Source organism: Topomyia yanbarensis, chromosome 3 (assembly GCF_030247195.1).
Source record: "Topomyia yanbarensis strain Yona2022 chromosome 3, ASM3024719v1, whole genome shotgun sequence".
Taxonomy (NCBI): domain Eukaryota; kingdom Metazoa; phylum Arthropoda; class Insecta; order Diptera; family Culicidae; genus Topomyia; species Topomyia yanbarensis.
Genome location: NC_080672.1, coordinates 18,897,949 through 19,042,127, shown reverse-complemented (window position 1 = coordinate 19,042,127; position 144,179 = coordinate 18,897,949). Strand labels below are relative to the sequence as shown.

The following is a 144,179-nucleotide window of genomic DNA, read 5'->3' as shown; positions in this document are numbered from 1 at the left end:
TCTGAACATTTCATTCGAAGGTACCAAGTCTCTGCGATGAATATCTTCTCATTTATTTAAGTTTTTAATGTCGATGTAGGTGGTGCACCGGCAGTGTTGGAAAAAGTAATCAATTTCTTCACTTGAATTTTACCATAAGTTTTAAAATCGTTATAACTATTTTTTTGAAAACTCGTAGCTAGTTACGGTCTTCGACAAAGTTGTTAACCAAGGTTTGAACTATAGTTTTATAGCGATCTTTACTAACGTAAATGCAAAATAATTGATTTCCCCATATAAAATCCCATGCAAACTTTGAACGCAATGCGCAAACCCGCGAAGCAACCAATTGCTACCAAATTTTGCACAGGCATTTGGGACCACAAAAGGAACTCAAAAAGTGCTGTGCCCGCTAGTTTAAATCATTTTGAAGTTTTCCCATACAACCGCGAGCCGCTCTAATACATATTCTGTGGTTTTAAAAGACCTAGATCTAATAAATTGAGAACGTTGACCACTGTTGTCAATTCAAGAAAGAAGAATCTTGATTATTATTATATGTTTAGGGACGTTAATGTGATTATAACATTGCCACAAGACTAGAAGTTCATCATCGAGGAGATTTGAAACAAGGTGTTGCAACTCTCCAAGGTCGAGAAGTAAGGCTTAATCCACAATTTACAATTTAAACATCGCAAAGATAGAAAGAAAGTCATACAATTCATAAATGTTAACTATTAGACTGCATAATAGTGATATTTTCATGATCGAACATTACTTAATATCCAATTTATACCAATTTGAAGAATATAACGAAAGCTTACTTTTGCTCATTTTTTGTAGTGTGTTTAGCGTAAATACTCAACCATTCATTTAACGTAGTTGGCGTGTATTGGAGGGTTTGTGGGCCTGATAAAAATAAAACAACTGCATTGTTGTTTTTTCCCTAAAGGTATTGTTTCGCTAGTAATGGGCACTGTTTCAACTATCCTCTGTTTCAAATCTTCTCGGTTTCCCCTACGTATTTTGTTATACTGACGGTTCTTTGTTGGAGGGCCGAACCGGTGCTGGTGTCTATTGTCATGAAACCAATCTTATTCGCTTGGAAGGTACTGTACCGTATTCCAAGCAGAAATCTTTGCGATTCTGTGTGGCGTACAATCAGCACTTCAACAGGGAATTTGCGGTAAAAGAATCTATTTTTGGTCGAAGACCGCGAAACGATCTAACGCTTGTGTAAAAAGTTATTAAGCAGAAACCGATTGATATTTTGGCGATTGATAAAAAAAAAATCTATTTTCCTAGCATCACTGCTGCTGACGGTCGAATTATATACAAAAAATTTAACATTCTCTTATTGTGAACAAAAGAAGTTTCATTTTATTCCTAAAAACTATTGTGAAGTGACCAAATAACTCAGATCATTGATTTGGACGCAATAAGAGTATATCAAAGAACATTGCATATGATTCGAAGGCCAACAGCAGTGGTGCTGGAAAACATGAATATTTTACCAATCGTCAGACCATCAATCGGTTTCTACTTAATAACTTTTTCCACAAGCGTCAGATCGTTTCGCAGTTTTCGAGACATTTTTTCAGTGGTCAATTTCCTACTAAAACTATATAATAATTTATTTTTAGGGGGTAATAGAAGGTTCCTGGAGGAATTATTTTGTGAAAATCAATTTTTCCATGCGAATTCCCATGTAAAATTTAAACTATGGGCGCAAAAATATATTTTCACCGATCGAGCTAATAATTTGTACGATTGTTTTAGGACCAGAATTAAACCCAAAAAGTTGTGCGGAGCAGGTATCTAATTTTTGTCCCATACTAATGAAAATATGTATAGATAGCTGAAACTGAAGGATATACTATTGTTCCTAGTCCAGTGTGGTAAAGAGCTATAGTTTTCGGTGTATTTGAATGACAATATCTCTTCGGAGGTGTTGTCGTTCTGTTATCTCAATATCTCTCGGGGGTGTTGAAATATCCACTCACTGCTTAAATAAAAATTCTAAATTCCTCCGGGGTTGGAAGTTTAATTCCTACTATTGTAGCACCTGCAGATTGTTCAGCATTCCTCCGGAGCTGCAGTATGCTCTGTTATAATTGTTCTGTGTCCTTATTTTTTCTTACCTCTAATCTTACCACTTCCCCAATCCTTCCCATCAGGAAATGATGAAAAAACGACTCTTGGCAAGACAAAAATCTCCGATCAACATGGGGAATGTGCCATTTGAGCCACGCTACTGATTCCTGATTAGCGCGAAGAAAAGGATTCTCAACACGCAGCAGCAAGGTACATCCAAAAGACCCTGCTGTCCGCAGTAACTTTGTGTAGATGTCCGCAACAACCCAGGGTGATTCCGAAAGCGTCCGTGATACGAAGAAGGTTCAGAACCGCTGTTCTAAGATATATAAATTCGTTGCACCATATCCCAACGATTTCCACCTCGAAACTAACACGACTGCCACGTTCTCTATCAGCTACCATATATGTACTTTGTCTTGTCAGAGTCCAGTTCTTTCAGTTTCCCTTTTAACATGGCAACAATCCCGATCAGAACAAGATTGTAACATAAATGAATTTTTGTAACAATTGCCCTGGAGCTTTTTGTTTGATATGCAATTTAAAGCAATCATCACTAACTCTGCAATCCGTACTACAAAATCATTGGAAAATTTTGTAATTTCTTCGTAATATTGAATATCATTGTTAGAAACGTCAATATTAAAAAGAATTCTTGAAATACACAGAATTCTTGAAATATTGTATTTCAGGAGAATAAGCTTCAAAATTTTCTTAATGCTAAGGCGGTTTTACGCTCCTATGCCCAGTTATTCCGTTCCCTGTCTGCTTACGGTCAAAGATCGTCGCTGTTGTGCTATTTTATGACAAGCGCCATTTTGCACATTTTGAGAAAAACGATTTTTAAAGTTTGAGATTGAATATCTTGGAACTTAAAAAAGGTAGAAAGAATTCAGAGAAGACAATTGATGCTTATATCTATTCTGTATTAATCTCTCAAATATTATGAAAATTGGTTGACTATATTGCGAGTTTTTACTAAAATTGTAAACAAAAGTCGCACTCACACGTGTCATAGGTGTATATGGATGGCAAAATTTGTATGGCGTGTCATAGTCGTGCATGGAAAATTTTGCATAGAAAAAAATCATCAATTTTTAAGTTTTATTCATATCTTTGGCTTCGTTTGCTCTATAAACAGTCGGTTAGATGCATTTTGAAGGAAATGAGTCAGGGAATCTAGAAAAAATAGTTATTTTTGGTTGCAGTGTTGCCAAATATGCTATATTTCCAGTTGAAAACTTAAACTGCATTTTACTCACAATTCGTGTATTTTTCTTTCCAAAATGAATAAGCCATTGTGTTCCTCAGATATTTTTACACATAAAAACATCTTATACATCAATATAACTTGAGCCAATACCCAGGCACAGTCATTTGAAGCAAAATATTAAAAATTTCTCTGCACGTTTCTCGCTATATATCAGTAACCAAGCAGCATGTCAAAATTCTGAAAACGCCACTTTGTAGAGATTTTTTAGACAAGTAATGTGGCATATCTAACTCAGTATACCCCAAAATGGCGTTTGTCATAAGATAGCACAACAGCGACGAGATACCATCGGAGTTGGCAGCCCGATTTTCACTAATGCTGTATTTGCCTGATTCTGAAGCTGAGTCAGGTTCCAACCCTAGCTACTGTTAGACTTTTTGACAGCAGGTAGGATTAGAAAACGAATGCAAGCGATGAAACAATATATTGTAAAACTCAAGATTACTATTCATTATTTCGATTATTTCGTAAATTTAAATAACATGCAATGGTGGTTAATTAAAGTATTTTTGTTGGATCAGGAAAATTTCGAAAACGTCAATACTCAATATACTGTCAAAAAATCCCATATAATCTTCAAACATGTTGATCCAGTAACTACAGTGTCGGACAAAAGAATAAAACCACCCAATAATAAATGTCCAGTTGGACATTTTATAGTATTAAATGCAATATTTTGAGCTCGTTCTATGCAAATATATATTTTTCACCATGTTTGCACTCAAAATCATCTATTGGAAAAGCGCTTTCATAAATTTCTGCTAATTTTGATCAGTTAGCAAAGTTACGCTAAAAAATGATCGCACAACTATGATGGCGCTTTGTTAACCGTTATTGACAATTTTGTACAAGTTGCTTCACTTTTACCGAGCGCCGGTCAGAATTTTACTGTAGTACGGTATGTTTTATTCTATCTGATCTTTTGTAAGATGATTTGTTAAGTTCTCGTATCAACACAACAGCAATAGTTAGAACTCACAGTTATATATTAAAACAATTCGGCTTTGTTATATTAATTCAAACATATTGTATTTTCGAGCATATTTGCAAAAGCATACAAGGAAAATTGCGCCAAACAGGTTTTTACTACAGACACTTTATACACAGACTAGGTAAGTGTCAAAAATTGCAAATAAACGGTAACGGACTGTCAAAAAGTGCAGCCAAAAGGGCATGAGGGTTTTGTGAGGGGAAGTACAAGAGGAAGCCCATACAAAGCTTATGGGAGCTTCCGTGATGCCAGTTTACATTCATGGTTGCTAGTTTTACTGTTTTTCTCTCCGCAAGTCTGTTATATTAAGTGCCTGTAGTTTTTACCAGTGTTATAATTTAACGAATTATCCTCACCACAAAGAACACTTTTGGTTTACAATTTTGACACAGTCGATCGAAAAATGTAATAATTAATAGTGAGGTATTTCATAATTTACCCTGATCGAGGTAATTATTTAATCACACAACCTTCATGACCGAAACCTAATACAACAACGAATCAACCCACACATAAAAATTGAAAGTAACGGACAAACACGAAACGCCCTAACAAAATACCGAGAAACACATTCGTTCTGGTAGATTAAAAAATAAACACAAAAAACCTTCTTTGTTCTCTTCCTCCGACACCTAGATCTATTCGAGCTCACACATTTTTATCGACGTCCAGCCGATCCACAGGATCTATCAGCAGTCCAACACGTTGTGTTCACCTTACCGTAACCCATCGTCCCTGGAATCACAAGCCCCCCGCGAAGCTAGGCCCACGAACGTACCTAAGTGTAAATCATGCCTCAGTCCCTGGCGTGGTCATCGGACCACGGCCACGACCCGATTGGAGACGATCCTTTGCCACCACCTTTGTGTGGTACAGTGTGCAGCCCGTCGCGTCAGGATTCGACCTAGAACCCACATCAGGAGAAAAGAGTAAATAAATAAACATAATAATAGATATTGAACCATATTTGCACAGCACGATAACAAAAGGTTTTTACTATTTATTTGTACCTCGAAGCTCCGAGCCCGCACCGCACGTTGGGAGGTGATGGCTCTGGATGCCTGAGGTCCCAAGCTGAGTGTGTGACTACGCAGGAGATTTTCGAGAAAGGTGAGCTGAGAGGTGATAGATGTCTGCAGAAACAGAGGAATTTATCGTCTTGTTAAATTTTCTTTTCACTAATTTTCTACCTGTTTAACCGTGACGAGCCGATTTTTTTCTAATGTTTTGTTATTCTTTCCGTTTCTTTTTTACTGATAATTTAGGCTGGTGAGGAGGAAGGGACAGACAAGGTACAAAACAGGCAATAAAATTTTCTATGCAATCGAGAATTTAAACTGCCCTGATGAACACGTATTGAAGGGTGGTAGGAGGACGATGGAACTGAGACGAAGATCGGTTGGAAGTCCTATGGAATGTTATGATCCACATCCTGTACTTTTCAAAAACACTGCTTTTATTGACGCAATCACAGTGTAACTTGCCATATGCGTTGGTTGTTGTCTCTCCATATAGCTAGACAACCACTCCTCTCGAGAGGGAATCTCCATAGGGAATGTCCTGTAAGGAAAACTACATGTGAGCGTAATTTCGCTGTGACCAATAATATCTTCACCCCATGTAACCATTTGTGACCACAATCGTGTATGACTGGTAGCAAGATCGACATGGTTACTGTTCCTAAGCCCAGTCACCTGCAGTCTGTATGCGCATGATAGTGCTTCTTGTTTAAGGTGCATGTGTAATGGCTTGATATTTAGAAGGGCAGCAGCAGGAGTTGTGGTGACATTGATCTGATGTAAAGTCCAGTAATTAGTATTTGGCAATCATCAGAAAACCCGTAAGTTGGAAATCTAAGCTCATTAAGTTTCTTCAACAAGCCGTTGGCAACCAGGTTTCATAGCAAAGGACAGCCGCTTATACTCAATTTCCTTATCTCTGCCTGTCTCAGGGGCGAGCAAAGAAAATCGGTTACTAAGCATTGCGTTTATCCAATGCAGATACCCCATGACCACGCGGCTCTTCCAGAATAGGCTGAAAGGACCTATTGTCAAAATCATCTTCAATATCTAGGAATACACTCATGCTAGATTGCTTGAGTGAGAAGGTCATCTCATTGTTGTAAACAACATCGTGAAGCAGAGTGATCGTGGATTTCCCGTACTGATATACTAGTTTCATTTTGCAGAGAATATTCAACTAAACTAACGTTCCTGATACGATGACCGATTTTCCGTTTCAAAGTTGTTAGAAGAAACGAACTTAAGCTAATAGGCCATAAACTCTTGGCTTCTTCATAGCTTGATCACCTTCCTTCGGGAATAAATCTAACAGTTGAGTCAAAATTTCTCAAGCGGGTCATGCAGATTAGGTGGTATCGCAATTTCCATTGAAGATACATACATATATTTGGTAGTATTTGGCATTGCAAAACAAAATCCAGATGGGTTTTACGAAAAATTGTTTTACCATAATATTAACATTTGAAGTTTTTAGCACGTTTATTTAAAAAAAAAGTGCGGGTGACCTAATTGACCGATTTTAACGAGCTAGAGAAGAGAATATACCCAATGGGTCATTCGGAAATTTCCCAACAGCCGTCTAGTCAGCAAATTTAGATCTGATATTTCAGTGAAGTGATTTGTTTGATGATTTGTTGTGAAATATTTTCCGAGTCTCAGCTATGAAACGTCACTTTTACTGATATCTCACCTAAATAATTGGTAACTGCGATCTCAGCTGTTGAGATTTCGTATTTCCTATACGAGGCCAGTAATATCGCAACTGCACTTCGTGGATCGTTTTATCGTATCCCACGTGAAGCAAATTTTCGTGGGTACGTTGGATCAAATCTTGACGGAACTCGGGAGCTGGGACGAGTTTCCAACTAAACCACGAGTCGCACGGAACAGTGAAGTCTGCATAATCGTCAGGATTTTGGATAACTTTGGACTTCATGGAACAGTACCAGTCTGGGTGGACAAAGCTGAAACGGCTGCTACGGCCCGGGATAACGCATCTGAAACTACATTGTCCTTGCCTTTCCGGTGCTCAATAGACATGTCGTAGAGTTGTAATTACGTGAACTGGTTTTCCATTTAGTCTTCAGTTTCCATGTAATCGCTGAGGAATCAGTGACCAGTCGAAAATGAGAACCTTCCAAGTAACCTCGGAAGTGTTCAATCGCCATTATCACCGCCAGATCTTCCTTCTCAGCTGCATGATAGTTCCTTTGGGGAGTGGTTAGTTTGTGCGAAAAGTATGCAACTACTTTCTCACGCTCGGGATACTCCTGCACTAGAACAGCAGCAACTGCTACGTCACTAGCGTCTGTCTGAAGGATGAACTCTTTGGAGAAGTCTGGTGGGACTAAAACTGTTTGTGCGAAAAGTATGCAACTACTTTCTCACGCTCGGGATACTCCTGCACTAGAACAGCAGCAACTGCTACGTCACTAGCGTCTGTCTGAAGGATGAACTCTTTGGAGAAGTCTGGTGGGACTAAAACTGGAGGAGTGATTAGAAGTTCCTTAATTTTAAGGAACGTGAGTTCTGCCTATAACCTAGGCTCGTAAGCCAGGATAGGTCTAAATACCCCATCCCATCCCAGGAACCAAAGGAATAACATTAACCCTCTTAGCAAAGTCACTCCCAACGATTTATCAAACCCCCATCAAATTGAAACGGTTGTGTACGGTTGTCCACGTTTCTTCCTTATTCAAGGTTCAAAATAATCCGTTGATAAAATTATTCATTAAATGAATAATTTGATTGCCGTATAATTTTGAATCATCTTTATTTGGTACGCTGCACAGTTGGCCTGGCCGCTTTAATGCTTGTGTCATATTCAATATGTGCCACAAATATTAATAATGACAAGAAAAATTGTGGGCGAACGTCTGCAATTTTCCAGGATCCCTACATGCATTGGCTGTGTATGTGTAGACTAGACTAGACTAGACTAGACTAGACGCGAGTTCTGCCTCGGAGTTCCAAACTAAGCTCTTGGTTTTCGTAGTCGAGAATCGGTTGAATTATGTCAGGATTGACCTTGAATCCGTCCCGATTCAACAAATAACCAAGAAACTAAAAGCAACTGTATGTGATGCTCGAACGTTTCGCTTACTACGATGATATCATCTAGGTAGACGAAAACGTAAGATTCCCAGTTACCTTGTCCTAAAACCTGGTCCATAAGAGTAGCGGGGCTGTTGACGAGACCAAATGGTAGACGAGTAAATTGGAACATACCCCTGCCGGGAACACTGAAAGCGGTATATTTGCGACTATCCTGGGCCAGTTGGTACCTGGAGAAAGGCCTCCTTCAAGTCTATGGTAGACAGGTACTTCGCCTTAGGTAAGCCGCCTAATATTCGCCCAGGGTGGGGCAGAGGGTATGCATCCCGTACAGTACGCTCATTGGGAGGCCTAGCGTCTAGACAAAGGCGAATTGAGTCGTCTGGTTTCGTGACAGCCACAATATTAAGCGACAAATCTGAATCAGACTCCACGATAATTCCCATCGTCCGCCATCGGTCAACTTCTTCCCAGACCTTTGAGAGTTTCTTTGGGCTCATGTGATAAGGATATCGGCAAACGGGTGCCGCACCTTGGAATTCATCTTTGATGACAATCCTGTGCTCTGTGAATGAGGTTGGGCTTAGCCTTCCGGGCTCTACTGCCTGGAAATACTTCTTTACTTCTTCTACGCGCGCTAACTGTACCGAAGTGAGTATCGACTAACGCGGTACTTCATCTTCCTCATCGTCTTCTGATTCCTGACCTGAGTTCAACAGAGCACAGTTTTGTATCTCAGGAGAAATCCCAAAGGCGCGCCAAAAGTCCATACCTAAAATGGAGTTGACGATCAGATGCTCTACTACAAGAGTGCATAGGACTTTTGTCAAATTTTGAAAAGTATACGGGAGATACGCTTGTCCAATGATTGGTAAGGATTGACCATTTGCAAAACGTAGTTCGAATGGTCGTTCCAAACTTTTCAAGAGACTTTTCGGAAACTTTCGATATAGCTTTTTAGTCATAATCGTGGCGTTACTACCTCTGTCGAGCAGGGCTTTGAAGGATTTGCCGTACACTGCGACAATTTCAAACGGACGGTTATCGAACGGGTCGTCAAGGACGATGGATGATAATGAATTATCATAGTCGTGATCACGAGCCGGTCGAAAACTGTCGTAAATTTGTTGATGAATTATTAGTTGTTCTTTGGAGCGCTGCTTTACTGCCAACTGCGACTTCAGTTGGTTCTGATCCCGTTTTTAGGCAGTAAGGGCAACGAGAAACATCAAAACCTTTAAATCCGCACACTATGCAGAAGACCCGCCTTAGTTTCCAGCATTCCTCGGTTTCCGTGTCCTTTGTCTCCACAATTGTAGCAGACACCAAGCACGGGAGGGCGACGCTTTTCCACCAAATATTCTAGGCACATCATAGGTTTTTGCGGTGGTTTAATCGGTTTTTGATTGTTTCCCTCGAGATTCTTGCCGTCCTGATTCCCTTGCTGATTCTTTTTCTGGTTATATGCTTGAACCAAGAACTCCCGATTGGGCATTCTTGTTCCAAAACGTTTTGGATTTTGCGTTGCCGTTGTTCTGTCCACCTCCCTTTTGGTTTTGTTTATTCTGTTTTTGTTTGTTTTGTTGTGGAGTATCAGAATACGCAGCAACTTCCCGGGAAGAACCGAAAACTTTCTGATAAATCGGCGTCTTGGAGGCGTCGATCGATTTACCAAGACTCATCAATTCTGAAAGCGTGTTCACTGGCGGAAGAATTAGCATTTGTTTATAGTCGGCTTTCAGGTTCTGCTTGAGCACGTCTAGTTTTTCGCTCGGTGCCATTGGAACTGTCATAGCACGAAATATTTTCTCCATTTCCAGGAAATATTCCTGGAAAGATTTGTTACGCATCTGCCGGCGCTGGAGAGCCTTCATCTTGAGCGTAGCATCAAGCAGAGGATGTACAAAATTTACCTTGACTAGTGCCCGAAGTTCACTGACCGATTCACGAAGTGAGACAACTTCTTAAAACTGACGAAATTGTTGTCAGTGAAGCAATCCCGCCCATTAGCGTTTCAGTAGCTTTTGAAAAAGCATCAGACCCCTGAGACGCTAGGGCTCTATTATCGTCGGTTTGCTGTCGCAATTGTCGAATCTCGTCCCCTATCTCGCACAAGACACGCAACAGGTCGTCTCCTACGAGCTGTTTGGAAAAAGATCCTTCGTTATCGGAAGGATTGGATCCCTGTGGAATTGCAGGTACGTCTGTACTCAACAAATCTCCTAAAATTTCTCCATTCTCCCCTTGTTGGTTGTCAAGAGAAAGTGCTGCCTGTTCGTCACTGAACTGACTGGCACAAACTGCAAGGACTTCCTCCAACAACCCCGAAATTTCTTGGTTGACCTCCCCTCCCACATAATTTCGGATAACCTAGAGCCGAGACCCCAAATGAAGCAACCGTGTTCGGTAAATCTCCTTGTTTAGGCACCGGAGATTTTCCAGATCTCCTTTTCTTCCCCTACGTCACCGTGAAAAGCGCGGACACATTCCCTCCGAGTCGACCGCTCATGCGACAAAATTCCCCGAAGACGCCCCAGCCGCTGGACACCCGAAAAATCCGAATCAGGAGAGATAACAATGCTTCGAGATAGCAACTCAAAATCCAGCTCCTCGAAATGTAAATGATCGACTCGCATGAACACACACGCTTGGTTAAATTTCTCCAACGCCATAGTAACTCGCGCTATATTGGAAGAAATCACCAAGACACAAAGCATGTAAGTTAGGGCATTGCAAAAAAAAAATTCAATTCTCAAAGGCCCCCCCCCTCCCATATTGTGACAATTGTCAAAGTAAGCTCAGATGCCAAATTTCACATCATTTGGACAATTTTAGACCCCCGCCCACTTCGCTTGAAATTTTTGAAATTAATAATATGGGAAAATATGGAGGAAAAATATATTAAATGCTATAACTTTTGAAGTAGCAATCAGAAAATTACAATTTATACCTCTTTTTGAAGTAAGTAACCTTAGTATTTGAAAGAAGACATTCCTGTTTCTAGACAAATAGTGGAAAATGGGGTACTGGGTCATTTTAGCCTCACAATTCCCTATTTTTAATAATTTTTCTGCTCCGTGATGCAAATCATACATATTTTGGAGTTTTTCTAATGTGAAAAAATCTCAGAAATCGAACGGAACCTTTTTGACCTTTGTCCGAATACGGGAAGTTCGGGTTATAGGGCCTTTTGTCATTAATATTAAATTTTATCATTTTCTCGTGCATATATCTCTATTATTCTTCAATCAATTCTCATAAAATGTACCTCTGTTAAACGTGAAAAATCCTTAGGAACACAATAAAAATAGATTCGTTATCGGTAAAATTCAGAAACCTCAAATTATCTGATATATAGTTCCGATTTCACATTTTAATCATAAAATTGCACATATTAACTCCATTTAACAACAAAATTTTTATTAAATTTACTACTTTTAGTGTAAAATACGCTTCCGGATCGCATGAGAAAAGTTTCCATCCAGGAAAAATAGGGGAAGTTGAGGTATTAAGATATTTAACGAAAAAAATGTAATTTGTAGAGTTAATGTCCTAAAATTTGATGTTTCTGAATTTTACCGATAACGAATTCATTTTTGTTGTATTCATAAGAATTTTCCGCGTTCATCAAGCTACATTTAATGAAAATTGATTGAAGAATAATTGAGATATATGCACGAGAAAATTATAAAATTTAATATTAATGACAAAAGTTCCTATAATCCCAACTTCCCGTATTCGGACAAGGGTCAAAAACATCAATCCGTTCGATTTCTGAGATTTGTTCACATTAGAAAAACTCCAAAATACGTATGATTTGCATCACAAAGCAGAAAAAATATGAAAAATAAAGGATTTTGGGGCCAAAATGACCCAGTACCCCACTTTCGCCTATTTTTCTAGATAGGGGAATATCTCCCTTCAAAGACTTAGGTCATTTCCTTTAAAAAGAGGTATAAATTGTAATTTTCTGATAGCTACTTCAAAAATTATAGCATTTAGTATATTTTTCCTCTATATTTTCCCATAGTACCAATTTCAAAAATTTCAAGCGAAGTGGGCGGGGGTCTAAAATTGTCCAAATTATCTGAAATTTGGCATCTAAGCTTACTTTGACATTTGTCACAATATGGGAGGGGGGGGGGGGCCTTTGAGAATTCAAAAAAAAGTTTTTTTTGCAATGCCCTAATGTAAAGTACTGGTACGGTAAAATTTCAATTTTTCGCCCACTAACGATTCCCTTAAACTTTCAGGAAATCAAGCTGCTCCAAAAATGTCTCCAATCGGATTGAGAATTCAAGGCAATCGGCCACCGCAACCGAATAAATGACAACAACCTTCAAACTACTCGTCCGGCAACAACAACGCAATCCACAAATTTGGACAAAAAAGGAAAATGCAAAAAATCTAAAAATAATACCAAAAATGTAAATAAATAAATAATACGACCGCGGAACAATATTGCGGAAGAAACCTCACCACTGTTCTAAGGAAATCCTCGATTTAGTAGAAGCACCCCACACTCCGGAAGAAAAAAATTGTCCAAAATAGGAAAATGTAAGTAGCGGTTTGCCCACTACTCGGGTTCTTGTTTGCCCGGCGAACCCTTTTTTTCAGAGCGGCCTAGGTGCTTCTACAGAATTTCGGATTTTCGTTTCACAACAAAAAGTAAACAAACAAATAAAATTTAACTTTACCGTTTATTATCACCCACTCTTCTTCACTGCACACTAGAGATGGTCGGGTTTCATTTTCTTCGAACCCGAACTCGACCCGAGCCCGAGAGCTTGAAAATTGAAAAACCCGAACCCGACCCGAGCCCGAAATTGTAAAATTTGAAAAACCCGAACCCGACCCGAGCCCGAAAATTTTAAAATTTGAAAACCCGGACCCGACCCGTTCCCGAGAATGAAAATTTTATAAAACCCGAACCCGACCCGACCCGACCCCGAGAATTTTAAAATTTGAAAACCCAACCCGAACTCGAAAATTTAAAATTTGAGAAAAAATCTCGAAGATTTTTAACTTTAAGCACCCCAGCAGGACCCTATGAAGTAACACCATACGCGTTGAGTTATAATTGTCTATGGCAAAACGAATCACTGGCGAGTAGAATCCACATTTATATTTACTATTATTGAAGTTTGAATTTGTAATGTTCCGAGAAACTTATAAATCGTCGATATCTTAACCGGAAATTATGATAAATCGGCTGCTAACTCATGGGGAAAAACAGTGATAGTTTCAAACAACCTTGCCCGTCGTACTTAACCAAAATTTTCATTTTTTTTAACAACCATTCTTGCAAGGCTGTTTTATATAATTTATAACATGTGTTAAATTATGCTATGGCAATCCGTATTCGACAGTTTACATGACGTCACCCACGTTACTGGCACAAATCCCCGACTATGTACGGGGAACATGCCATTTAAGCCAATATATTCTGATTCTGATTCTACTGGTTGATACGGTCAAACATGTGTCGAGGGGTATCAAACAAGATACTCTGACGCATTCTTTATGTCACATTAGTGTTAGGACGATTTATGATGGGGTATCTAATATATTTTACGCTTCAGACTATACGGTAAGCGCATCAATAGAGATGCTTCGACATCTCCAATGGAGTTCAAGGAACGACTCCGAACTTCCGTCATTGGCTTCAACAGAGCACACAAGATTTTTGCGATCAATTCATTAAGATCGTGGAAATTTATGTACGGTGGAGACCCGGTTTTATCAGCACCAGATTTTATCAGCCCCCGATTTTATCAAATGCAAAAATAAAAATATGATTTTTTTTAAATTTTGTACTTTCAGACCCCCTTAAGGGGAACTTAAAGTAAATAATCAGAAAAGATTGCAAGGCTATATCTAAGGAACAAAGAAGAATATTTTAAGAGCTTCGGTTTATTAAAAAGACGGAAAATATATGTCCCGATTTTATCAGTGTCCTTGTTTTATCAGCTTAAAATTCGCCAAGGGGCTGATAAAAACGGGTCAGAAAGTGATTTGATTGAATCGGATATTTTTTCCAGGTTTTTTTACTGAAGGTTTTTTATCCGACTCTTACAAAGGAAGGTCCCAGTTCGATTTTTATGCTTGAAGTTTATATCCGGTTTTTATATTCTAATATATTTGAAACGGGTTTTTCGAAGCATGTTCTGTCCTTGGGACTTTTACTTTTGGTCGCTCATATGAGTGTCCTGAATAACGAAGCCTGGCGGAAGATTTTTTTAAATGAAATCCACTAGGTTTTCTGTTTAGGTCTGATAAAATATCTGCATTTAAAAAATAAATGACGATGCAATTTGAGCCGCTTTAATACCACCAAAGTACCACCAAATGTGTGAGTATGGGAATCGTCAAATCGTCCTCGGGCTGCAACGGCCTTTGTAATCAATGGTTGAAAATCATCACGTGGATCGCAACTATGCCAAGAATATACAAATCGTGGTGCATTGAAATTTAATTATCACTTTAATTAATGTTTCTGTTGATAATAATTTAATATGTAGCAAAAAGTACTACTAATCAGTACACTGGCGACACTTACTTTCCGATTTCTCGCGACTGTCAAAACGATCAAACAGGAGCGGATCAATAGATAGTTTTTTAATAGATATTGAGATAGATAATTAATAGTAGATTTCCACTCGGTTTGCTGTAGATACGATTAGCTATACGCTTTAGCCGAGTTTTACGCGTTTACTCCAACCGCGGCCTAAGTATCGGTATTGTCGAAAGTTGATCCAATATTTTCCGATAAATTCCTGTTGAGTTGATTTATTACTAATTGTCATGAAAAATAAATTGCAAAGAGATTTTAGATTTGACACACGTATTGTTGAATACTCTCTCAATAATGTATTTAGGTTTAAAAATAAAATTCAGGCAGTTTGCGAAGAAGAGAAGGAATTTTATACAATAATGAAAAATACAATATTTGGGCACCAGAAAATACAACGAATTCTAGCAATTGAAAGATGCTAACATTAAGTACGGTTATATGTGTCATCCATTCGAATCAAGAAGCATAATTGACTACTTGACTGGGTTTTGTGAACAGATGCAAACAGCGTCAACTAATGGTTGGTTTGTTTTGTTCAAAACCCGAACCGACCTGACCCCGATAATTTCTAATTTGAAAAACCCGAACCCGACCCGAGCCCGAAAGTTCAAAATTTCAAACACCCGGACCCGACCCGAACCCGAGAATTTCAACTTTGAAAACCCGGAACCCGACCCGAACCCGAGAAGTTTTAATTTATAGAACCCGAACCCGACCCGAAACCCGTCGGGTTCGGGTCGGGTCTGGGTTTCGGGTCCAAAAACCCGAACCCGACCATCTCTACTGCACACTACACTGAGTCGATCCCTTGTTGGTTACTGCTTACGGACAGGCGAGCGGGTTTCTCCGTACGGCCGGGACAACAACGGCCTGGTCGGTCTGTTGGCTGCTCCAGCAGCGGTCCTTGTCAATTAGCCAGGGAGGTGAGCAGGGCTCTTTTGTTGGAACCTCCCTAGCGACGGTGGTGAAGAATCACCGAAAAGAATCCCGGAAGACACCGCAGTGTTCTTCCCAGGGGGGGGGGGGAGAGGCGCTGTCCACCCTGCTTCGCCCTCCTTGGCTATTAGCTGGGAAGGAGAGCAAGGCTCGTTCGGCTTATCCTTCCCAGCGAGGGCGGATTGGTGCGTCTGGATCCTTTGCGGTTAGCCGGGGAAGCGAATACTCCTTGTTGATTAGCTTCCCCCGACGGCGAACCAGCACCAGAAACACTATGAGTACCCAAACCACGTGTAAAGATTAAGATATTATAGACAAAAAAAAAATTAAAAAAAAAGAAAGGGTCGTAATTTTCAGTCAAATCCCCGGGTGCCAAAACGAACCGGTGGTCTTCCATCATGGTTCCTGTCCTGCTATTTTGCCACTTGATCCGCTGCTTCAGTGCTGATTCTTCGAGCGATCCGTTTGCCACGCTGTTTGGTAAGGTATTGGAGGAGCCACTTGATCCGCTGCTTCGGTGCTGGTTCTCGAGCGTTTCTAAGCTATCCGTTCGCAACCGCCGTCCAGCAAGGAATTTTGGGAGTCACTGGATCCGATGCTTCGGTGCTGGTTCGTGAGTGCTTATAGGCGATCCGTTCGCCACGCAGTCCGGCAAGGGATTCGGGGAGCCACTGGATCCGCTGGTTCGTGAGTGATTCTAGGCGATCCGTTCGCCACGCCGTCCGGTAAGGGATTCGGGGAGCCACTTGACCCGCTGATTCGGTGCTGGTTCTCGAGCGTTTCTAAGCAATCAGTTCGCCACGCCGTCCGGTAGGGGATTTGGGGAGCCACTGGATCCGCTGCTGGTTCGTGAGTGCTTCTAGGCGATCCGTTCGCCACGCCGTCCGGTAGGGGATTCGGGGAGCCACTGCATCCGCTGCTTCGGTGCTGGTTCGTGAGTGCTTATAGGCGATCCGTTCGCCACGCCGTCCGGTAAGGGATTCGGGGAGCCACTTGACCCGCTGATTCGGTGCTGGTTCTCGAGCGTTTCTAAGCAATCAGTTCGCCACGCCGTCCGGTAGGGGATTTGGGGAGCCACTGGATCCGCTGCTGGTTCGTGAGTGCTTCTAGGCGATCCGTTCGCCACGCCGTCCGGTAAAAGAACGAGGGTTGATTGTCACAGCTTTGCTTTTTTATAGTTGCTTAGTGAAAATTATTAGAAGAAAATTATTATTGTTGCCACGCTAACCATGATGGAAGACCACCGGTTCGTTTTGGCACCCGGGGGTTTGACTGAAAATTACGACACCACGGGCCGGCACTTTCGACGGGAATCTATCCGTCACACACGCGCACTTCGCTCACAAGCTATTGTGGCGGTAAATTTTTCCGAAAATAATCGACATCTGTATTTAACCGTGGTTCGTCACTTTCTACCATATCACGATGGCCGCCTTTCGCACTCGACCAAAACAAATACCAACCGCCTCGCCGTATAGCTGTCATCGCCGATCCGTAGCATTATCAGCACATATTTTTCAGCAAAAAGTGAGCGGTGGCCTATCTAATCCCTATGCTACTTAATCACAAACAAAAAACAAAAATTATCTAACCTAGCTGCACAAACAAAACCGTTCACATACGCGAAAATGAACAAAATTTACAAGAAAAAGTGAACGGTACCGAACAGCGGTGAGCATAATTTTACATGTAAACAAATACACTCTACGTAGTGTATACCCAAAAAATGGTATATTTCCACCCAGTGCTCAATGGTTACCCTGAGGGGTTACAAAGTGCACTTATTTTTCAATATTTATAGTAATTGATTATTGCCAAAGATTCTATTTCTGGTGGCTGAAACCAATGTCGATAGTAAAATACGTAGATTTATTTACATTTACGTAGAAAGTTTACTGAACATTGTTCTGATTGTATGAAGCTTGGCAACATACATTGTTAAATTAAAAAAAATATCAGCTCTATTTATGTATGCGATAAACAAACGATTCAATTCTTCATTAAATTACCCAATTAGCATGACACTATGAAGCCAAGTAGAATACCTCCTAGAAAATGGATCCCGACACGCACTGAAACTCACTAATATCAGTTTTATTTAAATATTGATTCATTGTTAACATATAAATGATTCACCGGCTAAGCCCATGCATCGAGCAGTATCAAATAATCTTCAACTATGCTTGCACTTTCATTCAACAATAATTTTCCAAATAGAATCCTGTTTTGTTTGATATATCTCGCCAAATTCTATAGATACATGTCAGTATCCTTGAAAGGATCTTAACTAATGCAGCGACAAGAATTCGTTCAGCTAAAAATATTTTTGTACCCAAGTACAGTTATTTGCATAAGCACATGTATTAGGACATCCTCATCCCATAACAGATAATAGATATAAATTCTCCTGCACGTCCAAGTGCATTAGATCTATCTCTGTGCTCGACATCACTTCGGTTAGATTGCACGTGGAAGGTTGTACCTGATCCTCACGGTAGCGATCATTTGCCAATCGTTGTTTCAATTAACAGTGAATTAGGCCTTACGAATTCAATCAATTTCCCTTATGACTTGACACGAAATATTGATTGGAAAACATACGAAACATTAATTTCCACTTCTCTTGCTTCGACAGAAGAGCTACCCCCTACCGAAGAATATGAATTCCTAGCGGGTTTAATTATTGAAGCAGCAGAACAAGCCCAAACGAAATGCAATCCTGGAATGACAATAAATAGACGGCCCCCTAATCCTTGGTGGGACAAAGAGTGCTCTGATGCATATGAAGCTAAACAAGTTGCCTACAAAGAAATTATGAAACAGAAAGGGGGTATACGTGAGAACTTTGAAAATTATTTCATTTTGCAAAACAAATTTGACAGTCTCCGTCGTGCCAAAAAGTCTAGTTATTGGAGACGCTTCGTTGATGGCTTGTCAAGAGAAACATCAATGAGTACTCTTTGGAACACAGCCAGAAGAATGAGGAATCGTAACGTGACTAATGAAAGCGAAGATTTTTCGAATCGTTGGATATTTAATTTTGCCAAGAAAATTTGTCCAGATTCTGCTCCTGCGCAGAAAATCATTCGCGATGCTCCCACAAGTAACGATTTCGTAGATTCGCCTTTGACAATGATGGAATTTTCAATTGCACTCCTCTCATGCAACAATAATGCTCCGGGACTAGACAGAATTAAATTCAACTTGGTGAAGAATCTGCCTGACCTAGCAAAAAGACGCTTGTTGAATTTATTCAACAAGTTTCTTGAGCAGAATATTGTCCCGCGTGACTGGAGACAAGTGAGAGTTATCGCCATTCCAAAACCGGGAAAACCAGCCTCCGATCATAACTCGTATCGACCGATTGCAATGCTATCCTGCATCAGGAAATTGTTGGAAAAAATTATCCTACGACGTCTCGACAATTGGGTTGAGGCGAACGGCTTGCTCTCAGATACCCAGTTTGGTTTTCGGAGAAGAAAGGGAACGAATGATTGCCTGGCGCTACTTTCGTCAGAAATCCAACTCGCTTACGCAAAAAAAGAACAAATGGCGTCTGTGTTCTTAGACATAAAAGGAGCATTCGACTCAGTCTCCATTGATGTTCTCTCGGAGAAGCTACATCAATGTGGGCTTTCACCGATATTAAATAATTATCTATACAATTTATTGTCAGAAAAGCACATGCATTTTTCATATGGCGATTTGGCGACACTCAGAATAAGTTACATGGGCCTCCCACAAGGCTCTTGTCTAAGCCCCCTTCTCTATAATTTTTACGTGAATGACATTGATAATTGTATTGTCAGCCCATGCACTCTAAGACAACTTGCAGATGATGGGGTGGTTTCTGCCACAGGACCAAAAGCTATAAATTTACAACAACCATTGCAAGATAGCTTGGATAATTTATCAATTTGGGCTTTAAAACTGGGCATCGATTTCTCTACGGAGAAAACAGAGTTGGTCGTTTTCTCAAGGAAGCGTGATCCGGCTCAGCTTCAGCTCCAGTTGGTTGGTAGAACGATAGCCCAAGTCCTGACTTTTAAATACCTTGGAATTTGGTTCGATTCTAAAGGCACATGGGGAGGCCACATTAGATATCTAATAACGAAATGCCAACAAAGGATAAATTTTCTGCGAACAATAACTGGATCATGGTGGGGTTCTCATCCAAGTGACATGATAAGATTGTATCAAACAACAATACTTTCAGTAATGGAATATGGGTGCTTCTGTTTCCGTTCAGCTGCGAACACTCACATTATTAAACTGGAACGGATACAGTATCGTTGTTTACGAATTGCCTTAGGTTGCATGCAGTCGACACATACGATGAGTCTTGAAGTACTAGCGGGAGTTCTTCCTTTAAAAGACCGATTCTGGGATCTCTCCTCTCGTTTACTTATTCGATGTGAGGTTATGAACCCACTGGTAATTGAAAATTTTGAAAGACTTGTTGAGCTCCAACCCCAAACCAGATTCATGACAGTGTATTTCAATCACATGTCACAAGAAATAACGCCTGCTAGGTATGTTCCCACATACGTCAATATACTAGATACTCCTGAATCCACTTTATTCTTCGACACGTCCATGCAAGCAGAGATTCGTGGAATTCCGGATCATCTACGCTCGCGGGAGATCCCTAAAATATTCACAAGTAAATATCAACACATAGACTGCCTTAAAATGTTTTACACTGATGGGTCACGAATCAGTGAGGCCACTGGTTTCGGTATTTTCAACAATAATTTTTCAATTTCTCTCAAACTTGCAGAACCCGCCTCTGTTTATATAGCGGAACTAGCAGCAGTTCACTATAGTTTGCAAATAATTAATACTTTACCCCCGAACCATTACTTTGTCCTCACTGATATTTTTTTTTTTTTATTCAAATCGTTTATTTGATAAGGCACGTTGCGTTAGCTTAAAGGTGCCAATTTTGTTTTGTTTTACATTTTAAATTGCTTAAAACTAGGGGATTACATATTGATTTTTTAAAAATGAAACTAATGCGATTTTATAGCTATCTTATATATCTACACAAGGGGATAATATTGTTTTCGTAAGATTAGGGGGGTCATTTAGTTTTTGTGGCAATATGGTTTGACATTTTTATCAGTGAGATTATTGGAGCAAATAATGTATAATTAAGGGGGACAATTTTTTACGACTAACTTAAAACTAGGAATAACTAGAGGGCATGATTGAATTTTGTAAAGATTCGTAATTATAGTTATTTTTGTGGGTAGTAGAGTTGGGCAATTTCAATGAGATTATATAATATAATAGTTAAAACTAGAAGAGACAAGAAGAGCTAAATGCTTCGTGATGATATTGGGGGGGGGGGGGTAGGGGTGTTACTTCTGGGTATAAGAGTCAGGGGAGGGAGGGTAGACAAAGATGGCAGGGAGAGAAAATTATTTCAGTTTCAGGCATCGTGAGATCAACGGATGGATTACAAACTCGGGTGGCCTTCATCAGGGGAATCATGTACTGGGACGCCGGGTGGTCCTCCTCAAGATGGCAGGGGTTTTTCCAGACGATTTCGTAGTACGGCTCAGATGTGGATCGGCTACATTTCGAGTTAAGCGTGTTATGTTCGTGCCGTAGGTCCCGTGTTTGTTGGCTCATTCGATACAGATGGTTTGATACAGGTGGAAGAGCGTTCTGAGAATGATAAGGAGATAACAAGGGGCAGTTAGACTTGTATATTGATGGTTTTCACAAAGGTGTATATAAGGGACATATAGAGAACATCGCGGCTTGCCAGCACATCTCGAACCGGGACGTTGGTTGGTCTTCCTCGGGCCCGCAGGGTATCCATTAGCCAAGACCTAGCGGAACTGTACTCGGTGCACGCCCAGACAATGTGCTCGATGTCGTGATAGCCGTCGCCACAAGCGCAGATACCACTATCCACGAGCCCAATACGCCGGAGATGTGCATCCAGCGTGTAATGGTTTGCCATGAGTCGGGACATCACACGAATGAAGTCACGACCCACATCCATCCCCTTGAACCAAGGTTTCGTCGATACCTTAGGGATTATCGAATGTAGCCACCTTCCCAGCTCTCCACTGCTCCACGAAGTTTGCCAACTTTCGAGGGTTCTCTGATGAGTAATACTGAAAAATTCGCTGAAGCAAATTGGTCTTTCGTAAACGTCTCCTTCTAAGGCACCCACCTTAGCTAAGGAGTCTGCCTTCTCATTGCCCGGAATGGAGCAATGAGAAGGGACCCATACCAAGGTAATCTGGAAAGAGTTGTCAGATAAAGCACTCAGTAGCTCCCGTATTTTCCCCAAAAAATACGAGGAGTGCTTGCCTTGTTTCATCGAGCGAATAGCGTCAATGGAACTGAGGCTATCCGAAACGATGAAGTAATGGTCTGCGGGTAATGTTTCAATGACTCCAAGGGTATACTGAATGGCAGCTAGTTCTGCGGCGTAAACTGAAGCAGGGTCACTGAGTTTGTAGGAGGCGGTGAACTTTTGATTGAAAATACCGAAGCCAGTGGATCCTTCGAGGTTTGATCCGTCAGTATAGAACATCTTAGAACAGTCGACTTCTCGGAATTTATTATAAAAAATGTTTGGAACCACTTGTGGGCGTATGTGGTCCGGAATTCCACTAATCTCGTCTTTCATGGATGTGTCGAAGAAAACAGTAGATTCAGAAGTATTTATGAAATGCACACGGTTGGGATTGTAAGAAGAAGGGTTAATATTCTGCGCCATGTAGTCAAAGTACAGGGACATGAAACGGGTCTGAGAATTGAGCTCAACAAGCCTTTCGAAATTTTCAATCACGACCGGGTTCAAGATATCACATCGAATGAGCAATCGATATGAGAGTTCCCAAAATCGATTTTTCAACGGGAGAACGCCCGACAGCACTTCGAGACTCATCGTATGGGTCGACTGCATGCACCCTAAGGCGATACGCAAACAACGATACTGAATTCTTTCGAGTTTGATGAAATGTATGTTCGCGGCGGAGCGAAAGCAGAAGCATCCGTATTCCATTACCGACAGTATCGTTGTTTGATACAACCTAATTAGGTCTCCTGGGTGGGCACCCCACCATGTTCCGGTTATTGTACGAAGAAAGTTGATCCTTTGCTGGCATTTCTGTTTCAGATACCGAATATGGCATCCCCAAGTACCTTTCGAGTCGAACCAGACCCCTAGATATTTTACTGTGAAGACCTGAGCGATAGTTTGACCCATTAATAGAAGCTGTAGTTGTGCTGGTTCACGCTTCCTTGAAAATACAACTAGCTCAGTTTTCTCCGTGGAGAATTCGATACCCAGCTTAATAGCCCAAGCAGACAAATTGTCCAGGGTATTCTGTAATGGTCCTTGTAGATCGACAGCTTTGGGTCCCGTAACAGACACCACGCCATCGTCTGCAAGTTGCCTTAACGTGCAGGGATTGTCAAGACATTCATCAATGTCGTTGACATAGAAATTGTATAAAAGGGGGCTTAGACATGAGCCCTGGGGAAGGCCCATGTAGCTAAATCGTGATGTCGATAAGTCACCATGCGAAAAATGCATGTGCTTTTCCGACAACAAGTTTAGTAAAAAGTTGTTTAAAGTCGCTGAAAGACCATGCTGGTGCAGCTTCTCTGAAAGAATGTTGATCGAAACTGAATCAAAAGCCCCCTTAATATCTAGGAACACTGATGCCATCTGCTCTTTGCTAGCATAGGCCATTTGAATTTCAGTTGAGAGCAACGCAAGACAATCGTTCGTCCCTTTGCCTTTGCGAAAGCCAAATTGTGTATCTGACAGTAAGCCATTTGCTTCGACCCAATTGTCGAGGCGGGATAGGATCATTTTCTCGAACAACTTCCGGATACAGGATAGCATTGCGATCGGACGGTACGAATTGTGGTCGGAGGCTGGTTTTCCTGGTTTTTGGATGGCGATGACCTTCACTTGTCTCCAATCGAGTGGCACAATGTTAGCCTCGAGAAACTTATTAAATAAGTTCAACAAGCGTCTCTTGGCAGAGTCAGGCAGATTCTTCAACAAGTTGAATTTGATTCTGTCTGGCCCCGGAGCTTTATTGTTACACGACAAGAGAGCAAGTGAGAACTCCACCATCGAAAAAGGTGTTTCGTTCGCGCTATCGTGAGGAGACGCGGCGCGGTAAATCTTCTGTGCCGGGGCGGAATCCGGACAAACCTTCTTGGCGAAATTGAATATCCAACGGTTTGAATATTCCACGCTCTCATTAGTACTGTTTCGATTTCGCATACGTCGGGCTATTCCCCAAAGAGTGCTCATCGATGTTTCTCTCGTTAATCCGTCGACGAACCGGCGCCAATAACCGCGTTTTTTGGCTTTCATCAAACTCTTCATTCGCTTGTCTAACGTCGCGTACTGTCGAAAACTAGCGGGTAACCCGTCGTTCCGGAAGGTCTTAAACGCGGCGGCCTTCTCTGCGTACACGTCTGAGCACTCTTTATCCCACCAGGGATTGGGAGAACGTTTTTGTATGTTCGCGCCGGGTACTGGCTTAGTCTGAGCTTGATTCGCGCTGTCGAGAATCAAGCCAGCCAAAAAGCTGTACTCTTCCTCCGGAGGAAGTTCTTGGGTAGATTCGATGTTGTCGGATATCGCGGCAGCATAGCTCTTCCAATCGATATTTCGTGTGAGGTCATACGAAATATTGATTGATTTCAATGGCCTTGAACCGTTATTGATTGAGACTACAATCGGCAGATGGTCGCTGCCGTGGGGATCAGGAATTACCTTCCACGTGCAATTTAACCGCAGCGATGTTGAGCAAAGGGACAAGTCTAAGGCGCTCGGGCGCGCTGGAGGAGCAGGAATCCGTGTCATTTCACCCGTGTTTAAAATTGTCAAATTGAAGTTATCGCAAAGATCCTGAAGTAAGGAAGACCGGTTATCATCATAGAGGCAACCCCATGCTGTACCGTGAGAGTTAAAGTCTCCTAAAACTAGTCGCGGTGCTGGCAGAGATTCTAAGATGTCTTGTAGCCGTCGGTGCCCAACCGCGGTGTTGGGGGGAATATATATGGAAGCTATGCAAAGGCTTTTGCCTTTGGTTGTTACTTGACAAGCGACAACTTCAATACCTGTTATCGAGGGAAGGTTAATTCTGTAGAAGGAATAGCACTTTTTGATCCCCAAAAGCACTCCTCCATAGGGGGTGTCTCGATCCAGGCGAATAATATTAAAGTCGTGGAAGTTGAGATCTATGTCGGAAGTTAACCAAGTTTCACATAATGCAAATGCATCACAACTCAAATTATTTATTAAAATTTTGAAGGAATCGATTTTCGGGATGATACTTCTGCAATTCCACTGTAGAACAGTGATCAAATCCGTGACCTCGTTCGATGAGTTAGCCATCGAAGGATACAATCGCTGAGAGGAGGGGCCATTTAGCAGTCAACTGCTTCAAAAATGTTCTCACTGTAGGGAGAAAAGCTAACATAAGACTTTTAATAGGATCAGTAATATTGAAAGTTTTTATTATCCAGTCCACTATGTCCGAGAGTTTTATAATTCCAGTGCTGTGATTACTCTCGAACTGAAACAAAGGAACACTTGGGATTTTTGATGTTCCTGGAAGTGCTGGGAACTCCTTCTCTGAGCTTAATCCTCCGAGACCAGGAGCTAATTGCTTCGGTTTGGTTGCAACACTTCCAATAGATGTGACTTTCGGAGCCCCCTCAAGGGACACCTTCTGGCCTTTACAAGGAACTTTACGAGAGGAAGTGTTCCTCCTCTTCCTATAAATTCTAGGCACCCTAGTAGATGTTCCCTCTTGTGGGTTACCAGCCTCGCCCTCGTCAGGAGGCAAGTGAGTATAGATGTTTGCTGAGGATGGTGGCGTAGCATTCTTTAACATTTCTGCGAAAGAATGTTTGGATCGTCCCGCAAGGGAACGTTTCAGTTTATCCCCGCGTAGTTTGTACGCGGGACATGCCGAGATATCATGCAGACTCTCCGCACAGTAAGGACACTTTTCGGCTTGCTTACTGCACGAATCATCCAGATGATTCTCCCCGCATTTTCCACAGCGGGCCTTATTACTACAATGGGTGGCTGTGTGACCCAATTGTTTACACTTTGTGCAATTCATGACCCGCGGCACAAACAGACGCACAAGCAGACGAACCTTGTGCAAGAGGACGAAATTTGGCAAAGCGGTACCAGCGAAGGTCACCCGATAAGAGTTTGATTGGGGGTACGTTTTTGAACCATCCCCCGCAACTACTACTGAGTGCAAACGTTTGCACTCAAGTATTTTAACTGGCTGAAGTAAGCGGTCTCTGAATCGGCCAACCCCGTACTTCAGCAGATCCTCGCACGTCAAACTCTCATCGGTTACGACGCCTTCGGATTGTACTCTTACAGCCGGAATATACACGTTATAATCCCGCGTAAAGTGCTCACAGCAAGCAATATCGTTTGCCTGCTTTGAGTTGGCTAGCAACACCCTTATCTTGTCCGAGCGGACCTTTGAAATTTCGGTCACAGCCGAGAACCGTTCCGTCAGGTCTCTAGAAATCTGAAGAAGATTCAGTGATTTAGTCTTGGGCCGAAAGAAGACCACAAATGGACCAGTTGAGAGTTCTGGATAGCATTTGGGCCGGGGGGGAGCCTTAGAAGTTGAACCCGATTCAACTTCCATTTGACCATCCGGAGAGGGAACCATAGAAAACGTCAACGCACGGGGTCAGCGCCCGCGCAGACGGAAGAAAGCAATAAATGTGTTACAAAAGACAAAAACCACTTAGCTTTAAACTGGTGTCCAACGACGAACCGATCCAGCTTATACAGCTGGCTATTGTTTAATCCTCACACGCGAACAAAAGACTGAGGACCGAACCGAACTGGCAAAATAACCTTGAATGCGGATTAAAACTATTCTTTATCGCCTCACACAGCACTACGGACTAGAAAAAACAACCTCTGACTCGATGGAGAGCTCGAAAACGAATGTCCTCACTGATAGTCTCAGCACAATTGCAGCTCTACGCTCAAAGAGGATTGATAATCAAGATCCATTCTTTTTGGGGAAGATACGAGAATCTCTGAGTAACCTAACAAGAAAATGTTATAAATTTACCCTAGTGTGGCTCCCCGCCCATTGCTCTATTGCGGGAAATGAGAAAGCTGATAATTTAGCCAAGATTGGTGCACTAGATGGTGAAATATATGAAAGACCCATCGCTTACAATGAATTTTATAGCGCTTCTCGACAGAGGACACTTGCTAGTTGGCAAACATCTTGGGACAATGGAGATATGGGACGATGGCTACACTCAATTATCCCTAAAGTATCAACGAAGGCATGGTTCAAAGGATTGGATGTAAGTCGGGACTTCATCCGTGTGATGTCAAGGCTCATGTCCAATCATTATACTTTAGATGCGCATCTTCGTCGTATTGGGCTCGCTGAGGGTAATCATTGTGCTTGTGGAGAGGGTTACCATGACATTGAGCATGTTGTTTGGTCCTGCACTGAATATCGTGAAGCCAGATCACAATTAGTAGATTCTTTACAAGTCCGAGGAAGACCAATCCATGTTCCTGTTAGAGACATCCTGGCGTATCGCGATCCTCTATACATGGAACTTATCTATCATTTTCTAAAAACAGCGTCTGTCAAAATTTAATTAAATTCATCTCCTCATACTCTCATCCAAGGCTAATCATTCACCAATTAAAGTGTCCTAGAATATTCAGTTTTTAAATTTAGACAATAACAGAAAAGAAGTAAATAAATACAAAAAATACTAGATCATTATGAAATATAACAATGTAAGGAAAAAAGCAAACAATAAAGTGATTTCAGTGTTAGTTTTAGACAAATTACTAGTATAGTTAAAATTAGTCTTAAGGATTTTTGTAACGTGCTATGTAAAAAAAGAAACTGGCGTAAAAAGCTTTTGCAAATGCCGTGTCAAATAAACGTATGGAAAAAAAAATAGAGATAAATAATTAAAATATCTACTCAATCAAATAACTCCCTAAATAAAATAACTTAAACGACAAACGCAATATAAAATATAGTCTGAAAAAATTGATGAATTGATTGAAAGATTTCAAAACTTTCCCACTCCGCTCATAAATTTTGCCTAATTTATTTCCACAACCAGAACGCACAACGATCCGAACGGGGCAACGCATTCCCTCGAGCCTGTAAACATGTAGAAATAACGCACGTCCTGTTTCCTCCCTCGTTTGTTCAGCTCGAAACTCCCGAATCGGTGTCGATCCTTAGGAAAAATGACACCAGCTCATTCTCAGTTTGTTAACCGTAAAGAAAACATTGCCGAACAACAAGACCCAGTTTCGTATTTCTCCGCTGCCGAAAAGTAACCGAGACGAAACCCGAAAGGATCAAATATTCACCAACGTCGGAACGTAGCAGGTAGGTGGCTATCACACGATCGAGCTTTTCTTAACGATCACTTTGAACCTGCGGCGGCCGGCGAGAGCGAGCTTACGCAAGCGCCCTGGTCGGATGATGGAGGAATTTCGCAAAAAGCTCCGCTTTTGACGTTTCTCTCGGGTGGCGATAGAGCAAGTGCCGACCGGACCGGTGTACAAGTGTGCGAGAGAGGGTGGGCATTACGAGTCGGCACACCAGAGAGCGAGACGTCACTTGGCAGCGCTAGCACGGGCAGTCAGTCATAGTCAGAAGAAGCAAACAGTTCATAAGCACGGCCACGGATCGCGTCAGTATTGAATTTTCATTATTCAATTTATCTCTATTTATTGGTCCCGCCGCCCGTCAGTGTGTATTTCCGTGAGCTTAATTGGGAGCGATATACCGGATCCCGCAAGTGTGGTGTCGAACGGGAGCCTCAATTTTACCTAAAAAAACGAATCAATAGCGTACGGGATCTCGAATCGAATTGGGAAGTGCAAATTTGTTGAGCGCAAGAATTTATGAACTGTCAAACGGGAGTCGTCGCGAGTGACACAAAATACACAGAGCAGCGCAACAAGAGCAGTGAAGAGACAAAGAGAGAGAGTAAGTGAAATCAATCCCTTGCGGAGAGACAGAACGAGACGGACAAAAACATTCGTTTTATAGTGTCGCGAAAAAGTCGCGTTTTCCGATCGGCCGCCCAGTAGTCGTCGTCGCGCATAATCCGACGGGCAATTCGGATTGAATCTGATCAAAGAATCGATAACAAGTGGCCAAGAACAAACCAATCGCCGGGGTTAGCGGTGCAAAACTTGAAGGTGGGTTTGTTTTGAATGGTTTTAATTGTTTGTGATTAACGATGGTGGAAGGACCGAAGCTAATTAAAATGACGTCACACAGGCAACTAACTGGGTGGAGGGAACCGAACGCTAATTACGCAGCTTGCTTTAATCAATGCTCGTGTCCGTACGCTAAATTGTTTACTAATAGAATCGATTTTCTTCTGTCATGTTTTTATTTACAGAATTTCTCCGGATGGAAACCATCGAAGTAAATTCCAATCTAGAATTTTGACTTTTCACAGCGAAGAACAAGCAGTGGAAACAGGAGAAGAAGGCGAAGTAATTTCATTTTAACAAGATTCCTGTTTCTTCGCTCTTCGTTGGTTGTTTCGCCTCCGCTTTGCTGCTCCTATACACACTGCTATATTCTGGTTTCTTCGGTCACCTCGGCTGAGCCTTCGAACTGGCTGACGACGGCTCGGCAGTGCCAGTGTATTCGTGTAGTGGGCAACTTGGAAGCGAAACCAACACCAGCGGATGCACTCTCAATCGTTTTGTTCGTTTCTTCGCGAGCAAGTAACCAGCTTCCAAGAAGTTCAAGAACTTGAGAGCCACAGCCACAGTGAGTAGCAGCGGCTGAGGCGCAAACCAAAAAAAAAGCGAAAAACTGGCCCCAGACATTCGGTGTATGCAGAACCGCGCGTGCAATGAACGGATTTGCCTGATCGTGTTTGCAGTAGTGGCGAATTAAGTACTCGATGCCGGAATGTGCTGGAACAGGATCGTTCGGCCAGATATCAGCTTCAAACAACGGAAGAAAGCAAAGCTTGCCCAAATGAGTAGAAACAAGTGAGCAAAGTGAAAGCAAACCTACACATAATAGTGCAATGTGAATCCTAGTTCAAAATTGTTATCTCAGTTTATAGTTTTGGATATCTAAAGATAAAAATTGAAATAAATCAGTGCCTTCCGGATAAGTGTGTCGATTGGTGTGCAGGCAAATACAAGAAAGAAGACAAGTGCGTGATTGATGTGTCTGGAAAATGCCTCATAACAGTTCTACCGGCGATGAACTCGGCAGTACAGACGAGGTCAAAGTATTCAAGGATGAGGACCGGGAAGATGAGAAGCCGTCGGAAAATCTGCTGGAGGAGAAATCGAGTCTGATTGATTTGACTGAAAACGAGGAGAAAACAGTGAAAAATGGAACGAACCGACACGAGCAAAATCCGATGTACGGCAAGTTGCCACACGGGCATCCTGGTTTTAACATGGGCTATCTTGTTCCTCCCTATGCGTACCCTAATGGAACCGCCGGAGGACTACCTGTTTCGATGGCAAACAAGATGGGACTGCCGCCCTTTTTCTGCCACAACGGTGACCATTTATCCTCGCCTCCTCCTGCCCATTGTGGAATTCTTCCTTATCAGTTGGATCCAAAAACAATGGGACTTACGAGGCCTCCCCTGTACAGTTTTCCCACTAGCCAGTATCCATACCCGATATTGAGCCCTGACATGCCCCTGGTCGCATCGTCATGGCATACTCCTTCAATGTATGGTCCAGCAGCTGGGTTCCGCAATCCGTATCCGGCATCCCTACAAATCTATACCTCACTCCCGAGTGATTTCTATCGTTATTCCCCGGGACTCCTCCCATCGGTGCATACCCATCCTATGCTGAATCCTCACCACGCCATAATCACACCCGGACCGAAGCAGGACATTGCCAGCCAAGAAGCGTCCCGGTACAGTTCAGGCCGATCGTCAAATCCGCCTACGATCAAACAGGAAGGCGGAGATGATGTTCCTCTAAGCCGATTCTCGTCGAGTCACAATCGATCGTCCCACAATAGCCATCACAACCACTCGCATCACGAACAAAGCAATCACATCAGCAACAACAACAACAACAATAATAATAATAATCATCATCACAACAGTGGTAGCGGCCAGCATCGATCGCTTTCGGATAAAGAGCTAGCGGCCGAGAAGAAAAAGAATCATGTCAAGAAACCGTTGAACGCGTTTATGTTGTACATGAAGGAGATGCGCGCGAAAGTGGTAGCGGAATGTACACTCAAAGAGTCGGCCGCCATCAATCAGATACTGGGTCGGAAGTGGCACTCGCTCTCGCGGGAAGAGCAAAGTGTCTACTATGATAAGGCCCGCCAGGAACGGCAAATGCATATGGAACTGTACCCGGGCTGGACTGCGCGGGATAACTATGGATATGGGGCGAAGAAAAAGAAGAGGAAAAAGGACAGAAGTCCGGCCGATCCCGGTGGTAACAGTATGAAGAAGTGCCGAGCGAGGTACGGCCTAGATCAGCAGAATCAATGGTGTAAACCGTGCCGGCGTAAGAAGAAGTGCATTCGCTACAAGGAGATGACGGATAGCGAGGAAGGAAGAGATCAGGGATCGGATGATGCTATCGGAAGCTGCGGTAGTATGGATGACTCCAAGAGTCCAGAGGATGATCGTGAATCACTGAATCAGTCCATGTCGAGCCCTAGGAGTATGAGTGTACTGTCCAGTTTGCAGTCTCCTTCGACCAGCATAGCATCACCGTTGAACCTGCTGGCAAGTCCGGCAACACCAACCAACTACTACCACCATCACGATCATCTGGGTCTGGCATCAATGATTGCAGCCCAACAGCAACAGCAGCAGGCCCTCCAGAACAGTGACAAATTGAACAATATTAGCAGTGACAGCGGTCTCAGTTCCCAGCTGAACAACAGTTACAGCAACAATTTCAGTCCATACAGCAATCATCACACGATGCGGAACAATTCCAGCCAGAACCAGACGAGTAGTAGTAGTACCAGCAATAACCTCAGTTCAGGTATCCCTAGTCCAGCCGGGAATCTAAACGGTGGCAGCAACAGCAACAACAAGAATCATCACAGCAGCTCTGGCAGCAATAGTCTTCCACCACATCACCACCAGCCGCATCCACCGGCTACGGGACCACCACCGAACGGTAGCAACAACAGTGTCTCAGCATTGCAAATTCCCCCGCATCTTCAACAGCTCTCCCTGTCCGGTTCGTCACCACCCATCGGTAATAATGGGTTATCACTGCCACCAAACCACATCAAGGAAGAACCGGGCTGTTTTCGAAGCAGTCCTCCAAACTTCCTCTTCCATCATCACCAGGCAGCTGCGGCGGCCATGGCAGCGGCTGCAGCAGCCGCTCATATGCACAAGAACAACGGGGATCTCACCTCCACCGGAGATCTGTCCCGAAGTTCCAGCAGCACGACCAACAACGATAGTGGCCGCAGCACCGGTAGTAGTCAAGCCAACAGCACTAGTGATAGGTAGTCGAACGCCGATAAGTCCACGATGTCCTTGCGTCCGTGTTTAAGTGTACGTGTGTGTGTGCGTGTGTTCAACAAGCGATGATTACAATTCGCCCAGTAGGCGACGATCCCACGATTCAAAGGGTTTCAACGGATACAACGGAAGTGTCAAAGTCCTAACTGTGATCCAAGCTGCGTCGTCTGTGTGTGTGTAAGTACGTACGTGCACAGGGAGAATAACAGCGCGCCAACCCTACTTAATTGATCATTTTTGAGGCTAGTTTCGAAGCCCATTATTATCGCAGTCATTGTTTGCATTGAACCTGAAGCACAACCCGTTTAGCACGAACGAACGAATGAACGACGGCAGCCCGCAAAACCAGGTGATGAGCCGCTGGAAGAAAGAAGCAAAGCACGGGACGGGGGAAAAGAGAATGCTTAATTTGACACATTGTACCCCCGCCGGAACCCCTACCGTTGGATTCAGGACCCGCGACGAGGATTGTATTCCTGCAGGTCGTCATCGTCGTCGTAGTCGTCGTCATCGTCATCATCGCGCCCAAGTTCCGAGGCATTTACGAAGTTAATGGCATTCAAAATCGGAAAACACAGCATCACTTATTAATCGTTTGTCCGTTGTTTATGAGCATGTTGAGCGAGAGAGCGAACGAACGAGATGGTGTGCAGCAGGGAGCCAACGAGTGAACGCGAACGGGACGGCAGGGAACCGAAAGGTTTTTTTGTCTCCTCTTTAATGGTTAAGTTTCTGTTTTCTTTTTAAACATTCTTTTTATCTCCTTTCTCAAAAAAAAACGAAGAAATTAATGTGAGTGTGTGAAACGATCAATCTCCTTCTTGGAAAAGGCAAGCAATAAGCACAGGCAGAGAAAGAAGAAGCAAAGAAATGACCAGGAGAAGAATTGTTTGAAAACAAGTTTCTTTCGGAGCCAAGTGAGGGTGAAGAGGGAAACAAGAGCCGAGAAGCAAGAGAAAATCAATCAAGTGTGATACAAAAGCAATAATAATAACGAAGCGAAGGAAGAATAAGACGGGCAGATAAATTGAAAGAAGAGTTATGAAGTGAGTACACACTTTTCGAGCCTCGCCCGTCGTCATCGTCGTCGTAGGGAGATTCGTTTGGAGGCACAGATCTCCCCCCGCTTCGCAGTGTGGATAATTGAGCCTTCGCGACTCCATGCCGGGGTAGTTCTTGTGGGCACACAACGCACACGGTCCCATCCCTCCCCACCCACAGACCGACGTCTCAGGATGGCGGTGGTGTGTGGGTAAACGTGCGTGTGCAGATTGTGATTGTGTGTAGTGTGTTTTTTTTAATTGTTTCATGAGGTAAATTGCGCCGAGGTTCCAACCAAAAAAGGAGCCAGCAACCATACTGTGCGCGCGATCGATTTGTAGAAACGGAACCGTGAAACTCGACAAGGTGTATGTAGCAAAAAGGAGGGAGAGAGATAGGGAGTAAAAAACGTCCAATCTGCTTAAAAATTAAACGAGCCTTGTTAGAGAACCAGCAAGTGAACAAGCGAAACCAAATTCCTCTGTGAAGGATTTGTTTTTTGTTGTGTTAACCCGAGAAGAGCTTCGAATCCAACGGTTTAAGGATTCGTCGCGAAAAGGCGTTTCCGGCAGACCTCGCACGAACAGAGAATAAGAGTAAGTAATCTCGGGGCTGGTTTTGATTGACAGGTTGTATTAGATTGGCTGGCTAATTTTGGTGGATTAAAATTGTCGAGATAAGAAATAGACATCCAGGAATAAACGAAGGAATTATCAGTCAGATAAAATATTATCAGCCTAGTTGTGGACAGCAAAGTATTTTATAAATACAGCCGAATCATGGCTCAGCTCATATTTTACACCCGGACGGTAGATACTATTGGGTGGGACCTGGCGAACTGATTGGCAATTATGTTAATTGTGCTAACTGACCTTGAAGAGAATTTAACGTTTCAAAGCATGACGCAGCCTACTTTTTGAAATAGGAATCATTTGATTTTTCTTTTTATTGAACACGTACATGTTGACACTTACAAGACGATAAGACTTAAAGATATCTCTAAACTTAAAAATTTTTGATTACAAAATGTAGTAATCATAATGAAAATAATTTCAAATGATGTCAAACATCGTCAACACACTCAGTTTAACTCGGAAATTGCGCAGGTGTATAATCAGTAATCTTATGAACTGATATCTCGGCAAAGTGACCGTTGTTTTCGGCGATATATTCTCTGAGTCTCAACAAGCAAACGTCTCTTAGGCTGTTTTTGCATAAAGTGGAACTGAGTCAGATTCCTACCCCAACAGCTATCTAAATGTATAAGCGGTTTGGGTTAGAATCTGACTCAGTTTCGGGGTCTAACAAAAAACGGCTGTGATTGATGAATGTACGCTAGAAGGAATTCAAAATATGACGCCTACGCCTACTCAGTGATTTGGAATATATTGCCAACACAAAAGCATCTACAAAGCAATTTTGTTTGAATTTCAGATATCTTTAATATTAGTGTATGCCACCTATAATGTAGGTGTCGCACCACAATGATTTTTTCTTGTCACAACTGATTATCGAGAAATGTGCTAAGTGGAACAAATTTCAAGCAAATACCATAGCTGGGAGGGATATCGGAAATTGTGCAATCACAGAAACCGCTGAATATTGGTGATTTTTTTGTGCCCCTAATATCTTTACTTAAAAAAGAGTGGACAAAATCAACTAATAAATGTACAAGAGGTAGAAGAATTCTATCGAAGCAGAATTCCAAATTGCTAATTTAAAGTGTGTTACTATTTAAAAAACAATTTACTGTCTCATATGCATATGTTCTTATGAATACTTTGATAATCATTTTAGAATCCAAGGCTGCTCCGATTTTAAAATGCAATTAAACGAAACGTATTTAAATTCACAATTCTCCAGGTGGTTAACCAAGTGAATGTAGGAATGAGAAATGTCCCTACGATTTTTTTTTCAAAATTCATTGCCTCGAAAAATCGATTTTTTCATCCGATCCGATTCCGTTCACTGTTTGACCACTTCGCATTTATTGAATTCAAACAATCCTATCCGATGAAATCGTGTTGTATCGAATCGATCTTTTTCCATCGATAAATCGATTTATCTTTCATTCAATCTTTCCTGGTGATGTTTGCCAACATCGATTTTTTTTTTAAATATGAAAAAACGATATGACTGATTCAATTTATTTTACCCATCACCAGGGATGCCAACGGTACCGATAAACTACATTTTTTTCGATATATTTACATTTGCACAAGCCGTACAGCCCGCTACAGCGACGCATCACTACAGCTCTTGCCAGAACAGTAGTCAAACCGAGTACATTTTGCCGTACAGCAGTAGAATACAGTTTTGTTTTGCTGCTGTACTCCGACTGCTCGGTGAGAGTGTGGCGTAGTAAAGTTTGTTCTCTCGCTTTGTACATTTTTCTCTGCATAGTCAAAGGGAGAGTCCCGCACACGAAAGAGTTGATGCCGGCCGTGGCGTAAATGAGCCGCATTAATTGTAGTCATTTTTGAATAAAAATATCAAAAAGATTGAAAATATTAAAAAATGTAAAATAAGGAAAGCGAAGCTGTACCGCTCGCGTCTGGTGGCTGTACTGGGGACAGTAGTTTTCTGTCATGTTTACTGCTTTACACACAGGCAGCCGTACAGCGCTGGGCGTCCTGCACTAGCGAATGACAGCAGCATCGAGAGAGAAATGAGAATGTAGCCAGAAAAATTACAGCCGTGGAAAAGGTAGGCATTTTGCATCCTTGCCCATCACTACAGACACTATACACACGCAAACGAAAAACTACCTAAAATTGAGTTCATTTGACTCAATCTCGGGATATTGTGGAGCAAGGTAACATTATGTCAACCGTGTTGAAGGTAGTTTCCATTTAACCACGGCAAAAATAAATTGATAGGTTTTTTATACTCAACTTTAAGTTGAATTTACCTAATTTTGAGTATAACCCAAACAACTCAAAAGTACCTTCCTCCAAGGAAGACCTCGACTGAGTCGAATCTCCTGCTTTGTTTCTGACAACACTAATTAGCGCGAAAGCGACACACAACTCAAAAGTAGGTTAAAAGAACTTGTTCTGTAGATTGTTTTATATTTCCGTGCACAGACTAGCGATGTGTCAAAAATTGCAGACAAACGGACGTCAAAAAGTGCAGCCAAACGAGCATGATGGTTTTGAGAGGGGTAATGCAAGAGGAATCCCATGCAACCCAGTTAAACTTAGCCGGAAATGAACGGGAATTCTGGCTGGTTCCAGTTCGTATTCCGGCTCCAGTGACACAACCAATTCTAGTTAGAATCGGTTGTGTCACTGGAGCCGGAAAGCGAACTGGAACCAGCCAGAATTCCAGTTCATTTCCGGCTGAACTTTACTGAGAAAGCTTATGGGAGCTTCAGTGATGCTAGTTTACATTCATGGTTGCCAATTTTACTGTCTTTGTCTCCGCAAGTCTGTGTATAAAGTGTCTGTATCCATCACAAGAAAAACTCTAGTAAGAGAACTGCGGAGAGAAAAACAGCATTTTTGGCAACGTATGCCCCGGCATTGTATGGCAACACGTCCAATGTTATAAGGATAGGCAATGTTCGATTGGATTCGTTTTTTGACAGCTAAACGCGAATCCAATCGATCCAAAATGGAGTCTCCGCAGTTCTCTTTCTAGAGTTTTTCTATCCATCACTAGCGAAATGACAGCTGCGGCTCTGTGGGAACTTTTGCTTCCGTATTCTGGTGGGAAGCTTTTTGTAATCTGCCATCTATTTTCGAATGACCTAATGCTGTTTGAACTGAAAAGTTACAGTAAATCCTGTCCCAAAATGAGTCGGGATTCTGACTGGCTCTAGTCTAACTAGAATCGGTTGTATCGCTGGAACTAGGGATGTCCGATTATTCGATTAACAACTATGAGCACCAGAAAAAAAATAATTATTGTTTTTTTACTGAGATTCCCATAGAAAACTTGACAGTTGTGAAATTTCCCAGTAAACCGACGAAATCGGGTGCTATGGTGTCGATCGATTAATTCACCGACAATGTTGGGTTTCGTGGTGAGTATTTTTCGTCAGCATATTAATTTATTCTGAGTAGATGCAGTACCGGTTTTAAACTACCATCTAATCGACCGATTAATTGGTTGCTTAATCGACCGATTTTGCTAACGCGAACCGATTTAGTCGGTGGGAAAATTGGGAGAATTTTCATGAGATAATTTAATTTGACACAGCCCAATGAGTTAGCTCAACGGAGCCACGGATCTTTTACACATCTTTACAAAAAACGAATGTCAGTAGTTGTCCGTCCGATCTTGCAAACTTCAATCTTTATTTGTTTGAAAAATATTCCGCTGGGCATTCTTAGATCACAAGCAGAATATTCTTAAACTACTGGTTTCAGTTTTGGTTAAATCAGATTGATGTCAAACGTATAGATAAACTATGAGACACGTCGAAATATACTCGACCAACCAACCGCGAAGTGGAATGTTTATTGAAAAACCAAAATTGCTTTTCTGAAGCCACATTATTTTCAGTTTCATCATATCAGGAACGTGGCTTACGTTCAATATGTTAAGAATAACACTATTGTAAGCCCCGCAGTTTAAAAATAGAGATCAATCAATATTGATAGCTTCGTTTAAACACATCTTCGTGTTGAAATTGTAACCAATGCATAATTTTAACAGTTGCGTTTTATTGGCGTATTGTGTCTCGGCTTTCATAAATTATCATAGTGTTATCAGCCCTATAATAAGGCATGGTCAAACGAAAAAGACACATGAATTCTCTCTGCAAGCACTTCTGATTTTCTGTTAGTTCAGTCTGAAGTAAAACACATCAAACTAAGTGTATATTAGATATTTTTTTAGTTTTACAACTAAAGACTGTCCACGAAATTATTGCACTACGTAGAAACCGTGCCCAAAAATTAATTCGTTATCCGAATTGGGAAAAAGATTTAGTGTAATGTAATATTTAAAAACAGTTTTGGATGGTGGTCATCAACTTATACACACTAGTATCTGTACTTTCTCTCCCAGCAATCTTCTACATTCTAATCTTTCGATTTACTGAAGTTCCGGGCAGTATGGTATTTTGCAGTCTTTGGGTATAAAATTTATTTTGATGACTCTATACAATTCTAAAACTGATTTTACATAACGGCATGATCTCAAATTAAGCCAAAACACCAGAGAACGATAGTCTTGTCTAAAAGAGGTAGTCGATGTTTGTGAAGGCACTCTTTGTGGTAAGTTCCCTGTTCTGGTTCATAATCCCAGTTGTGACACAAAGCTGACCTCGTTTGCCACAACTGAAGATTGCTTGCCAGACCAAAAAAAATCCTGACCAATTTCGATTTGTTTGTTTGTATTTTGCAACGACAATTAATCTATTTCTGTCGGTAAACATCAGGTACGCTCGAAACTATGGCGTCCACTTCCCCGAGTAGTTTCTAAGTTTGCGATGGGATCATTTAGAATTCATGCGATGTGCGATCTGAAATTTTGTGGATATGTTACACGTTGAACTGTATTTCGACTAAATATAATCATTCTGCGTCGTTCTGAGAAAGACATGAGGTCGATAGCATTGAGAGTGGGAAACCAACAAAATCTGATGATAGTATAAACCAACAAAATTAAAAATATATTATTATAAATTGTCTCCGCATTTTGTTCGTAGTTAATGTATCAAAAAGTCTTATATTTCAGCGGTAGATTTTTAAACTAGAATTCTGTTCAACTATAGAGGCCAGGGGCGGATCCAGGGAAAGGGTCCTGGGAGTCCGGACCCGTTCCGATTTTTTTTAACTTGTTGAAAAATTTTAAAAAGGTTTCTAATTTAATTCGTTCTAAACGCAAATTCGTTCCAAATCAAATTCAACCACCAAAAATAATTTTATTTTAACGAGGTTATTACATATTACGTATTGTACAATTAATATTTCAAAATCAAAATTTCGGACCCCTTCCGATTTTTTTCCGGATCTGCCACTGATAGGGGCCCCTTTGTTCAATATTGCCCGGGGGTTCCGAGTGGTCTTAAGATGGCCCTGTCTCTGAGGATGGTTTTTCGTAATATGTCGTCTGATACCAGAGCTAACACGTATCAATTTGATTTTAAAATGCACAAAGAATAATCTTGTGCCGGTACCGCCATGTGTTTTTTGTATGATTTGCTCAGGAAATCGTGACGAAAACACTATTTGGAATAACTAGTAAGTATCCTCTGTAACGGATTCCACAACATGAAATTTTTTATAGCCGCATAGCAAGTACGCAATGCCAGATCGTGAAGCCATACCTCGATTTTCTCATTATCCGTATAAACAGGTATCTTGCTTTTTACGCTGTTACACCTGTTTTAGGTTGATATCTAAAATGTATTCTTTTGGCTGAGCCAATTTGATGAATGTTATTATTACTGTATGCCACACATGATTAAACTGGATAAAGGCAATTTCCGTAAACCTAAGCTCCACATGCATCCTTCATAAGTGTTTCACATTGCGAATAATCGGTCTTATACGCAAGATCGGAAATCAATAGCCACCGTATTTGACCTGAGCCCCATTTCATGCTTTTGTGAGCCACTCATCTCGATTGTTTAGCATGACGAGACCAAAAGGAACAGTTTCTTCTGTTCTTCAGACAATGCGCACAAGATTAAAATAAGTGCTTTTTGTTGATCGTTTCGTGCTGGCAAAAGCCGAAAGGTGGCCTAATATCGTCACTGTTGCTTTCAGAGGTTGTTTGGTGGTACTACGATATTTGAGTTTTACACGTGACCCATTCTATTCCTGGAATACTAACACAGTGGTTAGTTTGAGATAGTTTGAGAAATAAATGTCAAAGCTACAACAAATTACTATATGTCCTTTCCATTCAGAAACACTTCTAATGTGTTATAAATTTGCTTCATAATCTAACTTCAATTTGTTACATCGAAAACTTGTTTGTAGTTGGATATAATCTGTTACAAGAAATCCCTGGCTTATATACTAATCCTTCACCAAAATGGATTGTTTACTACAAAAATAAAATGAAAAACATTGATTTTTTTTGAATGCACTATCTGGGGCTACATGTTATTCTAAAATTTAAAATTATCGATGCCATATCTTTGAGTCACCCTTCGAACACTCTTTACTCTGTTATTAATACATGGATTTTCGTCTTTTTACCACCAAACAATTTGGAAACAACTGAAATTAAGTTTTGTTACTAAACTGGTTTTCTATTTCAATAGCGCACCATTGAAAAACACGTAAAAATGAATGGATCTCGGAAAACGTGAAAACTCTCATGCAGGAGTCAACATATTCCGGATAGAGCCGTCAATAAGGAGCACCAAACGTCTCAATAGAATACTGGAAGCTTATATATAAATTCCGCTTGTCCTTTTTGTACCATTCGTTGCTGGATTCTCGATCGAGCAGCGTGTTGACGATACAGCAGTGTCTGCATAAATCCGTAAACAAGTGAACCGTGTACAAATTTTTCGGAAGCATGTACAATAGACTGCCCAGAAAAATGATGAATTTTCGAAAACTCAATCGGCCCCCCTGAGTCGATTCCTAGTCCCACCAGGAGTGTCTGCTCCAAATTTGAGCCAAATCGAACAAGTCTAGCTACCGGACCAACGTGCTTGAAGTTTGTATGGGATTTTTCGACAATTTACATGGAGAAAACCCACTTGCTTACATTTTCGCCGCTAGGTTGCACTGTATACATCAGATTATCACCAAAAGTGAAACTTAATAAGATAATTTTATCATCTACAACTTTGTTGAAGACTGCAAAGCGATCCGACTCCAATAGGAAAAGTTATTAAATTTTTAACGCAGTGATGTCTGAGTCAGTTTTGCATGGGGCCTAGCAGTGCATGATAGTGTATCAGTACTCGATTCCCACGAACTATACAGTTTTGTGAAATAACCGTTAGGTTTAGCTCAATAGTATGTACTGTGCGCCGAATCTATCACCGAGAAGGCTACAAATATTTCCGAGCAAGTGAATAACGCAACCTACACCACAAACGGAACTCGGATCCGTAAGCGGTGTATACAAGAGATAAAGATACTCTCTTGATAGATAATGAAATCTATGCGAAAGCTGATCTAAATCAAATCTCGGGGCTCAAATTCTACATGAATGCTCAAGTTCAAGTTTGTGTTCGCAAATAAGCTAGCAAAAAATATGATTTGTCAAGGAATCTGTTCCTATAGCAAGAAAATCAGTTTTTGTAGCGGATTAAACTATACAGATTTCGTATACAGAAGGAAGTACAGAAGGAAGTGGTTAGCATTGACTTTTTAAGCCAAATCATAATCCATTGTCTTGGCGGTTCAAAGGGCAAGGCACTGGTTTCATAAACTACTCGTCATATATTCGAGTCCCCCTTAGGTAGTATTACTAATAATCAGAGCGATCATAATGCTAGCCCTGCAACTATCCTATACACTAAGAACAAGTTGCGGTTGTCTGTAGAAATAGAAGGTCAAGTTCGGCAGCAGCTTTGCTTTGCCGCACACCACCTTCAGGGCATCCTCAGACACTCAGCTTCTTAACGATGAGCAGAGATGTCGGTTGCTAAGCATTGCGTGTATCTAGTTCGTGATATATAAAGGTACTGCATAACCTCGTGCTGCTTCCAAAATGTATTCGAAAGACACGTTGTCAAAAGCACGTTTAATATCAAGAAAAACTTCTAAGCTTGATTGCATTTGCAAAAAGGGCTTTTCAATGTTGTAAATAACATTGTGTAACAGGGTGGTAGTAGACTTCCCTCGTTCCCCACTGTTGCCTTACATACAGTGGGTCCTCTTGCAAGCTAACATCCCGAATGTAGTGGTCGATTAAACGTTTCACTGATTCGAGAAGGGAGGAGTTCAGACTGTTCAGTCTAAAGCTCTTTGGCTCCTCATAAGCAACGAGGTCACTTTTGCGAATGAATTTTACTATATTTCCTGCCATGTTAATGGGATGTATCCTTGCAATAGGACTACTAGCAAGAACTTTTTTTTTGCAAAATATGATTGATATGTTCATATCTTCTTTGGAGTAAGAACTGGAATGGCTCCATTTTTTCCTGGAGACCTATACGGAGCAAAACTTTCAATCGCCCATTTGATCGATTCCGTTGCCACAATTCTACGAGCAAATACCCAAGAATCAGAACTACCTTAAAGGAATTCAGGGATAGTGGCTGGTGATGGCTCCGTACTGCCTGGAAAGTGTGTGTCAAAAAGACAGTTGATTACTACATCTCGTCAGGCGGGTATTCACCATTAGCAGTTCTAATCGAATGGGCACGAAAGTCCTTCGATTACGAAAGTAAATAATTTAGTCTACTAGCCTCGTTGAGACTTTTGCGCGAAGGCTATTGCAACCACTTCGCTAAGAGGATCGAAAAGCATTTCTGTAAATTTTTCGAAAAGCATTTGCGTCTGCGATTCCAGGCTCTTACACATCATTTTTTGAGTCTAACAAGTTCGGTATTCCACCAAAAGCCTCCTCTAGAAGAACGCATAACTCGAAGCGAACAATCCTCTTTGTACGCTGCTACTATGAGTGAGTTTATTTTATTCACGACCTCATCCAAGTCCCTTGAAGATTGAACCGTTGGAAAATACTCATGAAATCTAATCACCAAGCCCTCTACGTAGATGTCCTAGTTCGTAGATTTGGGATTACGATATGTGACGATGTACTTATGGTCACATAACGACAGGTAGAGCTCGTTGGGTACGATCCAGTTTGCCAACTCGTGCGTAATACCGTCAGAACAGAGAGTTACATGTAACACCTCTTCCCTGCCAGATTGTTTGAGTTGGTTGGTGATTTCCTACAATAAGTATATGTGGATTTTTACCACTAAAGTATTCCATCAATTCGGTGTCTCTCAAATTGAAATCCGAGCTGTCCCAAATTATGTGGCAGGTATTATGAGTGCCGATTATGAGTGGAAATCCATTTCGGCTACAGCATGATACAATCCTTTTCCTCGCCAGGAGCTGATGGTTCATTATGTGGCAAATATGTCCAACAATAGACGTATTTTTGGTTTGTGTTATCAGTAGTCATATTTTATGTGACAGCACAAATACTGCGAGTTGTGAGGTCGGATATAAGACATGTGCCAATAGCATATCCACCAGTATACATGCACGAGGCATTTCACGTAAATTTGTCATGCCATTTTTGTTGAAAGCTACGCAGATGGGTCCTCCGCACGGAGAAACACCTCAACTCGAGGACTACTGCTTTTAATCGCCGCTTGTGACATTGGAGCAGAAACCCAATGGAACAGTTCTTGGCTAAGAAATCTCAACCTACCCGATGCCTCACGATCTCTCGGGTGGTTAGCCCGGTGAAAGATAACGGACTGTTTCCAACCTCTTAGTGGACCACAGGTACATCTGTTGTTAGTCGCCTCTTACGAAATGGAAACAGAAACTCCGGGGGGTTGATTCCTTGCTGAAATACTTCGAGAGATTTCATCCAGAGCAAAACATGTGCAAATCGCCTGCTAAACCGAATATTGTTTCTGAAATTTTTTGCAATTAGACTACTGTCTGTGAGTGTCTGAGGTGAATCTATACATTTGTTTCATTCTCTTTGACTTTATATTCGAAATTTGTGAACAATTCATTGTTCAACCATCACGCTTGATCACGCCATGATATTCTGGTTATACTTCTAGTAAGAAACCATCACTACTGCGCCCTGGAACAGTTTAAAAGTAAGACATCAGCTACGAACCTCGTCAATAACTTCTAAGAGATCAATGACCCCAGTTATCTGATTTCCGTTTCAAACTAAGCTTTCGAAGTCCATCGTAGCCCGACGCCACAGATCTTTGCCATGATCAGCAACAAAACGCAATTCAACCGCTCCAACACCTAGAGGTGATAAAATGAGAAAAACATTTACCGGGCGCGATAAAAGTTACTAATTACCATTGTCGAAAACAAAAAACTGCGCGTGAATAAAGCAGTAATCAAGCGATGATTTATCTTCAAACTATGAATCCAAATTGGGGCAGATGATCGCTGGAGCTATTCAGATAACAATCGCCCAGGCACTTTGGAAGCCATAACTCATACCTCAAGCGAGGAATTTAAACCACGAACAATTCGACCCCCGAAAAAGTGGTTCGGAAAAGCTGAAAACCAACAACAGCAGTGTGCGGTGCTGCTCACGAGAGCGAGACAAAGATCCATTTCGGGCAGATCATGATTTATAGAGCGATCATGAATGCGGACCGAGGCTGTAAAACTGTTGATCCGACCAAACCCGGTGTGCGGCAGTCGGCCGGTAGATGCTATCTGGTATACCTACACACAATTGCCGGTATCACATCATCGGTACGTAAGAGGCATGTAGAACTTGACCTCACCAGTCATGAAGCCGTCTCTGGCTGAACAAGGTGAGAACGGAATTCTCGGAAAATAACACCGAAATCCCTTCTCGTGATACGAGGGCACATCACTGGCAAGACAAGTGTCCGATGCTGGCGAGGGCTTGGGATGTTTCAATGTGCGCTGCAGTAGAATGTTGTTGAAAATGTGGGGATGGAATAGGGTTGTTGGGGAGGGGGGAAATCGAGAATTGATGTGATTGAAATCAATGGGGAAATAAGTCTGCACACGGACTGGGAGCGGGAATCGATGGCCACGAAGAAAACGACAAACACTGGGAGCTGTCCGGGGGTTTCGAAGAAAACATGGGCGACTGCTGCGAGAACCGAGAACAAGACGAAGACCAGTTTGAAAATAATCGGAAATAATTGACATTTGTGTGGTGGCTTTTCGAGAGCATCCCAGTCAGTGGAAGGAGAGCCTTCGAAGCATGTTGTTAACTGACGGTGGGGGTTTGGTGGCTCTGGAAGCGCTACAAAAAAAGTACACAATGGGAAAGCGATAAATTTAAAGTCATGAACGAAGGGCGATCGAATCGCCACGCAGGGTAGCTCGACAATATTTGGACATTTTGTCAAGTGCCCCGTCTGGAAAGGCTGTTGTTTGGCATCAGCAGCATTTCAGATTTGGAGATTGTGACCTTTCTCGATTCTGCCTTGAATGAACGGACGATTTGTGTTCTTTCCGGATAGTTGCAATGTATTTACAACCAGCCTTCACGGTGGTTTGCAGGACCGTGTTTTTTTACGCTTCGTACAGAAAAGGACCAAACTAAGCCAGACGGTCGCCATTCGATCAATTAGCGAGGAAAGACGAACAACAACACACAGGGGAAAAAAAATAAATGTCGACTCGATGAGTCGAAATGTAATGGAGTTGAAAATAAATATTGCCTCAAGTAACCTCTTGAACCTTTTCCTTTCTCTAAAAGTTTAAACGAACGAGATCCCAATGCAGAACGGGACAGGGACAGGGAACGTGCAGGAAAGGAAAGACAGATTTAAGTGATTACCAAAACCAAAGATTTCTCCGTTATTTCGTTTTCTGCTACATTGCCTTTCGTCGTGGCTTCGTTCCCTTCTGGCTGGCTGGTTCGTTCGGTCCTTTTCCCGAGTTGCAACAATGCTGCACTGCAACGGGCACCATTAAGGATTTCGAAGAACTCGACAACGACGACGCGTATGGCTTCCCCCGGCTTCGGTGCCGACACATTGTTTCTGGTGCACCACGGTTAGGAAGCCGAAGCCCATTAGCATAGACGAAGCATATTTGAGGAGGTTGTTGCTGTTGTTGTCGTTGTTGTTGAGTTGTGGTACACTACAGAAGCGGGGGCTCGTGGCCTGGTGAACTGTTTTAATTATTGAAATCGATGAAATGACTAATAAGAGAGGATACATAGAAAAAAAATTGCTCAGCATTGTCCACGGTTAAAAACATTGATTAATGCGTAATATACTCAAAGCGATGAACTGAAAGACAGGATTGAATCTTTGGATCTTCGAATCTTTGAATCTTTGAATCTTTGAATCTTTGAATCTTTGAATCTTTGAATCTTTGAATCTTTGAATCTTTGAATCTTTGAATCTTTGAATCTTTGAATCTTTGAATCTTTGAATCTTTGAATCTTTGAATCTTTGAATCTTTGAATCTTTGAATCTTTGAATCTTTGAATTTTTGAATCTTTGAATCTTTGAATCTTTGAATCTTTGTATCTTTGAATCTTTGAATCTTTGAATCTTTGAATCTTTGAATCTTTGGATCTGTTCGAGCACGAATTTAACCGACTCGAGCACAGGTCTGAGTTATATCGCCGAATCATTTCGTCGAAGGACATTTCGCTGAACCTAATTTTAATTGATTACCAAAAGCGAATTCATTAGTTATAAATAAAAGGTTGATTTATTACTACAATTTCACCCACAAAAGTAATATGAGACAATAAAATAATGAATCCATACGCAAATTTGAAACAGTGAACAAGTTCTGGCACATACTAAAACTATACATCCTTAGCATCACAATTTCAAAGAACTACGCTAGGTGAAATTTGAGAAAATCGTATATCAAACGAACTTTGCAAATCGAAAAGACCCAAAAATAAGCAGCGATGTTAGCGATGCCATTCCACACTAATACAAATAGTTAATCGAATTCGTTAGTATAGAGATATTGTGGCCCAGCCAGCGGACGTATCGTATACCAAACAAAATATATGGTCATACCGAACAGTGTAGATTTAAAGGTAGGTTCTATCAGATTTGATAAAAAATACATTGCAGTTTAAGAATTATTTGTGGGATAATGAAAAAACGTAAGAACATTCAGTTTTGATTGTCAAATGTGTTTATTATTTCCGAATGCGTTAATAATTCTATCATCCCGAAATTCTAAATGGCGGCTCGCTTCAACCTCTGCACGCGAAACAACCTCTTCGAACTCCAAGTCGCCAGCCTCTTGTGGTGAACTGAAATAAGCGATGATTGGCATTTTTTAAAACTTCTAAGACTAATACCTAATTTGAAAAATTTTCGACAAAAAAAGAACTAAATTATAGAAACCTGCAATTTTTTTTTACTTTGATCTCGTTTAAAACTATACTTTTATATTTTTCAAGTTCATTTTACGTATAAGTATAAAAAGTATATCCTTTGAATTACATTTCGAAATAGTCAGATCGGATCAATAGATCAAGATCTGTGCTTGAAATTCGGATGAAACACATGGTTTCGAGAAAACACGCGCTTTACAGCTGTCATTTTGAATTTTGGCTTTAAGAAATAGCAACGTATTCCGAAATAATAAACACATGTGACAATTTAAATTGGATGTTCCTATGACAATTCATTATCTCACAAAAAATCTCAAACTTCGATGTATTTTTGACTAAAATTGAAAGAACCTTAAAGAGCACCTAATATTAAAAAAAAAAAAGAAATAGAATCGCTTTGAGGTAGATTCATGTAATAAAATAGTTTGATGGTTTCAATATCTTGTTATTTCATTATGCTATATTAATTCCTATAAGGGAAAATTGGATTAAACCACTTTGCGCGTTAAGGGCACAAAACCTAACTTGAATTAAGTTTTTTTTTGTTTCGAGTTCATCTCATCAGTAACTAGCACCATCTGGGTGTCTAGTTAGACGATGTATCTAAACTAGTACCCAAATTAGCACAGTTTGGAATTTTTTTTGAATCTAACTAGTGCTAATTTGGGTACTAGTTTAGATACATCGTCTAACTAGACACCCAGATAGTGCTAGTTACTGACGAGATGAAGTGTTATTCCGTACAATTCATTTTTGGAATATATGCAAGTTAAATTGTATTTGAGAGAGCATTGAAGTAATCCAGTAGTTACGCACTTGGGGTGGGTGGGTTTCGTTTTGAAGATCTTCCCAGTTGTTTGCGATCAAGAGCGTATGTTTCTCCTACATATTATATCAGCCAAGTCATCTCTGTGGGAGCTATTTGCTAAACGAGAGAAAAGGCTACAGAAATTGTATTGTCGAACTTGTAAAGCATCAACATTTTTATGATGAAAAGCACAGATACCCTTCTAGAAATCCGTCAGAATCATCTTTGGAACCAACTCGATCTGCTGCTGCTAGTTTCTCAAAAACGTTTTTGTAAAGTTCCTCCGACTAATTGGCCAATATCACGTTAACTGCTGGAATAGTATGTGTGTGTACTGGTGCAAAACTTGAATGAATTGAGAATAGTTGTCTCCAATTTCCGGGAACAGTATCTAATGTTGCATCTGCAATCCAGTATCCAGTGGCTTGACGTAATCTTTTGAGGTCTTCAGTTGATGCAATTAAATATGGCATGGCCTTCTTCGATGCTGACTTTCCTCTGAAAAATCGATCTCCGTCAACGATACGCTGATATTTTTCTGGATCTCGTAGCACAAGCTTGCTCAGGGCGTTTGATGAAATCTGCAGTTGCAGATAACCCAATGGCAGCAGTTCTAGCAATTCTCACTGGTGGGCAACTATTACCGAGCAGTTTTTCGTGGTATCAAGCTGCAGTTTCCACCATCTACAATGAGTAGATTCGCAGTGCACATCGAGCAGTTATCCACTATACTGATTGATCTTGGCAGGTAATACAGATACCAGCGCTACCAAAGATACATATCAGGAAGACAGTAATTTCCTTCACGCTCTTGTACGAAGGTAAGAGGTTAATGTAAAAGCAGACATGTGAGCGTACATCACTATGGAAGGTACCTACAAGAGGTATTGCTGTTATAGCCTCCAGCTGCTAGACAGAGTTGCCAGTCTTCTTAATACGTAGTCTTCGGTTAGGTGGAATTGCGCGCGAACTCGGTCATGGTCATGACACCTAGCAGTAGCTTGCGTCCTTCCGCCGACACTTCAGGTGATTCTTCTATGGGAAATGCCGAACATGACCAATATTCCGCCGATCTTGAAAATAGTCACGGTGTCCCTGTCCATTATAATGTACAGTTAAGCGTTTCGGTAGAACGCAATCCTCGGGAAACGTCGTCGGCAGCGTAATCTACTCCAGTTTTTTTTTTGTTTACAGTCTTTTCAAACTTGGGGCCATTCACCTTTTTGTCGAGATAGAGAAATCTCTTGAGAAAAATCTCCAACCATATGCGTGGGTTTGGGAATCAAAACCAGTTGAGCTGCGTACAAGGCTATCGATTTGCCAACTACACTATACCCGCCCCTTCTACTCCAGTTGGCGAGATCGTTTGATAACAGTATCTACGAGATCCGGTTTGCGACGAAAACCTTCCAACGAATCGAGTTTCCACGAAGTCATCGAAGAATCGTTGTGAAATATGTTCAGAAATGTACAGTCCCAAGAAGTTTCAGAGTTGCGTTCCAGATTCTTGTAAAGCTGGGTCGTCAAATGCATTCCAGTCTGGCGATTGTATTGCGAGTAGAGGCTTAGACTTAGATGCACAATATGCACATTCCGACGCATTGCAGAAATAGTGAAGTTTGAGGCTGACCGTGTCAAGCGTTGTTACTAATCGAGAAACTTCACTTAACAGGTGCGGCGTGCTATGGAAAAGTTTCAATTATTCTGGAGTTGCTAACGCCCTCTCGCAGGTTGATGGGATTGACGGTATTGTAAACATCATCAAGCCACAATATATTCAATAGAGTTATCTAAATATAAGGACCTTCGCTCTTTTTAGTTTTTATTTGCACCAAGTTCTACTACTAGAGGTTAATTAGTTCTCATGTTAATAATCCACCAAACATTATGACTACTGAGGATTTGATTTATATAAGAAGCCCGCTTCAAGATGTTGATTACAATACGCCTCGATAGTGGTGTGTCGAGGAGGCCGGGAGGGCTGATATGAGCCTTTTGTCTGTTCTATACCTTTCCTCTATTCACCAGCTCATAACCAACAATCAACCAGTAACAAATAGATAATTGAGAAAGGATGTGCTATGTGTGGTGATTGGCTATTCAAGTATTAGTAGTGTTTGAAGTACTAATGTATGTCTCATGTGATGATCATAACTTCAGCGGTATCTTGTACCTATCTAATCTATTACGTCTCTCATATATTGTCTTTTATTTCTTCTTTTCGAGTCCTATACTGCCGTTCTACACCCGCCTTCAGCTGGGTCAACAAAGATGGTGATAGTGAACGTCTTAACACTCACACATTCTCAAACGCGGTCTCAGCGGGAACCTACAAAAATGCCATCGTGCGCGCGATTACGAATCGGTCACGTCCGAAAGTCTATCCTTGATCCTAGAAGCCTAGGCCCATGCCTTCAGCTGGACCAATTAAGAAAATACGCCCCATACCTATTAGACAACACGTCTCATGGCGACATGACCGGGAACCCTATCGATATAAACGATCCCACTCTCTACCAGAATTCAAACCGCGCACTGAAAATTTAATATCAGACTCACGGTTCGCGCAACCATTCAAGAACACACGTTACAAAATCACGTCAGCGCACAAACGTTAGAGCCCCTCGCGATTTTCCAAGCAACCTACGAACTCGCAAACATGATTACACCCCGGTGATAAGGTGAAAATCTCAGCACTCATAAACCTACCAACACGATCTCAAGTGTCAACCTACAAACTCCCGCGCTCGCGCCATCATGAATCGGGATCGTCCGGAAGTATCTATCCTCGGTACAAACAATCTAGGTCCTTGTTAATTATTAAAAAAATAATAAAATTGAAAAATAACTACCATATCCACTAGACAAAACGTTCCATGGCGACATGACCGGAAACTCTAGTGATATGGGGTAACTCTCTCCCTGTCAGAATGTGATCCGTACACCGAAAACTAAAGATCAGAATGACGGTCCGCGAATATATGAATCGCCGCAGGGTTTCAAAATCGAATTTATACACGCGAAGTCACATACACGCGAGCACACGCGACAAACACGTCAACATACGAACGCTTAAGCCCTTCGCGATCATCTACGCACACCTATGCCCGAGATCGCGTAAACTTGATAACACTGCGGCAATTGTGTGAACGTTTTAGTACTTACGAAGCTACAAACGCGATCTCAAACGCCAACCCGCAAATGCGCGATCATGAATCGGTCACGTCCGGACGGAAATCTTTAACCTTCATTCTAGCAATTTAGGTCCATACATTCAGTTGGACCAGTAAAAAAAAATAAAGCTCATATCCACTAGACCACGCGTTCTACGACGACATGATTGGGAACTCTAATGATATGGAAGAACCCACTTCCTTCTGGAATCTGAACCGTACACAAAAAAAATAAGTATCAGATTCACGGTCCGCGCGCGATCATTCTAGAACACACGCGAATATGCGAAAGGCACACGGTTATGAAATAGAATTTATGCACGCGAAGTTACACGTTAGCACACGCGATATACAAACGCACACGCGATCGAGCACATTAACGTATAAATGTTCGAGCCCTTCGCGATGATACACGCGATTCCGAGTCCCTACGCCCGCACATGCCTGAACCGTACAATGAATATCACATTCAGAATCACGGCCCGCTACAATTGGCCTATTGCAGTGTTTTATTGGGCGGCATTGCCTGTCTCGTCTGCAAATTGTAGTATGTGATTCTGACGGGGAGCCCTTCCGAGAACCTAGCTCTACAGCTCCAGTAGGACAACTCTCTAAAAAAAAAAAAATTATTCTGGAGTTGCTAACGAGACTGGCGTATCCCATTGAAAAGGCTCGCAATGCTGCTTCAGAGCTCAGAGTTGCCGCATGAAGAGTTTGGTTTCGTTGATCGTTGGACCAGCGGGTTCAAGTGGAATGAAGATTTGAACGATTGGAAACATTACCTAGTGTTTTGTCAGAACGTGTGTGGCTAACGACAACTGAATCTTGAATCAAAGTGTGCCCGACTTCGGTGGTTCCCAAATGAGGATGAGCGTGAAGATGACCTCGTCTTCCTCAAGATTTCAGTAGAGCAATAGGATTGCAAGTTTATCAGGTGGTACATCCTCAAGAACTTCGGGAGAGTTCGATGCCCATTTTGTGAACGGTAATCCAGGGGAACTTAGCACATCCGTAATCAGAAATAATTCTGTCGACATAGTCTTGAATCTACGAATCTTTGAATCGTTGGTGCTTCAAAGTTCAGGATTTTTCGTTCCTTTTATCTGTCGATATGTCAAACATTTGAATCTTAAGGTTTTTGGATCGTTGAATCCTTGATTTTCTGGATCAAATCCGATGATTCGATTTTATGATTTTCGTGTTTGTAAAGGTTTATATTTTAGGATTTTTTTTGTCTTCGAATCACTGTAATTTTTCCATCATTAGGCCGTTGGAAATGTAGAGCTTAGGTTTTTTTGATTTTTCAACTTTGTAACTTCATTGAATCTGTGAATGTCTGATTTCTTGGTTATTTCGGCTCTAAAGAATCTTTGGAGTTTCGATCATAGCTGAATGAATTTTTGGATCATATGATCTTTCGATTTTTAAAATCATTGAAGTTTGATGCTTTCGTTCCTTCGGTTCATTTTCCCAGGTAACAATTAGTATTTATTTCTAATAAACCCTTGTTTCAGCAGTTACAAGTATTATTATTGGCAGCTAAAATACGTATATAAAACCAATATAACGCATACAAGCTAAAGGGAATCTATAAAGCCTGTAAACTTTACATATGCATATAATGCTTTTATAGAGAAAATATAAAGCTTCTCGTATTTTAGAGATGAGCTTTTGAGCAGTGTGAGAAGATGCATTATCTTGATTAAAAATATATTTTTTCTTCTGTAATCCAGGGTGTTTTTTCATGAAATTTTACCTGCATTTGATCGAAGAGGTTACAATAACAAGCCGAGTTGATTGTCTACCCAGATTGAATGTAATCCATCAGCAATTTTTACTTTGAGTACCAGAAACGCTAAGACCTCGTTGGCCGATATCTGAACACGAACTCGTTTTGGAACCAACGAACACTAGGCTCACTCCACTCTTTTGCCTCTTGTTTTGATTCAGGATCATTATGGTAGATCCACGTCTCATCGATTGAAATAAATCGACGCATAGTACCCTATTCATTCTTAAACCGATCCAAATGTTGCAGAGAAAGCCGGCAATCTTCAAATAATATCTTGCTCGCGCTACCTGCTGAGATTCTCGGTCAATCGACGATCTGTGATCCTATATTTTGGCAACTATTTTTGGTGTTGACCCGTTTTTTACGTCCTGGATCGTCTTCAAAACTTGTTCGACCACTCATAAATAAGCCCCCATCATTTTGATCTTATTTTTACAAAAAAATCAACCAATATTTAAAAAGACGCTGACACATCATTTTCAAAATATTATTAATAAAGAATGAACTGACAGTTTAAAATTTTCCAAATGTTCCTATGGAAAGTGGAACATCAAAATGGCCTCGGAGTTATTGACAAAACAAAAAGATAGCGCTTCGCATACTTTTTGAACGACCTAGTAATATTTTCCGATACAACCAACACTATGTAATCGGCTTTCGTCGCTATTCACACACACAGACAGCCGAACAGAACAAATCGTTCGTCAGTCGGCAGAAGATGTGTATGAATAGAGTGTGTTTGGAGTGAATTCATGCGTCCGACGATGGCTGAAGCATAGTAGGACGAAACGTTATATAACGTAGAAGAAAAAAGGTATCGTTTTTAATTTCACCGAGAAAAATCAACAAACCGAATACATAACAATTTTGCGGTGACCAATAAACCCTAAAACAACCAACGAAAGTTTGAACAAAATACATATTTAATATTTTTTGTGGCCTCGTGTATGAACAGCTTTATTCTTCAAAAATGACACCATATCCAACATTGTGCGAATCTACGGCGTCTCCAGAATACCCATATCTATCCTAACCTATCATTATATGGTCACTGAACTCTCACGAAAAGTTGCACACCTCCAACCAACATCTACGGCAATCCCTCACATTTCTAAGCGACAACCAATGATTCACACCGAAAGCTCATTCCCAACCCAGCCGAGAAAAACGTGTGTCAGTTTCGAATGATTTAGGCATTTCCGGGGGTGTTGCCACATGTGAATTCACATGTTTGCCATCCATCCGACGGAGCATTTGAATAAATCTGAACAGCCACTGACTGGCTAGCGGCAAACCAACCGTTTGCTCGGGGCTGGGCCGCTACACCGCGAGCCGCGGCAAAGAGTTCAAGGACGACAAACTAACTAGTTTCCACTCCGCCGTCGCCGCCACCACTACCCGCTTAGACACCCGCAATGGTCGTAGTGATCTCGCTGCTCTTTCACATTTCCTCTCATCCATCTCGATCGAGGTACCTCTTCGCGCATTAACGAGGATCTCCTCGAGAAGCCTCCGCGCTACATCACGGCAACGACTACCAGTGAGCACGAAGAAGAAGAAGAAGGAAATACCTTTTTAAATAACATAATTTATGGCATGTTGAATAAACAAATAAATATTGGGTTTTTGAATTGAGCAAATATCCCGGTGCCAGTCAGCCACACTCGTCTCATTTTTTTCCTCTTTCTTTATCTCTCTGTATGTGTGCTGTACGTATCCAGGAAAGCAGCAGCAGTCGAGGAAAAATAGAATCTACGAATGATGAAAGAAGAAAAAATAAATAACAGCGAAACGCAGACGCAACCCGACCGAGAAAGGCAAACTCGAAAGAAAATCCGAGTGAGAAGGAAAATAAATACTCCTCCCGTCTTCGGGTCTGTTTCTGTTAAGAGTTGTAGGAAAATACGACAATAATGAACAAAAACTGATTATTGTTTTCCATACCGGTCGTTTCTTTTGCTGGAGACTATTTCCTGTGTCGCGACTTGTACTGTGGGCTCCCTGTGTCACTTCCGAGAAGGGCACACACCAGACCCGGCCGGACTACTGCTTGCTAAGCTCGTGTATGTGTGCAGCTATGTTTGACCACAAACGGTGACGTCGTGTGTCACCCACAACTTTGACAACTCGAACGATTGTTGTGCGGTGCGGACCAGGGCATGGCCTGCTAAGAATCCCCACAAGGTATGAAGACACAGCTATAGGCTCAGCAGGCAAACAAACCGTACAAATTAAATTGACGTTATCTTGCCTAAAGCGCGATTCAGACGATACATCAGCTTCCGTCAACGTCAACGGAACGTCACCGTTCCGTCAGGATAAGTTAAATACTTTTCTCTTGCGTCCGTTCACACATGCCGTACGTCAAAACGTTCCGTGCCGTTGATGTTGTGTGTGAATGCCTCCATTTAACTGCATGTAACTTATCCTGACGGAACGGTGACGTTCCGTTGACGTTGACGGAAGCTGATGTATCGTCTGAATCGTCCTTAACTCATTTGGAGTCTTCGTGTTCTTCATAGCCTTCTTGGGTTGTACCAATAAAAAAAAGTATTACACGGAATGGGTAGCGAAAGGGGGAAACGAAGAGCGTTGCGAAGAAGTTCTCTTATCAGGGCTCGAAAACACAGGCACAGACGCAAGCAGTTCCACGCTCTGTGTGTGGCATGCCATCATATGACGGGTTCGATAACTTGACAGCGCAACACAGTGCGCACTGTTACGCCTTCCAGCAACCGACGAACGTGTCAAATACTTCCGATTATTAATACTTATCATATTTCGTGTTTCGCTGTTCGCTTTCCGGGCTTTCTGCTTGCTTGATAGTGCACTCAGTTACGCAGCCAGTCAATGGTGGAAGGAGTGGAACGCTGGGGACGTGATAAAGATGCTATCGAGCCAGGCACGGAATCGATTTCTACTGCCATAAAAATATATATTTTACCACCCATTTTTATTAATTTCAATTGTACTGTCGAGTGATTACATTGAATTAATGTTGTATTTTTTGTGTGCCATCCAAAGCCCGATAAAAAACGACCCATTATCACCTCTGTTCCACACGTCTGTTTGTCTATTTGGCTTTACTGGCTGCTGCTGCTGCTGTTGCTTCTGCCACCCAGCTGAAGAGATATCAGTTCGCTTTTTTTTGTTCGTGCTATGCCCAAAGTGATTACCAGCAGCGCAGCGCGTAGAACCCTGAACCCAGCGGATATCTAAATATTTGTTCAACTAATCAGACCCGAAAAATTTATCGATGCTAGCCATCACACTTCTGCCCTGGCACACTACACTGACTATCACTCAGCGAGCTTAAAATAAAATCTACCATTTGTTTACTTAAGACTCTTTTTCGTAATAAAATTACGGCCTCGAGAGTCTGGGTGGACTAGATGCGGATCGGTATCAGATTCCGAGACCAGAAAACCGAACTGCAGAGTGCGCGCAACGCCTATCTCTAGCGCTGAACAGTGCTGAACCTACGTATATAGACAGAGAGCCGAGTCGCACTCAATACAACACAGCCGACCGAAGTCACTGTGACAGTCTAAGTAACCTGCGCCAGTCGTGCACCCCATGCCTCTAACCAAACCACCTGCGGCCGCCACGCCATGCCATGTCGACCAGCCGCAGCAGTCGAGTAAGTGCCTTTTAATCTTTATTGGCATTGTAAATCAACGACGGAAAAATAAAAATTCGCCCGATGGTTCAATTGAGTGACCCTTTACAAATCCTGTGTTTAGGATCGATGGCGGCTTATCAGGACTGGGGGCACTTTTGCATCAATAATATGCTGTTGTTGTTGTTGCTGGTGATGATGAGGTTGTCGTTTTTGTATTAAATACAGCGGCTCTGCGATTCGTTGTTTAGCGTGTTTGCTGGCGCTTGGCAAGCAGAACTGATGTCCGAGTGTGCGATTGACTAATTGTGGTTAGTCGCAGAGGGCGTAGAAAGTTTGTTCGAACTAATAATATTATGTTAGGCGGCACGTGAGACCGTAGGGTGTTACAGTAGCCAGCGAAAATCAGTAGGCGAGATCGTTTCGCTTACACTGAAAATTGAAATAATCTAGAGAATAGGTTGTTTTAACCTAAATTTCAAAATTTCGGGTTTGCTTTTCAATTGTATTTATTATTATCAACCACAAAACGAAAGGTTCGACCCAATCGAGATCTTTCGTTTAACAAGGTTGTATGAGATAAACCCACAAGTGGAAAAATTTCACCTCAATTTGAGTATACTTAAACCAAGGTTAAACCTAGAAAAACCGAGCAGAGAGATGCTAGTTTTTGCCGTGAAACTTAACTTTATCGCGGTTTATCTTATTGTATGATATCCCCAGATTGAGTCAAAATATCTCAATTTAAAGTAGGTTTTTATATCCGTGTACCTCAGATCAGAGTCGGAAAATGTTTTTTTTTATTTGCCAAAATCAGGCGAAACTGACGAAAGAACAAAGCTTCTTTCCATACTACTAGCACTTTGCGAAATCGAAAATCAGACAACGGGCTAGGACAAAGCAAGCATGCAGAAGAGCGTTTTCATTATTCTCTCCGCACGCTCGTTTTCGCTTTGAGATTCAGAATGATATTGGTAACTTCGATATTGAGCTTACTGCTGGGGAAATGAAAATATACTAGTAATGATATTTATTTGTCGATGCTCGATTCTGTATATTTGCGAGCTAATGATGGTATTGTAAGACGGAAGCCAGATCGGTGTGCATATTTCTCATTATAACTATGTTCTAGTTGCATTATTAGATGCACATTGCATTTATCTCATTTAATTAATGAGAATTGCAAATTACTGAGCATGCATCAAAACCGAAATTGAAATTTCGGATTGTTATAGGAAAACGAAAATCGCTGCTGCTGCTACTCGTTTTCGTAGAATCGAGAGAGGAAGGGACATCGCCTTTATTGTTTTATTTTTTCATGCATTTAGCGACGAAAGAGGCAAGGAAAGGACGATAATAAATTCTTTGAATTTCGTCGTTCATTGAATAGGTATGAGAATTTTAGACTCTGCCTCAGATATACCCTCAAAAATAAACGAGGTGTTCCTAAAACTATTTTAATAGTTGTTTCGACGGCGTTACCATTAAAGTTCGTTGCTGAAATTATCCTAGCTCAGTTTCATTGAAGTCCACAAGGAAGCCATTATGATATTCGTTCAATAACGCAACGAAACTTTTGGAAGCTGGAGTGTTTATTACTGTTTTACTTGGGCTTCAACAGTGCGGTTATTCGTACGAAATCTGTTGTAGATGAGAACCTCACCGGTCACCGAATCGTTGCAACTCCGTATTTAATTATGGGTACACTGCACTGAGGCCGGAACTTTGGGTGCCTTGCACCTAGTATGGATACAAAGCCATATTAACTCTCTGAGCTGGCGGCGTCGAAAAAAGTACAAAAATGGATCCTTTTGCCAAGAATAATGATTTTTTTTAATATTATTGAAAAGAAGGAATGATTCCCTGTCAGAATCACTCGCCACAGTTAAGATTTCTGACAGCTCACCACAGATACATAGCCAAACCAAAGGAATTTGGTTGGTTTTCCTCACGAAATACCTAACCTCAAGCAGTTTTTCCAGTGCAACACTTTTTGTTTTCTTCACGAAATTATTCGGGTATAGAAAAGTCAATTGCAGATGAACCTGGAAGTGGCACCCAGTGGGAACGACCGTTTATATGTTCGTGCTTGAGACCGCGTTAATCAATTTATAAGTGCTAAAACGTTCACTTAATCATTGGGGCGTTTTCATGTTTCTATCGCGGGCATAGAGGTACGTAGATGATCGCGAAGAGTTAGAGCGTTTGTACGTTAACGGGTTTGATGGTGTGGGCGCGTGTGTGTCGCGTGCATAAATTCGGTTGTATAACCGTGTAACCGTTTGCATATTCGCGAAGGCTTTCGAATGTTCACGCGAGTCAGATATTCAATTTTCAATACACATTTCAAATGCTAGAAGAGAGTGAATTCCCCCTATCACTAGAGTTGTTGGCAATGTCGCCCTGTGAAAACAGTTGTCTAGTGTATATGAGCGTAATTTACTTTTTTTGAGAAAGGTCCAACTGAAGTCATGATTGCGTGGGAACGCATTTTTGTATGATCGCATTTGAAATCGCGTTTTAAAATGTGTAGATTTCACAACATTCATATAATTACAGTAGCGTTTTTATGTTCGTGAGATTGCTACCGTAGGCTTGCGTTGATGATAGCAATCGCAATGTTTGCGTTTGTGACCAGGGTTGTATAATCGCGGAGGGCTTGAGCGTTTGTATGTAATCGTGTACGATTGTGTGCCGTGTGTGTGAAGGTTCGCTTGTGTAAATTCCTTTGTATACACGCTTGCATCTTGGCATCGGCCTTTGAATGTTCGCACCGGGTTATTCTTATTACAGAAATCTGGAGCGGTTGAATGATATTTTGCGCGTTCTTATTACCGCTTTTGTAATTTTGCATTTTCTAATACGTTTCTATAACAGTATGGTCGTTTGCATATTTCCGTGGCATTCATCAATTTCTATTTCTACTTTCATAAGCAATTTACGTTAAAATTAATTATATAGCTCGTAGGTTGGAGTGATTTCAACGTTTCGTTTTGAAAGTAATTTTGATCAACATTTTCGTAACAAAAAAGGCACATAATACATTTTCTTTCGATTGGAAAAACTTTCAATTAGATTGTTACTAACATTTTTCTCCACATCCTTCTCAGCCAGTCACCGTAAACGAATGCACAAAACGTCGATCAAGATCCATAGCATACTACAACTATTTATCCAAAAAAGAGACACTATTACGAAGAACCATTACTTATTCTCCTGCAGCAACAAATGTAAGGATCAATAATGAATAAATTTTGAGGAGATTCGCCCAATTAGAATCAATAAAATACCAATTTATTTCAATTATTGCAAGATTCGTCTTTCAGTTGCCTAAATGGAAAGTGTACTAAGAGATGATAAAGCTTTTATCACTTGTACCATTTTTTCCTAACGTATGCATTAAAAATGAACTAATTTTGGATGCTGATGAAAAAACTGCAAAAACTAATTCAATGGAGCAAATCACGACTATACTAACCCTTTTCTTTAGTGGCACCTCAAAAACTTAAAAAATCATCCACGCTTTGAGTTTCACAATTAAAACTCTCAATCAATGGACAAATGGCAAATACAAATGCAAAATATCGACCAAAGTGACACCCACTAGACGTGTTTTCTATTCCTGTGGCAATAAATTACTGTCGATGAAATTAGTTGCTCTGCTCGTATTTATAGATTCGAGTAATTTTGTCGTCTTGCTTTGAAAGCAATTCTACACTAACTTTGTGTTGCAAAGAAGGTATGAAATGCAATTTATTCCGATTGATGAAAATGCCGAATAGATTATTATAAACGTCTTACAGCTTCCTGAGCTGGTCACCATAAACGAGTGCACAAAATATCGATCAAAATATATAGCATTTAAGAAACCTACTACTATAACACTTTATCCGCACTTTAACAAAGAAGCATTATTTCCTTTCCTGCACCAATGAATGCTATGATCAATAATAAATGAATCTCTAGGAGATTCGCCCACTTAGAATCAATGAAATATCGATTGATTTCCAGGGTTGCCAGATTCGGCCATCTATAAGCGAAAGAAAACGGTTTTCATGCCATTTTGACTTATGGTATGCATCAAAAATGAACTAATATCGGATGTTGATGACAAAAAAACTATAAAAAATAATTCAATGGTTTCAGGCTCTCTGCTGAGCGCAACATTAGCTGGTTTCACTTCCGGCATTCACACCACATGTTCAGCCTACTGTAGTCTGTTGTATTTTATCAGCTTCCCGATGTCGGTATATGTGTATACTTGGTACAGCTTGTAGCTCATGCGTCTACGTCATTCTACTGTGTCTGGGAGTATTAAACACAGGAACACTCCGGGTACTCGATAGCTTGGTTTCTTCTTGCTTTCCTTGCACAAACCATAGAAAGTCCTATTTACAGCCCCGCAACACGCCTGTTAACCTCGTGGTTAAAGTCGTATTCACACGTCGCTAGAGTTCCAAGATCTATGAATTCATCGAGAGTCTCGTACCGAGTCCAATCGATTGTCGCCTAGGAACAATCACCACCGACAGTTCTAACGGTAATGAGGGACAAGTCTGTCTTTACCAGGAGACATGTTGGTAGACTTGAGTGATTCGTAGTTATGCTGCCTAAGCTCGACTCCTGCCAACAGAAGACAAAAGATTAGCCTGTAAGATTTTAAGCCTGTTTCTAATGACCCTGCCATTTCTAGTTTTCCGCCTTGTATGTTTTACATCCTTGCTCTCACTTGAGTATTATGGTTTTAAATTTTTATAACTTTTCCTACCCAATAATCTCTAGCTAATTGAACCTCGTTAAAAAGTAAAAAACATTTCGATTATCGCAACCTTTCTTTTAAAAGACACAAATGTATCTTCCACTGCGCTGCTATCAACGCAAATGATGTCGATTTCATCCGCGAAACCGTTAAGGGCCTGCGATGATGTAGTTCCTTGGACAAAAGCTGTGATAAAAGTCAACATATTTTCGTTAAACAAAACTAGTATGCACGAATTTCACTAGTTTCAGAAAACGACGAATAGATTCGTGCATTGCACTTCTGTTTTTCGTTCCATTTAGGATTTGTTTCAGTGTCCTAACTATTGATTTCTCACTCCCATGGTCTGTGCCAGGGCCAGCGGATGACGTGGGTTATATCAGGGGCGGATCTAGAAAAATATTTCGGGAGGGGTCCGAAATTTCGATTTTAAAATGAACATTGTACATTTCGTAATTCGTAATAAGCTCATGTAATGAATATCAGGTTTATTGGTCAAATTTGGTTAGGAATGATTTTGGGTGTTAAACTAATATAAAATTTAAACTTATTTAAAAATTCTCAACTAGTAAAAAAAATCTCGGAGGGGGTCCGGACCCCCAGGACCCTCCCCCTGGATCCGCCACTGGGTTATATGGTTAATACTAACCACTTGAGAGTATCCGAGTGGGTAGTTACCCACTCGAAATTTCGAACAAACTTATGATTTGAAAAATATCATGTAAGTATCTCTCACATATAAAGGGTGTACGGAATCAAATTACATCACTTTAAAATTGGTATAACTGAGTTTTCTGTTGAAATTTTGATTGAAATTAGTTCAATGTCGAACTTTGAGTGCGTTGTATCGTCAACTTCTGCTTCCTTAGTCGCTATTGGAGAAGATTCCTTTATCCAAGGAAGTCTTTACGAATGGTATCACTATTATAGGGGCAGAGGCCCCAATGTTTACCGGGCCTCACGCTCAGGATAGACAAAAAATCATCGAAATTGGATTACTTTGCAAGGGGCTACACAATATCATTTGTTTTCAAGTGGTGCCAGATTTGGCCTTCTATTAGCGAAGTGAAATGAAAAGTTTATTGGTTACGTTCATGTTCAGAATAACACTGTTGTAAGTTGGGTTTTCTTAAAAATAGAGAATGTTTCTTGTGAAATACAATTTAGGACGTTCAAAAGTTTAATTTTATTAAAATATTTTTACATGATTTTCTCAGATTCTCACTCTCAATTTCACCGCGGACACGGGAACAATCATTTGCTGTGATCTACTTATATTTCCTGATTATACATCATATTAACATGATTTAATCTATTCCACAATATTCCGCCACATCACTCGGTCAGTTGATGCTTGCCTCCAACCTCTCAGGTGCCCGATACTCGCCAGGTTCTGCTCTACTTGGTCCAGCCACCAGGAACGCTGCGCTCCTCTCCGTCTTGCACCTGCCGGGTTGGAGGTGAAAACCAACTTGGTGGGGTTGTTGTCCGGCATCCTCACAACATGCCACGCCCACCGTACCCTTCCAGCTTGAGCTACTTTCCGGATACTTGGCTCACCATAGAGTCGCGCAAGTTCGTGGTTCATCCTTCTCCTCCACACGCCATCCTCCTGCACACCACCGAAGATCGTTCTCAGTACCCTTCTTTCGAAGACTTCGAGTGCTTGCAGATCCTCCTCGAGCATTGTCCACGTTTCATGCCCGTAGAGAACCACCGGTCTAATCAGTGTGTTGTACATGGCGCATTTCGCGCGGTAGTGAAGCTTCCTGGATCTCACAGTTTTGTGAAGCCCATAGTAAGCACGACTTCTAGAGATAATACGCCTTCTGGTCTCCCAGTTGGTGTTATTGTCCGTAGTCACCAATGAGCCTAGATAGATGAACTCGTCTGCCCAAGCGCTCCCTATCGCGATCGGTTCCGCCAGCCAGCATGTACTTCGTAGATCTGCTACCGTCTCCTTGTTTCTATCGATTATGTCCACGTCATCAGCGAAGCACACGAATTGTCCGGACCTCGTGAAAATCGTGCCCCGCATGTTGAACCCCGCTCTTCGCATTACACCTACCAGCGCTATATTGAACAGCAGGCAGGACAACCCATCGCCTTATCTTAGTCCCCTGCGTGTTTCGAACGGACCCAAGAGGCCGCCACTTTTCACCATCCATCGTAGCCTTAATCAGTCTTGTCAGCTTTCCAGGGAAGCCGTTCTCGTCCATCATTTTCCATAGCTCTACACGGTCCACCGTGTCATATGCGGCTTTAAAGTCAATGAACAGGTGATGTGTCGGGACCTGGTCTTCACGGAATTTTCGGATGATTTGCCGTATAGTAAAGTTTGTTGATCTGCCGTTAATGAAACCGGCCTGATAACTCCCGACAAATCAATTTACCAGCGGTAATAGGCGCCGGAACAGAATTTGGGATAGCACTTTGTAAGCGGCATTTAACCTGTGACCTACTTAATCCGGTTGAAACCAATGGCTCAAAACGGCAAACAGATAGATGAGCCTTATCAATGAGAAGATAGTTAGGTAAAGCAAACCCAGAAAAGGTCGCACGATGTGAATTTGAACTGACAGCTTGGTCTTTATTCCGTTAGCTGCTGTTGATGTTGCATACAATCGTTTACAGTTTTCACTGGCTGAAGTATGTGGTCTTGAAAACAGCCAACCCAGCAGATTCGCACAAACCAAACGACGCCGTCGATCTCAATTTCTTTTGTAGGTACATACACACGGTGCGCCTTAGAAAAAGGGTTGTCGCTGTGTTGGTAATTTTAAATTAGTTACCAAGAAGGGCTAATTGGATCGAATCTTTAATGTTTCGATCACAGTCGAATATCGTTGTGACAGCGCTTTTTTATTATTTTTTTCTTTGATACTGAAGAAAATCACGCAGGACCCGACGTATAATTTCAAGACGAGGAATTGAAATTATTCTAACATACGTTTGAGCGTGAGAGTAATCTTTGCTATGGAAAATCGTTGTTTAATGGGCCTAGAGAACAGAAACTAAAATGAAGGAATTGGAAATAGAAATGCAAGAGAATAATATTAAGGATTTTCAGTGGTTGGAAAGATCGTAATAGCTCACCAAGTTCACTAAGAATCGGCTCGATTATCGATTTGTGGGGCATGTTTTTTAAGTCCCTGTTTCATAAGTTCACCTCTCTCATCGTGCCATTTACAAGAGGCCGGGAACGGTATAAACCAACGGTAAGTCGTGCTTTGAAATGGTATAACGAACGTTAAACCGTCGATACGAAGGAGAAAGTGGTCAAAATAGATCTCCATACAGTGAGAAGGATCTCAAACAGGTCATAGAAACTTTAAAGAGGAATCCCAACAGTTCACCATATTTCTGGTGCATAAACTGCATTTAACCTAATATTTTGTGCAAGATGCAAAAAAGGACTACACACGTACAATACTCAAAAAGCACCAAATCGTGATAAACGACAGAATACTACAAAGAAGTCACGTGAGCTTTGCACTCAACTGTCGTTGAAACCATATCAGCTCGTCATAGATGTCGAGGGTTATGTAAAAGCTGATTTCCGCCAGCTTCCATTTCTTCACAACTTGTCATAAGGTCGTAATTCCTGAGGAAGTAGATGTCGAAGTTTGCTAAAAATGCATGATGTGGCAGGCAATTTGCCCATGTGGAAAGTGGAGCACCCCATACGAGATAACCGGAACAGTCAATGGGCATGTGTACTTGAAAAAAAATGCCTGCAAAAGCGTCTACTTCCACTTCTGAGATCTCACGATAGCTCCACGTTTTTTGGCCGAATTTGATCTCGTGCTATTACTCGACACATGTTCTGGAGTAGTACAATGGCCCTCCAGAAATATCCTAAGGAAGTGAAATTTTTGGATGTTGCTATGAAATTGAATAAAACGAGCGCGGAAAAAAATTGCGCAAATGCAAGGGTTTGAAGCTATTATTTTGTGAGCTTATCTATGCTTATCTTACCCCTTCCCCCCACCTTTCGGTTAAAAAGTGTAACCCTGTCACTGGTCGGTGCCTTATCCGACAAATAAAATACTTTTGAATTTTTATGGCCAGAATTCACCTCGTCAGTAACTAGTACCAACTTGAGGCCAGTTAAACGATAAATCCAAACTAGCGTTTAATTGGTAAATATTAGACACAAAATTCAAACATTCACACAACTTGTCTGAATGCCAAAAGCAATCGGGCGATTCTGAGTAATTACGCTGCACGCGCAATTCAACATGACTCCATTAAAAACGGGCGATAAACCAAGATAAAAGCAGATATCAAGTGAACAAAATACACACACAATCAAAAATAATATCATTCCGCGTAACAACATGTTTTAAATTGTCTCCCTCGTGCATAATTTTCCGAACATAAAATAATACGTTATTAAAAAAAACCCTTCCACCCAAATGAACACCAACCTGACCCAATCTAGTTCGGAAGCTCTAAATCCACTTTCCCGTGCAGCAGCGTTGAATTTACCCGGCTCATTTGCACCTCGAAGATCGTCCTAATTGCCAGCCCGACACGCATTGTGATCGGCTGGCCATCACGGCATGGTTGCGCACATTTTATGACCCCGTCTTTCTTCGTGTCTTCCTCCTCCTCCTCTTGTCTCATCCGGCTAATTCCGCTATCAATCGAAAGGGGGTTGAATTCGTCTTTTTCCGAGAATGCTATCACGATGATGTTTGATGTGTGTGGAATTGTTGTGCGTGGTTCTCCTCTTCGCGCATTGAAATCCGCCCCGATTAAATTCACACTCACGCTCGATGCTCTCATCAGCAATTTCAACTTAAACCAAATAACATAAAAAAAACTGACTTCTCGAAGTCAGCCGGCGAATCACATTATAAATTCATCATCGTTTTATGTCTATCGTCAATTTCTTTACTGTGGTGTGTAGAGGTATTTGTTTTTCGCCCATCGTCGGTCGTCGTCGTCATCGTCGTTGGGCAAGTTGCGGCAGCCAGCAAGTGGAAAACATGATCTCTGACCATTGCTGGGTGGTGCTGTTGCTGCTACGGCTAAACGTCCATAGCGCGAGAGAGGGGATCCAAAGACAGTAGCACGGTTAGTAACTACTAATTATAACATAATTAATTGCTCAACTATAAACTCGATGTTTTACCTTTTCCTTTATTTGCACTTGCACTGGTCCGCCGGCGGTGGTGGAAGTCTGGAAAAAAGGGCTCGCTTGCAACTTGAGAAAACTCTAGGCCTGCTTGGACTAGGGCCACTCTAGTGCACAGTGATGTCCGTGCGTTGCGTTCGTTGGCAAGAACAAAGTAATAACATTTATTTATTATCATAATTACCGACGAGAGGGAGATAGATGGATAGAGAGTGCAATTATTACATTTTCTGAATTTTCGATACCGGCGAAACCCGGTAGCTAATTACTTCTTTAGAGAGAGAGTCACGGACGGGGGCCCAGTTCCGAACACACATGCTGACGGATATTGGCGCGGAGTCCATTACGACGTTTCCCTTGCAAACTGCTCCACCCCGACCGACATGAGTGTTCGGGCAAATGCACTGAAAATTGTTTTTGGATTCAACCAAACCAATGGCAAAAAAAAATAAATTAATTTAATACTCGATCTGAATGTATGTTGATGGATTATTTTTTTGCTGTTTCGGTTTCGAATCGAGTTGTAAATGAGATGAAAACCGCCCGATGGATGATGATGATGAGTTGTGAAAGGGGGAGAAATGGTTTAACTTAAAAGCACTGGACGCTTCGCCCTATGGGCAAAAGCTTACGGCTCGGCTCGTTTTGATCGAATAGAATTTGCAACCTTGCAATTGAGAACGCCTAACCTTGAGAGTGGTGGGGCCGCGGGCTGCTAATTATACACATGTGAGAGCGAACAAGAAAATGAGCATGTTGGCGAGTTTTTCATTCAGCTTAAGTGTGTTGTGATGCGCTGTCGGCGAGGGGAAGTGCAAATATGCGTTAAGTGCGTTTCGGCAGCTAATTTCCTTGAAACCAAAAAAAAAGTGGCACATCGATAAAAAAGATGTTTCGTGTAAGAAAGGAACCCGATGGGGTGGGAAAAAAAGGCTCGGTTATCGAGACCATCTGCCGGAAGAGTTGGTTGTTTGCAACAAAGTATGGATTGAGAAATGTTTGCAACAACCACAGCGGATGAATGGTGAAACGTTTGCAACAAAGTATGAATGGAGATTTTTCAAGGATCGCGTGTACATGTGCTGCCACAATTAGTGTTCATTGTAATTTGTTTCGAGCTAATGATCATGGTTTCCACTCGGTTCTATAACAAAGTGCGAGCATCGTCAATGTAGCTATCAATGTTGGTTATGGATCAATTCAGCTTTCTTCTTATTTGTCTTTTATAGTCGATTGACAAAATTGATATGTTGCGATCAAATTTTCTAAAGTTATTAAAGGGTGTACATTGGTCAAACAAGTATGTGTGTGAATCTGTCACACTTTTTGTGAAGAAATCAAATAATATTTCTTTTGCTAATTCACTTCATACATAATAAAGAAAAATACTCACTCAAACTTCCTTTTAACATAGGCGAATTGACGGGTCTTTCGTCTTCCATCAATATTTGCACAACCTGCTTAGGCAAATTCCTCACCGCAGAACACCAGTTTGTCTTGAGCGGTGTCTCACTGTTGTTTCGCGTCTTCTTGTGGTTAAGCATGGCGATTGTCCAAAATTTTTTTCTATTGGGAGGGGCCTTAGGCACACCCTGGACGTTGTTCGTAGCATACCCCTCCGTAACGTTTTTTCGGAAAAGGCACTCCTGCACACAAATTTTCTGGTTGATGGTCCTGGGTGCAATGTAAATGTCGCTCTTCAAGCCACTGGATCAGATGGCCTGCCACACGAAATATTTCTTTGCGAACCTCGATGACTTAATGTGTTTGAAAATCTCTGCCACCTTTTCTCTTCCAGTCGACGTAGAATATTCCTGTTCAGGAAGCTGTTTAAAGTTTGTTTTGACGTAGATTTCGTTATCCTGTGCTTCGTAATCAAACTTAATTACCATCTTCATGTAGAGCTTCCGCGATCGTTCTCCGGCTGATTACTTGTTGCAGCCTCTGGCTTTCGTTTTCCTCCAGATCTAGTCTTCCTGATCGATAATAGTATCCCGATCACTTTTATTTCGTTAGTGACAGTTGATTTGGCAACATACAACAATTTTGCCAACTTTGGCGTGTGAGTAATTCGGATTTTCGTGATGCACGAGCACAATTTTGCTCCATAGCTCTTCTTGCTTCGATGCCACTTTTGCAACTGGAAAATAATTGTCAAAATCAAGCAGTAGGCTTGACGCTGACATGATTTGTTTTACTGAGACATCATATCCCAAGAATAGCATTGAAGGAGAGGCCCGAAGATTTCAGGTTCGAATCCCACTGCTGAGGCGATTTTTGTACATATTTGCTGTCCATTTAGCTTAATTTTCAATGGGACCAACGATGAGAAATTCTCTTTATCTACTCTCTCTCTCTCTCTCTCTCTCTCTCTCTCTCCCTTCTGTTAATACATTGATTACTTCACTTCACATAATATGGTAGATAAAACTACCCTCTTCCGATCTATAATGAAAAATTATTCGAAAGTTTTACAATGGCGCCGCCATAATCTAAAGAGGGTAAACGAGAAGAGGCTCTCATTGTTTCCCCAGAATCGTGCATTTTTAGATCAATCGTCAATGCTTGTTTGCATTTAGTTACCTTTATCACTCTAAGAATAGAAAAGTACTGAATTGCTTTGGGTCTTTCAGTAAAAAAAAAATCAACCGAACATCTATTATTCAATTTTGAGTAATTCACGTTTATTGCATGATTTGTAAGACTCCATTTATTCAACGATTATTCCACGGTCATAGAAATTTAATCAAAGTATTGTTCTATTGCATATATGAATTAACTATACACGTTACTTCGATACTAATGGTAAGGTTCGACCCAATTTGGCCCTTCTAGCACAAGTTTCAGTTACTGCTGAAAGAGCATATGAGATAACTTAATATAGGTTTCTTCTTATCAGGTAAACGCATTTTACCTTCTTCTCATCCCGTACACAGCAGAAGCCAAACAGCGCCCTGCTGTTAGTACCAGTTAAACTGGCCATTAGTTTGACCTACCATGCTTTGTAGCTTACCCACTGCACAAACAGTACAGTATCGTTGCCTCCGGTTGCGCACTCAAATGAACCTTTGAGGATCATATCAAAATCAAGCATGTCGGAATCAAATGCGCGAGTCCCTGCATTTGACGTCGCATGTTTTCCGCTTCGAATTGCATTGAGGATTGGTCCAGAATAAGAAACTGCTGAAAGAATTCCAATTATCTACGTTTGAAACTAATATTATTTCTTTATTCCTTAATTTTTCTTCTGATCTGCATGGTTGAATGAGGAAAAGCTCATTTGAAACTAATATTTAAAACATGCTCCAAATACGCGTGGAAACCTCATTATTTTTAAATATACTCTAGCCAATATTGCATATTAAAAACTCAACACATTGCTTTTATAGGTTCATCCTGCTTATAATCAGTACTTTGATGAGCCTAAGCTTCTAGGCGGCACATTTACATTAATCTGCGATAATATATTTAGGACATCTATTTATTTCACCAGTAAAACTTTTTCCTACAAAAACGACTCTGGATATATGCCCGGATAGAATTTTACAATAGCATTTACCCTACGAACAATCATAAAACAATAAATATTATAGTTATTACTGTTTCAACATTATTCGATGCCAAGTTCTCACAGTAGATTTACAAAAAAAATCATGTAACAATAAATTTCACTGTTCAGCAAAAAACTGATACAGTGCATTCACATTAAATTTTATTGTTTTTGAGAAAAAAATGTGCGGAGAAAAATTGATTTTTTTGATGTTAAGATACATAACCACCCCCCTTTTTCACTGTAAAAGTCTATTTTACATTGAAATTTACTGTAAAAACGTTAAAGTTTATTGTTTTTGTATTGTAGCATAACACTAAAACTTTCTGTAAATTATTGTAAAATTACTGTACTGTCACAGTGAAAATCATGGTTTTGTTACTGTACATTTCTATTCGGGTGTCGACTTTTTGCGATAGTGCTCATATCGAGAAACCGACAGCGATCGATGTAAGGTGAAGACTCATAGAAAAGTCAAAACTATTTTTCATGTGGATACGGATATAAAGCATGAAAGTCGCGAAATAAAATTGAAGTCGTTTTTTATATCCCGCCCAAACGGATAAACAAACCATGCTACATATTATAATTACGGAGATCTCTATGCAAGAATGCGAAAAAAAAATAAAATCCAGTAAGTAAACAATCGTTGTTATATACCAACAATTCTGATAACACTTTCTAGCAGCCCTTTCTCAGTAACGTTCCGTCGGAAATGAGCCGGAATTCCGACTGGTTCCAGTTAGTATTCCGGCTCCAGTGACCAGGAGCGGATCCAGAAAAAAATTACGGGGGGGGGGCTTCCGAAATTTTGATTTTGGAATGAACATTGTTCAATAAATTATACGTCAAAAGCTAATTTAATGAAAATCAGTTTTGGTGGTAAAATTTGGTTTCAAATGATTTTGTGTATGAAATTAGTATAAAATTAAAACTAATTTAAGATTTCTCAAAAGGTTAAAAAATTTCGGAGGGGGTCCGAACCCCCAGGACCCTCCCCCTGGATCCGCCACTGGCAGTGACACAACCGATTCTAGTTAGGCTCATTTCCGGCTGAACTTTACTGGGTTAGTGCCTCTAGTTTCCAAGTCAAAGCCGCTTGCTGTCAAGATGGAGAGAAAGGTGGGAACATTTGACACTTTTGAGTGTATTAGTTTTATACTTGCAAAATTAAGCATGGCGGCCAGGTCAACATCCTGATTCTTTGGCGCACGATGAAAAGTGAGAAAAGGCCGAACTTCACCTCAGATCTACCAACCAGAACATTTGGGGACACTTTTCACCTCGAAAAAAATCGATTAAATGTACTATGACCGAACCGAAACAAAACTTATGGCAACAGAAAGGCCCACTACGTCATTTGTTTGTACTTTTCTTCTTCATATGCTCTTGTTTTTTTGGTTTCATAGAAAAAAATGACAACTGCACTCACACACAGAAAAAATGTGCACACCTGTATCCGTCTTGGTTTGATGTGAATTTTATCCAATAACGAGGTGGTTCAACAGTAGCGACAGAGCAAACGGATCCTGTCCTAGCTTATCTCCATCATGGTTGAGGCACGTTCACGCATTGAGATATCTGACATTTAAAAGACGCACACTGAGATCTCGCATTTTTATACTACCCCCCTTCCCTTAAGCCCAGAAGCGGTTTGTTTTTTCTCCCAATTCGCCATGTAAACGATTCGTTTTTCTCCCAATTCAAACGTTAAAACGGCACAATACCAACGCAGCTGGATAAGTCTATGCGCACTTTTTCAGTGTGCGAGCAACTGTTCAATACCTACAGGGTTAAGGGCCGATTCTTCACCCTTACTTAACTTTTGAACCAGGTTCACCAGTACGTTTAAGCCTGGCTTAAGCACAAAGCAAGGGTGAAGAAAACGGCCCTAAGTCAAAAATGAACCACCATGTTAGAAAAAGCCGAAAAATAACGAAAAAGTCTATTTGAGGTGCCAAACAATTTGTCTAAGGAATGAAATCGCCATTTAATCGCATTCGCTAATTGCATTTTTTTCCTAGGGGCAATTAACACGTCAAAATGCTCAGTTCGCTTGACAATATTGGTTCGCCTTTTTTGGACTGGGAGCCTGACGCCTTGATAATATTTACAAAAGGTTCGCAAGCAATACCGTCTTTACGTTTAGGGTGCACTGGGCTTGGGACAGAGGCCCCGGGATTTTGGGGTCCCGCGTTTAAGATAAATATAAAATCGTAGCAGATACCAACACAGATAAGAACATTACAAAAAGTGCGTTCCTATTCCATTCCATTGTCAGAGTGTAGTAGAATAGATCATAGGCTGTTAATTCGAATGCTGATTTTTACGTACTACCGGCACAAACATGCTTCGTCGCGATGTACAGGTTCGCCTCAACGCTAGTGATGGTGAGAGTTAGAAAGAGAAAACTGTTGCCACGAACCAATGTGTACGCACACCGTGTACATATATGAGGCTCGGTTCTGCAGTCGAACATGTGCACGTGTTTAGGTACGAAATTGCGTGTTCGAGTGGGTTAAATATGAGCACAGAACCGGAGCGAACATCCCGAGCAAACGCAAATTCCACAAAAACACCATCGTCATGGTCCGATAGATTCCATAGTTGGTATATTTATGAGTTATTGTGACCATCTTATGGTGTTTTAATGATTGTGAAAGTGGGCACGGACCATGTCCATGGTCTTTTCAAGGAGCTGTGTGGTGTTTGAACCCATGAGTATTTGCTAGGGATGTGTACGATGTTCATTTGGAAAGAATGCTGTCAACTCTCGGCACGGAACAATTTTCAATTGATTTGTTTCCCATAACAACGAACAATTAAGCCTAGTTAGAGCTAAAGTTGTTTCGTCACGCTGTGAATATTGTGATGATACAGATAAATAATGTCTTGGTGTAAAACCAGTCTGACGGTTTGGAGAAATGTAAGCCATGATGATGACATTAATTGTAGTGTAAGCCACACACATATGCGATTGTTTGCTAAAAAGGCATATACGGCTTTTCTGAGTGCATCTGGTAGAATTGAAATATAAGTATTCTAAACTTGCTAAAGAAATCGAACACTTTGGCTTTTCATGGTGCTAGTTTTGGCTATACCTGAGTGTCAGTATTTTTTGAAAATAATTTTCTCATCATTTTCGTACTGGTAATGAAAAAAACTATTCAAATACACTCTTTGGACACTCGTATGCAAATTCAAGAAAGAACCGATGATGTCAGGAAAGGAATTGATTTCGTTACAGTGGAGAATTAATTCTTCTGACACTAAAAATTGAGTCTACCATAGACACAGAATGGAACGAATTATCATAAGAGTCAACATCCAGTCTTGTCGGGCCTTCCAATATTGTCTTCTCAATATACCGGTCTAGATGTATAGTCCTGAAGCAGGCCCTTTTAAAGCATAGTATGCCACGATATGATACACTTGACGTGTTTTCTATTCCTCTATCATACACGATTGGTTTTGAAATAAGTTGTACCGCATATATTTATAGATTCGAGTCATTTTGTTGTTTAGGTTTGAAGCCAATTTTAAATATACTTTACCTAGCAAAAAAGGTACTGCATTTTTCTTCCTTCAAAAGTCAAATAGTTGAGTATGGAGATTGTTCTGAGGTGGCCGCATTAAACAAGTGTACAACTCCAACCATAATATCTACAAGGAATACGAGCACTGAGAAAAATCCAAACGTTAATTCTATTTGCTTCAAACCGCTTAAAATTCATATGAAGAAGAAATGCTATTGTTATCATGCGCACACATACCTTCTATGTGTCAACTGTATAAACTATGTATGCACACACGTAAGTTATATGTGCATATTGTTATAGAATGGGGTTTTATGTGCCTAATAGTTATGGAATGTGAATGTAAGATTAATATTTCTTGTAAATACACACATTAGGTTTATGTGCCAGCAAATAGTGTCTATATGCCTCCGTTAATTGCAAAAATCTATGTGTGAAATCAATAGGCATAACGTTTACTTTTTTCTGAGTGAGGATTAGTCTTCTAATGCGTACCATCTAACTTTGAACAGCTATAACTTTCCAGCATAGCACCCCTTCATTTGGCAAAGTTATTAGACATTTTGCCAAATGAAGACACACACCATAGAAGAACAAATAAAAGTTACTCGAAAAAAATATTTGCAAATCTGCAAATCATCTCAAATTCGGTAACCCTAGACATTTGACATCTTGATATTTTCGAGGAAAACTAGCCGTTTATTCGGAGAATTCAGAGCCAAACAAACGTCATCTGGGCTTAACGGAATGCGATATAATAAAAACGTGAGCTATAATATTTAAGTGTGCATTTGATAGCCGATATTTCTCTGTATTGTGCTAATTTTCGTCAATTAACAATACCGCGAAAATCTCCATTTCAACAATGAAAAATATTGCCGCCGAACTACCGCAACCCATCAAGGCAAAGCTTTAATGTTCCGAAGTAATGCTACCCCGAAGATTATCGCCCCCGAAATTCGCCTCGCTGCACAAAGCCAGCAAACCGTCGATCAAACATTTTGATCGACAGCCGCGCCACTCTTTGTTACACGAACGCAATCCATCATTATCATCATTGCCGTTGTCGCTGCTGCCGCCGCCAACGACCGCCAGTATAGCCAGTGGAAGGTGTGTGCGAGTAAGCGAACGTCGTCCAGCGAAAACGAGAGAGAGAGAGAGAGAGTCAATCGACCGAATTCGCCGCCATCACACACTCGCTGACCGTCGTCGGTCGTCGCCGGATTGGCACCCACACTCTCGCTGATGGGTTTTCTTCACCGACAGCAGCAGCATCAAAGTGTGCGGCTTCTGGCGCGGCCGACGGCGGTTGCGCTTGGCGGGTGATAACGAGTGCAAATTGAGCGCCACTTGCTCACTTGATGCGGCGCGATTGGATGCCATAGCAGGCGGGCAGACAGGGGTTTGCGTTTGGTGGTCGACCGACGGCGACGATGTTGGCAGCAGAGTAGCAGCAACACATGCGAAAGCGATAACGTTTTGTGCCTCCCCTCGATTCGACCCTGGTTCCGACCGAAACCATCAGATTGCTAGATTTGGAACGCGCAGTTATAAGTGTTTTAATCTAATGAAGCGCACAACCTGCGCGCGCGGTCATTACGCGAAGCAATTTTTAAAACTAACCGAGCACGTGGTACCCAAGCACGTAGCAAGTGTGAACCGACTGGATGGGATTGAGGGATTATTATTTATGTTAGCTGGTCTGGATTTCTTCCGGGACCCCGGCGAATAGTTGATCCATCTGGCAGAAACTCACACGCTGATCGACGGAATCGCTGTGGTAGTGTTGCGTGATTTGTGTAGAGTATGCGCGATAATGGAAGTATTTCACCTTTTTTAGTGTGTAAATATTGTTTTTTTTTACTCTGAACGAAGACGGTCAGCGGTGGATCTGGACGGGCCCGAGGGGGAAAATGTAAATACAAAGCATCCATTAGGGGCAACGTGAAGCAAAAGTGCTGTTTTCAAAAGTACTAAAGTAAACAAATATTGGTCGCGGAGAAGAGTTTCGGAATCAATAAGCTTTCGAGAAGCGAAAACAAACTTTGGATCGAAGCCGATGGTGGTTCGACCGGGAGATTGATTCGGGGTTGAAGTGCTAAATTGAAGCATCAATCTGTGTTTTTCTTGATTAATTGCTGTCGGCGAACGGATCGTCTGGTAGGAGGAGCCTTGCGCAACCCGAAACATTTCGATTCAGCTTGTTTTCAAGTATGAACGGGAATATGGCGGAAAATATCACGAAACTCTACCGAGTAGATTAAGGGTGCTTATTCATATATTTGGTGTAAAGTAAAATGATTGGAAATTATCGAATTTGTAGAATTATTCCTACACACTCACTTCGAAAACCTGATACTGGACTGTCAACCTCAGGTGCATTTTGTTCTAACATCGAGCTATTTCTGCAGTCGCCTTTCCAGTGTTCTTTAACTTCCGCTTGGTAATTGTCCAATACTTTTCTATTTGACGGATTTGTTCTATTGGCCGTCAAACACAGATGGCTCGTTGCTTAGCCATAGCCGTCAATATGGGAGATATGGCACCTGAAAAACTCAATTAAATACGTGATGTTATAAATAGAAATACCGCGCGTGTCTTTTTCAATCATTCGTCGCTCGCCTGCCAAACGAGCAATATCTTGACTGGAACGTCCGGATAGTGAAACGAATGGGTATAGAAATGCTATGGTCCCATAGACCATTGTACGAAGCGGCGTCCTGTCTGCCATGGGACGCTCTCGGCTCGTGATGCACGCCTCAGGTAGAAACCTTTTCATGGAATTATGCATGTTCCCACAATTCTTCGCGTTGAACTGTACACAAGTACAGGTCTTGAGAAAATATTTTGCGGCTTGATCTGTAGAGGCATCGTAGACTTATCGTGAGTTTTCAAACAACCGCAGAAAACGGTAAGAAACGAAAAATTTTGGTCAAAATTGTTAAAGTCACATTTTAGTTCGCCATATTGGAATCGCCTTTTTTATATTTGTTTAAACTGCGTACAATCTCATTTAAAAACAGTTCAATTTAAAGACTTTATCTTTTGACCCCTCGAGAAAAAAACCTTTTTCGTGGGAGGAATGACCTAAAAATCTACAAATTCTTTCTATTCACTTTTTTAGTGAAGCCTTAAAGTGGGTGCTAAAACATCGCTCTCAAAGTTTGAGATCGCACCAGTACCTCAAATTTAATTTCAAATTTTTACCCAATCTTTAGTCATTCCTCCAATAAATTTAATTTACTTTAGAGCAACATTATTAGTTTCGTGTATCAGATCGATCCTGAGGCTGCAGGATGTACGCAGTTTTGGAATTCCACGCGCACCCAACCTTAGACAGAAAGTCACCACGGGCGCCATTTAAATAAAGACTAAAATATAAGCTTTTTGAATCCAGAAACTGTTTCCTTCTGTGTGTTTTGCTGGCCCACAAAAAACATCCAAATTTTGCTTACTATTTGGTCATTTGTATGAGAATGTTTCCCTGAATTGTTCTACAATGAAGAGCAATCGATTTGGCTCAAATTTCCGTTTGGTGTTTGCGTATACTCATATTTTTTAACCTTATCCCAGGTTACTGAAAATCTCCAGGTGAAGGCATTATCAGAGATGTAAACCCGATTTCGGATATACGTGATACGTTTTTATCACCAAGGCATCGGATAACATACTTCTGTGGGTATTTCGAAGGCACGGACGGACTCAACTGGGTTTGTACTTAATTAAAGGCGGGAGTTAGTTGAAGATTTTGGTGAGTGAGCAGATTGAGTAACCAAGAATGGTTTTTATTTTTATCAGAGACTTACGAGCATTAGTTTTTTATACCGATGAGTTTCAAAGTTTAATTCAAAGGAAAACAATCACATCCCCAGCAAAGCGTTTTAATCTACTATTTCAAACAGTTTTGTTTAGAACTTTGAAACTGATATATACTGCCGTTTTGTTTGTTGTTTCACTTAACACATATTTAGAATTATTATGTTTGAACAAAAAGTATTCAGCATACTACTCACAGATTCGATCGACTGTGGAAAATAATTTCGAGTCAAGTAATAACCGAAGGACATGTTCAGAAATGGTTCAGTTCTAGATTTTCTGTAATAAATAATATTACTATTAAAGTAGGTACAGTCGTAGCGAAAATCGTCCTGGAGAAAATGTTCATTTTTTTAAAGTGCTTACATATTTCAGAACACTGAATGCGATGATATTTTTTCTCGAATCTGACAAATAACGGTTGAAGATATTTACTAAATTTGAGAAAAACATCTCAAAGGACTTACTTGGACAATTTATGCCACAAGTTAGAAGGGAAAAACTTAATTGTACGTTGAAGCCTCCATTTACGAATTCTTTTTTTACGTAATATTTGATTTACGTAACTTTTTTACGAACTAAAGAGTTCGAGAACTATTTTTTTACGAACCAAGCTCGCAAAAAAGAAGGAGTTCATACAGTGCAGTATGTTGTTGTTCAATTGTACATATTCTTAGCTAATTATTACTAATAAAATTTGGGTGTTTCCGGTATAGGGTTGACTAGTGCATGACGGAAATCGATGATTGAAGCCATTTTGAGATCCAAGATGGCGACTTCCAGTTTAGCTAAATTCACCATAACCTAAACAGTATGGGTATTTTCGGAATAGGGTTGACTAGTGCATGACGGAAATCGATGATTAAAGCCATTTAGAAAACCAAGATGGCGACTTCGAGTTTAGCTAAGTTCAATATAATCTCAACAAAGTATTTTTGGAAAAAGGTTAACTAGTACAATGAGGAAATCGATGTTTGAAACCATTTGGTATTCCAATATGGCGGCTTTCGGTTTAGATCAATTCACTATAACCCCAGTGATTGGGATATTTTCGGAATGAGGTTCAGTACATGACGCAAATCGATGTTTGAAGCCATTTCAAAATCCAAGATGGCGACTCCTGCTTTAGATGAATTCACTATAACCTTAACAATGAGAGTATTTTCGGAATAGGGTAGACGAGTGTACGACGGAAATCGATGTCTGAAGCCATTTTGAAATCCAAGATGGCGAATTCTAGTCTAGCCTAATCTACACATACACAGCCAATACATGTAAGGGTCCTGGAAAATTTCAAACGTTCGCCTACAATTTTTTGTCAATATAAATGTTTGTGGCACATATGGTATGCGACACAATCATTAAAGCGGCCAGGCCAACTGTGCAGCGTACAAAATGAAGATGATTCAAAATTATACGGCAATCAAATTATGCATTTAATGAAGAATTCAATCAACAAATTATTTTTAACCTTGAATAAGGATGAAACGTGGACAACCGTACCGACCGTTTCAATTTGATGGGTGTTTGATAAATCGTTGGGAGTGACTTGGCTAAGAAGGTTAATGTCACTCCTTTGGTCCTCAGATTCTGGGATGGGACAGCGGTATTTAGCCCTGCCCTGGCTGATGGGCCTAGGATATAGCGCCTTTACTCGCTCTAAATCCAAGGTTCAGGTTTAGATAAATTATAACCTCAACAATACGAATATTTTCGGAATGGAATCATTCTGTAGTAGATACAGTGAAGGCCCGATTCTAGCAGCCCTCGATTTTGTCTACCTTTTGTTTATCTACGAATTTGACAGTATTTGACCCGATTTTGTCAGCCTTGTATGAAATTTAATTTGATGGGCTCTAGCAGACGAACCAAGCCAAGTTCAAGTAAATCCTTTCTTGAGCATATTTTTTCTTATTTCAAAGATGCAAAATATGCAAAATAAAAATATCTTTTCTTTTATTTTGCACCGGAAGGCTCCTTTAAGGAAAATTTATACTAAATAATAAGAAAGGGATTTTGAGACATTCGGAGGACCAAAGAGAAATATTTTGACACCTTCGTTTTATTGATAAGAAAGGAAAATTTGTCTCAATTTGATCAATATCCCTGTTCTGTAAGCATAAAATTCACCAAGGGACTGATATCAACAAGTCTTCACTGTATATAGGGATAGATATAGTGATGATATATGAAATTTTGCTCAACCGGATTTCGCATTCTTTGTCTTCAAAATGACGTCTCTAATGTAGCTGATGATTCGTTTTAGACAATTAATAATATACTTCCCGATTGGGATGACACATGTAGACAAACAAACAACTTGCTTTCAACTACATTGGATTCGGTCAATTTGTAACATGTAGAGCAAACAGGGGTAGCCACAAGTGATAACCTGAATAGTGGTCGCACTGGCAAAGTTTCCCCCAACAAAAAAATGACTCCGCTCATCGATTTCCGCCATCTACTCGTCAAGCCCTTCCAAAACTTCCCATATTGTTAGGGTTATCGATAACAGTGCTCAGCCGGAACTCGCCATCTTAGATTTCACAAAAAGGCTCCAACCTTCCATTCCAACATCTACTCGTCAAGCTCGTTTCAAAAATACTTATACATAATTGTTAAATTTTGGTCGGTGTTAAGTCAGACCGGACTAAGTCGCAAAACATAAAAAAATGAGATAATGATAACACTGGGTAAAGAATTTCTTCAGCTACATTCGATTTTTGCCAGATTTGAAATATGTATCCATAAACAAGAATTATGGCAAAAAATATTTTCCAATTATAAGGTAAAGGATGCTGCGATTCAAACTTTAAACCTCTTTTTCTCGAAATCAATATTTTGTCACTTTGTCCGGTCTGACTCAACACCGACCTTTTGTGAACTGCTTTGACAAAACCAATTTTAACGAAAATGTAAAACACAACTAACAGAATTGACAAAATTGACAGTAGTGACAGAATTGACAACATTGACAGAATTGACAGAAATTACACAGATGGCAAAATTAACAAATTGGCCAGAATCCCTCAAATTGTCAGATTAAGCGTCAAAAACTGGGTGAATGACCCTATTGCGAGCTCTACTCGTTAAAAAAAACAATCATTATATTGCTTTGCTCTCCTCAGATGATAAGATTCGAGTGCCTACATACACACACACAACCTTCGTCGCCCATGTCCAAGTAAACAAAATCAAGATATTACGCAAACTTTTCCAACAAAAGTCGAAAGAAGAAAAAAAAATCAAGCAAAAGGAAGGCAAAACAAATTGTCACCCGCCATCAAGTCAGCCAGCCAGCCAACCAGTCAATCAATAACTGTCAATCATTAGAACATTACCACCAGTCAGAGGCAGTAGAAAATCGAGGCACCTCCTCCAACACCTTCGCCGTTACTATCACTGGTAATCAATCAACGAGTAAACAAAATCAGCCACAACCAAATGCAATCACGTTCACTTCCACCTATCGCTTGGAAATTGTGTACTGCTGTCAGGAAATTGAGATTAACGTGTTTTTTTTTAAATCAGAGCAGGGAGAACGGGGAAAACAAATCAATGATTAGGACTACACAAACAAATGAAAGCAGCAGCAAAACACCAAACTTCCAGCAATTCAGAGACATCACTTGTTTACTCGATTCCACACACTCGCAAACCGCGAACAGCTTCAACTCCCGAGCCCTCGAAACGTTCTTTTTACCTTCTATTCGTTAATTTAACTATTTGGCGACGAGGTAATCAATGCTAAATGCCAGAGCAAACATTCAACCCTGGCACACTACGGCAACACCATAAACAATGGATGATGAGAGCCGAATAAAAAGTGCGAATGAGATAGAAAATCAAATTAATGAAAAACTAAACAAAGTGCGACAAGAGATAGAAAAAAAAGCTAACATTCCTCGACCAGCGACCAACAGCCAATAATACGAGCGAAAGAGAGTGAGACAGGTTTGAAAGAGTTGAAGCTGTTAGCTGTCATAAGTGATTGAGTAAACGACTGAAGGGTACGTCTCTCGTACGTCTCTTGTCAAAAAACGTGGTCTTCTGTGGGCCCGATCGGGAGGGTAATGAACAAACAAACAAAAAATGGGCGAAACAATGTGCAATATTTGTGGTGGTTTTATCTGGGGGATTTTTTTGTGTGTCTGTTGAAGAAGAAAACCGTTTACACGACTATGACACGTTAATTTCGATTGCTGACAACAGTCGACACCGATAGATTTGAGTGTGCGTAGCCGTACAGATTTTGTCGATCGCAGAAGGCCGGTAATTAAAATGAGCACGTGTTAGAGAAGGTACGTTCACAGTTGAGGCTGCAGATTCATGTAACGCTAGTTAGAAGACATTCCACTTGACTACGATAGAAAATCAATAAGTAGGACGGAAAGGGGAACAATTTTGTACTTTTCGTTGAAATATCCCCTATTCAATGCTACCAACTCAGTGAAATAGTAGGTAACACGCTTGTCGGCAGTTTTGTAGCAGTGAGTGTACCAACACTTGATAGGAATGCGATGCGCGAGAAAACGATCTCTTCTTATTAGTAAAGTAAGCAAATGAAATGCATAAAACTGATAGACTTTAATCTGATTAATGTAATAAATATTAGTAAGGTTTTAATAAATTTAAAATCGAAATGAAAAAAGAAATAATGTGCTGAGCGTAAACGAGAAGCGATATAAACAAAAACTGAGATCAATAACGAAGTGCCAAACTAGTGGCTTATTTATTTATTTTTTACACATATAAATATGAGATTTACAGCTAAAATCGCATTAACGAAAACGTGTTTTTAATGCTGTTGTTATCAATTCAGCATTAAATCAGCTCACCGAGAACACGGAGACAAAACACAAAAACATACACACACACAATCACGACACGAAACCGTCGGCCCAAAAGTGCACACAAGAATTACCATCTGTAGAAAAAATGAAAAAGAAAAAGAAAACGACAAGCCAATGACGACGGGGGTGGCGGATTAACAGCAGTATCAACGAAAATGTGGTTCTCTTATGTTTTGGTTTGACGTTTCAACAGCAAACAAGACGAAAAAGGAAGAAGCTCGGAAAACCGCGCCAGAACCGGAGCTTCTTTCTTTATCATCTTGTTAACATATATAAAATAAAATAAAGGATAAAGAGCAAGAAACACGAGATAATAAAAAAAACAAGCGCAGAGGAAACGAGTCTCTATCGACATTATAAGAACAAACTCGCGCACACAGCGAAACATAGGGAGAGGCAACAAAACCGAACAGAACCAAATCGTTCTCGGTCGCAGGTTCTGTTTGCCATAAAGATACTTGTTGATGGATAGTGGGCAAAAGCCAGAACCCTGTTTGTCATGTTTTCACACCGATTGCTCTGACGTTCGACGTGTTTTACCCACTATCCGCGAGCAAGTTTCTCTAAATTACCGCCTGGCGGAATCTGGCGCACCGAAAGGCTTCACATGTTATGCATGCATGTCAACAAAGTCGTACAGGTTGTTCAAGGAGAATGAATGCTCGCACGCCACCCGACCGACCGACCAGTCAGTGGCCAGTGCAAGCCCGCTTACCGACTGTTTCAACTTCTATATTCTGAATTCTAATCAGTGCTCAAATTAAGTCCCCGCTTCTCGGCTTCCTGATGTTCGTTTCTGAACTCTCATGGCTAGTTACGATTCCTAAAATATTAAACTGTGTGTACGACTGGCTGTGAGACGGATCAACGAAACGATCTCAGCAACCCGAGCCAGGGACCGGTAATGAAGAGAATCAAACTACAACCGAAAACAAACGCTGAAAAGTAATAAAATAGATTTTATTTCGTTTTTTTATTATTTAAATTCTTCTAATATTTAAATCAAGTTCATAAAAAAATACACCGAGAGCAGCATGCAAGCCAGTAAAATGCGATGAAAAATGTCCCCGACTGGATTCCGGTATGTGTCCGAAGGGAGTCGAACGAGTGACTTGTTTCGTCGTTCGTGTGGGAAATACGAAGCCGTCGAATCTTGCTTTTTGTCCTTTTTTTTGTTGTTACTCTGTCTCCATGGCCATCACGACCAGAATATGTAAACCATTAAAAATTGTTGGAAAACGAAACTGCTGCTTCCAAAACTAATGAAGATAGAAACGAATCATATTGTAAAAAATATACAAAAGTCAGTGTCTTCAAAACAATTGTGAAGGAACTATGGGTGAAGAAAAACTTTTAAAAAGTTGTAGTTTATAAACAAACAGAATCAAAACTAATTCGTTGCAGAATGTTGAGTATTGGAAAACGATTGATAATTTTTATATGAATATATTTGTAGTTTCGAGCGAATGAGTGCGCGAGGTTCTTTAAACAGAGAGTGTAATATCCATTAACGTAGGGAGCATATTTTTCTATTATTTTTACTATTGATTAGGTAGTTAAAAACAAAGTATAAAACAATATCAAAAGTGACGTTAAGAAAGCAAAAACTTGAAGAGGAAAGTTTAAAAATATATAGTTAATGAATGCTGAAAATTCTAGTTGATAACTGTAAACAGTTTTTTCTGTAATAAACTTCCAGTAAACATAAGAAAACAGCTGTAAATAAAAATAACAATAATTATATTTAAAAAGTATAAAACAATTATTTCATTGTAGCAAATTAGTTCCACCGATGACAGTCGAATCCGAAACGCCACAGCCCTCCTCCGTCCCCGGTCGTTAACTGTGCTGTAATCGCGAGCACAAACATCGGACCTTTTAATAACTCCTCAATTAACCTAAGCAGGCAACAGTTTGCTGGGCCACCCACGCCAAAAAACAAAACCGCAGAAACCACTGCTGCTGTCTGTGTGACAACGTCGAAAATATAAACACGCAAGCGAACGGCGAAAGAAGCGCAGCGTTGTTTGTTGCTGACAAGCCGGAATAGCAGGCAGTGACTATTAAAATTCTTCGCTCGCTCGCCGTCCTTCCTTCCCCGCAGGAAAACCCCTACAACCAACAACCGTGGTGGACCTAACCTTCTTTATAGTGTTTTGAACGGGTGTTGACTGGCTCTAATAACAACAACAACAAAAAAAACACAGCAAATTCGCACTATATGGTACCGGTTCGGCCAGGTCCAGATTTCGACGCCAAGACTCGGTCGTAAAAGATATCGCGGAAATATATTTGGCATGATTGCAATAAAATTTTAAATTGGCTGTTTAAATAGTGTCACTCGACCAGTTGCTAATTGCGGTGTCCGGCAAAGCCGGGAAGCTCGTCCGATGGTAAGTAGCTAGCCGATGTTGAGATAAGCAAACTGGTGGTCGGGTCGTTACCTTGTTGGAAACATGAGCTATTCATGCGCGATTCGGCAGGAAGATGAACAATAAAAGGTAGGTTTTTCTTTACCATTTAAAATTTCATATGTTTCAATGTTTTCTGAGTCTTTACAAAATCGTATTTGCTAGTAAGTATCGTATCAGCTACGACACGGAAAAAATCCGTTCATAAATTCATGGACTGAACCTTTTACGAAAATCGTGACCAAGTTCCTAAGATCATGGATGATGAACCTCGTATTAATGTCAAATCGAGCGAGGTGCGTCTTTCATATTATATACAAATCACAATCACGAATGTGTTTTGCTTCTTTAATCCGCAAAAGCAAAAACTACGATAACGATCCAAGTTTATAATTACTTTGCTATAATAGCTTTATTTTATCAAATAACAGATTCTACTGCTAAGCAATTTTGCAGCTTGTACTATTTTACACAAGTTTCTCGCTTACTATGTAACGATTATTTGCTTTTGAAAAAAGATATAATGAATTTTCCAAAATAAATGCACATGACAAAATACTAACGTAAACGATTTTATGGGGTACATTTGTACCCCAGACAAACTTTAGCGTGGTTAGGTTGGTCATGTGAAACAAATGAGTTGCACCTGTTTTAATGAGAGATTAATAATCAAATTGATTTTTTGATAAAGATTGCTGGCAGTTTAAATAAACCATAACGGAATAACAGGGATTTCAAATAGCTCTGAGGTACCCGGGGTGGGGTAAAGGGTGAAGATTCTTGTTCATAATTTGGAGATGCGCTCCCAAATAGCATTTCTAGTTTTATATCACACTACAAGTACAATCTAAGACTTGAGGAAGGCTTTAAGAGTACCATAGAACCTTAAATATTACTAGGGGTAGGTGTGTATAGGGTACACCAACTAAGAGAACCGACAATTAAAGCTAGATTTTGTTCTACCTATTCCAAAGCTGTTACTGTTGCCGCGTTGGAATAGATAGACCAAAGTCCATAGTGAATATCGTACATCTTCATCATTTCAGGAGAATTGTTGTGATATTCGTAATCTATCACACATTGCCGTGACATGTTATTCTTGATTTTTTATCGGATTTTTCTGGCAGAGTAGTGTGGTTTATGTTCATAATTTCATTTCCGAAATTTTTATACAGGTTGTGATATTTAAGTCACAAGTAGAGTGATCTGTGCTCATGAATACAGTATTTTAGTCATGATTTTTTGATATTTTAGTCATGAGTAGTGGCATTTATGTTCGTGATTTCGAGATCTTAGTCACGACTTTTGTTATTCCAATGCACTATATCGTGATAATTTATTCTTGAGCTCACTTTAGAATTTAATACGTGAAGTATGGTGACTCAGGTTATTGTTTAATAATTATTTTTACTCGGTTTATGAATGAGTGACAATATGAACAGGATCACAACAGTGTGATGATTTGTAACTCTATAATATATTTTTGGTACTCAGCGCACTTTTCGGTCTCTGTCCGGATGTCATATTGGACCTTATGAAATGAATAACGATGTTCAGGGTAAGGGCATCCCGATCAGAAACACATAACAGAAATATTTCAAAAATTTATCTCACGTTGTGACTTGTTATAAATTTCTGTTATTTTAACTACTAACGAGATCAAATTTATAACACAATATGTTACAAAAATTGTGTTCTGTTATAATCTTGTTATTTAATTCTGATCGGGATAGCGCTGTTGGCAAATCGATTACCTTGCACGCAGCTCACCTTGGTTCGATTCCCAACCCCGCACATAGGGTTAGAATTTTTTCCTAATAGTTTTTTTTTTTGTATCGATTCGAGTGTGTATCTTCGTCGCGAGCGGTTGACTCTCGTAGAGCTCCCTTCGAGTCGGTTAATTTTCATCATTTTTGGCACAGTTTACTGTCTCCCGGTTATTAAAAGTGTTAATAACGGTGCAATTTAACAATTATACAAAGTGAAGTGGTTTATAAAAGCATTTTTCGACATATTTTCGACAGACGCGAGTGGTGACAGTTTGTGAAAATTAAATTCCGGCAAATGAAAAAATATCTTTTCCTTGCATTACGGGCCGTCGATTCCCGATGCAAGGACAATAAAAGTGTACAGAAAACATCTAGAAACACAGTGTACATTGTAAAAATAGTGAAAAATGGTTTTTCAGAGAAAAAAATTCGATCCGAAAAGTGAAAAAAATATGGCAATAAGAAAAATTGACATTCAAATAATTTGCGTTTCACCAGCGACTAGCGACTACCAGGTGTCGCCCAAAATTCTTCGCCCGAAAAATAGGTGGCAAACCTGCCGGTCGGCGATCAGCAAATTTCGTCCGCGTCCCTTGTCACCTATTTTTATTGAGTGTTTCATCGGCGGTGCTGTCTTTAAAAATGAGCCGCCTTGGATATTCAACTGTTTTTTTACTGTATTATTTTATTGCAAATGAGTATAGGTTTTGAGTCTTTTATATTCGGGATTGCAGATATTTTGTCGCATGTAAATTTTGGGTGTTCGTTGATGTGATGGCGCTGTAAGGGAACACGTATCTGCCGGTCGGCATACTTTTCTTTGGACTGAGCAAACTAATTTTTATGTTTCTTTAGGGTTTGTTTTACCAACGGGGGAACTGATTTACAGTGCATTCAATGTGCTTTGGGAAAACACATGGCCTTACTTGAGTGGAATGATGACTTCAATCATGTATAAGGTTTGAGCATTGACAATTCGCGAGAGGGATCGGTGACCGGTTGGCAATTACCTTCAGTAATGTCAGCACGAAGAATAAGTGTTTTGCTGTCATTTTCATTGAGCTTAGTTTTCTATTCTATCGCATGCCTCCACGCGAGTCTATTGATGGCATTTGGTCCTTAGACCGGCGACGACTGGGAGCTATCAGCCTTCTGCCGATAGTAGCAGAATGAGAGTATGCGATATAGCCGAGAAAACAATACCGTAAAAGTTGTTCGGAAATCAGTGCCAATAAGACTTTAATTTAACTAGTATCGATGATCGCGGGTCAATACGTACTGAAAATTCGCCGCGTCTGTTTTAATGAATCTAATTTCAAGTTCCGTTATTGGTAACAAGCCCGTGCATCAGGTTAACGATCCTCTGTATTTCCCTTCAATGTTCGATATAATCGTTCGTATACGTGTATTTCACAAACAATCCGATATTAGAAATAGGAAATACTTTCGTTGATTTATAACATCTAGAGCTATCATAACTCTCTGTCTGTATAACGTTTTATCACTCGTTTCCAACCCAAAAAATATATCGTAGAGAAGGAATAGCGAAATTAGTCTAAATAATGTCGCAATAAATAGTGATCGGGCCCATTACACAGATAAGATTATCTTTTCTAGGCAATACTCCCACGATCGGCTGTGTGGATGTGAAATTGCTTTTGTTTAGAAAACAGGATACTCTCGGTAGATCTTATTTTTCGAGCGATCGTGTTCTCGAAAACTAACTGCATTACTACCTAATAAACTATGCTATACAGGTCGCATCGCTTGCTTGGAGCGAATCCTAGACCCTATTCCCTTCCAAACCACCAACTCCGCGATACCTGTGGAAGATTCTGATAAACCTTCTGTATAAGATTCCTCATTTTATTCAAACGATCGCCGGGTAAAATCAGCACCGACATGATAGAAACCACGAAAAAATTCGTTGTGTGATTGAATATTATTAAAAAAATATAAGCAGTGCTCCTTATAGCCGGCTATCCGGAGTTCAAGGTGCTTATTTTGCTAATCGTATTAATACAACAAATGATAAATTTCCCAAATTCTCGGCAGCCGTCTGCCCAGAGCAATTATTACATGATAACGCTATTGGCACACTTACTAACAACTCTCCCCATCCCGTGATACATGTGGAGATGCAGAGGATTCCTCGGTCTCTAGTAGCAACATGTATCGGACTAACATTCCTTCCTTCCCCAGAAGATCTGCATTCGGACGTGGCCGGCGTCGGTATTGATCAGCATGCAGGGATCAGAATAGTTTGTACAATGTGGCTCATCATGTTATTCCCAAGCATGTTGTTCCAATGAACATTTTGCAACCTAATTTGGTTCTGGTCAATAACGGAGTAGCAACTACGGGCGATCTCTTATGCTTATGCTTATGCTTATGCTTAATAGTTTTTTTTGTATCTGCTGCTCGCACCTGTTACTAATAACTAGAAGCGGAATAAAACTATATATTTTATAAAAACACAAACTTTGTGGCATAGTTTAAGTGAAAATTTCAATGTGCAGAGTTTCATGAAATTGAAAATGGTTAGGGATATCTTTTAAATATCAGAAATACTCGAGAGAGATCGTGAAACATGTACTAGGAATCATAAACAAGTTCACGAATCCATGAATATTTTATGATTTTGTGAACTATTTCACGCGCACTCATGGTTAAGTGTGACTATTATACTAGAAACCATGAACCAGTTCACTCTTCTATGAATAAGATTTCATGATATTGTGAACTATTTTACTAGCACAAACAATGAGTTATGAGTAATATAATAGAAATCATGAACCAGTTCCCCGATTACAGTAATAATTAATTTTATAATTTTGTGAACTATTTCACGAATATGAATGGTCAGTTGCAACTAATTTGCCACGAATCATGAATCAGTTTCCGTATGCATGAAAAATATTTTCCGATTTCGTGAATTTTTTTCACGAACACGAGGCAGGTCGTGACTGTGAAGCATGAACCAATTCACGAATACATGAATTATATTTTATGATTTTGTAAACTATTTCACGTGGACGGATATTGCATCGTGACTGATATACTAGAAATGATGAACTAGTTCATAACGATTGAAAAGATTCATGAATAATATTTAGAGTTTCGTGAAATGGTCCCCACAAGAAAACATGTTTTGATTTTTCGAACTAATTCACATCAACGAAAAGCAGATCTTGTCCAAGATGTAATAAATCATAAATCAGTTCACGTCGCATAGTCGGACTCCGAATAATGTTTTAGAAATAATGTTCATAAAGTTGTGAACTATCTTGTATAGAAAATCGATTTGGTAATGACATGGCGGAAACCGTGACTGAAGTTCACAAAATAAAATCAAATATTTATACTAATAATAGCGTTATCCAGGAGCTACTGCAGGGAAATTTAACATAATTATAAAACATATAATTTTTGTTCATGGTTCTGATTTCGTAACGTAAAAATGTGATTGTTCGAGAATTCATGGCACTTTTTTCACTATTATGGGAACAATTTTTTCCGTGCATGTAAATTGGATTCCAGTTTTATTCAACAAATTTTAAATTTGTAGTACACAACCGGTAAAAATTGAACCTGGTGGACCTGGCCGGTGTCACGCTTTTAGTCTAAGGGACCATCCATAAATGGCGTAGCATTACATGGAGGAGGAGGGAGTTTTGTATTGTGTGATGATGTGTGATGACAGGGGGGTAGGGGGTCATGTCATGCTACGTAGCTTTTTTAAAGGGGAATAACTAACATAGCTTTTCATTTAAAAAAAAAATGCGTGGACAAGGGGGAGTAGAGTTACCGTCAAGCTACGTAATTACCATGGGGGTATTTAGAAGTTTGTGACGAAATGCTACGATGGGGGAGGGGGGTGTTAAAAATCACTCAAAAAATGCTACGTCATTTATGGATGGTCCCTAAGTGGGTAATAAGATAATCATAGGGTGAAGGATCTAATACTAGAAATTTGCCGTATTTTTGCTATACACACACACTTGAACTATAGGGTAGTAGTATACTTCCACACTGATATGAATGTTGCCTTGCATGAAGCGTGTGCTTGCCCAAACTAACATCTTTAACGATCCACTGTTTCGAGAAGAAAGAAGTTCAGACAGATCGATATCAAATGCTTTGCCTCCTCATAGCTAACGCGGCCCCCGTTCGAAATAAATTTTACGATTATGTCTCAGCAAGCTAATTGAATGTATCATATAAAAACTTTTTTCAAAATATTATTGAAGGTGCCAATTTCTTTGTTTTACTTTTTATTTTTTATTTTCAAACAAGAGGATTAAACATTAAAATATTTTTTATAACTGAACTAAGAAAATTTTACATCTATTTCAAGCTAGGGATACATCCCGATATACCAGGGGGGCAATATAATTTTATTAAGATTATGGATGTCAATTAGAGCTATTTCTATGAGTAATGGTTACAGGTGGGCATTTTTAACGAGTTTATTAAATTTAGCAATCAAAATCGACCTAGCAGTAAGATGAGACATTTCGTACATATATCACTGCTGGATCATTAATTAGTGTACAGAGCTCATGCGATATAGGCATCTAATTAAAGGTGAGATGGGCTCTATTTCGAGTTCTGTATGAATAAAACTTCGAATAAAATTAATAAACTATAGAAAATCGATAGAACAAATAAAATTAAGAATGTTATCAAATCCATAAAATTGGCAGAATGATTAATATAAATAAAATTAATAAAATTAATAAAATAAATAAATCAAATTAGTTCAATTCAATAATTTGATGCAAACTAACAAAATGGATGAAATGAATTAAAGGAATGACTGAATAGGATTGAACAAGACGAAGGAACTCAACAAAATGTACATGTTGGAGTAAAAATGAAATAAAATAAATAAATTTAATTGAAGAAATAAAAAAATTAAATAAACAAAATAAACAAAAAAAATAAAAAAAATAAAATTTCCTTACTGTGACGTCGCAATCGTGTGCGTAGATACAAGCCGCTGAATGATGGTTGATAGAATTTGCGGTCTTAGTAGCCTGGTACGCTCATTTCGCACGAAAGCGGTAAGAGTCACGAAAATTTAAAAAAAAATTACTATGAGCAAAAATGTTGCCAAAAACGAAACCCATTTGTTACCAAAAATGGAGCATGCCAAAAACGAAATCTTGCTGTATCTGTGTTTTCACCCAAACAAAAGTTATTCCATAAAATGGCAGCCTCAAACTTTCTTAAACTTAAACTTTTAAACTGTTATTTTTTCACTTTCATTTGTTACTTTAATCACGGTTTTGCCAAGATGGTGATTTTTGTTTTGAGGATGGCAAAAAAATGAAACACGTTGTATCTCGTTTCTAAAAAAAAAACTAGACAATGAAATTCCGCTATCAAAATTAATGTTTTAGAATGGCGCTTCCACGAATATGTACGACAGTCAGAAATTCTTACGATTTTCTAAAACATCCAGGGGTTTTAATTACCCCCACGGTTCTAATAACCCCGGGTTCCCCTATTAACACTAATGGATTTTGTGAAAGCAGTAATTATTTGCGCCATGATTTGCCCGTACTATTCGACCGAGCATGTGAGCATCAAATTAACTGCGACAGATATGTAGGAAATGTCCCAAAACAAAAAAATCGTCAGCGTTTTAACGTCGTCGCAGCTGCGACAAAGTTTCAGTGGTTCGTATCACGCAAATCGCTCGTTTATCCAGCCAAAGCCGTGAATATGGAACATCTATGCGACCCAATACAATACAGAGAGGTTATCTATATGAATCCCGCTTGTCCGTTTTCTACCATTCGTTGCTCACTAAGCAAACGAGCAAGATGTGGTCTGTACCATCCAGGCGGTGCAGTGGGGAGAAAATGCTATGAGTTTTAGGTAGTGTTAGCATATAACTAATTTGAACCGAGTGCAATTTTTTTCAGGTGCCTATACAGTTGGCATCCGTTTCCTTGCGCTGTTCAATGTTGTTCTGCGCTCTTCACCCTGCTGTGTTGGTTTACAAACACGAACGAGTGTGTGCTAATGCGATTGGTTTGAGTGATGCATGCGATGTTCACTCAAGGAATTGTGAGGTACTCTATTGGTCTGGGTTTAAATTAACCCTCAAAAAGGCAAGCTAAAATTGTGACTTCAAGAAGAATCGCTCTTAAGACCCAATGAAATCAAAAGCATCTGCTATCCCGTTTTATCAGCGAGAGAATCGAAAGCCCGAAAATGCTCGATCATTTGTACTTCAAATTACAAGTGTATTGAAAATAGAGACCTGTAACTAATCGGGCCTCCGATACCTCTTGTTTTTAGGGTTAAATAAAACTAATACTTGTGAACTAAACTGGTTCGAGGTTGTATGGAAAAAACTAAAAACGATCCCAATTAGCCAGCACAGCACTTTTCGAGTTTTTTTTTGGGGGTTCCAAGTTATGGGAACGATTGGATTGGCTTTTCGGATTTGCGCATTGCGTTTGAAGTATGTATGGAAATTAGAATAAGAAAATGCACTTTTTAGCATATCCACTCATGCAGACCGCTATGTTACTAAAAAGGAAAAGTCAGGGAAAAAGAAGGGCTCCCCGTCAGAATCACACACAGCAATTGCAGACGAGACAGGCAATGTCGCCCACTAAAACACTGCCTAAGGCCAATTTCAGCGGGCCATGATTCTGAATGTGATATTTATTGTTCGGCTCAGATATGTGCAGGCATAGACTTCGTGATCGCGTGTATCATCGCGAAGGCCTCGAGCGTTTGTGCGTTAACGTGTTCAATAGCGTTTGTGGATCGCGTGTGTCTTTCGCATATTCGCGCGTGTTCTTGGATAATCGCTTGCAGACCGTGAACCTAATGCTTAATTTTTGGTGTGCGGCTCAGACGCTAGAAGAGAGTGAGACCATAGTTCCCGGTCATGTCGCAATGGATCTAGTCTTTTCTTATTTTTATTCGAAATCCAGGAAAATTTTGCATAGATAAAGATATAAATACCTTTCAGTTAAGTGAATTTAGTATTCTTTTAGGAGTTAATTAGTTAAAAGTTAGTGTTATTATTAGCATTTTCGTTATTTTCTTAAAATAGTAAATAAGAAACAGGACCACTATTATCAAGGAATTAATGCATCTCAGCAAGTTCTACAATTTGTTCTTTGGCTACATTCCATTATCTCTTTTAGTTTCGAATCAAAATCATTTTTATCACCTCGTTTTATATGCAAAAACAACGATTTCGAATCCACTACATTTGTGATGAAGTCATGCTGTGTTAACCGTTAAATTGCAGCGAAATGAAAAGCGACAGGGATAAAGTGTCAAAAAACAAGTTGTAGAGAATATGAATGGGCACCCAATGAACAATAGTGATGATAAATTTAGTTGGTTAATAATTAGAATAATTACAAAACTCTCCAAAAAACGGTAATTTTGAGTTATTTTACTAGTAAAAAGCCATTTAGTGCACTTAACTAAAAGATATCTGGACATACATCGAAAGGAAATTTTCTCAACTTTCCAAGGAAGCCCTGATAATAACGATATAACGCATATTTTTTAGATTAAAGCGTTTTAAGCGCTTGCAGGTCGATTATAGGAAAAATTTAGAAGTGAAATCACAAGGAAATGAGAAGAAATAGGAATATCATGTTGAAGAACAAATTATAAATCGTCCTCAAACCCATATTTTGGATAATAGATATTGCTATAATCATAATTCATTATTTTGAGAAAATTAACAAAAACCTCATCAAAAACACCAACTTTGAACTACTTTGCAACTAAAAACTAATTAACTGAAAGATATGAGAACACCATTCAATGGAAAATTTTCTCACCTTTCCAATGCAACAAAAAGATTTAAAATACGAGGTATACTTATCGAGTTAGAAGTATTTTAAGATAAATAATTTTTTTCACAAAAAGTTCAATAACTCTGTAACGGTTGAGATTTGAATCGATTCGAAATTCGATCGAAAAAAATCGATTTTTCAACGTGAAATATCCGGTGCAATAACACTGTTTGGAAACCAGTGGTATTTTTTAGCTGAATTTTGTTATTAATTTATGGAGTCTTCACTGACGACATTGTCATTTTCGGCACGATTTTAATCATCCATCTTATAAGGATAACATTAACGCTTTCATGCCCAACTTTTTTCTAGTGTATGTAGGGTTTCAAAATTAGTTTTCCTTGAAAACGGCAACATCAAGAAACACAAAAAGTCTTATTTCATAAAGATAGGTGTTTCCCCTGCAGTGCTAGAAGCTGCTCAATTTTTACCTTCCAATGCTCAATACAATTCTCCTAGAATATTTACAATAGTCCAATTGCATGGAAAACGTAGCCGAAGACAGACTGAATTGATAAGTTTTATCAGTTTTCAAAAATATTGCATCATTACGAAGGTATATGAAAAATTCATTTTCCGTCGTCAACGTAAACTGTCCCTGGCAGCACTGCTCCAGCAGAATCCAATCAGACTAATTGCAATAACTTCAGTTCTAGAACTAATCCTTGTAACTGTTTATGCTCAAATGAAAGGCAATAGTCACATTTATTAGCCTTACTTCTTTTTGCGAGGAAATCTTACCTCAATCAAAAGTTATAGCTGTTTACAAACGTTGTTGTCAACAAAGAATATGGGCATGAATGGGTTAAACGTTTTTATTTATTAGCGGTTATGTTTAAAAAACAATCACATATAAATTGTCCCATGATTATACAAACCTCGCTAATCAAGTGTATGAATGAATAGAACTGAAATCATTCAGCGTCTACTTCACTTTCGGGCAATCTGTTCATATTTTAAAAATATTAGAAGTATGCAAATAAACTATAGTTTATATTGTAACCCTCAGTGACTAAAATATGTGATATGCTTTGTAGAACTTGACTTTCTATTCATGCAGCAAATGAAACAATTCATTAAAATACTATGGATAATTCTAGTAGATAAATGTTCCTACTAGTTGAATCCAGGACTTGGTCAAGTTTCTCCAGGTTCATGAGGGATTCGAGATACCAAGAAACCTTCCTATATTCGGGACACAAACATAAGACGATGGGCTTACACCATCAGACTCGGGTCCATAAATTCGTCATTATTTTTAAATTCAACAACTATAAAATTCTTAATTTCGATTGTTTGAATTGAAACCAAAATCAGCTTCGAGAGACGTAAAACATGTGCATTAAATTGAAAATCATTTGGAATGCTACCATCGAAAAATTCATGCATCTCCTCGTATACCTTGTATCTACATACACATTACCAAAAGCCAATCCAGCCGATCATACGCACGCATATCTTAAGCAGTCACATCCTGCGCACGAGTAATAAACTTCGTTGGGAAATTAATGGATTTTATGTATTATTGTGTCCGTTATAAAAACAACTTTACGGCATCGAAATCCGCCCTGTCCCGTACACCGCATCGCTCGACCCAGTCACTATCCGCTCCGATATCTCGTCAACTGACGGCATTCAAAAGTGTTTTTACGGTTTTATCTACTTGCCTGCATTGCATTAATTTGTTCAGTGCGTTTTTATATGTTTCCTCCCCCGACAACCGACGCGATGCACAGTGAGGAAGACATCAGTAACCAGATCTTCGAACATGCCAACAAGTTGCGAGCGGCACTTGAGGCTCCCGGGGAAGGGATGATAATTTTTTAATCCTTCCTCAAGCGGTTTTTCCGTGTTCCTGTTCCTGTCGTGAGCAAGTTCTTCGGTAGCATTAAATCAGCTGGTTGCCAGCTCGTAACACGCTAGAAAAATTAGATGCCTCTTATTATCGGTCGTTATGATCGTCCCTCATCGTTCAGCCAGTAGCCAGACCTGGTCTTTCTTGGCTATCATTATCGTTCGGTCTGGCTGGCTTTAGTGCTTAGCCGAGTGGTGTAATCCTTGTGGGTGGCTCCTACGGGAATGGTGAAAAATACCGCATGGAGATTTTTTTTGCTAGATGGATTTATGAGGATTAGCGGAGATTTTTGTTATTTTCCAGTAGTCGTTATTTACCGACGGCTCAGGTAGTGCCGCTCGAATGGATTCCGGCAAAATAAAGGTCAGTGATTCAGCCTTTGCGGTTGAAGGTAATTATTAGGAGGCGGGACATTGTAGTTGAACTGCTATTAGATCAGATACTTTGTATTGAAGTTGGTAGAAATCACATGACGTTCTACACACCAAAAAAATCTGAATTTTAGCGTTGACGTAATTGCAAACATGACACAATTCAACAAACCGTAATTTACCAAACGACGGAACATTATCGTGTTCCGTTTAATTTTACATGAAACATATACTTTACATGCGCAATGACATAAAATTACACTTCCTACCATTCAGATTAAATGCTGTATGTGGAGTAAAATTACATGATTTACGAAATTAAACGTCATGTAAAATTAAAATCAAACGTAAAACTAAGTCATTTTTGATGCTCGTATATGTCAGGGTCAGGAGACGTAAATTTACACTATTTTTTCTAGGTGTGTAGGTTTAAAATAGTGCGAAAAATGTTTGTCTGCTAGACAGCTGTCAGTAAGAGCTTACACTCAATCCGAACATATCCTCCTATCCCTACTGACGGCTACGTGTATCACTGCATCCTCCTACCACCATACCACGAACTTCAACTGACAATGACGATGATCACGCGATGATCGGTGCGAGTTGCCTCGCAGTATGTATTTATAATCTCATATACATTCAACATGCTATCCGCTTCGCACTCATTGTCCTCCATCGGTTTCGGGTGCCAGGAGGATGCTTCTTACATATTTTTCGTGTCCGGCTCTTTCAGCCAGCCAACTCATCTCACATGTTCCCGTTCACAACAACGCACGTCGGCGGACGACCGCGACCGGGTCAGGTTTCTCGTCGAAAATGGCCATCCAACGGGTTCTACGCTGACCACCACTTTTAGCACCACTGCTGCCGACTGCCCCTGTTTCTTCCCTTCACTTTTGGCCCTTCGGTGCCACCGAGTGCTGTTGTGTGTATGTTTATATAATTGCTAACCATAAATTGTAAAATAACATATAATATATGGTTTGTGCTGAAAACGAGATTGTATAATTTTGCTCTTGCGGATTTTTTTTTTTTATTTTTTGCTATTCGTGTGCTTCTTGGTGAGGATATTCGAATTTGCACGCTTCAACACAGGCTAGGGTCAATGAGTTGGAATATTGGGATTATACGCAGCAACTTTTGATTTATATGTGTTGATTATTTTGAGTTTGGCAGATTCATAATTTGTGAACGAGCATAAGACATGGTATGTTTATTGTTCAAATTAAAAGCAAGCAAAAGTTTGATAAATTCAAAGGTTTTTGAAGCTGATTGAATCTATGATTGTATAGAAACCCTTCGAATTATAATTATTACTAAATCACTTATTGTTTTCATAACAGGACGCCAGGCTCTACCGGAATCAACGGACCGACCTCGACACCCTACCCAACAGTTCGTGAGCAGGCTAGATTCACCGCCGAGGACGAGTTCGAGTAGATCGCATCGAACAGCGGGTCGTTGGGGCGCTAGTGAACCGGAAGCTACGCTCCACCCGGAATCGCTGGACAGATCTCAGTACCTACTGGCTGGCCCGCTGGCTAGACTAGGTCCACCGCAGGAGACTAGATCGAGTAGATCGTGATAATTCTGGAAGCTTATGACTTACGGAAACAGGAGCTAAATAGATGAGGAAATCAGTAGTTAAACTTTTGGTGATGAGCCCTAGTATGACACTCTTTTAAACTTGGAGTGTCCCATACCAGGACTCCCGGAGATGATAATATACCCGACGGTCTTTGACAGCCCTTCGCGATCATCCACGCATACCTACATCCGCGATCCATCAGTGAACTGTTTAGCGCTTCGATATCTGCATCTGATTATGTAAATACGACAATAAACGTTCTCCCAGCAGCTTGTTAATATATAATTATTATTTTAATTCAAACAATCCACGTTATTTACCTAACCGATTTACTTCGTCGGCTCTTACCGAACATGTACAACCTTCGAACTGAGTATCATGCTTCAGCTAAAGCATTAAATGTCCCAGTGGACTGAATATCACCTAAGTCTGATTAATGTGCATAATACCTACTTTTTCAAAATGATTATTCAACACGTTACTTAACTGAATGGGTAATATACACCTCAAACAAGAAGCACTATCATGTGCATACAGTCTGCAGATTACTGGGCTTTGGAACAGTAACCATGTTGATCTTGCTACCAGCCATATGCTATTGTGGTCGCAAATGGTTACATAGGGTGAAGATATTCTTGCTCCCAGCGATATTACACTCACAAGTAGTTTTTCCTTACAGTACATTCCATGTGAAGATTCCCTCTCAAGAGGATTGGTTGTCTGGCTGTATGGAAAGACAACAACAAACGCAAGTGGTCGGTCACCCTGACGGTTCTCTGATGGAGGGACGTGCTGGTGCTGGTGTCTACTGTCATGAAATGAGATTGGAACAATCTCACTCGCTGGGTAAATGCTGTGCTGTATTCCAAGCAGAAATCTTCGTGGTTATATGCGGGATACAATCGGCCCTTCAACAGAGCTTTTAGGCAAAGTTATAAACTTCTGCTCCGATAGTCAGGCTGCAATCAAGGCCCTTTGCTCTGATAAATCACGGTCCAAGCTAATGATCGCGTGCCGAACCCAAATCGAAGAACTAAGCATTGTCAACACTATCTACCTTGTCTGGGTGCTCGGATATTCCGGTATTACTGGAAATTACTGGAAATGAATGGGCTGACGAATAGTCCAGGGCAGGTTCAGCGATTGACTTCATTGGTCCTGAGCCGGCCCTGCCAATTTCGACAAATTGGATAAGGGAAAAAATACGATCCTGGGCTTCGTCCGAGCACCGTAATTATTAGATAAATCTATAAACTCGCCAAACAAAGGCGTTTCTACCAACCGTGTCCAGTGATTTCGAAAAATCTCCTACATTTTTCGAATCTCCACTGCGGCATGCTGACCAGGGCACAGTGGTCAAAATGAGCAAATTCATGCCTTTAATTATTTTGTGGCTAAACTATAGGGTTTTGAGTTTTGGTGATTTCAGACAAGTTTTTGAAGTAGACGGTCATGTTCCAAAATGAAGTGTAAAGGCATTCCTGAAATACAACTTTTTACTGAAAGGAGAAAGGTGGTTTGAGTCTTCAGAAAAGTTGTAGAGAATGTTATTTTAAGTAATTTAACTGAAGATACTAACTCTCTATCTACAGCCAATTCGTTTTTATGAGAAGTTTTCATTAGCACCCTTTGAAATTCTGTTTTTTGGAAATAACTTTTGTCATATTGATTTCTCTACAACAGTGTTCTCTGCAATGTTTTAGATATTGTAAAACGCCACAACTTTGTTGAACATTTTAAGAAGCTCCGATGCTTATATAAAGAGTTAGAGATGTTTCTTTGTTTAAAAATGTCATATTTCTTAGCCAGTTTTCTAAAAAAGTTGCAAAAATATGCAGGTGATATTGTATTATCTTGAAAATACTATCAATCTACTGCAAAGTTATGAAGGAATGGTTAGTATCCGTTAGTATCCAAGAATGTTGCGCACAAATGTATTTGAGTTCTAACGGCGTTTATATTCTATTCAATCTTAAATAATGGAAAAGTAGCAAAGGTCTACAATAGAATGTTGATGGTTAGTTATCTTATCCTTTTTCGATGAACTGTTGTCTGCATTGTTGTGCAAATTTTTATTTAGATCGTCCTCGGTTTTACTCGAAAACTGCCACTACTTATGTTTACCAATTTCGACGACAAACAAAATCGCTAACTAATAAACGGCTACATGAAAATACTTGAAAAACCGACATCGGTTCAGTTCTCACGGTAAAGATGTACAAGTCTGTCTATGCTAGGAGACATGCTGTGAACTCGAGTTATTCGTAGTTGTGCTAGTAGTTAAGCTCGATCCACATCAGCAGAAGACAAAAGTTAAGTCCGTACGATATTAAGCTTGTTCTAATGACCCTGCCACTTTTAGTTTTCCGATCTATTTACTTTACATCCTTGCTGTTACTTGAGTACTATGGCTCTAATTTTCATAACTTTCCCTAGCCAGTAATCTCTAGCTAATTGAATGACGTTAAAATGTACAAAATAAAATTTATTGTCAGTAATATATAGATCAATATAGAAGTTGCTTTATTTCAATTTTGCACTTATACACGGTTTACAATATACCAAGCAAATAGTCATGTAAATATCGACGAGGGGGGGGGGGTTTAGAGATTTGGTTCATTCGGTGAAAATTGCTTTTAATAGATTTTGATGATACACAAAGCGTTAGTCAATTTGCATATAATAATGCAACATTTGAACTTAATTTCTCTAATTTTCGTGGCAAAATGTTGAAAATAATTGAGAGTGAATCTGTGGAGGTGACTTTAAGGAACGGTGTGCATCATAACTCAGAATCTATTGGACCAATTATTTCAAAATTTTGTACAGTGCTTCCAATGGAACTACGAGCACTTTTTGTTAAATTATAGTATTACTTTTACAATAACTCATTAATTGATTACAATAACTAAAATAATTTTGAACTCAGTACATACAAAAATGTTGATTATAATAAAGCCAGATAGCGCTGAAGAAAAAACTCAAATGCTCTCCGTTTCATTCTTTTTTAACATTCTTGGATACTAACAGATACTAACCACTCCTTTAGGATTTTGTAGTAGATTGTTAGTACTTTCAAGATAACATTATTTCATTTGCATATTTTTGCAACCTTTTTAAATAACTTGTTAAGAAATATGACATTTTTAATCAAAGAAACAGCTCTAACTCTTTCTATACACAGCGGATTGTCTAAAAATATTCAAAAAAATTGTGGGTTTTTACAATATCTAAAACATTGTGAAGAACATTGTTGTAGAGAAATGAGTACTACAAAAGTTATTTTAAATAAACTGACTTTTATGAGGTTCATTGTAAACTTCTCATAACAACGAAACGGCTGTAGATAGAGAGTTAGTATCTTCAGTTAAATTACTAAAAATAACATTGTCTGCAACTTTGCTGAAGACTTAAACTGTCTATCTTCTTCCAGTAAAAAGTTACATTTCAAAAATGCCTCTACATTTCATATTGGAACATGGTCGTCTACTTCTGAAAATCTGTCTTAATAACTCTTAATAAAACTTGTCCTAAGTCACCAAAACTCATAACTTATGGTTTAGCCGCAAAATAATTAAAGACATGAAATTGCTCATTTTGACCACTGTGCAGGGCTTTAACCTTCAAACTACCAAGCCCTCTTCGATACACCAAAATCGACGCTCAATTAGCCATAACTTTTTTTCTGTTTAATCGATTTTGATGCAGTTTTTTGCCAAAGAACCGGAAATTATTCCAATTTTCGAAAATGCTTTAAAAATTGTATTCGGAGCTACGATCCCGGAGTAATTCCAGATTGCAGTGGGGTGCCAACTTTTGGCCATTTTCAGTTTTTCATAAATATTTTCAAAACAACGCTAGAATTCCACATTTTTCGACAAGAATTTGTTAGAAATGACCTTCGTACATAATAATTGCACTTCATATATGAGTAATACGAATTGGCCAGTTCCTGGGAGCGGTTCCCAAAAGTGGCCATTCATGAGCTTACATTGCATATGCTTTATTATAACAGAAACACTAATTTATTTCAACAAATCTAATCAGATCGTCTACTTAGTATAACAAGCAATTAATTCAATAAAGGTTTAATATAGATTTGCCACTTTCTGACCAGTTCCGGGTATTCCGGAACACGGTTCCCAGGACGAAATTTATTTTTTCTGATAATCCTGGCATGTGGCACATCAAAAAACATCAACTCGAAGATCTATGAAGAATGCAATCACATTCGAAGGCATCCGGACACATGTAGACACTTGATGACCAGTTCCGAGAATTCCGGAACACGGTTCCCGTGCCAAATTTTTTTTATGATAATCATGGCATGCGGCGCATCAAAAACATTAACTCGATGATCAATGAAGAATGCAATCATATACGAGGGCATCCGTACACATGTGGACAATTTATGACCAGTTCCTGGAATTCCGGAACATGGTTCCCAGGACAAATTTTATTTTTATGATAATCGCGGCATGCGGCACATCAAAAAACATCAACTCGATAAACTATGAAGAATGTTATCATATACGAAGGTATCCGGACACATGTAGACACTTGATGACCAGTTCCGGGAATTTCGGAACATGGTTCCCAGGTCAAATTTTATTTTTATGATAATCATAGCATGCGGCACATCAAAAAACATCAACTCGATGATCAATGAAGAATGCAATCATATACGAAGGCATCCGTACACATGTGGACAATTTATGACTAGTTCCTGGAATTCCGGAACACGGTTCCCAGGACAAATTTTATTTTTATGATAATCGCGGCATGCGGCACATCAAAATACATCAACTCGATGATCAATGATGAATGCAATCATATACGAAGGCATCCGTACACTTGTGGACCATTGATGGCCAGTTACGGGAATTCCGGAACACGGTTCCCAGGTCAAATTTTATTTTTATGATAATGATGGCAAGTGGCACATCAAAAAATATCAACTCGATAAAGTATGAAAAGTGCAATCATATACGAAGGCACCGGATACATACGGACACTTGATGGAGAGTTTCGGGAACTCCGGAACACGGTTCCCAGAACGAATTTTATTTTTATGATAATCATGGAATGATGCACATCAAAAAACATCAACTCGAAGATCTATGAAAAATGCAATCATATTGAAGGCAACCGGACACATACGGATACTTGATGGAGAGTTCCGGGAATTCCGGTACACGGTTCCCAGGATGAATTTTATTTTTATGATAACCGTGACATGCGGCACATCAAAAAACATCAACTCGCTGATCTATGAAGAATGCAATCATATACGAAGGCAACCGGACACATATGGACACTTGATGACCAGCTCTGGGAATTCCGGGATATGGTTCCCAAGACCAATTATATTTTTTATGATAATCATGGCATGCGGCACTTCAAAAAACATCAACTCCAAGAACTATGAAGAATTCAATCATATACGAAGGCATCCGGATACATACGGACACTTGATGGAGAGTAACATAACCAAACAAATCAATTCGATGATTTACGAGGAAAGCAGTCATATATGATGACATCCGGACACATGCGGTCTATTGATATTGTGGTTCCGTCGATTCCGGAACACGGTTCCTTGGCCGAAATATTTTTCTGTAAGATCTGTAATGTATTTAAAGCAAAGCCTTGATATTACACTCCGTTACGTAACTTATTTTTTTAAGTTTTACCCAAAATAGCGCGGTCGCATTTTTTGATTTTGAGCTAACGCTCTCTTGTCCAAAAGTCATCCTCGTGTACTTGCAGTAATTCGCACACAGTGATTGAGTGCAAATATCAACGAACCACAAAGAGATAAAATAGAATTGGATAGTATTTTTTTACTACCACACCCCTCTCTCAACCCACATTATTGACATTTTGTTTTGCGCCGGCTTTACCCTCTACTCCTTCTACTATAGCATCACCAATACCATACAATGGTAAACTTCATATGCGTGATGAACGATAATTTTTCCCCGTTGGTGTGGTGAAAAAAATTATCGTTCATCACCAGCTTCTCAACCTCATCTTTACCCCATTTTAGTGCCAATTTGATTTGCCTTTTTAGGAAAATATTTCTCAGCGATCATAATCAATGCTGAAATTTGTGGGAAGTCAAATGAGAGACTCATAAGTAAAATGTCGCAGTATAAGTAACCACAAGTCGTCACAATAAAGTTATTTGTCTCCGATTTTCTTATTCATACTAGACATGTTTGTAGACATGGTATTCAGAAGTGACATTCAGTTTATACGGGACATGTTGTGATAGGAGCCCAAATTTGGAGCGATGACACACTCACATGCGATTTGCTATAATCCGAACAGCTTAAGAGCAACAAAACAAATGCTTTTCTGGTCCAGAGTATTTGTTTTGTGTACTACGGTTTCACATACCATTGGCAATCGTTCCTTAAAGAAAGGAAAATAAAGCGTGTTCCGGAATTCACGGAACCGGCCATCAAATGTCCGTATGTGTCTGGATGACTGCTTTCTTCGTAGATCATCGAGTAGATGTTTTTTGATGAACCACATACCTCAACTCAAAAACAAACAAAAAAAACGAATAAAAAATGTCATCCTGTGAACTGTGTTCCGGAATTCTCGGAACTGAGAATCTTGTATCCGGATGTCTTCATATATTATCATGTTCATCTAGGAAAACAAAATTGGACCCGGGAACCGTGTTCCAGAATTCCTGAAACCGGTCATCAAGTGTCCGCTTGTATCGATGCCTTCGTATTCTTCATAGATCATCGAGTTGATGTTTTTTGATGTGCCGTATTTCGGAATTTCCGGAACTGGCCATCAAGTGACCGTATGTGTCAGGATACCGTATAGAATTGCATTCTTCATAGATCTTCGACTTGACGTTTTTTGTTGTTCCTCATGCCATAATTATCATAAAAAACAAAATTCGTCCTGGGAACCGTATTCCGGAATTCTCGGAACCGGACATCATGGGTCCGCATGTGTACGGATGTCTTCATACATGATTGCATTCTTCATAGCTCATCGAGTTGATGTTTTTGATGTGCCGCATGCCACGATTATCATAAAAATAAAATTTGACCTGGGAACCGTATTCCGGAATTTCCGGAACGGGTCATCAATGGTCCACATATGTACGGATGCCTTCGTATATGATTGCATTCTTCATAGCTCATCGAGTTGATGTTTTTTGATGTGCCGCATGCTATGATTATCATAAATAAAATTTGACCTGGGAACCATGTTCCGGAATTACCGGAACTGGCCATCAAGTGTCTACATGTGTCCGGATACCTTCGTATATGATTACATTCTTCATAGTTCATCGAGTTTATGTTTTTTGATGTGCCGCATGCCACGATTATCATAAAAATAAAATTTATCCTGGGAACCGTATTCCGGAATTCCAGGAACTGGTCATAAATTGTCCACATGTGTACGGATGCCTTCGTATATGATTGCATTCTTCATTGATCATCGAGTTGATATTTTTTGATGTGCCGCATGCTATGATTATTATAAAAAAAATTTTGGCACGGGAACCGTGTTCCGGAATTCTCGGAATTGGTGATCAATGGTCCACATGTGTACGGATGCCTTCGTATATGATTGCATTCTTCATAGCTCATTGAGTTGATGTTTTTTGATGTGCCGCATGCTATGATTATCATAAAAATAAAATTTGACCTGGGAACCATGTTCCGAAATTCCCGGAACTGGTCATCAAGTGTCTACATGTGTCCGGATACCTTCGTATATGATTACATTCTTCATAGTTTATCGAGTTTATATTTTTTGATGTGCCGCATGCCAAGATTATCTTAAAAAAAATTTTGGCACGGGAACCGTGTTCCGGAATTCTCGGAACTGGTCATCAAGTGTCTCCATGTGTCCGAATGCCTTCGAATGTGATTGCATTCTTCATAGATCTTCGAGTTGATGTTTTTTGATGTGCCGCATGCCAGGATTAACAGAAAAAATAAATTTCGTCCTGGGAACCGTGTTCCGGAATTCCCGGAACTGGTCAGAAAGTGGCAAATCTATATTAAACCTTTATTGAATTAATTGCTTGTTATACTAAGTAGACGATCTGATAAGATTTGTTGAAATAAATTAGTGTTTCTGTTATAATAAAGCATATGCAATGTAAGCTCATGAATGGCCACTTTTGGGAACCGCTCCCAGGAACTGGCCAATTCGTATTACTCATATATGAAGTGCAATTATTATGTACGAAGGTCATTTCTAACAAATTCTTGTCGAAAAATGTTGAATTCTAGCGTTGTTTTGAAAATATTTATGAAAAACTGAAAATGGCCAAAAGTTGGTACCCCACTGCAATCTGGATTTACTCCGGGGTCGTAGCCCCGAATACAATTTTTAAATCATTTTCGAAAATTGGAATAATTTCCGGTTCTTTGGCAAAAAACTGCATCAAAATCGATTAAACATAAAAAAAGTTATGGCCAATTGAACGTCGATTTTGGTGTATCGAAGAGGGCTTGGTAGTTTGAAGGTTAACCGGCCACTGCAAACTCAATTGTCATATGGAAACTATTCAGCGCACTGAGTCTTTTTCATGTGATCTTTGTGAATCCGACTACGGAACCTCTGATATGCAACTGTCCAGCAGTAGCGCAATTGCGGTTTCGAGTTTTCGGCCGTCCTTACATATACGATACCATGTTTGGACGACTGAAACTCAGAGACATACTAAAGTTCCTTATCCAATGTGGTAGTGTTTTTTTTTCACGCTAAAACCCTTACTCCCCTTATAGCGATAGATAGGTATTATTGTGCGCGCCACTTAGAAAATCAAGCGAAAGCGTCTTTGAACACCAGCGCCTACTCATTCAGTGAGATATGCACGCGACTTCATATAACTTCTGAACGGGTACTTAGGGGCACAATTTTACCTTCGTTTGTAGGTGAAACCCAGCCCTATCAGAATAATTGATAGTATAATTACAATTCTTGCGGATAGTTTGCAGGTTCGAAAACAGGCCAAAATAAAATCAAAATCAGCTATAAGTCACACACCTCGTCGGAAAAGTTGTGTGTTTTGTGATGATAAAAAGTACCTTGGAACATTATTAACGCGAAAAATCAGAAACAAAAAAGTAAAAATAGGAAATGAAGGAGTTTATCGTAGAAAAAATATCATAACTCAATTACTATGAGTGGCAAAGACAACATGTCTTCTGCAAAATTTATAAAAGTACTCTCCTCTACAACTTTGTCGATCACGTCCAAGCGCTATCTCTTCCGGTTCAAAAGTTAAAATTTCTGTAACCTATGATAATTTTTTTTCAAAAATTAATATTGCCTTTGTATCTACAGGGCAGCAATTTATATCTTTGTGTTGGAAGTCCATGAACACGATCTTCTGCTGTCCATGGTTCTTAGATTAATAAAATTTCATTTCCTTCGCTAACCTTTTGATTAGAACTACTGAAGATCCTTTTGCATTCTGAATGTTAGCTTGAATGCACCTAGTAGTTGATGGTGTCTTGCGCCAAATTGGACGCCATTAAATTTATTTTGTATTATTTTTATCACCTGGCCTAGTTAGTCGTAATGAATATGGGAATGGGGAAAAGCTAATTTGAGTGAAGCATCAACTCTTTTCAAATTGGCATAAAATTAAATACACAATACAAAACTTAACAATAAGTAGAGCAAAAAATATAACAAAACAAGCTGTTACAATAAAGTAAGCAAAAAAAAGAATATGGAAGAAAAGCAGCAAATAAAAATACAGATTAAAATGTCGTCAGTAAATATCTGGCAAATTAAACTCCTTAATAGCAGGTTCTTGAAGGTAGTGGATGACACGTTGAAATCGAAATCCGCAAAAACTTCGTTGAATGTGACAGACACGAAGCAAATCAGATGACGCCCACCATACAGTGAGCTCACATGTTCCAATAGCAAAAAGCTTCGTTGACGGTGCACACGTTCAGGCGCATAGATATGGAGTTGACCCAATAATTCGGACATATCTAACTCTCCTAGAAGAATCGTCTCGTTTCAAGCGTGTGTAGACCTAATAATCTACAGCGGTCTTCGTATGGCGGAAGATTAGTAGGGTCCTGCCACGGAAGGATGTGTAACGAACGAATTTTCTTTGAATTGCTTCAATTGAAATTGATAAAGAGTGTAAATAAGAGTGAACCCAAATTACTTCCTTGAGGGACACTCAAGTCGTTCGAGTAATGGGCAGAGAACACACATCTAATTCTTACTGCAAGTGTTCGATCTCTCAGATACGCTTCGAGCTAACGAATCAGATCAAAAAAACCCTCCTATTAACTTCAACCGTTTCAGAAATATTGCTCTGTCAAATGCTGATTTCAGGTCGGTATATAGAGTGTCGATCTGAGCACCAGCGTCCATATTACGTAAGCAGAATGACACGAGATTCGTGGAGGTTGGTCTTTTTGAGATGAGCTCATGGTAATCAGGGGAAATATAGCTTTGCAGGAAGCACATCGCTTATTATGATCCCAAAAACTTTGAAACAGGTACACAACGATGTAACTCTTTTGGGGACGGGCATTGTATAGTTGATAAAACCATTGCCTTGTACGCAGCTCACCTGGGTTCGATTCCTTACCCCGCACATAGGTCTATAATCAAAAGAAACGATGTAGCTCCCCTGTAATTTTTAACATTTCGCCGATCTTCATTCGTGAATACAGGACACAGTCTGAAGGAAGTGTTGAATAGAATTGTCAACGGTAAAATTAATGCATCCGCGCATTTCTTTACAATACATGAAGGAACGTTGTGAAGATATGGAGTGGCTTAATATTTAAGCTTGCAGATTACTGGATTTATAACAGTAAAATTTCTCAGAGGACAAATATTTAATGGAGTGTCTCTACAAGCGTGCGCAATTTGATCAGCAAATGAAATTGTTTCATTAAATGCGCTTTTAAAGTGAGTGGCGAATAGGGCATGCTTCTCCGAATCCAAATTAGTAGTCTACTCCTTCAAAAACATATCAGTAGGTAATCCGTCCTCCTTTTGCTTGGAGTTCACAAATTTCCAAAAGTGACGGACATATAAGTTTTATAATCATTAATTTTACCCAAGAGTAGAAAAAGAGCAAAACCGTTTTAAAGGAACACTCCAATGCTTACTTTAAGATTTCTCGTTTAATAAAAGGTATGAAAGTTAAAACATGCATATCTTTAGCCAACTTTTCTGAAATATATTATTATACAACTTAGTTGATGGAAATGTAAGTCTATTAAAAACCATTAAGTGGATCCTCTTATATACATAATTGTGGCAAAAAGTACCTAATGTTTATTTTTTTGAAAAATTATCGAGTATGAGGTGTCAACAATGGCGTCCAAAATGGCGGCTTTCTCGGAACAAGATTTTTCGAATCTGCGGGCATTCTCGTTTTGAACCGTTCAACCAATTAACTTCGGGTTTTGCCCACCTAAAAAAGACAACATTCTCGGGCGTCGTAACCTACAAAATCGCAATATTTTGATCATTACCGATTTTTTACAGACGGCCAAAGTTGAAAAAACATGTGAAAAAACGATAGATTATTTTCAAGTGGCCGCCATTTTGTTTCTATATTGATTTTTTTACGTTTTTTAGGTCGAGGAATGTAATCTTCGTTTTGGTTTGCTGCTTGTAGACGACTAATTGCGACCTATATCGTGCCCGCAGATGAGGTCGGTTTTCAAAACACCTTTTATTGGAGCCGCCATTGTTGACACTTCACAACAGAAAATGTTTATTTTATAGATGTAACCTTAATAAATATCTTGCAGAATAGTGCACATGTCTAAGTCATTTTACTTCTTCAAAAAAAATCAAACATTAGGTACTTTTTGCACAATTATATAAGAGTTGATTGTCAGATCTTGTTAAAATAAGAACCATAGTAGCAGTTATCTAAACGAAAAGTCTTCTAAAGTTCTTCGCTGAGATATCAATATGACGTTAATGCAGGAACTAAACAACGTCCCTCGGGATATCAAAAATTGTCGTAAAATGCAAAATGTACTCTTCAATCCGAAACGGGAATTCTGATAGAAAATATCGATTAGGGCACAGCAAAAAAAAATTTTTTTTTGAATTCTCAAAGCTTGTGACAAATGTCAAAAGCAGCTCAGATGCCAAATTTCACATCATTTGGACAATTCTAGACTCCCGCCCACTTCGATTGAAATTTTTGATATCGATACTAAGGGAAAATATGGAGGCAAAATATATTAAATGCTATAACTTTTGAAGTAGCAATCAGAAAATTACAACTTATACCTCTTTTTAAAGGAATTAATCTTAGTATTTGAATGGAGCTACTTCCGTTTCTAGAAAAATACGCAAAAGCGGGGTACTGGGACATTTGGCCCCAAAATCCACTATTTTTAATAATTTTTCTGCTCCTCGATACAAATCATACATATTTTGCGGTTTTTCTAATATGAAAAAATCTCATAAATCAAAGTGAACCTTGTTGACCTTTGTTCAAATACGAGAAGTTGGGGTTATAGGGCCTTTTGTCATTTATATTAAATTTTATCATTTTCTCGTGAATATATCTCTATTATGCTTCAATCAATTTTAATAAATTGTACCTTATTGAACGTGGAAAATCCTTTGAAACAAAATGAAAATAAATTTGTTACCGGTAAAATTCAGAAACATGAAATTATCTGACATATGGTCTAGATTTCACATTTTTATCATAAAATCGCACATATTAACTCCATTTAACAACAAAATTCTTATTTAATTTACGACTTTTAGTGTAAAATACGTTTGAGGATTACATGAGAAAAGTTTCCATCCCGGAAAATGTCATTTAATGAAAAAAATGTGATTTGTAGAGTTAATGTCAAAAAATTTAATGATTCTGAATTTTACCGGTAACGAATCTATTTTTGCTGTATTTATAAGAATTTTCCATGTTCAACAAGGTACATTCTATGAAAATTAATTTAAGAATAGTAGAGATATATGCACGAGAAAATGAAAAAAATTATTATGGATGACAAAAGTCCCTATAACCCCTACTTCTCGTATTCAGATAAAGGTCAAAAAGATTCCGTTCGATTTCTGAGATTTTTTCACATTAGAAAAGCTGCAACATATATATGATTTGCATCATGGAGCAGAAAAATTATTAAAAATAGGGGATTTTGGGGCCAAAATGACCCAGTACCCCACTTTTCCGTATTTTTTAGAAACAGCAATATCTCCATTCGTATACTAAGGTTATTTCGTTTAAAAAGAGATATAAATTGTAATTTTCTAATTGCTACTTAAAAAGTTATAGCATTTAATATATTTTGCCTCCATATTTTCCCATAGTACCAATTTCAAAAATTTCAAGCGAAGTGGGCGGGAGTCTAGAATTGGTCAAATGATGTGAAATTTGGCATCTGAGCTTAACATTTGTTACAGTATGAGAGGGGGAGAATTAAAAAAAATTGCAATGCCCTTATATCGATAGCATTATTCAATGCGTTTGAAATTAAATTTGTGCAAATCGGTGCTGCTATCTCTGACGTTTAACACTCGGCTTATCGAGTTTTGGATGGGATATCGAAATTACACGGCATTTCTTAATTACACTAAAATGCAAAAAATCTCATAAAAAAAATGGAACTAGACTTTACTTTCACTACATGTTAATTCATGTGAACTTTGCTGTTTTCATGTAAATTTTAGAGACTATCCTAACTATTTCAACCATCCCTTCATCGCGTCTCGCGCTCACTGAGAATACCCAAAGTTTGACCGTCATTGGCCACTGCTATTCGTATGGAAATATTCAGCCATGGAACGCTTCGTGAGCGAACAGATTTTTCTTCTCATCTTTCCACCACCAACCAACTCTTGTGGCTAATTTTTTCTCCTGTAGGTTGTATTTTTTTTCATTTGGTATTCCTCCACCCGTTGCTGTCCAGCTCGCCACGAACGCCAAGAATTCAACCCAAAAAATGCAATAATCTAAACAAATATCCATTCGCCTCGTTAGCACACATCTGAAACAACCAGCTAAGAGCCATCCCGAGCCAAACGAGCTGCGAGAATGCTTTTTGGGCTTGCCAACGTTGCCACATTTTCGCTTCCCTGGCTGCCTGGCTTGGGATCGGGAGATCATTCTATGCTCCAGCAGCACCAGTAACAGCAGCAACAGCAGCAGAGTCTCAATGGACGGTTGAAAGAAAGGAGCCCAAGAACGACGCTGCTGATGCTGTGGCTGCTGGTCTGAGTCTCTTCGCTCCGGTATATGGAACTCGGAAAACGATCGCTTGCTGCGCAGAACCAAAATCGGTTGAGTGGCACATTGCTGCGTTGTCGATATTCTCATACACGGGGATGTTCTTCGCAGTTCGCAGCATCATTAGTCAACTGGTCCACCCGTTGATGGGCTGATGGGCCGGGCCAGTGCCTAACGATGTGAAAAGTTGAATAAAGGGGGATTACGGATTGATTGGAGCGACGATGGCTCTTTGGGTCACGTCAGACGGCATGTTAGGAATATTTGGCAATAATAGACGGATTGGAGGCACGGGGCTGCAAATGATCTGGCCGATTGTCAATTATTGTAGTTTACGTATCTTCTGCAAATTTTGCATTTATTGTCAAACAAGATCCAAATTTTTTATTCTTTTTCAGTCTTGAGAGGCTCGGGATTATCATATTTTTACTACTTTATTGTTAACTTATTTAGCTCAAGAACAACAGTGTGGGTGCAGCTAAAAAAACTATCTGAAATATCTTGCGTCAGGGATTCTCTGAAATGTTTGTATACTAAATGTCTGAAGTTGTTATTAAACAGAAATAGTCTTTTGGAGCTCATGTATGACATGATGACAAAACTTACAAATTGCGTCAAATTTCAAATATAAAATAAATATATATGCCTAAATATGCACCGCTAGTTCATGAAGAGTTCTTGAAAAATGATTAGCGTTCGCCTACCATTTGGCGCACGAGGTTTGTGACACAATAATTAAAGCTGCTAGGCCCACTGCTAGGTGATAGCAAAACTATGCACATACATAGATAGCAAAACTCAAATATTTGATTTATCATTTGAAAACCGGTTTGGTTCCGAACATAACATCACTGGCAACCAAAAAACACTAATCTCCCATCCCACCAAGAGGGTTCTTGTCAAAATTTTCCATGTTTAGGATAATAAACAGTTAAAAAGCCCATTGTTTAGTTACCTTCCGATTCCAGGCACTTATCACGGCCAAGCTTATGTCATGTTTTGGCCGTTTCCAGTCACCTTACCCTGGCAGGCAAATGTGGCCCAACTACTAGCTTATAAATATATATATTTTTTTCTTCACAAGTCGCAACCTCCGTAGCCATTCCGTTCGCCATATCTTATCGATTTTACACTTTCCTCGTTCGCGGCTCAGGCAACAAAAATCCGCGCCGTTTTTTACAGCTCCGTATGCATTTTGCGCCTAATAACCCTCTTCGCATTACTCGGTTCGCTGGCCAACATCCTCCGAGACCGAGAGCGAACCTCTTCTGCGTGTGTTGCTGCTTTTCAATTTTTCTGCTCTTTTAGGAACTTAACAAGAAACGAATTAGTGGAATAAAGCAAGCAAGTCAGCGAGAGAAAAAAATAAAGCGAAAGAGAGAGTGAGAGAGGACGAACAGAAAAAAAACAACACCACCACCGAGAAGAATCGAAGAACAAGACCAAATAGTGACTCCAGAAGGAGGCAAAGGAGAATCTTTAATAAGAATATGATTATAGCCACAACCACAACCCAGCTGAAGAAGTTCAGAATGAACCAGCAAAATATCGAACCACGGAGTAGATTGTATTCTCGGACCTCTGACTCTCTGACTGGGCAGGGTCGCAATGCCCCGATCGACACTCTTTCGCTGGCCACGGCCTTTCCCGAAGCTACCACCCTGATCGCATGGATGTGTTCTCATCGAACTGCTCACGATCGTTAGCTGGTTGGTGTTGTTACCTGTCTGCGCCATTCCACCTTCCATCCATCCGCGGGGGGTTCCTGGACTTTCCACCGGTTGTTGCGGGGCGTCGATACCTCTTCTTCTGTTGCCTCTCTCTCTTGCCCCTTTGCACAAGGTCCGCAATCGGGGACGAAGTAAGGTAGCAGCAGCAGCAGGTCGATTTGCAGGCGTTGTTGAGGAAGCCTGAACTCATGGCACGCAATACACGTCTTTCGGAGCCAACCAGTATCAGCAGCAGTACAACAAACGGGGAAAGAGAATCGAGAAAAGAAACCGTGGAAAACAAGGGGCGAAATAAAAAAAAACTGAAGAATTAAATATGTGTTGATGTCCTTATTACCAAACGTGAAACGTGTGTGCTGTAATCGTATTAAGGCTTATAATATAATAGGTCGATTTGCATCAAATGTTTAATTTCTCTACTCGGCCACGCTCATTATCGGTTTCCTTTCGGTGTGGTTTGGCTGCTTGTTAATGGGGAGAAGGGACGTTTTTATTGTATGTTGATTTTGTCAATTGCAGCTTGCCGAAGGATATTTATAATTTAATCGAATGCGGTACTGTTCAAGATAAACCGGTCAGTCAATTTTGGCTGAATAAATGGTACAGGTAGCATCTTAATTTGTAGATCATATGGTCGGTGTCAAGTCAGACCGGACTAAGTGACAGTGCATTGATTTCGAGAAAAACGCGTTTAAAGTTTGAATCGCAGCATCCTTTACATTATAATCGGAAAATAATTTTTACCATAATTCTTGTTTATTGTTTCATATTTCAAATCTGGTAAAAGTGGAATGTAGATGAAGAAATTCTTTATCCAATGCTATCATTAACTCATTTTTTGATGTTTTGCGACTTGGTCCGGTCTGACTTAACACCGACCATTTTAACTTCATAAGTTGATCATCTTCCAATAAAATTATTTCGATTACTTTAACACAACCGTATTCAACGTTACGGCGCACAATGAAGCAATCGTTCATCTGAATTCTTCAGATCAAGTCCTTTGATTCAATGCAGCTTCTCTTACATTTTCGACCAAAATTATTGAGCTGATCTCCATAGTTCATAGCGCAATCTAAAATGACGAATTAGCAGAAATTTCATTTTTTTCTTTAAATCGTGAACACGAAATTTTTTAAAACATTTACTACTGTCAGAAATTAATTAAATTTTGAATAGTATCTATTTTAAGTGGAATCATGCGTATTTCGTAACTATATCTTTTGAGCTTGCTGAGTTTGAGCTAGGGTTCGTCGCGGTGCGGATGTGGGCGGTAAATGGATTGTCCGCACCGCAACCGCAAAAAAAAATAATAAAACCGTACCGCTTACCGCAACCGCACTTTATTTACCGCACCGCACCGCGCGGTAATGCGGTAAATGCGGCAAAATTTTTATATTTTTAAAAATAGTGTTGAAAAATTGTTCATTTGTGTAACCATATATAATAAAATGTTGCTCTTATTCACACGAAATTTAACATTAAGAGACTTCTTAGAATGTAATGTTTATGAAAAAATCAACTTTTGCCTTTTCTATTAATAAAATTCTGTTCATTTTAAGGCAAACATTATACATTCAAAAACGTTCTACTGCAGTAACAGGAAAACTTTTATTTTTTGCAACCCTTCAGTTAATTGAAAAAAGTGAAATAAAAATGTAATAAGAAATAAAGTTGCATATTTTTTTCTTTAAATTTTCATATTTTCAATGTTTTTGACATATGAAAATGAAATGGATGATTTTCGTATTTATGTAGTAAAACCACCTTTCATTCTTAAAGGAATTTCACAAAAAAAATTAAAGTCGAAATACCACTACTTCTATATAGTAGCGCATATGGTCAAGGCTTCTGTCTGTCACGTTACATTTTTACGCATATTTCATAAGATAAGTCAGCAAAAACAATAAAACCATATTCTATCACAACTGCACATTATTAAGGTCACTAAACCGCACATTTTTTCTACAGAAAGTTTTTTCTATCATGAACCGTTTTCACTTTATTGTCATTTTGATACGTCTGTCACGTTACACAATTGTCGCAGTGAGTTTGGAGGTTTCCCTACTAAATTGAAAAAGTCTGTTCCGTTGGCACCCAAATTTGCATGAACATAGATTAAAGTTGAAGCTTAGAAAACAAGGAAGAGTTTGAAATATAGTTTTCCTGAAGAAAAACTTTGCTTTCGATTTTATGGAGTATTCTCAATGATCTGTCACGTTACAACCAGAATCTGTCACGTTACAGTTCTCATTTTCATTGAAGCAAGGATATCAAGACAATCGTACACAAATCATCCTGAATCTAGGAACTGAGTATTACCGGGAAATTTCATGTTTATTTTGAAAAACATATTGGTTTTGATGAACAAACGTGAATAACTTTTGAAAAGGTCGTAATTTAACGAAGTAACATTATGTCGAAAGAAAATCCAAAATAACTTGAAAACATCTGCATTTTGAAGGATAATTCCATATCAACATTTGAATAGGGCTAATAAGATTTGTAAACAAACTTTTGTTTTGCTGATTTCTCCTAATTTGTTATCATTTCAACACAGAAAACATTTGAAATTGATTCTACCAAGGATAAAGATGTTGATTCATGTGTATTTTTCATGAAATTCAACTCGGTAGCGGAATAATGAGCGAAATAAGTTTGTTTACAAAAGTCTCATTAGCCCTTTTGAAGAATTGCTATTGAATTGTTCGTGAACATTTTGAATTGAAAACCCATTTTGAAATACATTCTATAACAAAATTATTTAAAGAAAAAAAATTAAATAAGAATTCAAAATTAAAAGAAATATTGAAATATGTTAAAACTTTTTATTGTTATTTTCTGTACGATGCAATTATATTTTAGTTTTGACGTAGGACTACGTCTTTGTTTTCGATATAGGGGTGCACGTTGCAAATTCTGAAAAAATGGTATGTAACGAAAAGTGGTCCAATTTTAAACGCATATAATTCAGCCATCTCACGATAAATTTTCAAAATTTTTGCGCATATCGCCCCGAAATACTTCTAAGAATAGATTCCAATAGATAATCCCAAAGATTTTTGATATCATGGCATCAAAAATTTAAATAATGAACAACCTAGTCAACATATCGCGCATTTACACACAGAAGATAGCGCTTCCCTAGTCCAGCACGACAGATTTGTGTACCTAGCGCGCTACGCTTCTCTGGATGACGTCATCATCGACTATTTAAACGGATGGATTTCGCCGAAACGCTCAGTTGCCTCTTGAACAGCAAGGGGAGCAGATCATGGCGTTGTTTGTTTTCACAGCCAGTGTAGCTGAGTTAGAAGTTCGTTACACTGCTTGTGGAGGTACGCTACCCAGTGCTGTCCAACACACGACTGAGCTAGTCTATTCAAATACTATGCTTTATTTGTGTTGTGCTCGTATCCAGCACACTTTTATGTATAATTATTCGTACACAAAATCGTTTGTACATGCGAGCTCCATTTGCAAACACGGTTAACATAGTGTCGTGGTATTAGTTGTCCCTTTCGCCCTATCCATCATTATCAGCGTTGATTCATTTTGCTTTGTGCTAATGTTTGAGGCGAATGCGTAGGTAGATAGATCTAATAAATTGCACAACGGAAGTTTATTATTTACGTTCGATCAATTCATTGATTCATAGTATTTTGATCCTACTAATAGGTACATACTACAAAGCCGATGTATGAATGAATACACTGCCACTTGAAAAACCGTTGCAAAAACGCATCTTAATCCATATATAAAATTATATTAGATTCTTGTTTCGATATATGATTAGGACCACTGCATTCGCTACATTCGTATGCGTACTTTAGAAAAATTACGATAATGGCAAAATATAACTAGAAAGTTCGGTCTAAACATGAAATGTGATTATATTGCCTAAAATTTGATTTTTCTTCACTGGTCCGGGTTTTCTACCACACACAATCGAAAAGTTTTTACAAGCTAATCTTATGCTATAAAGATTTAGCTCCAGATATTAGTTCGGTCACAGTTTTCTGTCTTCTTTCTTCAGATCTTCTTAAATAAGTTTAATCGGATTCGATCACCTACTAAAATGAAATGACCAAGAAGGTTTGGTTCAATATGTAATATTCGATGTTGATTGATTGTGATTAAACCATACGTAAGAAATATGTTTGATTTATTATTACTATAAATGTATTAAGAAAATAAATATTTTACGTTAAGTAGTATAGTCCTACGTCTACAGCTCGTGCAACCCCATAGGGCTGCCCCTTGTAGTTTTTTTATTTGCAATTCAATTTTAAATGTGTTATGTTTTGTGCGTTTGGTATTTGTGAGTAATTTATTTAAAGGGCATATTTTCACTACTAGATATTTTTGTTGAAAAAAAAATCAAAATATTTCGGAAATTTTTTCTTAAGAGCATTTTGCTTCGAAATTATATTTAGTATTAATATTGTATAAGAAAATTATATTTATGACTGGCAAATACTAAGAAACTTAGAAGAATACTTGAAGTTAAAAATGATTTCTTGCTAATAACTTCCTAATAGTGCAATCATAGTTTCATCAGTTTATAGGCTTTCGTTAACAAAAAAAAACATTGTTTTTCTGTAATTGTATTTTCATTTTTTTGTTTTTTCAACAATGTATTTGTATTTTTAACATTTTTTTTGCTTTTATTTTTGAAAAAATTCACCAAAAAATATTCACACAGAACGCTTAATTCCATAGAACTCGCTATCATATAGTTTTTCTGCACAAATGGCGATTTTCGAATAATATATATTGAAAGTAGCGCATTCAAAATCTCATACGCCCTTATATATTACTTAAATATTACTCTTGAATAAAAATTGCTTGTTTAATATTGAAAAATATTAATATTATTAGGTTTCATCAGAATCAAAGATGATCACCAATATTGACGCAATTGAATCAAACTTGATAGAATTGCTTCACAGCAGAAAAAATCTGTCACGTTACATAAGATAAACTGTGTTTTCTTAAAAATGGATCAAACTTTAAAGTTTTTACAATACAGTCTCGAAAAGTAGACTCAAAGTAGTAAGAAAAAATGCAGGTTAGACATTGTATGCATGCTGTTGGTGTGGTCCACAAAATTTTTTTGGATTTTTGATCTGTCACGTTACAAGTTATTTGGTTTCCATTACTTCAAAACTGAAAATAAGCAATAATCCATATTCATCAAAATTTCTTAAGCAATATCATCAAACTTAAATTAGACTACGATAGAAAAATGTGGTTGCAAGCAAAAATTTGAAAATATGGATTTTGTTAACCTTTTTATCTTCTTATGGTCTTTTAGTCATTTTCAGGTCATGCAAGTAGCATCAACAAACTTTCATAAATGACAGACATAAAAAAAATTTCTGGGATCACCATTCATATTTTCAAATATTAGGGGTTATATACATACAGAAAACAAACAGTTTGACGCAAAATTTGATAAAAAATAAATTCGCCTGTGGTTGCCATTTTCGGAGCCTTGACCATATAATCCAATACAGTGAAATAAAAACATATTGTATTTCATCAATAAGAACGACGCCATATTTGACGAAAAAAAACTGCTCTATACATACTCTTTATTACATCTAATCAGGAGTCTCAACCTGTAAAGAATTATTGAACATTAGAAAAACTGCAAAAAATGGATGATTTGTAGCATACAACAGAAATGATTTAAAAAAATATGGGATTTTACGGACAAAATATCCCAAAACTCCAACTTCCGCATTCTCCAAGAAACAGATGTATTCTCATTCAAAAACTATGATTACTCCCTTTGAAAATGTATGAAGTGTAATTTTCTAAAGGCTAGTTCGAAAGTTCGAGCATTTAATGTATTTTCCTCTAATATTTTCCCAAAGAGCCAATGGCAAAAACTTCAATTGAAGTGAACGGGAGTCAAACTATGTGGGATTTGGCAAAAAAGCTTCAAAATAGCCTTAACTGAAAAATATTAGGACTTAATTTGGTAGAAAATTATATTAAATTTGAATGGAAGTACGCGAAAAAAAGCTATGTAGCATACTTTTTGAGAAAGAGTCCAATAAAATTGACTGCAGAAAAATTCACGTTGAATTTACACAGCAATCAAAGAAGATAGAAATACGATGTTGATGAACGAATGATAGAATAATCATTCTAATTTGGACCCCTCCTTATTTTGGACGCTTTCGTACATTTGTATCCTTTACTGCCAATTACACCAAATTCGTTTGGTTCGATGAAGATAATTATATTCTTTGGGTTGTGTTTAAGCCCCAGCATAATTAGTTCATCTCTAATTCCATTAAATAAATCAAAATTCACAGTTGATAAATTGATATCGGAAACGATTCATAATTCCACGATTTCCAACAGAAATCGAGAGAAGTGATGCACTTTTAAATTGGATTTAAGAGTACAAGTTTATTGTTTTTAAATGATCTAACAATTTTGTCTCTATTTAGATCTTGCATTTTATGTATTTGAAATGGTTAGTTTGTGAAGTTTTTCTTAGAAGTATAAAATAACTAGTCCAAAATATGTCATAAAAATAATAGCGTCAAAATATTTCGGACATAGCTAGATTTTCTTTCGTAATAGCAGTCTGTTTATCAATTTAGAATCATCAAAATTATCACTTTATCAATTTTTTTTTTGCGGTGCGGTTGCGGTCTCGCGGTAAAAGCTCTTTCCCGCACCGCATCTGCGGGAAAAAGTGTCTCACCGCACCGTAGATTTTGCGGTGCGGGTGCGGTAAATACCGCGCGAACCCTATTTGGTACTCCGTTATTATTGCTCAATCATATTGCTATGTTGGCTATTGTGTCTGCGTGTTTCACTCAAATATTTCAAATTAAACCAAATATTGATGACGTAGCGGTGTCATTAGCTATGTTTTTAAATCGCGAATGAATTTTATTTGAGAATATGGATATAAAATAAAAGTAAATATTTTAGCAGACCCAAAATTGCGATTGCTAAAGATAAATTTAAATCACCGCTCCTAATGTTTGGAATGCCAACCATTACGAATATCGATGCTAATACAGTTTAAAAAAGCATGAACAGTTTTACGCCATCCAATTCATTTTAGTAAATATTCCTCTGAGATAAAATAACAAGAGCTGGTCTTCAGTCTACTTTCTACTTCTGCCTGAGCCAGCCCTAAAACCGAACGAAGTGAACCTACCAACTACCAGCATCCCCATCTAGTATGCTATCTATCTCGAGAACAAAAGAAACACATCTATTATCGCCATAATGAGTAAAGTTGATGTAGGATCATTGATCCGTCCCTACGCCGCAATCGTTGACTTTGAATATTGTTCTATACGACTAAGTTTTCGGGAAGCGGAATATTTAATAAATGTGAAAATGAAGCATTCAGTAGTCACCTATCTTCAGGATCATCACCTGCGCAATGCAACACTGGTCTCATTCAACGTGTTAGACCAGGCAGACATATTCGGTTTGCCGAACAACCTGAGACGTGTGGTTGAAAGTGAAAGCATAGGGATTAAGGTTCCCGCGTATATGAAAAATGACATTATAGAGGTAAGACGACATAACCGCATACCCCTTCTAAACTAACTGTAAAATGCATGTCGTAGAATCTGATACACATGATGCTTGAATATATTTCTTAATGCTGAAAAAGCGGATCAAAAGACCCTACTTGACTATACAACTCAAAAATCACGGAATTATTAAATAAACCACGCTATGCGTCCACAATATACAAATTCCAACGTGCATGTATAAAATCAGACATCATGAACAATGCTTGCGCTATACAAAGATACAGATACGAAGGAGAATGCATCTCAGCAAATTGCCTTCTCATCTACGATAAACAAATCCAAACAGAGTTTTCCATACAAATACCTGAACTAGAAACGGTTGCCAAATTTATGACAGTTGTTTAGAACAAAATGACAACTGTAAAACAGCATCCAGAACTCCAAATTAAATTGTTAGCACTATCGGCGAGGGCGTTAATAACAATGAAGACGGGTTTACGTTGCTCATGTGCAAGTGCAAGAAACAAGATACGTAATCCGACCGTAGGCACCAATACAGCTTTAACTATGAAGACCTGGACGTGAGACGTGAGACATGAGAAAAGCAAATAATCCCAACGATGCAGTAGGCGAGCAATCAACTGTATCCCCACCACGAAAGAAGGTCTCCGCTCACAATGGAAAGTCACGTGCACGAGATCGTACGTAATCAATAATGTTTTTTTTATTTATCAGTTTTATATATTGAAAATATATGTTATGTTATCGCTATGGGCCATGCCAAATATACGAATTAATAAAAGATTTGGATTTGAGTCTTACTGAAATATTGAAATAGAAATTAACGGGACGTTTTCTGGGCTACTCTGATCGTTTGATACACTGCTCTCAATGTTTTTCCCACGTATCTCGTTGAAAAAATATTCTTAGCATGACAAGCGGCTTACAACACAGGTTAAACCAAGGAGTTTTTATTCTCAGGTGATACGGTCCTCGAAAACGCCGATCAGCCATATTGGTTTTAGAAACGACAGCTAACAACATTATTTACTAGTTTTCTCCATATGTTTGCTTTGATATCAGCAGGTAAACGCTTTTCCATATGGATTACAATATCCTGGACTGGGAATGGAAAGAATCACACAAAAGTGTTATATCCAATAAGATTATCGTTTTAAAGAGTATACCAGAATTCTTTCACTCAATACACATTTAGGTCAAATATGGAATAGGCGCGGGTTTAAATATGATCGGCGGCGCAGCACAAAAAAGGCAATCGGCACGCCGACCATTTTTTCTTGAAATCGGCGCCGTACAGAGTCGTCTTAATACCACTTGAGGCCCCTGGGCACAACTGTGCTGAGGGGCCTTTATAATTGAACAAGCATAAACTGCTGTAGAGTAGGATGATCTTTAGATTTCCATCACTATAGGTGACATTGTAAATGTCCAGGTATAGTCGAAAAATGGAAGATTTTGATAGATCTTGAACAGATATTATCGAATGTGGCAAAGGGTATAACACACTATATGCGGTTGTGGGAGTTCGAACTCAGGTGAGCTGCGTACAGTGTAATGGACTTACTAGCTGAGCTATTCCCTCCCCATCTATCTATCTATCTATCTATCTATCTATCTATCTATATATAAAAGTCAAAGTTTGTATGTATATGATTTATAGACTCCCAAACGGCTTAACCGATTTCCGTAAAAATTTGCACACAGTAGGTATTTGGTATGGGGCGTGTTTGTGTGCTATTAGTTGGAGATTATCTGCCCGCCAGATGGCGCTTTGGAACAAATTGTGTTTTCCTCCTATTTCGCAGAGTGTCGCAGCAACGCGCGATGGGTATTAGCTAGTATACTATAATCTGACCATCATAATTGTAAGATGTTGTTTGAGGCTGAAGAGTGCCTTCGTCAAAAATGAGGCATAATGGATTAAGGCGGGTTAAATGTCAACACTACAATGTCGATTCATTACAATATTTCAATTTACCAATAAAATTTAACTTGTTAATAGATGACGACTACGTGATTTACAAAAGTTACATTGATTCATACAATTCTGTTCTCAATTTCTTAGTGTTCCAGATACGATACAGCTGGAAAAAGTTAATTACCAGCATTACAAAAAAGCCATACATTTACAGATGACAATATTGAATATTGCAGCCATTGAAATCAATCGATATTATGTCGAATCTAAGTGCGCGATTCTAGGTTTATTCATGTTAGATATTCGAATTTTTCGTTGCAGGAATGGAACGATTCTTTAAAAAAGGTCTCTTCATGCACAAATTGTTGGTGAGGTAGATTTTGTATATATATTCTGACAGAAGTTTTGTGCTTTCGTTTATAGTGAACGGTTCTGAGAGGCGAAGATAGCAAAGAAGTACATTATAAATAATACATATTAATATTTTCACATTGAACGAATTAGTATCTCAAAGACGGCGCTGGTAGCTAAGTGGCAAGTCCCGAGTTTTCATGGTAGAGTCGCCTCTCTGGTGTCGGTGAAAGAGACCGACGTAAAACAATAAATAATAATTATTAGCCTTTTCACCTTTCGAAAGTACAAATGTTCGATACCTTCACTGTTACGTAAACAAATAAATATAGCGACACATCTAAATTACTCGAACCTATTAGTATAAGTTACACAATTCATTTCAATAATTCATTACCACAACTTTTAGGAGTTTATTTATAATCAGCCTTAAAGATAAATGTACAGAAATGCAACCATCTACTAACGAAGCTCATTAAAGACGAAAAGCAAATGCTATATTACTGCAATATTATACAAACTCAAACATAAATGAATAAAAACTTAAGTTAAAAAAAATTAATTTCAATGCCAGTCATGTAAAACAGTCGAAATAGGGATACGTTTCATTTGAGCCTGTATATTACGATTCCTGATAAGGCGGAGTGTCGTACAAACGTAACATTTTTGGTACTGTACCAGACTACGACGGCATTGTGAAAAATGCCTAATCTGGCACAAAGTATCGTGAGACCTCAAGAAGTACAGGAGTCAATTTTAAAGGTTTTCATGTAGATTTATCCATTCACAACACTTGATGTGATGAAGAAATGAAAAATTGCCACATGAGCGGATCGCTTGCCAAACAATGATTGTGTACCGAATTTCGACATCTTCTTCTTCCACTTTCTGGACAGCTTCCTTGTGCAGATTTTGCCGCCTTGCTGGTTGCCGCTCCTGCTTGGTGCCTTTCGAACTTATTATACGTGTGGGAGAACATTTCCATATCAACTTTTAAATAGGGCTAATAAGATTTGTAAACAAACTTTTGTTTTGCTGATTTCTCTTAATTTGTTATAATTTCATCTTAGAAAACATTTGAAAATTTTTCTACTAAGGGTAAAGATGATGATTCATATGTATTTTTCATGAAATTCAACTCGGCAGCGGAATAATGAGCGAAATAAGTTTGTTTACAAAAATTTCTTTAGCCCTTTAGAAGAATTAATATTGATTTCATTGTTTTTGCTCAAAATAAATTGAAAGTTTAATCGAAATGTTGAATTGACGTTTGAATTGGTCCAGTACCATCCTGGTCATGCAGTGTCTCGTTTCCTACCGCTACCATCACTTCGCTTGATTGTCTGATGCTCTTAAAACATCGCATGGGTTAAGGTACAATGTGCGAATACGAGCAACTGATCCATTATTACCCACACGCTAAAGAGTTATAAACAATTGAGTGCTACTATTTTTTGGCACATAGCCTTCAAAATGATTCTATATTCATCCTAAGTTGGAGGCCCATAAACGCCCGGGGCCCCTGGCCCTGGCCCAGTGTGCCCATGCGTAAAGACGGTACTGGCGCCGTGTAAAAATTAATGGCGGCGGCGGGGTTTTGCGGCGGCGCACACCTCTAGTTTAGAGTGTATTATTACATTGTATTTTTAACGCTGTCAGTATTTCCAAAAAAATTAAAAAAATGGCGTCACCCGAAAAGCACCTTTGCGAATTGTTTTTGTGCAAGCACCAGGAAAATTCTCAACTCTCTCATCGGGACATCACAAAATAACTCGGAATCATGCAGTCAACGGTAAGTCGTGTGATTAAACGCTACTACTAAACTCTGGTGAGAAAGTCACGGGCCCAGAAACTTTACACCCAGCTACTGACGAACCCTCATTGTCTCATAATGGATAATGAGATTTCAGTACAGGCGTAGTTCCAGCTTCCGGACTACTGTTCTTCACTACCCAGCACAAGTTTGATGTTCTGGAGGAAGTAAGGAAGCAAAAACTTTCAAAGTTTGCTCATAAATACATAAATGATTTGGCAAGCGATCTGCTTATGTGATAAACGGAGTGCGCCGTTTGTGACTACCGAAATGTCTATAGAAGCGTCTGCTTCCACTGTTGAAACAATACGAGGGCCCTACGATCTACTGGCCGGATCTGCTTCGTGACACTATCCAAATGTTGGCGGTACGAAGCACAATGGAACCTCTCCATACAAAGTTGTGACAAAATTTAAAAAACTGAGTTATGGGTCTAAAAATTAGCCGTTTCTGCCATTAGTTTTGAAATTTCATAGTTCTTTTTTGATTATTGTAAACACATTTGAAGACGTTGGTCGTTAAAGGGTTAATATACACGTTTATTACATCGGATTGCAGAAAACAAACAAAACTAGCAAAAATTACTAATTCGAATCATACTCAGCTGGCTGAATAGTAGCCATGTGATAATTGAGTTTGCAATGTCCTGTCAGTGCCCTGACTAGAATACTGTAATTGTACTTAGAAAAATGAAGCAAATTCTTTAACATTTTCGGACTCACCTTCTACAGAAAAGCCTTTGTTTTAACGCTTTATAGTTTGAAAGCTATGTCAATGGTTGGTATGTTCGGATGCCGCCAACAAGCTTTCATTAAGTTTTATCCCATCGATGCAAACAATCTTTTTGTGGTGAAATTATGCACGGATAAAAAAGGTAGATTAGCACTCTAGGTCCAAAAAAATAGATGCTTGCTGGCCTTTCGGGAGAAAATTTTGTGTCCACCAAAGGACATCAAAACATGTTCTCTGCACAGTGCACAGTGTATCCGGCCACGGTGGGTGGGTTAGGGTGAAATAATATTGCCATCTAGACCCGCGTTCCACCCTTTCTCTCCTCTGGTCCAGCCAATCTGCGACTGGACCAAGCACCCCGGGGAGATTAGCGTGCACCATCAGCTATATTGAGAGAACATTTTCCCAAAGTGGACACCACTATCAGTTTTACGACTCTGGTCCAAATTGGGATAAAACCAAACCACTGTTCTCATCATCAAGCTTCATTGGTTGGCTAGTGGCTGCCCGGATGGGCTACTGTAGCCACAAAGGCTGACGACGTTGCTGCTGCGACTATGCGACTATTCGATGAAATCGTGTCTTGCTGGACCCGGCTACCTGAACCAGCTGTCTAATAATGCGGCTCCATGTGCTATCCTGGTGTTATTAGCTTTTTTATTCGGAAGGACCACAAGTGAAATGATGTTGACATCGGTCTCATGTCCCCGTGCTGCTCCCGGAGGGTATGTTGATAAACACACATGTATATAATTTAATTAATGCTGATGGACACAATTAAATTTTACGGCTTCTGAATGCTCGTCTCATTTCGAGCCGAGAAGTTCTGTTTTCTTCTCCGAAGTCACACTTGCTGTGGCCTACCGCGTGAATATCGGAATGGTAGACGGTCGAACGTGTTCCGTCTCGTGTTGCCTCATTTCGATAAGATTTCTGTTTGTTTTTATTACTTCTCCAAACAACATTCTCCATTTACCCCCTCGCGGAAACTCCCACGATTGCCCCGATCCTGCACCAACCTCGTCAGACCCTTCTAACGGTCGTCGAGCCTTTCCGAACATAATTTATGCCCTGCTCAGCGTGCTCGCCAAACATCGGAATCGTGTTCAATTTTATTGAATTTCCCTCGACTCCAGAAGTTGCCCCACATCACGCCACATCCAGACGCAGCATCCGGGCAGGAGGACACACACGCACTTTCTCGCAACATCCCACTCACGGTCGACTGTCGCTCGACTGGGAGCACAGGCGAGTGCGTGGCTGCTGTGCAGAGGCTGGACAGACAGTCAGTCGGACAGATTCGTGCCACCACGTTGCGCATTTCCGTTAATTTTATATGCTTCGTACGTGGCACTCTGATGTGTGGCGGTTAGCTGTGGTCCCCGAAATGGACAAAGTTTTTCCTATATTCTTTGTTGCACATCGTTCGCATACGTGATGGTGGATGAGCAGCTTGTGGACAATGCTCATTGCAGGCACGTAGCCAGAGGGGGGGCTAGGGGGCTAAAGCCCCCCCCGAAATTTTTCAAAAATAAATTTAAAAAACCGGTGACTTTTAACAAAACTTGTTGCTTATTTGGTTTGAACAAATTATTGAGAAAAAGTTAAAGAAGGCTATTTCTAACCACCGAAGGCAATGGTCACGAAATTCAGTGTGCTTTATGCTTTTGCTCGAGCCAGTGCGAAGCGAACAACAAAAAAGTAACTTTTATATTGTGTGCTTTGTCTGAAGAATACAAGAGACTGTTACTTTAATTGTAGCTGTAATAATCTGTCGAGATTAGTGATTAGCAGAAGCAAGAATTGGTGCTCCAGCCAAATGCGGTGATTATAAAATTATTGATCATTCGCATCCTGAAGGTGTAAATAGAGATTAGACTTTCGGAAACCGGCTCTATCCAGTTCTACCATGGCAGGCATTTAGCGCTCAACAAATTAGTGCAGACGAAACCATTCATTTCGCACAACTTAAAGCACAAGGTTGTGTGTGACAATGCTATAATTAAGATCCTTCTGTATATGGACTATGAGAAAATGAATGTTCCGCTACAAGATCGGATACCGCTTACTCGCAGATTAATGTCACATTTGGGAGAAATGGATTCTATTTGGAAGGGCAATTATTGAGGGCGAAAAGCAAGGAAGATATTCGCGAACATAAAGGCAGCAACTACGATGATGACACGGAAATGTACAATAGCGAGATAGAAATGAACTACTCCCCCCAAGACATAGTTGGTGAGGAAAAAAATATTTCCTCGCCTCGTAAACAGGTTTTCACGTGCAATGGCTAAGCGCTTGCGCGAGATCTGTAGGATAACCACATAAACTCGTTATATTATTTTTATTGTTTACATAAGGAAATATATAAAAGACCCACGACCCAGTTTGTTATTTTTAAATGATAAGTTTTTGAATTGCACACAATTTTGAATTTCTGTATTAGGTCAGTGCACACTGTACACTCTGTTCTCTGTACACTACTCTGCGCTACACAAAAAGTATTTCAATTTATCTGAGAACGATTGAGCCGAGAATAAAATTTTCATTTCGCGTCATTTTAACGCAATACCATTTTTATTAACGCTTCATTTCATTGTTACGAGTAATTCGTTCCGTACTAATACACTGTTAATCCGTAAATCCGTGATATCTTCGACAAACGTGCAAAAAAAATACTTTTAAAAGTGGACCGGGCAAAAAGTGGTAAAATAATAGGCAATCACGAAGAGGGACTAAAATGTTGGGACTGATTGAATCTATAAGTCAATAAGTTGGGATAACAGTTTCGATTTCATGTCTTAAGTATGTGACAGTCTTTCGTTCCGTTTTTGCTCGTCATGGAATAAAATGAGAGAGATAATCTTAAATAAGAGAGCAAAGAGAGGAAAAAATCAACCAATCTAAATCGACTCAAGATCACTCTTCTATCTTTACTATACACTCAACACGAGATCTTTCCGAATTGCGCTCTGATCTTCTCATTTCGTCTTCGTTGCGTTAGGTGCAACAACTTTAATTGAAACTTTTTCCCAAATAGTGATAAAACAAACATGTAATCAGACAAACATTACAACTTTCTTCAAGAAATCATACATCTCTTCCAATCTTGATGATGATTGAAAAAAATCAAGAGCTAATTATTTTTATTCACAAACAAACCTATTACTAAACAGATTAGTGTTCATATTTGTTTAATGAATTGGCAAAGAGTTTTGCAAAAGTTTTACAGGAAACGGATAATTTGCTGTAATTTAAAACAGACAACTCTAAAAGAAAGCCTCGGCAAATTAGGTGCAAGTGCGATGTGTTCTCTTCCATGTGTCGGAAGCAAGTGATGCTGAAATTGTTATCTATGTTTATAGTCTCTAGTTATTTTGGTGGTGTCATCAATGTTATATTTACCAAATTTTATGTAAATTAGAAGCATTGAGTAATCAGTGCTAAGTAATTTTCTTTCGATTTGTGAATAGATTCTGAGCAGTTTCGCTCAGTAGATTAAATTCTGGGTAGTTTCCATTAGTAGATTAAATCATTGAAATATATATTTGACATTGTCCAAAACCCCACGAATTCCGAAATAAAACCTTCAAATAAATAAATAAAACCAAAATGTTCAAATATAATATTTACTTAATCTAGGTAATCTTCTCAAGTTACAACGGTTTTGCAAGATTGTCAAAAGTCAATAGAGCTAAGGCATTCTTGCTTTGTAGTGAAATCAGTAGTTTTTGCACTCACTTTACATTTTGACTTTTACTATAGTTTTAGGGATCTAGGAAAATCAGTCTACGATATTTTTAATTCATAAGTACAATGATATAAAAAGTACCTAAAAAGAATCAACTTAAATAGATAAAAAGATAGTTATTCTGAGTTGCCTGATAATGTTGTCGAAGATAGTCTTTAACCCATCACCTATAAGAGTCAAATGAAAAAAACATGTGTTTTTTCAGGATTGTTTTGATTACGACATGATCAGTATCATTTAAATTGAAAATTTCATAAAGTCGAGTTAACGCAAACTTCGGATGAAGTCAAAGAGCTAGTAATAGTAGAAAGAAACCTGATCATGAAAATAGGAGTTGAACCTATTTTCTGCATCTACAAATCGCCTGCCTTATCAGAAGATTTGAAGCAAATTTCGACATTCACTTTGTTCGGACATTCTTTGCAACGGTAAACTTTGATTTCACACTGATATATTCCTATTCATGGGGACAACCTTGACGTTGGTTTCGTTCTTCTGATTAGCAAATGCGTGTAAAGTTTCATGAGACGGGTTTTTGGATATTTTTCTACTCATTCCAATTTAGCGTCTTCTACAAATTGTAAAGGTGTATCGAATGTGTAGCATTTTCAAGCAGCGTAGCATGCAGCGTAGCATTTTCAAGCAGCCCTTAATACTTTGAGCTCTTGACTATTCATTTTTGTAACTAGAGAAATTTCTAACTTGTAAATCAAAAATAATCAAATTTAATTCGTCGATGCACTATAGCCTTTCTTGTAACAGGCAACATATTATTAGAGTTTTTAGTGTCTATTGTCTTATTTTTGGAATTGTTTTCACTAAGAACTTTTCATAATTACGTTCAGTTTCCAGTGATTGTTTCAAGTCATCAGAATTAATACATTTATGCAATAATTTTTAAGCCCCTCCCGAAACAAAATCCTGGCTACGGGCCTGGCTCATTGGATGGGACATTTCGTCCTTGGATCCGCTATAAAGCGGAAATCCATTGTGAAATTAGAGAATAGGTTTGCGTTATTATGTTTTATTAGTTCATCTAATAGATTCTAAACAGTCTCAGGTCATTAAGATCACAAAAAAATCTGAAGATTTGTCGATTTTGATTTTATTGACTACTTGCGATTATGTTAAAAATAAGGAACATTCACTACTATAGCATATTAGCGTGTACTTCTCCGAATAATCGCCAGTATTACCGCCGTCCCGACAAAAGCTAAAAAATCTGATGTAACCAACCTTGAACCCAGCACCTAGCAGATTAAGCCCGAATCTTTGGCATCAGTTTTGTGGAAGCCAACTTTGCATACGATATTGAATGCTATGTTTAACTTCACTTCAGCGTGAAGATGTTTTTCCCTTTCTCATTTTTTTTTTGCAATGGAGAAGACCTTTATGTCCTAGCCCAGTACACGTGCTATTGGTAGGGTCCAATCTACCACACGGGGTGCACTGGGGGCGTGTCGGACTCGAATGGTGACCAGCCATTAATACCGACTAAACTCCATTGGGCTCCGCCATCATTCCTCCCAGGACCTACCTCTCGGTATTACTTCTGGGGGGATGGCTGTACTAAATGTACTCATTCACTCTCACTCACGTGTTCATACATCCTGTATGAGGCTTACTTGGGTGCTCTCTCAATCGCACTTTGATTCACTCTCAAACACTCCCACATGAGGCTGACTTTTGTACTCACCTTTTACGTTCCATGCGAGGCTGACTAGTGTGCTCACCTTACTCATTCCTTGCTAGGCTTACTTTTGTGCTCGCCCTACCCATACCATGTGAGGCTGACTTGGGTGCTCACCCTATCACCTGATTCACTCTCAATCGTGCCACTCTATTGTACCTATGTCACTCCCCCTGGCATCCCATGTGGGACATTTTTCTTCCTTTTTCATTCCTTGCTAGGCTGACTTTTGTGCTAGCCTCTACCATACCTGTGAGGCTGACTTTTATGCTCACCCTTAACATGCCGTGTGAGACTGACTTGCTCACCCTTTCACTCCTCTGCCACGCCATGAGGCATCGATAGCTAAGTTCCAACATACTACGCTACGACCCTCCCGTCTTGGCATGAGGCAGTCCACTTATACGCCTATGCACTCACTCTTCTGTCTTGCTTCGGGGTGGCTGGGTTTACCCCTTACGCGGTTGCCATTCGCTGCGCCAAACCTGCCTCGGCATGAACAGACCATTCACTCCCTTTTTTGCGCTTGGCCTTTTTCGCTCCAGCTAACCAATCACTAGTTAGCCGTGCCCGTCGTCTGTTGCTCGGTTCGCCAGATAACCTGTAGCCTACTGGCAATCTGGATGGTAGCAGCCGAGACTGCGTTCCACTTCTCCACCGATTGACACATCCGCTGAATAAGGGTATCAGGGGTTGTGTCCCAGCCACAGACGTCAAGCATTGCTCTTCTTTCGACGTCGAACCGATGACATACGAACAGTATGTGTTCGGCACTTTCATCTACACCTGGGCAGTCCGGGCAGACTGGGACTTCCGCGTGCCCGAACCTGTGGAGGTACTTCCCGGGCCCCGTGGTGGTGGAGGAACGCTACGTGGGAAGCTGAGCTGCAAGCAACCGGGCGGGTCATAGGTGGTGGATAATGCTTAATCGCGATAGCAACTAGTTGTGATTCGCGACCCGAACCAGCAGCGGGGGCTGACTGCGGGTGTGGTAGGACGAGGTAGTGGGCCCTATACGTCCTAGGCCTAAATACCACATGCCCTAAAGCAGCCCTGACAAGGCGAGCCAGTGCCGCCTTTAAATAAGCGCTTAGCCCAAATCCCTCTCCTCCCGTTATCCTTCCTTCCTTCCTTCCTTCTGCGGCTGTTCGCCCATCTGAATATGGAAGCTGTTCTTCAATGTCAGCTTCTTTCACCGAACAGCCTAGATAAGCCATGTAGTGTCGGTAGTGGTTGTTTCAACCGGCTAAGAATTACACTACGGACTACCTGTTTCAGTGGTAAAAATCTACCATACAGGGAACCCCAATTCCATAGTGTCATGCGACCCGTGCTATGGGTAAAATTGTTGAGGGGGTTGAAAACATTCTCAATGGCGAACGGAGCCTGGGAAGAGTCGGGCGAACTCCCCAGTACGCTGCATTACGCAGCGGAACGTTCACTCTACACTCCGATTTTTTTCACCGATGATCCACTTAATTTTGCCGAATTTTTGTTGGCTGGGGGTTTGCAGAGACTCTCGGCTGATGGTAGTTCGGTGAAGTTTTGTTGAGTCTCGATTATCAAATTTCGATGTGTACAGATGAACCTGCCCAGAGGCCGTGTGGTATCCGGCCTAGAATTGAGCCACTGGAGTCCTGCTGCCATGTCGTAGGAGGCGACTGAAAGTAGGAGACCCTAAGTCAAGGTGTAGTTCCGTGCCGAGGACTTAATGATTGGAGGGTCTAAAATATGCCAGTCGCGCACGGAGCATTTTGGGTTTTGCCCTTGCTGTGTTATGCGAATCTCTGACACAGTGGACCATTATTTTCTTCGCAAATCGTGGGAATCAAATGATCATGTCCCATTTAAACCTGATATGGCTCGCTAAATGCGTTAACATCCCAACTCGCTTGGTGTCCTCTAGTTGTTGTGCAATTTGTGTTGGAGATGAAATGTACAGTTCTCTAATCAACAATGGTTAGAATAGCACAAGTCAATCTCCAACATAAACGTACAGCAACTATGAATTTATCTCGACTCATGCAGGAAGGTAAAGCTTCCATAGCATTGGTTCAAGAACCGTATTTCCATAAAGGAAACTTCTATTTTGGAAAGTTACTTAACACTGCCTTCATTGCTTACAACAAGACAGGCATGACTAACCCACGTGAAATGCCTCGTGCTTGCATTCTTGCAAATAAGGCTATTGACGCGTGTCTCATATCGGAGCTCACAACTCGCGATATCTGTGTTGTCACAGTTACATTGACTGTCGGAAACGTAGACAAGAAATATATATACTGTTCAGCATACCTACCGCATAACGAATCATCTCCTTCTGATGATTTCAAAAGCGTTGTATCATATTGTAGCAGAAATGGGCTTCCGCTCATTATCGGCAGTGATGCGAATGCTCATCACATCATTTGGGGCAGCTCAGACATCAATCTGAGAGGCTCTGAACTGATGGAGTACATAAGTAGTACAAATCTCCATATTCTGAATGTGGGAAACCGACCAACTTTTGCGAGGTCTGGGAGGGAGGAGGTGTTAGACATAACACTTTGCTCTGATAGAATTTTGCATGAACTGGGAAATTGGCAGGTTCCAAATGAAACTGAACCGTCTCTATCCGATCATAAATATATATTTTTCGAGCATTTTGATGTCACCTTCAATGTGGTGACATATCGTAATCCTAAGTCTACAAACTGGGACCTCTTTTTGGAAAACTTAGCGACTAAATTTCATGGATATTTTCCGAAAATTAGTCAACTAGACGACTTAGATGACGTCGTGGATACGACAAACTCATTCATATTAGCATCCTACGAAGAAGCTTGTCCACTTCGTACTGTTAAATCGACTAGGGGAACCCCTTGGTGGAGGGCTGAGCTTGATAGAATGAAGAAAGTTATGAGAAGAGCTTGGAACCGGCGTCAGCGTGATGACTCCAGGGCTTTCAGGTCAGCTCGTAGTGCATATAAGAAATGTCTTAGATCTGCAGAACGGGCTGGCTGGCAAAGCCTATGCACTAATGTCTCTAGTCTGAACGAGGCTAGCAGATTAAATAAAATTCTCTCCAAATCGAATGATTTTCAGATGAACTCCTTGAAAACCAGAGATGGTGTTTATGTGACAGACGAAAAAGATGTTCTTAATTGTCTCTTCGACACACACTTTCCAGGTTGTATCGATCCGGAGTTGATCAATGTTCACAGATCTCATTCTGGTGATTCGGACTCGTGGGCGCTAGCACGCACATTGGTTTCCACTGAATCGGTCAAGTGGGCAGTTGACAGCTTTGCTCCATACAAATCACCCGGAAAAGATGGGATACTTCCCGTGCTACTGCAAAAGGGATTTGATATTCTTAAACATGTCTTGAAAAAGATTTTGCTTTCCAGTCTTGCTACCGGGTATATCCCGAAAGCATGGCGAGAAATAACTGTTAGATTTATTCCCAAAGGGGGGCGCTCAAGCTATGAAGAAGCCAAGAGTTTTAGGCCTATCAGCTTAAGTTCTTTTCTTCTGAAAGCTTTGGAACGGATAATCGATCATCACATCAGGAACGTTAGTTTAGTTGAATATCCTCTGCACAAAATGCAACATGCATATCAGTGTGGGAAATCCACGATCACTCTGCTTCACGATGTTGTTTACAACATTGAGAAAGCCTTCTCGCTCAAGCAATCTAGCTTGGGTGTATTCCTAGATATTGAGGGTGCTTTTGACAATGTGTCCTTCCAGTCTATTCTGGAAGCGACGCGCGGTCATGGGATACCTGCATGTATCTCAGGTTGGATAAACGCAATGCTTAGTAACCGCATACTTTGCTCGTCACTGCGACAGGCTGAGATACGGAAGTTGAGTATTTGGAACTTAGTAGCTGACGGCTTGTTGAAGAAACTCAATGAGCTTGGATTTCCAACCTACGGGTTTGCTGACGATTACCAAATACTAATTACTGGATTTTGCATCGGAACAATCTTTGACTTGATGCAACAGGCATTAAGAGCTGTCGAACAGTGGTGTCGACAAGTTAAACTATCAGTTAACCCAAGCAAAACTTCAATGGTTCTTTTCACGAAGAAGCGAATAACAACCGGGGTTCGTCCCTTGCAGTTCTTTGATTCTGAGCTGCTGTGTGCAGATCAAGTCAAATACGTTGGAGTCATATTGGATTCCAAACTGAATTGGTCTGCTCACATTGAGTTCAGAGTCAAGAAAGCGTGCATGGCCTTCGGGCAGTGCAGACGAACTTTTGGAAAGACCTGGGGTCTCAAACCTAAATACATCTATTGGATTTACACGACAATTGTACGTCCAATACTGTCATACGGATGCCTTGTGTGGTGGCAGAGGGGAGAGGTGGTGACAGTCCAGTCAAAGCTAAACCATCTGCAAAGAATGGCGCTCATGGCGTTGACTGGTGCTTTCACCACGACTCCGACTGCTGCTCTTGAGGCACTTCTAAATATCAAACCATTACACATACACTTAAAACAAGAAGCACTATCATGTGCATACAGACTGCAGGTTACTGGGCTTTGGAACAGTAATCATGTTGATCTTGCTACCAGTCATACACGATTGTGGTCACAAATGGTTACATGGGGTGAAGATATTCTTGCTCCCAGCGATATTACACTCACTTGTAGTTTTCCTTACAGGACATTCCATGTTAAGATTCCCTCTCGAGAGGAGTGGTTGTCTGGCTTTATGGAAAGACAACAACAAACGCAAGTGGTTTGTTACACTGACGGTTCTCTGATGGAGGGACGTGCTGGTGCTGGTGTCTACTGTCGTGAAATGAGACTGGAACAATCTCACTCACTAGGTAGATACTGTACTGTATTCCAAGCAGAAATCTTTGCGATTATGTGCGGGGTGCAATCGGCCCTTCAACTGAGTTTGTCCGGCAGAGTTATAAACTTCTGCTCCGATAGTCAGGCTGCAATCAAGGCCCTTAGCTCAGACAAATCCCGGTCCAAGCTAGTGATCGCGTGCCGAACCCAAATCGAAGAACTAAGCATTGTCAACACTATTTACCTTGTCTGGGTGCCCGGACATTGCGGTATTACTGGAAATGAATGGGCTGACGAATTGGCCAGGGCAGGTTCAGCGATTGACTTCATTGGTCCTGAGCCCGCGCTGCCAATTTCGACAAGTTGGATAAGGGAAAAAATACGGTCCTGGGCTTCGTCCGAGCACCGCAATTATTGGAGAAATCTACAAACGTGTCGCCAAACAAAGGCGTTTCTAGAACAACCATGCCCAGTGGTTTCGAAAAATCTCTTACATTTTTCGAAGCTCCACTGCGGCATGCTGACCAGGGCTTTAACCGGCCACTGCAAACTCAATTATCACATGGCAACTATTCAGCGCGCTGAGTCTTTTTCATGTGATCTTTGTGAATCCGACTACGGAACTTCATATCATCTGATATGCAACTGCCCAGCGCTAGCGCAATTGCGATTACGAGTCTTCAGCCGTCCTTATATAGACGAAACCATGTTTGGTCGACTGAAACTCAGAGACATACTAAAGTTTCTTATCCAATGTGGTAAAGAGCTTTAGGCTTATTCGCAGGCAAGTTGAACTACTTGTGAGTTTAATTTACCTGTTGTTTATTTTTTGTTTTGTGCTGTTTTTCCCACCCTTCCAAGTCTACTTCCCCACACCTCCTTGTCCTTTCCTTCCGCTCAGGAAATGATGAAAACACACGGCAAGGCACAAATCCCCGACTATGTACGGGGAACGTGCCATTTGAGCCAATATATTCTGATTCCTGATACGCGGTTGCCATTCGCTGCGCCAAACCTGCCTCGGCATGAACAGACCATTCACTCCCTTTTTTGCGCTTGGCCTTTTTCGCTCCAGCTAACCAATCACTAGTTAGCCGTGCCCGTCGTCTGTTGCTCGGTTCGCCAGATAACCTGTAGCCTACTGGCAATCTGGATGGTAGCAGCCGAGACTGCGTTCCACTTCTCCACCGATTGACACATCCGCTGAATAAGGGTATCAGGGGTTGTGTCCCAGCCACAGACGTCAAGCATTGCTCTTCTTTCGACGTCGAACCGATGACATACGAACAGTATGTGTTCGGCACTTTCATCTACACCTGGGCAGTCCGGGCAGACTGGGACTTCCGCGTGCCCGAACCTGTGGAGGTACTGACGGAAACAGCCATGGTCTGACAGGAATTGTGTCAGGTGGAAGTGAACTTCCCCATGGGGTCTTCCCACCCAGCTCGATATGCTAGGTATCAGCCGGTGGGTCCACCTACCTTTCGAGGAGTTGTCCCACTCACGCTGCCATCTGGCGACCGAGGTCACCCTGGTGCGCTCGCGGGCTCCCCTATTTCCACGTAGCTCAAAGCACTCCTCATCTTCCCGAATGACCAGCCCGACTGGCATCATGCTCGCTATCACGCAGGATGCATCGTGTGATACCGTGCGGTAGGCAGATATCACTCCGAGGCACATCACGCGGTAGGCTCTCCAGTTTCTGTAGGTAACTGGTTACCCTCAGTGCTCTTGACCATGACGGGCCGCCGTACCTGAGGATAGATACGGCAACGCCTGCCAGTAACCTACGTCTACTGGCGCACACCTTTGAGCTGTTGGACATCGTTCTCGATAGAGCCGCAACAGCAGTCGACGCTCTCTTGCATGTATAGTTGACGTGGCTGCCGAAGGTCAGCTTGTCGTCTATAATGACTCCGAGAGACTTCAGACTCCGCTGTGAAGTGATCGCGACTTCTCCTACATGTTGTTGACGATAACTACCTCCGTCTTATGATGAGCGAGCTCCAGGCCTCTCGCGCTCATCCATTCCTCCACCGTGTTGATCGCGTGTTCTGCGGTTAGTTCTACCTCCGGGATTGACTCCCCGTAGACCTCCAAGGTTACATCATCGGCAAAGCCGACGATCTTGACCCCAGGAGGGAACTTCAGTCTCAGAACCCCGTCATACATGAGGTTCCATAGCACCCGGCCTAGGATCGAGCCCTGCGGGACTCCGGCGGTAATCGGAATCCTTTTCTGACCGGCATCGGTCTCGTATAGCAGTACGCGGTTCTGGAAGTAACTTTCCAGGATCCGGTACAGACCCACCGGTAGGCTATGCCGGTGTAACGAGATCTCGATGGCATCCCAGCTTGCGCTGTTGAATGCGTTCTTCACGTCAAGTGTCACTAACGCGCAGTATCGAATGCCTCGCCTTTTTCGTTGGATCGCTATCTCGGCAGTATTTATCACTGAGTTGAGAGCGTCCACTGTGGACTTACCCTTCCGAAAGCCAAACTGGTTGCTTGACAGGCCGTCCGTACCTTCCGCGTACGGGGTTAGCCTGTTGAGGATAATCCTCTCAAGCAGTTTGCCAGTCGTGTCAATCAGACAGATTGGTCTGTACGCCGATGGGTTGCCTGGCGGCTTCCCGGGCTTCGGCAACAGCACCAATTTCTGCCTTTTCCATCTATCGAGGAAACGGCACTCGTCAAGGCATCTCTGCATTGCTAGCCTGAACATGTTCGGGTTCGCTATGATCACTTCCTTGAGAGTGCTGTTTGGAACTCCATCCGGCCCTGGAGCTTTCTTCATTGCTAGGGATTTAGCCACTGCGAGTAGTTCTTCATTCGTCACCGGAGCCACCGTTTCGGCCGAGCCCGCACTGTCTCGTAGTGCAGGTGGCCAGGGGCTTGTGGCTCGAGACGGGAAGAGTACTTCGATAATCGTCGCCAACCGGTCCGGAGACCGTTCTGGGGGTGAAGAGCCCCCTTTAGTCTTGGCCATCACAATCCTGTAGGCGTCACCCCACGGATTCGCGTTGGCACTCTCACACAGGTTGTCGAGACACGCTCTCGGTATTAGTTTAGATACTGAAATCAAAATTAAATCTAAAACATTTTTGATGCTCGTATATGTCAGGAGCAGAACACGTAAATTTTTTCTAGTTCTGTGCAATACTAAAAAGCCCCCCTGAGTTGAACTTGAACAACGACTGGCTTATGAATATTTTAAAATATATTATATATTCCACACGACAAATTGTTTTTGGTTTAATAATTGAATAAACAGGAAGCATGAACCTCTAATGTCATAAACCATTACCAAGCATTAATTTCCCTCAAATTTCAAGGATATGAAACATATTCGATTAAAACCATTGAATAGTTAATGTTCCCACAAATATTAAATATGAATAGGGGAACATGGGGAGACTTGACCAGTTAATTTACGTAAATATCTGAAAACGTGTTCAATATTCCAAAACCCGTTGAAATGTAATGTGCAAAACTATTATACGTATTAATAATTTTTTTCAGAATTGATAATTTATTTTTTCAAAAGTTATAAAAGTTTTTCTGTAATCATTTTTTTCTGGTCAAGCCTTCCGGCGGGGAGACTTGACCAAGAGAATTTTGAAATATCAGAACAAAAAACAATGGCATAAAACATGCTATTATCATTTTCTCCCACATTGTTGAGGTCCTTAGTAATAGTTAAAAATACAAAACGATTGTATTTCATGAGCTTTGATTTTTTTGAAAGCATTTCTTTTTTGGGATTGACTGTACTAATTACATTGCAGGCTCACGTGTCACAAAATCAGCCATATAACTGATAACTTTGTTGACTATACTATGAAGATTTAGATTGGTATTTAAGGTGGGATTTTTTTGTGACATTATTAACATTCACAGTAGATACCAAAGAATAGTGAATATCAAAAAAAATGTATCTTTCTTCGGCTTATTGGCACTTGGTCAGGTCTCCCCAACATTAGTTCTTGCGTTCCAAATAACTATTCCAATATTCCGATGTAGAATCATTTCACTACTTCATAAGGATTAACATGGTATATGAGTTACATAAAAAAATAATTAATTAGTAGATATGTCCAAGTTTGATAAAAATTTACATCACACTGTGTGTTGAGATGCTGGAAAAAGGGAACAGTTTGAATTTATGTAAAGGTATGTAGCCATATTTTTATAAAATACTTGTTATACGTCTAGCGTAGTACAATGTCCAATTTGCAAAATCCTCTTGAGAACATAAAAAATATTAATAATTGTTGAAGGTAAAGCAATTTCCGCAAAACTCGTTTTTTTCAAAGATGTTCACCGTGACAACGATTCCAGTCCAACAGCTCAACTGGAAGCATAAAACTAAAAAAAAATCACTAGTGTATGTATTTGTGGTGTCCTTGAACGATTGATTGAAAAAAAAATCTTCTTTTTGGAAACGGGAACGATTTTTCCAAAATAAACACCATTTTCACCTGAAAAAAATCATTAACAAATTCATAACATTAATATGAAAATTTTGACAACAACAAACACAATCTAAAAGACAACAAATACATTCTCGTTATGAGCACTGTCATCCGAGGCAGCTGGGCGGCATCATAGTTCGCACCTACATTCACACCCAGCAAGCAAAGAGAATCTGGGTGCCTATGTACAGCTTGCTATGGAGAACGAATGGTGCACAGCGGTTGATATCTCTTCGAATGGGAGAGAGAAGGAGCAACGGGTACTATTACGCTATGCTCATATACCTACACTATAGAACAGTAATGGTTCACCAGCCTCGGTGGTGGTGAACCAAAGCCATCAACTCCGCAGCTCAGTGGTGAATGGTTCAATGGGTGGTATATTCGTGAAGCGAAGAACGAATGAAGAGTATTCGTTCTTTTTCAGCTGATTCGTTTTCCAAGCTCTTAGAGTAGTTAGATAAAATACACAAACAAGTTTGTAATATTTACGAACACCTTTCGCTGTAATGGACATTTTGAAAAGAATCGATTTTATTTTATCGATATTTTCATCTGCTGATGAAAACATCGATTTTTGAATTCTGTGAGATAACTACTTCTCTCAAGCATTGGTAGCCGGGCAGAATGGAGCAATCGTGGATAACGATGCATATCTGTATGGATAGAGAGTCTCAGTAGTTTTGTTCTGCGACATGTATAATATTGCAGTTTGAAAGGAATGGGATGGTGCATTCAGTGCAATTGTAATCCCTGCAATGTTGCTTTTCACGTGGCTTGTGCCCAGCAGGCTGGCCACTGTATGCGAATGAATCAGGTTCGAGGTAAAAGAACGGTCCAAAAAACGCCTTTTTGCGAATCTTCAAGCCCTTGTTGCTTGTTCGTTAAAAAAAGTCGTTCAGAAATATTAGAATATTAGAAAGATATTAGATGTGCGGTAGTCGATGGCAGGGATTACAAAGAATGTCAGCGAGTCCACTGAGCGCGGTCGGAGTAATTTGACATATTTTTGAGAAAGTTCAATAAAACGGCTTCATTTTGATTAAATAACATTTTCTAACTATCAATTTATTCCACGAAAATCCTGGTTTACTTTTCTGGATTCTAAGTGGATCTGACTTTTGCTTCAGTGTTCAGGATAAGTGTCCTCGAAAGTGTTTCCATGCATTTTTTATTTTAATGAATTTGTGCAATTATGGGATCCTAATAACTACATCCAATTACAAGATTAAAAATTGATTAAAATAATTGGCATTAAATACTCCTAATTTTATAATATTCAATAAGCTTCATCAGTAAATTCCGATTAATTTTTACATTCAAAATTATTTTAGTGTGGGAGGATTCAACCCTTAACATGACCCTCCCAAAATAAACCTGAGATGATAAATCTAAACGGAAAGTAATTTTTAAAGTTATCCTCATTACAGGATTGAAAGCAAATCATCCTTCATAGCTTGTAATTGTAATGCAGCTAACAAACACCTTTATCATCCTGTTAGAAGAATCGAACTGGGTTCTTGTTTACTTCCTCTACTTCCACAGCTCATCGCCGTGCGCAACCATTTCAGACTGGGTGGTGTCTCACATTAGCTGGGGGGCGTACATAATAAGTTATAAAATATGTTGGTAAAGACACCTTTTACCACGAATTTCACGCTGCATATTTTAATACGATTCACTCAAACGGAGCGTCGTTGAAGCCCCACATCATCGTAGGTTTCGTACTCCGCCGGCCATGACTTAGTCTGTTTGTTTCTTCGTCTTGGCGAGCGTCTAGAATTTTGTTAACAGAGACCCAGCTTAGAACCCGGCCGTAAAACAATATGATTTTCACGATTTTTTCTCTTGTTTCGTTGCTTTCGGATTTTTATTATCCCATTTCCCGTTCCTGGTCTACCCGCTCGCTCCGCTCAGGGGCAAGCCGCTCGGAATTGGACCTGCGAGCGCATTTTCTGCGTGATGTTAGTTCAAACGGGTGATGGTAATGTTGTTTTTATTTTTATGATCATTTTTTTTTCTTCGAAAAACGTCTGAATTGAATGAATGAGTGAGCGAGTCCATATTTGACTGAATGCCATTCAGTGTCTTAGTCGGACGGCGTGGCTTGACAGTATTGCCTGCACTGGACATTCCGTATATTTTATTAACTAACGTTTGTTGTTTGAAACATACTAGAAATTCCAGTAAATTTCTAGCACAATATACATTAGGTTCTCACTGCACATCAGGGGTTATATTTCCAAGAACATTTATATTATTAAAACACATAATAATGGCATTTGAAAACGAAATGATTCGTTGAAGAATAATAAAAACACCGTTTAGTAGCAACGTAGGGAAATCTTCCTTAAAAAGATACTTTTCACCTAAGGTTCCTAACCCATCAAATATTGCAGCCCTGACCCATGACCAAATCCAAGTTCAAAACGACGACGTCAAACTGGCGTTTTGTGCGATTATTATTAGGTCTGGTTTCGCAAAATAATCGTAAAACAACAACGGAAAAAAAATTTACAGCACCGAAAGCGTATTCTGTATAGGAAGCATGGCTCAAAGACTTTGGATAAGGCAGAATCCGGCGGAGGAACGGAGGGCACAAAACTGAATACTGTTTTATGGTTCTGCTCCTTTACACACTCCAGTTCCAATCCGTTTCGAACATGATTCGTGTGAGAATTTTTGCACGTCCCGCCTCGAGAACTCGTGAACAAAACTCAACGAAATCAGGCAATAACCAGAAGAAGAAGAGAAAGAAAAAGAAAAGAGCAGCAAAGAAAACT

The 144,179-nt window shown here is 39.9% G+C and overlaps 1 protein-coding gene across 8 annotated transcripts; it reads left to right on the top strand.

Moving 5' to 3' along the window:
• The first annotated feature begins 28,613 nt into the window (after window positions 1-28,613).
• On the top strand, window positions 28,614-84,238 carry LOC131694063 (protein pangolin, isoforms A/H/I/S-like). 8 transcript variants are annotated; one of them, XM_058982428.1, is made up of 4 exons: window positions 28,614-28,655; window positions 28,716-29,169; window positions 29,376-33,520; window positions 84,064-84,238. In XM_058982428.1, exon 3 carries the CDS (start codon window positions 30,177-30,179, stop codon window positions 32,460-32,462), a length of 2,286 nt encoding a protein of 761 aa, XP_058838411.1. In that variant the 5' UTR covers window positions 28,614-28,655; window positions 28,716-29,169; window positions 29,376-30,176; the 3' UTR covers window positions 32,463-33,520; window positions 84,064-84,238. The 8 variants fall into 8 exon arrangements, with proteins under 8 accessions (XP_058838411.1, XP_058838415.1, XP_058838417.1 ...); XM_058982432.1 differs by having other exon boundaries at window positions 28,619-29,169; window positions 29,376-29,401; window positions 29,711-33,520; XM_058982434.1 differs by having other exon boundaries at window positions 28,619-29,169; window positions 29,376-29,472; window positions 29,871-33,520.
• Window positions 84,239-144,179: the final 59,941 nt, after the last annotated feature.

What these genes read in the sequence shown, in the direction of transcription:
- LOC131694063 (XM_058982428.1), top strand. Translation starts at nt 30,177, where the DNA reads ATGCCTCATAACAGTTCTACCGGCGATGAACTCGGCAGTACAGACGAG.